Source organism: Ixodes scapularis, unplaced genomic scaffold (assembly GCF_016920785.2).
Source record: "Ixodes scapularis isolate PalLabHiFi unplaced genomic scaffold, ASM1692078v2 PGA_scaffold1__304_contigs__length_218370807, whole genome shotgun sequence".
Lineage (NCBI taxonomy): Eukaryota > Metazoa > Arthropoda > Arachnida > Ixodida > Ixodidae > Ixodes > Ixodes scapularis.
In genome coordinates this window covers 137,835,643-137,979,821 of record NW_024609846.1, presented here as the reverse complement: position 1 = coordinate 137,979,821, position 144,179 = coordinate 137,835,643, and the positions used below count along the sequence as shown (strand labels likewise).

Genomic DNA, 144,179 nt, shown 5'->3' with positions numbered 1-144,179 from the left:
AGGCCCATTATATGGGGCATAGGCACAACAACCGAACGAATTTCAGAATTTGTAGACCACACGATTAAACAAATACCCCCTGCTACAATCTTACGTAAAGGACACCACACACTTTCTTAATCTTATCGACCATATGAACGGATCCGGCTTAGAATCACAAGAAAGCATTTTAGTTACTATCGATGTGAGCTCTTTGTGCACTAACATCCCACGTAGTGAGGGACTGGCAGCCGTGGAGGAATTTCTTTCTCTCTCCTTTGTCTCTCGCAGACAGTAGCTGTATTCTGCGCTTATTGGAATTAATTTTAGACGGCAATATTTTTATGTTTGATGATGATCATTATTTATAAATTCAAGGCGCAGCCATGGGGTCGAGAATGTCCTCAAATTACGATAATACTCTTGTGGGCAAGTTTGAGGAGACGTTTGTGTGGACTTACGCCAGAATTTCCGCCATATATCTTCGTTATATTGACGATATATTTACAATTTGTAATTACACCGAAGATGCACTCCTCTCTTTCCTAAGTTATCTCAACGGCTTCCATTATACAATTAAATTTACCTGCAGTTACTCAGCAGATTCTATTAACTTTTTCAACGTTATCGTTAAAAAGATGAGAAGCCATTTGGTAATGGAGTTGTACAGAAAGCCTACAGACAAACGTCAGGTTCTACGCTGATAGCTACCACCAGAAATGTAAAAAAAGTAATATACCTTACAACCAATTTCTTCGGTTGCGTAGACTTTGTTCTGAAGAATTAAACTTTAAGGAAAACGTAAGCTAGTTGAAGAAGACACTACTAAAAAGAAAATATCCCGCATCTGTTCTTGACGACGCCACAAGAAAGGCATCCGCTCTAGTACGTAGCACACTCCTTGAATCCACACGACAGCCTGAGTTCAACGCAACAAGGGTACCGTTGGTGATAATCTACTGTTCAAATCTATGAAGCCTAAATTCCATATTGAAGCGCCATTTAAACATCCTACATGCCGACGATAAACTTTAAAAAATATTTCCCGAATCACCATTTTCACATTCCGTAAGCATCGGAATCTTGGGAAAATGTTATGTCCCTCGTATATAAAAAAAAAAAAAAAAAATCATGCGGTGGTTGTGTTGTTGTGTTGAATTGTGGCGGTGGTGGAAATACAGAAAAGTACTCGACCAGTCTCACCAGCCACAGAGCTGTGTATGAAGAGAGTTTAATGAATGGGTGCGCGGGGAAAGACAGGACGTGCACCAGACGCAGAAAGAGGGCTTGACATACTCCCTTGGCCAACTAAAAGCCGAAAAGAATCCCCTAGTGGTGGCAGAGAGGAACAGTTTCAATCATAGGTATGTGGTTTTAAAAAGCGCATAAGAGTTCAGTGTAGTAACCCTTCCTCGTTGAAAATAGGGTGCACGTGATGTTTCGATTATGATAATGGCGATACATGCAAGGAACGAATGTGCCGCTCGAGCTCTGTTTTCCTCAGACTGAGTATGACCACTCGGACGGCAAATTCCCGGCCGTCGGCACCTGGCGTACGGATTATGTCGATCCTTCCGCTAGTTGTGCTCTTCCAATATGATCTTGAATGACCGTGATTGAAATATTACATGCACCATATTTTCGGTCACCGAGAGTTCCTCCGACGCACTTATATATTTCTTTCCCGCGTCCACCTCCAGAGTATTATTTCCGGCTCTTTGTGTGCACATTAGAATTTGTGAAGACGCCGTGGAACACGCCCAGCCCGCTTTCGGCCATTGGTGGCACCTCATTTGTCGCCTATACTTCCCAATGTATGACCAAACGCTCCACAAATTTGGCTTTAACCACCCGGTGCGGCTTCCTCTCCGCTGCCGCGATGTATTCAGAAAACTTCAATATTTGTGCACGTGCAACAACCTCGCTTGTGCTCTGCACGTGCAAAGCATAAAGGCCCGTTCACACAGTTGCGTTCGGAGCGACCACTACGCTTACGAACGAATGCAACCGGTTGGAACGACGAGTTACCATAGCAGCGAAGCGCCAAACGGTCGTTTCGTTCGTGTTCGTTCGCAACGCGAGGAGTTGAGCCGGGCTGAACTTTTTTGTTAAGTTCGGGAACGACGGGAGCGACAGACCAATCACAGGTCGAGGAGAGCTCGGGCGCGCGTTGCATGCCGGTCGTGCCAGGCTCCTTCTATTTCCAAACATGGCGTCGGTGGTGATCGTCGACATGGACGGCTTGGTGAACGCTCATCGTGCCCCGTAAAAGCGCTATCCTTGACTGAATTTTCGTCGTGTGCCGTTATGATAACCCAGCAAGTACTAGAAGGGAAGATCCACCTCCTCGTGCGGCGATCTCGTGGCGGCACTCTCAAGACAGCAGGAACGCCCGTGCCGTCGTGTTTGTTTACTTCGACTACAGTGGTGCTTTCTTAGCATTCCTGTCCTCGAACATCGCCCGGATTTCTTTTTGGCGCATTCCATGCGTGTGCTCAAGTTCAAGGTATTACTGGTACGTACCGTGTAAAGGATGCGAGTTTTCACGCGTTTTCATCACCCGAGAAAGGTGATTAGTGTTAACAATCCTGAACGCTCGCAACGTCTATCTGATCACGAAATTATATTTCTGCGTTGCTATATCGCTGCTAAAATTACATCGTGTTTTATGATCGTAGAAAAGGCGTGTGGCGAGATTTGTATTGTTGGCAAAGTCTTGTATTAAGGCCACGGTCTCACTGAATGTGGCAGTTCACATACTTTTTGGCAGGTCATTACCAGGGTTGTAAAAGTTCCTTCAAAAATTTACCTAAGATACAGTTACAGTTACTCATACGAAAATGTACCTAGGTGCGTATCTAGCTACTCGCTTAAAAATGTACCTAGGTACAGGTACAGTTACTTCAAAGGTACTTTTTATTTTCACGTAAAGTATTTTTCTCAGATTTCTGACATTATTATTAGAAGTAAATCCTTTACCTTTGTATACTGGGATGTACACAAAAACAAGTTTGATAAACATGCTTTATTGGTGTCAATGGGCCCGCCCTGTTCGCGCCCTGTTCCAGTGCCTAGCTACCAGCCAAGTCAAAGCTAGCGCGAACCCAATGCTCTGTGCATTCCTCGCGCGTAGGCTCGTGCGGAGTGGGCACCGTTATGGGCGCCATGCGCGCGCTTGTAGCTTCCGCTGCGCTCGCACCGAAGCTGAAACGAAGTATAGTTGAGTTGCACCAAACTCTGGATGTAGTGCTGTTAAGGTTTCACCGTCCTTTTCGGAGCACAAAGCACTGCGCGACTCGAGCGACTGTGGCGTCTGCTCCGCGGGTGTCGCTTCTCTGCAGTGCGTCGGTGCATGCCAAGGAGCGCACTCAACGGGTTAACTCGCCGTGATCCGATTTAGACTTCGCCAGCACATCGAAAATTAATCGGAATTTTTGAAGCGAATATCAGATACCGCAATATTTGAAGCTGCTGCCCAAAAAACAACTCTAATCTGAACTGAAACATTCCACAACAGTGAGGGTCGTTAGATGCTGCCGCAGATACCTTAAAAGAAGTGCAGGCTGATAAAACTAAATATCCTGTACCATCAGAACTCAGTGTGACATATTTAATTGTATTTTTTTTTATCTGAAGAGCAGATAAACTTTATTTAAAAAAATATTTTTTTGTGTTTACTTTGTTGAATTTTATATATCCTGTCTTAAAAAGGCGACAGGCGCTGTGTTCCAATAATAGAGATGGGCTTTATATAGCAATGCAGCCTTATTTTGTTTTCAATATGCCAACATATGCCGGACCCTGCTCCAAAAGGGCCACTGCCTGCTCCAAAACAACATTTTGCCTGCTACAAGGCTTGCTCCAAAAGGGCAATTGGCACTTCCGTCACTGTGTAAGGTTTGTTATGCTCCGTACTAGTGTGCCTTCATGTGCGCTTCGCATAGAGTGATGCCAACTGCCTGTTTCCCTTTCCCACACCCTCTTCCACCGCCATTTTGTTTCTCTTATTGTTTCACCGTGCGCCGGAAAGTGGCCTTTGTGTCCATCGGTAATCCCATCCAAGGGGGAAAATGCTAATCCTCCCTCCGTGGGTTCCACAACGCTGCTCCGAACTTCTGAGATAAGGTGCTTGTTTCCGGGAGGGTTATAAGCCCCACGGATTATCGCCGAGGAACAAAATGGCTGCTGGTTTGTCGGCGAGTGATATTACAAAGGGTGGCATCACCCTAGCAAAGCGCACATGAAGGCTCCCTACTCCGTACTATGTGCGTTTACGTCCGTCAGTCGGACAAGAGATTGACATTGCGTCGCACGTCAGGGTAGCAACTTTTCGTGCGTACAATACGCCTGCTGCTGATTTCTCGTTGTTCTAAACTGCGGATGTTCGGTAACTGGGACTTAGAACTTTGCAGGACCCCCTCGAAACCGTTGTTTAAAGCCTGTCCCTGCGTCAACTCATTCTTCGTTTTCGATGTGTTTCGACCAATTTACCACTCAGACTTCACCTATTATATGTGACGAAGTAGAGATCCCTCGGTAGAACAACAGAAGCTTTATTTTCGACGTTTCAACCGGAGTCTGGTCTTCGTCAGGAATGGGTAACAAGAAAAGGTTTGGTCATACTTATACAAAATTGCGGTGCAAGTTCACTTTTCAGGGCGTCTGGAGCGACGGTAAGAAGTCGTTACAAAGATGTCCAGGTGCGCTAGATAAACTAGGCTTCCGAGAAAATAAACCGACCCACAACAATTATCTGTAAGCTGCCTTGTCATTGGTCATTTAGATATTGTCTTCATTTTAGTTTTACTGGTAGCAACCACTTTTTCCCTTTTTAATGCCCGCAGGTCCGGAATTTTCTGCCGCTGTTGACCATCTTTGGCGTCTGGCAGAAATATCGTTTTCGTCTCAAGTGCTAATGCTGAGACCTAGTTGGACTAGTGTCCTGCGCCGCTGAGCTGTTCTGATACGGTGCAATAATTTGCTTATTCCAGAGGTCTCAGAAGGAAGCACTAAAGAGTGTCGACAAGAGCAAGACGAATGAAGCACAGGGCCTCCATAACATAGAATAGCAGCAGTCCAGCAATCAGTGGCAGACTACGTCAGGAGCTCGAAGTCCCCGTTCGGCCACAGTACGAGTACTTAGATTATCTGCCCTTGATGTTTGTATCCTTCAACTGCTGCATTAAGTTTTGACAACGAAGCCTGCCAGTTTTGTTGTGCTTAATTATGTGAAATGAACATTTACATATCTAAGGTCTCCCAATACTATTTTCCGCACGTAATTATAACTGTGACTCTGGAAGTAGTATTTGTAGGGGGTGTTTTAGAAACCAGGAGGGCGTTTCTTCAGGCATAGCATTTTCAGTTTTGTAAAGTGAAAAATTTGAGCTCGATTTATTGCGTGGAAACACTACGTGATGTCAAATTGCTTTACGACTGTAATTATAATTTATTTTCAGTTGTATGTTACATTGTATTTTCTACGATTTTTACGAAGTGAATAGAAAAGTACCTGTAAAAAGTAACTTCACTAAGTTACAAGTTACTAGAAAATGTACCTAAGATACAGATACAGATACTGAGAAATGAAAGTACCTTGGTTTGTACCTCAGGTACAACAAAAGTACCTAGTTACCGATTTACAGTTACTTGTACCTAGGTACTTTACAACCCTGGTCATTACTCATCTCCTTTTAAACACTGTTTTGTGGGATTCATGTCATTCGAAAGGCAATGCAATCCTCTTTCATTTAATATAATGTGTGTGTTGGTTTTTACTGTTCGTGCGCATTTGTAGCTTTGCGAATATGATGTCGCGGACCCTCACTTGCTCCGCTAGTTCATGTTTTATGAACTATCCATTAAAGATAACACGGTTCCAATATATCGATTTTGTTAAGCTGATGTCGGAGCAGAATGTAACGATACACTTTTTTGGTATTTGCACTACTTTGTTTTTTTCATCCCTCCAATAATTGCCCCAAAATTGACATTTTTCAGCACAAATATGTTTTTAATGACAAGTGCTAGTACAATGAAATGAGCTACAGATGTTGTGCTTATAATTGGTAATATGCAGACAAAAGATTTAATGTTGTGTAAAATTTTTTTGTTTAGATATTTTATATCAAACGTAGCCCTTTTTGGTGCTTCGAGTCATGGTACTTCAAATGCCGTTGAGGAACTAACTAAACTATGATAAAATCCTTTATAACATTTAGAGCTACAATGGTTGCCCAAGAGGTGGACGATGGCTTTTTTTCATTTTCAAAGTCATAACGCTTCAGGAGCCATTCAAACTTACGTGTTTTTGACGCATATCTTTTTTAGACATCAAACAGATTTATTGGCATCAGATAACATTTCTTGTTTGGAATGGATATACGTTGCAATGTATTAAATTGTCACAATGATCTTGCTTTGGTTTTTTAATAGGTGTAGAGCTTAGATAATTTTAAAACAATTAAAAACTGTTTGGGTGTTTTGTTGCGCTACCTGGCGGATGGCAGACAAACTGCTGATTTCTAATGTTCAAGAAATTTCCGAGGGCGGCGTTGGCGTCTGTATCATCATCAATCTCCGTGTCTTTTTACCTTCACATTAAAAAAATATATTGGAAGATTTACTATCGGTAAATGAATGGTTTAAGTACTGAGTCAGGTTAATAAATCTAAGACAAATAATTACACAAGCGCAGCGTGATGTAATGTGTTCATTATTCGATATGATTGAGATCAATAAACGATAAAGACGAAGAGGAAAAGAATACACCCAACTTCATTTCATGCCTAGAGTCACTAAATGAGCTTTAAAGTATCCCCAAAATTCTTTTGGGCGCCGCCATTTTGGGTCTTGTTCAGAGAAAACGCAACGGCCGATCATCATGATCCAAAAGTACGGCTTCCTCAGCAGTAGATGCGGTACTAGGAAGCTGATGCAATATTGCAATGCTCTGTCGCGGGTTGTTTAAACATTTGTGGGGGACGGAAAAGCGTTTCCCGTGATTTTAGGTGAAGTTTCAGATAACTGGCAACCATGAGTTTAAGCCATAATATGGTCAAGTGTCGTTAATCTGAACCGTAGCTAATTTACTGGCACATGCGGGAATAATGAGGAAGAGGCAGGTGTCAAAAGGTAGTGTCTTGTGGAATCCACGGGGCTTACGTCATAGCCCCTCCAGGTATTACAAGCCTGTTGAAAAAGGGCATGAATAATGTCATTAAATAAGCTACGTTTTAGAGTAGTGACACTTGGCCATATTGTGGCTTAAAATCATGGTTGCCAGTTACTTGAAGCTTTATCTGAAATCACAAGAAACGCTTTTCCGTCCTCCACTTTAAACCGTTTGCGACAAAGCAAAGCAACATTACATGAGCTTCCTAACACCGAATCTAATGTTGAGGATGCCGCACGTTTGGATCATGACGATCGGCAGTTGCACCTGCTCTGCACAAGCACCAAAATGGCGGCGTTCACGACACTCTCGGGGAAGAGAGTGCCGATACTCTAAGCGCCGCTCATTTATTGGCTCTAGTTCCCGCGAAACTCATTTTCCCTGACTGAAACTGAAACTAAATACGAATAATACACCATTATTATAGCTTATTTAGTTATAACCAACTACACATAATGAGGGGAGGAAGCGGCCGGGTAGGAGAAACGCGGGTTTTATGTGCGACCGTTCTAACCGTCTCAAAAGAGAGAACGCGCGAGCTTTCGCTGGTTTAAAAAAGGCATCCAAAGAAAAGAGGCGGCAAGCTGTGTTCTTTGTTATTGTGCGTCTAATTGCAAACTGTTGTGTGTATGTTTATACAGCCGGAAGTTAGTCTGCCTTAGTGGGCGCACACTTAACTTTTTTACACCCTTTAAGGGTGCTACAGCACCCTTTAGGGGTGCTGCAGGGGGTTTGCACCCTTCACTTAGCCGTCCAGCACCCTTTTTCTTGCGGGGTTAGCACCCCTCACGACGAGCGCGAGGGTGTATGAGCGCGAGCACCCTTCCGATTCATTGTGAGGGGTGCTAAAAGTTGGAAGGGTGTTGGAAGCGTGCTCAGTTATTCGGTCAAGGGTGTTCTTTATATTTAACAGCATAATTTAGAAAAAGAAGGAAGCGATAGATATCTGTATGTCGTCTTCAGTTTATATAACTGGGCTCAGCGTACATTAGATGAATTAATGAACCACAGTATATTTTTTTATTCATTTTATTTTTATTTATGACTAATCAACCAAAATCTGTAACTCCGAAAATACTATTGTCATCTGTTTCAAATTACGACCAGCAAAAATAAAGCTCGATCAATCAATCAATCAACTAATATTTACTGCAGAGTTAAGGAAGAGCCACTGGACTTCACGCTGGCATAGTTCAATAATAACAATAAAAATAAAATCATTTATTGTTTTTTGCAGTGCCCAGGGACATCCAATAGACCGATCCCACAGCTAGTTTGAGTACGCCACCGCTGCCGACATGCATCGTGGGAGCTGTAGTCTTTCTGCACATGCGACAACCCTGCTAGAGGTCTGCGCGAGCAGAGCACGAGGCGGCATGAGCTATCTCGTGAATTGGCGCCTGCCTCCTACGAACTACAGCTATGGCGGAGTCACGCATGCGTGGAACGCTTGTTGAGATCGGTCTATTGGTCCTCTTGCTAGCGTAGTTCAACAGAACGTATAAACAGATATGCTTGCGCGCTCACACACACACATATACACGCGCGCACGCGCGAACGCAAGCATGTACTCGCACAAACGCACGCAGACGCAGACGCACGCACAAACAACCACGCGGACGTATCCACAGGCGCACACGAACACGGGCGCATGCACGCACACGCGCACGCACGGAAATGAATACGACAAACGAATCGTGCTTGAGCTATAGTTTCGGTTTCGTGTTGAAAAAGAAAACCTAAAGTTTAGATAAAACCAAAGATAAACTAAATTTTTGTTAACTTTCTACAACATTATAGTGACACTATTAATAGTAATATAATACTTATTTGCTTAGTTTCGTTTCCAAAAAAAAAAAGAAGAGCCTTTTGAAGACTGCGCAAGGACCATCACTATTGCACTCAGCTGCCGTTGGCAGTGACCGTTTTGGGCAGGCTTCGAGGGTCGCTTCTTTTTTATGTTTTCGCAGATATTTTAGATATCTTCCTTACGAATAACGTGTTCAAGCGTAGCAAGCGATGACTGAGACCTGGGAGACGCTGCGTTACCAACGCAAGTTGCGGACAGTCCATCAACACTGCTGCAAACGCCGGTGAGCGCTTCTGTTTCTGCGAACTGCGTCGCTGTTTCAAACTGTCGTGTACCATGGGCTTGCTAAGCTATGCTCGATTCTAACGATGCTTCTGGCCGGTGTTATTTCGCTATTTGAAAAGAGCGTACGTTGTTCAAAACCTATGGCTTGCTCCGCAGGGTGAGAGAGATTCGTGTGCGGCGGAGCCGAGAGGCTGTTCTGGGCGCCGTTCTGGGCGCCGTTCTACGACGTTCGTCCGACGACGCTTTTGCGGAGCGTTCAAGTGCAGTCTGACGGCAGTTCAAGCAATCACAGGTCATGCTAGTTCTGCCGTGTGGTCTCAACAGCCGCTCGCCACCGATTCGTTTTGTAAAGCGGGAGCGAGAAAAAACGTTACAAGAGCGAGCAGCATGATTTCTTGCCTATGCTTATGCCTGTGCCGCAGAGACGCGCGGTATCTTCGCGTATGCCGAAGCGGCACGCTTTCGAAGTTTACGATTGTGCGATGTAAATAAAGTGAGTTTGGACGTCGCGTTTTTACGGGGCAGCGAAAGCCGCTACAAAAAGCAAAAAGCAAAAGTATAAAAAAATGCGAAAAGATCCTGAATATTCGATGGTGTTGAAAGACTACCAACGTACCGACTCGCCCAGTTATTATTTCTGTAAAAAAATGATAGCCAATAGTAATAAATGAAATAAATACCAACTTTTAATTGGTTATAAATCATGTGTAATTCATGCAGTACAGCCTTCCCTGCTCTGTTGCTTTCATGATATCAGGTAATGTGTAAATGTATAGGATAGTTGACAGGAACAATTAATGTCCGACCCATTATATTGTATGTTTTCTCTAAATGCTTGAAGTTATATAAAAAATGCTCATCGTAAATTAAGCCGCACCACTGAATGTACAATAGCTTGTGACTTTTATGTATGTTCCCAGCAAAAGAAAAAGATGCATTCAAAAAGGGCCAATTATTGCGTTTCCTCTCTGTTAAAGCTTTTTTCGGGTGCACTCAAAACTTGGGTGTCTACGTCTAAAAGAGTGGAATTGACATTTCCCGCAGGGCTGGCAGGCCTGACCCAGTTTGGCTGGCAGCTTGCAACCTATGGGAACCTGGGGAACTGAACCACAAGAGTAAGAGTGACGCCCACCCTGCACTTCCTCTACGATGGCTCCATAAGGAAGAGGGAGCTGCCCCCAAAGTGAATGCAATGGCAGGTGGGTCGTTACAGTGAACCCCCATACAGATGATACCAAACAGAAAATCATTAAAAATGAATTATTATTAGAAACAAAGAACGGGAGTCGCACAGACAAGGAGGAGGAGATGAACACAGTGCTGTGTGATGTCCATATGCTCTGTTCCCATATTCTTCACAATTCATTTTAATAATTGTCTACCAACTGGTCCAATCATCAGCACTAGCCAACAAGAGTATGCTGCTATTTTTTACTCTGCATTAACACTGTGCTTACAGTTAAATCCTACAGTAATGAACAAACAAAAAAATGGGAGCAAGCCAGGCACGTAACCAAAATCTTGATTCGGCGGCACCCATGACAAAATGCTGTATGAGGGGGATGGGGGAGAAGAGGCCCCAGCAAAATGGAAGACTGGGGAGGGGGGGGGGAAGCGGAGAGGGGATGGGCTTTCGTTATCTTTTGAGTAGGACAGGCACTGGCAGTGCCTCTGTGCTACTGGGGAAGCTGGAGTTCATATCCTTCAAATTAATTGGATCCAAAAAGCTATAATATGTATTAGCGGCTGAGAAACTGCCCTGGAGGAATGCGGGCAGATGATAACAAAATTGAATGCACACACGACAGAACAATAATACAGAAAAACAAGACGGAAAGAATAATCCACTACCGATGGAGTTGCAATGCAGTTGCTTTCATTTTGTGCGTTGTGATGTCGTTGGGCTCCCTGAAGCAATTAGCTAGACATGTCAGTTTGTACTGGGCAAAAGACGATGAAGGAGCATTTTTTTTGTTGCTATTTATGACCTTCCATTTCAGCTTCTTCACATAAAAGGAATCCTTAGAATCCCTGTATTGGTGGTTTGGGCAACCTAGGCAATAAGGAGAGAATTATGTTACTAGTGCATTATGTTTTAATTGAACAAGGCAGAACCAGTTTGTGCTGCAGTGGCGTCACATAATGCCGAATGCACGTGACTTGCGACGCATTGGCGATGCCTCATGAAGCAACTACGATGGGTCAGACCCGCTATGTCTTTTTTAAGGCAAAATGAATATTATAATCAGGGAGCTGCACCAGTTATCTATTAAGGTACTTTTTATTTAATATTGCAGATAAACAAGGAACATCTGAAGTTATAATTATAAAGTATGGAATCATTAAGCAACGAAAACATCAAATCATCAACACACCCGCCATGAAGCGGTGGAACAGGGGGCGCACCACAGTAGCTCTCAGCAGTAAAGGCGCACTTGAGCAGTTGTCACAGCTGTGCAGTGGCTGCGATTACACCTGTGTGATCGCAGGAAACTTTGCGTAGAACCAAGCTCCTTAATTTTGTGCAACAGGTGGTTATGGGACTAATGCAACAAATGCTCGCCAATCTGTGCCTTCGACTCGCCGGGCGCTGTAAGTAGGCATGCTCGGAACATTTGCGTGGTCTTGGTCGTCTTCTGCTGCCCCTGATACCGGCTGGAGTCAAGAGTCTTCGCCAGTGCGCTTTAGACGCTTACAAGAAGTATGTTTGTACAGCACTGCATCCAGCTCCACACTTATTTTAGTACCCGAAGCTCCAACTTCGATGGACCTTGCAAATCATGTCGGCAAGCGCCGTGGAAGGCGAGCCCTCCACGGCGCCAAGGGCATGAAAACTGTAGAGAATTTCTACTAATCTTATACTGGAACGGTGCTACTATTTTTCAGACATCTTGGCAGTAGCGGCTACGATGATCGTGGTTTACAATGTCAAGGAAACCATGGCACTGTCACATCTGTTTGTTGGAGAGGAGGTAAGCTCTCAACTATCCTTTGTAGCATAGGTTGCAACATGTAACCTAGCGCTTTTATGAACTCCCTTGCGCACAGTCTTTCTAAGCAAATGTTTAGGCAACATTGGGGCACATATGCAATTGTGAATGTATCCATCTTATTAAAGTTTTCCATTTTCTTTTTTTTTTAATGGCAGCCAAGCATGCAGTACATTACAAACTAGCACCTTTCTTGCACAACAGATAGAGCCATGTTCCATGCTTGTACCTAGTTTAGCCTTCATCTAGATCATAGTTTAGCAAAGTTATGCAGTTGGAGGTGATGTTTAGAAGTCGCATGGTCTCGGGGGGGCCAATACGATGCTGATGGCACTGCTTCACATGTTTGACTACAATTTCGACAAACAAGCTTTCTAATCACTGCACGGCACACTCTTCTAGAAAGGTACAAAAGATCCAGTGGCTGTCTTTCCTGACACACTGATGGTTGGAAATATCATGGCCAAAAGTAGTTTCCACAAGATTTCTAACCATCTAAAGCAAAATATTTTGGCCAAAATGTACATGGGAGGTGAAGTAATTGCAGATCAGGAGATCTCACAAGGAGAATGTGGGCTCCTGTTGACTGATTCTGGCTTTTTTGCAATGAGCAAGCCAAAGCGACGTTTACGTCTCTATGTGGAACCAGACTTCTGGCTAGCATTGCCGAAATTTTACTAATCGCAGAGATAATGCAGGTGTCCTTGTTGCACTGATGATCTTGCATATTTTTCAGTGCTGGGAAAGCATGATTTACTGCCACTTGTCTAAGTTGCATTCTGTACACGTGTAATCAGGCCTGCAGGGGGTGGGGGTATTACATATTTAACATAGATCAAGTGACTATAGCAAATAACAGTGGACTAGCTCGCTGGTAGATAGTAATATATTAACTGTGATGATTTAGAGGACACTATCACGCATGGTTCCTGCCTTACATTGCATTGATTTTGTTTGCTAACACAGGAGCAAGACATCCCGGCAATGCCGTGCGTCGTGTACTCTGGCAATGACGCCGAGAAGGCTGACTTTTTGTACCTCGCTGTCGATAAGCAGCGGTTTTTGTCCGTGAAGAATGCAGAGGACGACATCACTGCCATCATGGTGGCTTACTGGCTTTTTAATATAAGTACTCAAAAAAGGCGGCAAACACAGTTGCTCTTCTAGAACGGTTGTTTGTCGGCCTCAGCAGCACTACTCCGACGCCAGTTGTGATGAAATTTCTGAACAAGGTTGCAAGAGCGTAAAATCAATGAGGCCGACAAACAACCGTTCTAGTACCAAAGGGATGCTGAACCGAGATTTGGATGGCACGAAACCAGGCAGGAGCACTAGGTGGGATGCTGCAAACCTTAGAACATAACTCATATGACGGTATCTTGTATGGATGGCAGTACTTTTTGGAAAATATGAGCATGATTGAACAAAGCTTGCGACATCTGTATTCTCCCTTTCTCTTTTTCAAAAATATGCCCATCCAGTTGAGATACTGCTGCATGAGTGGTGTTTTGGGGTCTGTAGCATCCCACTGTGTGCTTCTGGTGCCTTGTTTTGTGAAGTCAAATTTCAGTACCAACACCCATTTAACTTTTAACTTTCTAACTCTAAACTAAAATAAATGTACCATACTTTCCAGACTATAGTGCACAATCTATACATGTCTAAAGGTTGATATTTTACACCGTACAGTCTATCTACAGGTACACCTAGCAGAGCGCGTTGGATAGAGTACAGTTCACACTGAAAGAATAAAAACACACAGAAAATACACGAGGGACAGATACACACAGTTCTTTCAACGAGCAACTACATTTAAATGATGCCCATTACACTATGATGAACCACCTAGGATATGAAGAAAATTAAGTGAAGACGAAAATACTAGAAGGTACTAGAAAAAGATAAAGAAAAAGGTAAAGATGGCGGAAATTTAACTTCCTGAAAAGGAAGAAGAAGAAGAGAAACGGGAGATGTTTTCTATGACAATTCCGGCGCTAGGAAATTCATCTCTGCTGTCGATAACGATAGTGAGGGCTCAGAAACATTGTCTGTGGCAGTTTTGATCTTAAAGGCTTCGATGATCTCTCGCCCATACTTGTCGTTGTGTAAGCCTAGCACAGTAGTGTTTGCATAGCTAGGAGAGCAATCTTGGCAGGTGCGGGCGTGGACAACAATCGGATGGTAGGAGTCGGATGACGCCTTGTTGGTTTCAAGAAAATGTTCTCTAAGGCGAACGTTCAGGCATCGTCCCGTCTGGCCAATGTATTGACTGCCACAACTGAGCGGAATAGAATAAATTGGCTTCTCTCGGCATTTGACGTATTTGTTGACATGTTTGATGGTGCATTAGGCTAATGGAAAATCTGCTCCCTGGTCTCATGACTCACTTCTTTGGTTCTGGGTATGGGTCTCATCCTTCGTTCATCTTTCTTCAAACCTCAGCTACCAGAATGCTGGAATCTGCACGGAACACCATCGTTACATCGATGAATGCATCATGCCGCAAACCTAGCAAAGCAGTGTTTGACCCTCCGGTCATCCTTTGTGACCAACAACTTTCCCCTGGTACCTTGGAAGTGCTTTCATATGGTCCCAAGTTTTCTCCAAATCTTCCCACCTCAAGAGTTGACCAATTAACTTCGGTACATAAAGTTGCCTCGCATATTCCAGAACAGGGGAGGTCGGAGTTTCTGAACGCGGCAGTTCGCTCTGTCCGCTACCACCCCCCTCCGAAAGCAGGCAAGTTCCCGATTCGGAAAGCACTTGAAGAGCTGCGACAGGGGAAACTCAAATTGCTCGAATCAGACAAGACCGGTGTTTTCGTGGTCATGGATCAAGGAACCTATGGAGAGAAGGTCACGAATGCACTGGAAAAGAACTTTGATAAACTAAAGAAGAGGCCATCAGGATCTCTACGCGCAGAGGCAAAAAGACTGTGCACTTTGATGAATCTGCCCGCTCTCAAGAAAACGCTCAGTTCACCTGCAAAACAGTATTTTTCCGTATTTTTCACAGCCAAGACACATAAGGAAGGAGTACCGCTCAGAAGCATTGTATCTGAAAGAGGTTGCTGGCAGAAACCCTTGGCCTTATTCCTACAAAAACATCTCTCCACGGTGACGCTCCTCCAGCCCTTTAGGATTTCAAACTCCACAGATCTTATCTCGCACCTTACCTCCCTACACTCCACCAGCCAGCCACCCTCCATGTTTTCTTTAGACATAGAAGAGCTTTACTACAGCCTAGACCCCCAGATTCTCTTGAATTCCGTGTCTGATGCGATCCACGAACATGGTCTCTGTAAGTTTCAAAATACCTCAGGGATCACAGCTAAGGATTTCATAGATCTCATTGCCTTATACCTTCAGTCAACTCTCGTTGAATACAACGGCAACATATTAAGACAAAAGAAGGGTGTTTGTATAGGCTCCTGCCTAGCCCCAATACTCAGTGAAGTGTTTCTCATGTACGTAGACCGATCAATTAAGTCCCGACTGGATGTTTTCGCCCCCGAATGCCGAGTGTTTCGATACGTAGACGACTATCTTGTTATTCATCCGACCTCAATCTCCTCACGGGCCATTTGTGAAGCATTCGATTCCTGCTCGTCGGGTCTTAGGTTTACGAGTGAAGAACCAACAGAAGAGGGACTCCAGTATCTGGATTTAAGGCTTCATCTTCATCGCCAAGGCATATGCTGGAGTTTCCAGCAACGTTCCAAAAAACCGGTCCTCCCTTTCTGCAGCAACTACTCTAAATTGGTAAAGCTTGAAATTATTCGAACCCTGTTTGCCTCTTCCCGTTCAAAATCCTGTCCCCATCTCTCATCAACAAGCGTCCAACGCCAGCATGACCGGCTTCTCCGAGCCGGGTATCCAGCAGACCTCCTCCGTACTACCCTTCAGCGTCTCATTACAGGGCCCAACCACCGATCATCTAACAACAATGGACGCAGCCACACACGCCCGGCCTGTGTTCCATATGTGCATAATACTTCCCACCGCCTGAGGAGTCTCGCTGCCCGCTTCGATACTAAGGTAGTATTCACATGTCGGATGAAGCTAAAACAAATGTGCCAAAGGGTAAATAACGACGGTCGTCCACCAGAATGCACCATCAAACACGTCAACAAATACGTCAAATGCCGAGAGAAGCCAATTTATTCTATTCCGCTCAGTTGTGGCAGTCAATACATTGGCCAGACGGGACGATGCCTGAACGTTCGCCTTAGAGAACACTTTCTTGAAACCAACAAGGCGTCATCCGACTCCTACCATCCGATTGTTGTCCACGCCCGCACCTGCCAAGATTGCTCTCCTAGCTATGCAAACACTACTGTGCTAGGCTCACACAACGACAAGTATGGGCGAGAGATCATCGAAGCCTTTAAGATCAAAACTGCCACAGACAATGTTTCTGAGCCCTCACTATCGTTATCGACAGCAGAGATGGATTTCCTAGCGCCGGAATTGTCATAGAAAACATCTCCCGTTTCTCTTCTTCTTCTTCCTTTTCAGGAAGTTAAATTTCCGCCATCTTTACCTTTTTCTTTATCTTTTTCTAGTACCTTCTAGTATTTTCGTCTTCACTTAATTTTCTTCATATCCTAGGTGGTTCATCATAGTGTAATGGGCATCATTTAAATGTAGTTGCTCGTTGAAAGAACTGTGTGTGTCTGTCCCTCGTGTATTTTCTGTGTTTTTATTCTTTCAGTGTGAACTGTACAGCTATCTACAGGTGTGGACTCTACAATTTTTGTTTCGAGATTGTTCATTATTACAAAACTGGTTAGGCCAGATTGCTGTGTTTTGGATATTTTACGCTGGGATAAAGTAATCAAGACAACCTCTTACCGTCAGTCTGTTTCCCAGGCTTTCGATACCTCGCATCTGACATGTTTGCTTGGGAGCCTGCAAGCAACCAACTCAGGTCAAGCTTAATCTTGAGGAGCTCTGCGATTGGCTGACGAGCGGATCACAGGAAACCCCCTGATATTCATCCGCAGATATCTTTTTTGTGGAGTTCTCCAGCCTGAAGTTTTCCCCGAGGACTATACACCGAGTGCGGACTATCTAAGAAAATACTTTTTTCTTTTTAGCCGAAATTTACCCTTGCGCATTATACAACGGATTGTGTACTATAGTCTGGAAAATATGGTAGCTTGTTTTAATGTTTTAAGCCCTAAACTAAAAGAAGTGTAGCTTGATTTTTATGCAACTTTAGGGTCCTGAATGAAAGTCGCATGTGCAATGGAACAAAAAGTATACACTCGAAACGGAAGGCATCTAGATTGTTCTTCTGTTCTAGTCATTTTTATCAAGAACCATTCTCATGTACTGAGGTAATCTGTATTGATTTTTGTTTTTTGTTTTTCTTATTTTTACTAGCATCGCCTATGCTGTGATATTTAAAGAAAATATATTTGGTTATTTGTATGGAGGACATAGCTGGTTATTTTGTTTTGCTCACATAATAGTTCAATAAATGATTATTCATTTAATTTGGCTTTTATTGACTCAAACCCCCCAATTGTTTCTTGATTTTTACTAGCATCTAGGCCTATATATGCTGTGATATTTGATAGAATGCCTCAAGTATTGTATTTTGATATGTGTGTGGAGGACATACCTCATTATTTTTTTGTGGTCGCATAATAGCTCAATAAATAGTTATTAATATAATTTTCCTTTCAGTTTTTTGTTTCTCATTTTATAACAACTTTTATTTACTTGCAGCTTAATCACATGCTGTTTGTATGCAGCTGATGCCACTCGCCATGCCTTGGGCGAATGTGTAAGGGTACTACGGCATACCAAGTATGACAACTCGTAACCACCTCGTATGCAAGGCAAATGACCGACGAGCCAGAGCGGGATGCAAGGACCAAGTATCCGGATTGAACAAGCTAAGCTCCTTGTTGTTTATGTTTGTACTATCGGGGAAAAATGAAATGCGAACAGAGGAGCGCGTGGCTCGCGGTACAGGCTGCGCCGCCTGGAAGTGAGCCTAGGCGCGAGAGTGCGTGGCCTACTGCGATGTGTTCACGCCCCTCCCTCTGCGCTACCCAAGCTTCGGCAGTGCGCCTCTTAGTGCGCTGAAAGCTATCACCGCTATCTTTGCTGGCTCAGCGCGTGCGGTGCAAAGAAGCTCGCCGCACTCGCCGAGCAGGCGAAGATAGCGGTGACAGCTTTCAGCGCACTGAGAGGCGCACTGGCGAAGCTGGGGGCGTGAACACATCGAAGTAGGCCACGCACCCTCGCCCCTAGGTTCACTTCCAGGCGGCGCAGCCTGTACCGCGAGCCACGCGCTCCTCTGTTCGCATTTCATTTTTCCCCGATAGTACCATACACTTTCTCACATTGCATAGTTTGCATGAGCAAGTGCTGATCATGCATGTGATGCATATCACACTTCTGTGTTGGCAGTTTGACAATTGGACACTTTTAATGACACATTGAGATTGGTGGCAGACTCCTTCTTTAATATGATGTTTGAGAATATCTCCAACTGATCTTTTCTAGTATACGAGTATTAAGACCATCGAGCAATTAATAAATTCAGAAGCTTTAGCCATGGAACAAATTCTGTGATATTTTTTTATTTTCCTTCCAAATTTTGTGGGAACTAAAACTTAAATCACGCAAGATTTTCCTGTAGCTTCCGTTTGCACATAAGTTAAGCTTCACATTGAAATATTACCTTTTCTGCCATGCACATCTTGCCTTCATTATCGGACAGTGCATCTATGCACAGCTGCTTCAGTAGTATGTGTGCCGATGCATTGCACACATATCAAATAATGAATCCGGTTTCTGTAACGAGGTCCTATGCTGGCACTGTACTTTTGCATCTCCTTATTTAATCACTTATCTGGTCTGCATACTTCGTGGTTTTCTGGTTGTCATGCCTGGTATAGTGAACCCTGTTTGACAGATGCTGAGATACAGGGTGATTCATTCTATTCGGAACAGATTCTTGTAAAATAAAACTTCTGTTTTATGCAAATTATCTTTTTACGGTTGAGTTATAGTTGTCCTGGCAGACACTTTATAGAGGCAAGATGACAGCTAAAAGTGGACTTATTGCATAAAATCCATGGATTAGCTTTTTAGTTACTGGTTTGATGACACCAGCACATATTGTGAAAATGGGGCAGTCACCTTAGACCAGCTTATTTTTCGTGAAATGAGCACTAACCTTAGAAAAACGATTGAGAAAGATTCTTGCACACAAAATGGGTTGTGAGATACAGTACTTTCTGGACCGCTACATTACCGCTGCCTTTGGTGAAATTATATTTTCTCTTTTTTTTTTGGCCTGTGTGCTCGTTTCAGGATTTATAAAAAAATGACTGGTTTAAGGAGGTGATTGTCTTCAAGTTCGCAACAGCTGTCGAACCAGTAATTGAAAAAGTTAATAAACTAATTTTAGATAATAGTCCACTTTTAGTGCCAGCCTGCCTGTACAAAGTGTCGGCTTGGCTAAGTGCTCATCTGTAACGAGATCATCGGTGTAAATAAGATAACTTTTGTTTTACAAAAGTCTATTTCGATTAGAATGAATCATCCTCGAGCACCCATTAAAATCAGCATCAGCACCCTTGGATTGGGGTGCATTGCACCTAGCACCCCTTACACTTCACACCCCTATAGGGTGCTTTGGTACAGGGGTGCTCGTTTGCACCCTCAAAGGGTGCTCGTCCTGGGACAAGTGCTTTACACCCCTAAGGGGTGTAAAAAAGTTTAGTGTGCGTCTGGTGTCTCAGCTGTAGATGAGCAATTTAGCCAGTGCGGTACAACCGCAAACCTGTGGTCTTTAACGTGCAGCACGCAGTAGGGATACACGACCGCACGCCGGTACGAAGCTAATCCAGATCGAAACGGGCAGGGGCGGGGTGGCTTCTGCAGCGCGAGCTTTCGCTCCAAGTGCTCCGAGCTGGTGCGCGCTAGACCACGCACTCGGCCGTCGATCGTCTCGAGGTAATGTAACGTAATAACATTATATAAATAATAAATTTGTTGAAGGACTGAACGACTCAATTTTTCAATTCTTTGATTGTAATATTGCGGCAGCCTATTGTACTTACTGTTGATGAAGAGCAATATGAGGTGAAGAGGTAATGATTAAATGATGAGGCTCTATAAGGACGACGACATTAGTGGGTGTCTAACCACAACGTACAGTGCCAGACTTGTTTCAAGTATCGTGTAGCCAAAGACTTTCTTCACCCGCAGCAGAATATGGTAGAATCAATGAGGATGCTGCTTTACAACTGTACGTGGAACAGGAAAACTGCACTGTGCAGAAGTGCGGTTTATTCGTTAATATGAGGGACGGATTTCTAGCAGCGTTCCCTGATTGACTACTTGGAACAAATGGCCTCGTTGACGTAAAGTGTCCCCGTTCCAAAAGATTCTTAAAGCATACTTAAACCGCAAAGGAGTATGAGGCGAAAAATAAGAAAAAGGAGCCTGGTATGAAAGGTACAAATCACCACCATGGCTTCTACTATCAAATATAAGGGCAATTACTCAATACACAATTGGAGTTTTGTGATTTAGTTATATTTACATTCATGGGCATTGATATCCAACGCAGTGATGTGATTGCTGCGCCAATTGCGCCAAACTGCGCCAAGGGGCTAACTCTGCTACATCCTGCTACATTTCGCCAAAATATGGCTAATCTGCGCCAAGCCTGCGCCAAAGGACCAATTTTGGTCGCCTTTCAAAAACGAAACTAAACTGAGAACCGTAATTGAGCATGCGTGAGCTAAGTGGCACAAGACGCCGCCCGACACAAAATACCCTGCATCAATCGACTATTTGGTCTGGCATGATTTTTTCCGCCGTTATGGTGTACTAGAACTGTCTCGTGTTTCGCGCTCTCGTCGTCTCGGGAATCTCGTCTCGCATTTTTTTCGTTTTTCTTTTTTTTTTTTTCTTAACTTTTTAGCAATAGACGCGGGCGTGTGCGAACGTTCCGACGTTAGTGTGCCGGGTGCCAGCCATGCCGTCATGCTGTGAAACAAAACCACGTTTTTGCGCGGCGAGAGCTACTTTGCGAGCTGAAGCGCTCGCGCGACCACAGTCGCCGTGGTCGCGCGACGTCGTGTGTTGCCGTCCCCACGTCGCTGCAGATATGGCGCTTTCTAAACTGAAACGCATCGACATTGCTCTTGTTTAAATCATACCGCTGCTACAAAAATCCCCCTTTAACTCAATGACTGCTTGGCGAAGTTTTGCTTACCGCGAAAGAAAGTGGATCACGAGAAGTGAGCTAAAGCTCACTTCTCGTGATCCTCTTCGTCTTACTCTTTCGTATATATTTTTAAAGGCAATGTCTGCACGCTGAACCCGCACACCGCGCTCGTTTGTCTCGAGTTCAGTCGTTGCACAGAGCGCTACAAGAACTTTTTGACCCTGATTCGCAATGTCTAGCATCGATACGCTCAGGTTCTTTTTTTCTGTGTGTTTAGCCTGTACCTCACCTGCCGGCCTGGCAAGCACGCGCCGCTGGACTGTTTATTGCCGTATGCTGGACAGTTACATTTTGCATACTATTTTGGGAGCCAGTTGGCGACGGAGCGGAGTGGCATGGTTTCGGTTTAGGTCGAACAGCCGTTGTCTCCGCTCGCGCGACGAAGCACGTGTAACTGCAAGCCTGCCGAAGTTGCCCTCGCGTGCATTTATGTGAACATGATTGCACGAGAGGCACCAGCCGGGACTCTTGCAATCCATTGTTTTATGTTTGCTTACTTTTTATAAAAATCTGCACGTCGGGAACCAGTAGAACAATAGCAAGTGTTTTTTTTTTTTTTTTTTGGGGGGGGGGGGGGGAATTGCTTGGCAACGCCTACACCACTGTATGCTTGTGGCATGTCTCAGCAGCAAAAACACAAGCAGCGAATTTCGCCTCAACACGTCACATCACAACACAACAAAAAGTGCCCTTCGTTTGTCCAGCACTTAAAACAAATACTGTAAACGACTAAATTTCCGCGAAGACCTAATTTTCGCGAATTTCGTGAATCACCTACAATTCGCGAAAAATACGTCCCGCGAAGAATCCGGGCAATATGTGTACGTTACGGAAGCTACACTCGATTCGCGAAAATTAGAACCCGCGAATAATTTCAAACTTTCAGCTTTGGCCACATTCCCGAAAATTTGAGCCCGCGAAAATTAAGTCGTTTACAGTATTTATTTTTCTAAGAATATATGCTCCAAAAGTCACTTTTTCTGCTCCGAAACACTCTTTTGGCTGGTCCAAAAGCCACTTTTGCTGCTCCAAAACTCTCTATTGGCTGCTCCAAAGGCAACATTTGCTGCTCCAAAACACTGTTTTGGCTGCTCCAAAAGGTGCTCCAAAATGGCTTAGGCCAATCACATCACTGCCAACGTATTCAGAGGGATGACACCTTCTGCATGGTCAACCAACATAGAGCCTTTTCTACCCAAGTTTTACATGGAAGGTTCGACTTCCGCTGAACTTCCTCACGTAGACGAGTTGTCCGACCGAATAAACTGCCATTACTCCCGATGTGGGAATCTCTCGATCTTCGTTCGTAGGCCATAGTATCATGAGATCGAAGGGTGTGGCTCTTCGTCCGCCGAATATTGCTTCGGCGGGTGTTTTAACCGTCTAATTTGAGACCGTCGCGTGCTGCTGGAACAAGAACCTGGCGATTCTTCACTGAACTGCTCTTTCCGTAAGCTTCAAAAAGGCATTTTTCCGTTTCGCACACCATCTGTTCTGCTTGCCCGCTAGTTGCAGGATGCTATGGTGCACTAATCTGATGCCTCATGCCGTTTTTTTCTTTTTGTTTTTTTTTTCTTCAAAAACATGTTTTGTTTTGTTTTTATTTGAAGCGAAATTTATAGCGTTATCAGAGAAAAGTATTTTCGGTAGGGCAAAACTAGGTAAAAGAGACCATAGAACGTCAATGACGTGTTTGGACGTCGTGGCACGCATCGTGTAAACTTCCAGCCACTTAGAGTACGCATCGACCATGACTCCGCGGATGCGGATACGTTTCGCCATTCACCGACTGAATAGTGGATCGTTTTCAGTTTCTGTTCATGATGGCGTTGGACTCAAGGAAGACTTCGAGTCTTTCCAGAAAGTTTCTAGGAACCCCCTTCCTATAATGTAACAACCTTTACAACATCTTCCGGACCCCGTGAAACACAATATTTCGTGACGTTATTTTAGTCGTCATTAAAATGGTGAGTTAAGTACCGTAAATCGAAAGCAGTTTACTTGACGTCCGCTTCCACTGGTGTCTTGAAAGATTGAGTCTACTGAGCGTGCATTCCTGCAGAGGAAATTTTCATTGATAGAATATTGACAGGTCAATCAACATTTGATTCCTCCTTGGTAACAATTATTGCGAAAGCCCGTTACAACCGCCGAACCGCATCCCCCTATATCAGGAAACAATTTATACCCAGCCTGAAATTCACGCATACATCCGTTTGCTGGACCACGCTACTTGAGCTAGCTGAGCACAGCTGGCAGCGGCACGAGCAAGGCCACGAGGGAAACGTGATGGTGCTCGAGCACCATCACGAGCAACCGGTATTTCGGCCACCCCACGGGTGCGTGTCCCCATCTCTTGGTTGAACTAACGCCTTGTTCAAGATGGCTGCCGTGGGACCGCAGCCTTAAAGTCGCGATCGTGCAAAACGGCGTACTGCATCGTTTCTTTTTCTTTTTTTAATGCCCTAGCCTGCAAGCGTATCCTGAAAAAAAAAATAATAAAGTTTAGGTAATAGAAGACGGTATGTCTATTTTCTGTTACACAAGTGAGTGGCAGAGCGTCCCCTTCTTTTTAGAGGCACCGCTGAAACAGCTGACGGCGGCGGAGAGGCGGTCGCCGTTCTGCCGACCCACTGCGCTTGTGGCAGTGGTTGCTGAAGTGTACGCGCGGCACAGAGCGGTCGTTCCGGTCGCTCTGGTCACATTGGACGCAGTGGTGGATAACGGGTTCGTTGCAGATGTCAGAACTAGCCTTTACACAGCTATTGTAGGCGCACAGCAGATCTTCGTGACTGTTCGCCGTAGCCGAAACCTCCGGCTGCTCCGGTGAGGAGTCAGAGGACCTCGCGACGGGCACGAAACCGTCCGCCATGTTTTAAGCGTAGCTGGGTTGCTTACTATTGGCTGGGAGCAAGAGCTGAAGCTCGTTTCTCATTGGATGTTGCTTCGTATGGTTGCATCCGGTTGCATCTGTGTGTACACGTCGGGCACAGTTGTCGTTGAAGTCGCAGCGGTTGCATTCGTTCGTAAGCAGAGTGGTCGCTCCGAACGCAAGTGTGTGAACGGGCCTTAAGACAGCAGGAGCCGTCTCGAGCATTTCCACCTGCTTCCTGTGAGCTAAACTTAGGGCGGCGTCTTGTATGCACCAAACGCTTGGTGGCCTCGCTTTATTATCTAGACATGAAAAGAAAATAAACGACGGCAATAGTTATGGAGATCGCTGCAGATAAGCAAGTGAGAGATATTGATTGCATGGAAAGAGCCACGAGGCTTGCGTTGAGAGACCCCTTCAGTGCGGTGACATGCCAATGCAGACATAGGGTGGCTAATCCAGAGTGGGTCATGAATTAGTAACACAATATGGCGGGAAAACGTCTGGTTGCCAGAGGTCTGGTCGTGGTTGCTAAACTGTCGGCATCTTCAAAAATAATGCAAAACTCTCCCAAGATAGATGCTTCTGCAACTCTACAGCTCACCGCGTCAGCTACGCTCATGACCACTAAATTGTACCCAAACCGCCGGTCCACTGTTTATGTAACCTTATACTTAAGAGAGGTTCTATGGTGGGAAAGGCGAACGTCCGTATCGGTTTCGTTAATTTATTTTACATTAAATAATAGGCTTAATAGGACTGTATAAAAATAAGCATATGTCAGGTGCCTGGAGAGTAGGAAAGCAGGTCGTTAAAAGATAAGTTGAAACTCGTCGTCATGGTCCCTTTAAGATGGGCTAGAAGCTAAGCCAACATTAATGCATGGAAATCTGGTCGTTCCATCTCACAGTGATTGTACATTTTGGCCTCATTGTTTGTGATTGGGGTTCAGTGTTTTCGTGACCTGTTTTATAAAATTTGAGGCTGTGTTTGTGTTGCTTTATTCCCCCCATCGATTACGTTCTCTTAGGTGTCTGTTGCCAGTGTCCGACAATTGGTTTTGGTGTGCGACAGTGTCCTCTAATTACGTGAATTAAAACGGGACACGAGCTAGGGATTTGCGAACTTACAAGGAATATGGGCTGGACCCTACTGTTTGTTGAACCTAAAGGCATCCATAAGGGAAGAAAACTACTTAAGGGTCGTCGTTCCCGAAGAAATAAAAACAGTCATGTGAGCAATGCAAACAGCACTGAAATTCAAGAGTTTTGGGCGTCTTTGTTATTTGGCCCTTGCTCAGGTGTTACTTTTTGGGGTGTGTCGGTATTAATAAAGAAAGGAACCATATTTATAATCAGTACCTATTAACTATATGCTTTGCAGGATCTAACAACCCAGTAGTCAAAATACGCTGACGTAGTGATATCGGTCGACGCTATTGACGATGAGCGTGCTAATTGCGTCTGTGACTATAATTTTCACACTGTGAGGGTCATGAGAGCAATATGAGTCTTTACATAAAAGAAAGAAATCCCTATAAGAAAAGAGAAAGTACCGTCTTGACTGTCACGTAATGTGCTTGCAACGAGTCTATGCCCTAATTGTGACACGAAACTTCCTTTTCTAAGGACATATTCGAAATTTTCTTTTTTGTCACACTGTGTTTTTTACAACAAAAAAAAATTTCAAACACAAAACTTGTGCATGAAAAATTTGAGAATGAATGTTTATGAGAACAAATTGTTGCAAGATGCCTCACAATCATGTTTTGTAAGAATATCTCGCAGTGCAAAAATGCCTTACAGGTAGCTGCAGTGAGTGACCTCCGTTTTGACAGTAAACTAGTGGGAGAACGTACCAGCAATTTTGTGAAAGTTTTAGCCCTAGAAAGTCCCTGAGTAGCGGAATCTTCTTTTCGTTTCGACAAGTCACTTCAATGTGGTATTCGTCTAAAAAAACAAAACAATACCGTGGTTTACAAAGGTCAGAGTGCATTCATGTTATAGACTCTTTTTTTTGTTTGAAGCGCCGCCATCTTAATGCTCGTGGCGCAGGCGACGGTGTCTATTAGCGCCAAGATGTTTCGGTGGCGCCCACATATGGTTTCTTTTCGTGACGTCATGACCAGGATTTTCCTCGCCGTGATACAACGAGTTGTATCCCTTGCCACTTATTATTAGTTGCGAACTTCAAGTTCAATGGTGTGTGTAAAATGTACGATGAAACTTTCAGTCATCGCATTCTTAAAGCAACGCCGTCAAAGTTGACACTCTCACGTTGTTCTTATATCCGTTAATAAAAGCAAAATTAATCCAAATCACGACGTCAGGGTGAGCGTCGGGCCAGTCGCGAATGCCGATCACAGTGACCGCGTTTGGTCGCGCACGTCGCCCATTGTTTTAAACATTGTGCACACCGCTGTACAAACTGCTGGTGCGAGCATTTGGCTTGATCACGCAAGTAATGTGCACGCGTTCCCGCGCAAACGAAACCATAGATGAAGCCACGCGCTCGCGCCAGTAGCTTTGAGAGCATTTTATGAAACGGAAGATAGCGGCTTCAAATTTGAAATACAGGCTGGTTGTGGCTGAAGTGACTGGATCATGGGAGAGTAGCATCATTGTGTTTCCTGCCTGGTAGCCAAACACGAACAAATACTAATATACGGACGTCAAAGAACTCGCAAGGCGATTGGCTAATCGGTCTCCGCTGCTATGGCAATCGCCATTTCGGCCCTTTCGAATCTTTGAAGTTTCAAGTGGGTAATTCTAGTCCAGTCGCCCGAAGATCACCATGGAGCATCAACGTACTAAAGCCGTTCCTCGCCAATATAAGCGTCTTTGGCACTGTGTATGCAATCAACTTATCGATCATGCCCATTGTCATGGATCTCTTACAATTTAGTTGTTCTCCTTTGCCTATTTCAAAACGGTAACCTAATTTTTTATTGCCTCCAAGCACCGATATTGCATGTTGTGGTGGTACGAGGATGCAGGTTATTTCGCTCTCATGTGGTTAGCGAAATCTCGTTATAAAAGAAACGTCTCAATGAAGCTACCCGTCACCATAAAATTGAGATGGCTTCACCAATAATTGTGAGGTCAAGGAGAAATATCTCATTTCCTGAGCAAAAATGGCGACCACACGGGGAGCTCAGATCTACTTTCCCCCGATGCAGCTATTTTAGTCGTGGCAGCATGGCTAAAGACCACGTGCTCTACATATATGTTTTTATTTTATATTTTATTTTACGCGCATGTACGAACGCTGACAGAAGTTACCATTTGAACGTAAGTTGTACCTGATCGATCCGTGGGACGCCTTTTCAGGGTAGCGTCTTGCAGACGACGAAGCACACGTTACATGGTCGCGTCTTGTGAACGCGCTCACGTTTTTAGCCCAGTGCGACAGTCCTTTGCAGAGCGTAAGTTCGTCTGTCTTTATGTTATTGCAGAGGTTGGGGTGACGTCAAAACGCCGAGCTCTGATTGGCTCTGAGTGAATGATATAGCGAGTAGACCTCGCGGGAGCTTGATGTGAGGTCTACACGCTATCCTTCCAGTTAGAGCCAATTGGAGCTTGCCATGCTGACGTCACCACAACCCCCGCGAGAAGAGTAGACGAACTTGCACTCCGCTTAAGATGGCAAGTAGTATTTTCGTTATCCTGCCTCCAATGCCATCGTACTGCCTTCAATATTGATTTGGCGTCTCGAGGGCTTGACGCCTGCTTGTGCGGCCAAAATACTACATACAGCAACGAAAGCGTAACGGAGGCTGGCCATTCTAAAAAGACGCCCTGCTCGTGCGCCCTCTTGTGATTCATATGCGTGACGTCAGGAGCCGTATGATCATTTACGAACGACTATCTGAATGGTGTGTTCAAGAAGCTTGGCGGAAGCTGGAATCATCTTTTTCTTAATCTAACACCGTAAAAATTGACAGCCTTACACTCGTCTCAGTGTCCTCAATGAAAGCAGAAATCATCCCTCTAGAGACGTCACACTGAGCGCTTGGCCAATCGTTAGGGTTGATCACAGCGACGCTTTTGGTAGCGGACGTCGCCAATACGGCATGATAAAGAAACCCGAGTCAGCGTTTTGTAGATTACGAATGTCAGTCAATGATTCTAAGCAGTACAGGAGAAGCTTGCGCTAGTGATTGGTTTCAAAATTGCTTCAACGCAGAAATATACATATATAAACTAGCAATCCTAATTACAGATGAAAATTATTCTAGGCAAAGTACTTCCATCTTTAAAGGTGGTCTGAGAGGCTGAGAAGTCTTGCCGGTCAGCACTTAAAACGTGACATCAAGTGTAATAAGGGGGGGGGGGGGGAGGGCGGTATAGCTTGTTCTCGACGGTTCACACGTTTGATGGAGAGAGATGAATGCTCAAGAAGCTAGCGCCAGCCGGACAAAGTCAAAGAACGCTCTCCAGTGTAACGTCACCACACTAGAGAGCGAAATAGCTGTATGAATGTTGCTTTTTTATCACGTTTATTTGCCGTTTTCTTTATACATAGTTATCACGTGACGTCGCTTGCCCTACTCTCGCCCACCTGGCCGCCATTGCCAGGTACTGAGAAGCAGACGCGGACCCTTACGCCACCGCATGTGCTCCGCTCGATTGCGACTTCGCTACGGAATTGGTATCGCTTATACAGCGCGATGGCGAAAGCCATTTGCCATGAGTTGTGCCCTTCCTATTTCAAGGAGCAATTGTGGGCCTGCATGGGCGTGGCATCAGTCTGAAGTGAAGAAATGCAATGGCATCAATTCGTACACGCCAGGCGTCGACGCGGACACCACTCCAGATGCCGACGTGCTGCCAGCTACGACGCACGAAGAGATAATTAATTACCTGGTTTTTTCGGCGGACTACGTGTCGCTTCAACAGATGAAGGCCTTGAACGCCCTGGATGCCCATAGCTATTTCTCGAGTGGATGAGTAAAGAGCCTGACGGCGATGCCACTCCCATCGAAGCATACAGTCGGGCTGAGCGAGGCGAGTTCACAGACAGCGTCTTTATAACAGCCGAAGAGCCGAAGGTTTGCCTGCAGGCAGAAATAAGTGCCCGTAGCTGCCGCATCTGAATTATCGGCATGTTAGATGAGTAAACTTGGCGCCGCTGCAACTCCATTGACACAAGTGCTCTACAAACACTACGCAATTCCAGACACGCTGCGAGAAAGGTAAAAGCAACTTTCTGCAGCGTGACGCTTCCAGACACCAAACACTGCCATGGCCGCTATGGCAATGCGCACTATGTGCGAACAGAAGCATTCAGCAATCCACGTACGGTTGAGCAACGAATTTCTTACCGGTAAAGAAGTGACGACTGCAGTGCACACACGAACGTTGTCCAGGTTCTTAAGGTCCTTGCGATGTATGCGAGCAAGCCAGAGGCTTCGGCGTTCCCGGACAGCAACTTTGTACGCTCACACTGCCGCGTAATGACCTTTGGCAAACGGTTCAGCCCTACATTTAGCTCTGTGTTACTCTGCTGTGCAGAGAACAATGGCTTCTGCTTCGACAGCCGTACATCGCGCACATTGGCATAACTGTACCACCGCGACCGCGACCCTACACCAGAAGAAAGAAACGTGCACTCTGTGTGCCGTGAATGCCGTATAGCGACGCAACCAACGCAGCAGCGGCCAACGTTGTCGGCGCCGATCCCAAAACTGAAACAACGTCAGTACCTGGTAATGGCGCTGACATATCGCATAAGCTCCGGCTGTGGCGTCCCTGGGAACTATGTATATATAGTTTGAATTTCTAAATATTAAATTGAACAACGGGAAGAGTAGAGCTGAAATATTTTTAAAGTTGGTTTCGTTTGAGTAGCTCAAAATAGAATCGGAGGTCTCGTTTGTGAAAATTGTTTGAGGGTATCTTTATCCGTGAGGCTGGAATGTGTTTATTTTTCCTAGCAGCATCTTCGTGTTTCTAATTTTTCCTAAAATTATTTTCAGGCGACGAAACCGAAAGGTATCTCGCGAGTAAGCTAACTCCTATGTTCATATTGTTTGCTTGGTCTTTTTTATTTCGAGCAAGTTGACATGGTGGCATTTCTAAAAAAGCGTAACGCAAGATTTCATTCGAGTCGTTGGCTGGATGACAGTTTCAAATAGATTTCTTGCGCTCTCTTTTAGTTTCTTAATCTTTCTATACGGCGGAAGGTTAATAGAGAACACGCGTAACGTTGGTTAAATATAGGGATGGTGCCATTTATTAAATTATCCACTATCACAAAAGTGCGAACATATATGTATGTTTAAAACAGCACCTGAGGTTATTCTCATTCACAGATTCACGGCCAATTGGGAAACTGATTGTCTTCCGCAAACTAAAAGAAAAATTGTTCTTAAACAGCTTTGTTACATTTCGGAATGAATTTGTTCGCAAAGAAACCTGCATCGTTGTGGGGCATTACAGCAGGTGTATGTTTTACACAGAATAATGCAGAAAATGTGATTTGAATGTAAAAAAAGAACTATTAAACAGGACTAGTATAAACCTATACTTGTATTAACGTCAAAATGATATTAAAAGGTCCGACTTCTCGCTCAGCGGTACAAGCTTACTCATCTAAGCGGTGAATTAAAGTATTCGATAGTGAATAACCTATTAAGTATCCTTCTTTTCAATACGTAAAAGTTCCAGACGCCAGAAGCATTGTGCTTCACCGGACTATCAATTTTGCAAGAACTACTCCTAGCAGCTGAAGAATGCGCACAACTTAATTTTTTTCCTTTGATGTTACAACGACCATAGTGCACAAAAATGTATTTACATAACGCAATTGGAGAGATATATTATATACTGGGTGATTTAAAGAGCGGCCAGGCTCTTTAATTCGACCGCTAAATTTGGTTTCTTAACCTATCGCGCTCGCCTTTGCCCCCAGATGGTGCTTTTTTTTTTAAGTTAGCAAAGAGCGAATTTACCTGAGGAAAAAGTAAAGAAAGAAAAAAGCTTAGCTTCTATGGAAATGCGGAGAAGCCAAAGGTCTTCAAAAAATACGATGCCGTTTCGCACGGGAGACAACAGATGGCGCAAGGGGTCTCGACGCCAACGGCCGCCAACGAACGAGCATACGGCGCCGAGAGCAGGCGTCTTTAGACGACAATCTTTTGGACTCAAAAGCGGCGCGCGTTCCGCAGCGGCGACAGTCGCAGAAGCAAAAAACAGGCGCGGTAACAACAAGGAATTGCAAAGCAGATTACATAGGTACCACGAAAAAAACATTCAAAATATCCCTGCAAACCTATTTTTAATTGATTGTGTGTCCATTCAATATGTTTTATTAGTAAGGATGATAATATAATGCATTGGCAACTGATATGAGGAAAGCTCGCGCCGCTTTTCAGTCGAAAAGATTGTCTGTTAAAGACGCCGGCTCTCGGCGCTGTATGCTCGTTCGTTGGCGACAGTGGGCGTCGCGATCGCTCGCGCCAACTCTTGTCTCCCGTGCGAAACGGCACCGTATTGATTGAAGAGCTTTGGCTTCGCCGCATTTCCATAGATGCTAAGCCTTTTTATTTCTTTACTTTTTCCTCGGATAAGTTCGCTCTTTGCAAATGTTAAAAAAACAATACATCATCTGAGGGCAACGCTGCACAAAGTCGTAGCGCAATAGGTTAAAAAACCAAATTTCGCGGTCGATTCAAAGAGCCTGGCCGCTCCTTGAATGACTCAGTATATAAAAAAACTGAAATATATTAACTATAAAAACAACTCCACTATAAAAGCGCCATTCAAGAAACACATGTCGAGTATTTATAACTAATCTTCATTATTGTTCTAGAAGAGGTCACTTTAACCCAAACACATTTTAAAAGTAACTTTGGGTTGCTTAATAGCAAGCTTAAGCTGAACGCCGTATATCTGAGATATAACTTCTTCTTGACATCAGTTCAAGTATATGCTAAAAAAAACGACGACTAAAGTGCCTTCTTTCCTGCTTTTTAAGGGGTGTGCAGAACATTTTAAAGCAATCGTACTTAAATAAGTTGATGCACACTTGAAGCACGTCGTTTGAGACATGTGCCGTCATGATGTCACTCTGAGTTACTGTACGGTAGTACAAACATGTCAACGTAATACTAGTCATTTCTAGCCTTTAGTTTTAACACTGTTAATATGGCTGAAAAAGACAACAACTTTGTTTGGACACGAGCCAGCCTGTCTGTCATTCCATTGTATGCCAAATTTGAAGACGAAAGCGGATATCAAGAATTTTTTAGGTGGAAGTGAACTCTCCTATACAGTAGAAAGAGGAATTTACTCGTTAAATTTGTGCCATTTAACTTCGATGTTGTACCACTTTATTATTGTCATAGTTAGAAACTCTATGTGATTGTTAAACCATCGCTACACAGACAATGCCTCAAGGATGATGATGTCACTTCGGCAGTTTGCGGAACATTTCATCACCAAGGGTAATACGCATGAGCATATATATGCCAAAACATACCACAGGACTTGTCATTATACTAAATTGCTCTAATTTTTTTTTCTTATTCATTTTTATGTTTGTATCTCACACCAGTAAAGGGGGTTTTGTTCACGATGCGTATGTGATATTGTGACGAGATTATTATTTAATGTATTTTATTTCCAGCCGCCGTGACTGAGTACACCACTGTAGGAACTACGATTGCACCAACATCGGAAGCAAGCGACAGTATGTTCAGCTTCATTATTTTTTTGTAAAAACATTGCAAAATAGAATCAAACAAGAACTTAATATTGACTATAAATATTTGCTTTTTTCTAGACCAAATGTAAGTTTAAAAAGCCCGCACTCAAGCCTTGGCTGGCCATGCGTACGCACGACGTTCAAAGGCAAATTTATAACCTTTAAAAATTCGCCTCCGGTGTGTGTTTAAGCACGCCCACACTGCATTGATTATCCTGGCAGATTTCTCGCAAACTTATTTGCCATTCTGCCATGTCTAGTCACATAGAAATGTCCGAACATTGCGACTCCAAATCAAGCCATGTAGAAAATTTATAATTTTTTGTTTGTTTATTTTTTATGTGCTCCCAATGTGCCCGGGAATACATTATAGTGTGGAAGTGGCAAATAAGTAAATTGCGGTATAGCGCGTCAAAGAAATCTAGCGCTGCCTACAGCAAATCAAATTTCGAAGCAAAAGCCAACAGTTTAACACATGGCTGTGCGAAAATTACATGTAGACAAAATATAATCTACAGGATGTTTTATTTTATTTCGAATAGATTTTTCAAATGCGCAAGAGTTAGATGATTGTGAACTTCTCCTTGCATTCATTCGACTAGGCGGACACTATTAGGTGAAGGAATATTCATTATGGTTAGTTCGTTAGCTCAATCTCTGAAACGCTTAACAACTATTATTTTTGGTCTATCTTGTCCCTCAGCGGATTAATTCTTGTCTTAAAATTACATTTCCTGCCTTCACAATCAAGGTTTAAACTACGAACAAAAAGAAAGAAAAAGAAATCTATGCTTCCGTTTGCTGTCAGAGACGCAAGATAAGCCATGCCTCGTTCGTCCAAAACTGTTGAGTGGGTGAACCGGGGAAAGCAAACGAGGTCTACTCGTCCTGAACGGTTTGGGGACGGCTCCACGTTGACGAGCTAGGCTCATCCAAAACGGTTAATGGATAATTAATTTTTAAAATATTTTCTTTAGGAGCATGTTAAACTTGCAATAGTGACGGCAATACTATTAGAGGTCAGACCGTCTGAAATGATTCGCTAATTTTTAGTAGCTAGTTTCCTTCTAGGTATTTTTTATCACTTTTTGTACTTTTTGATCCGATTTTAAAATTACGCGCAACAGGATCACCGCAAGCCCTACCCACACTCACACTCGGGAGAGCGGCGTAGATGCTTCCATCTTGTCGTCACTAGCTCGGCAGCTTCTCATTGGTCGATGGGCCGACTAAACGAGTGACGATGTAACTGACGCTACTGCGTAACTTTTCTTGCAGCCTTCTTAGCGTCGTTGTGGACAGGGCTTGTGAAACCTTTTTTTTGGCGCGAAATTTTTAAATTCGACAAGAACAAAAAAAAAAAAAAAAACGCGAAGAATAGTCGTTAATTTCTAAGAAGCCATTACTTTTTCGCGAATCATTTTAATTTGCCTAGCCTCCAGCAGTGATTTTCGGCAATACTGCTATTCCAACATCACCTCAAAAACCAATAATTAATAAGTTAATTAATCTTTGTTACTTAATTCGCGAATTTTCAAGACCATTATCCCCCATCAAATGTCCGGCGATCCTGATAAGTACATGGTGAAGGCGGCCCTCCTTCGAATTTCGGTCACGCTTTTTCTTTTTTTTTTTTAACACGTATGTTCAAATCAAAAGCAAACACATTGTATATGGAGCGTTGAAGACTGGCCAAACATTGAAAAATATTTCGTGTTCTATCTTGCGAGTATTTGTTCCCGGTATCTTTCTCAATAGAGTGCTAAATGGTGCACCGAAAAAAAAAATTGTTGATGAAATCATATTTATTTTAGAAAAGCCTAGTGTATTGAGTGATCCCGTCTGCGCCAAATAAAGTGAGGTTAAAATTAGCTTGTTGTATTGATCCTGCATTGCTCATGTGCAAATTTATGTAGAAGTGTATCAAAAGGTAATAATAAAAATTTCCTACCAGCCAATAACCGTTGTGTTGTTAAATTAATAGAATTCCTCATAGTTCGTATTATATTTCAATACTTGGAAATAAAGTGACGAAGATTTTTCATATAACAACATGCCAAAAAATCTATATTAATACAGTACTGGAGGAACTATAGAAGTATGTTTAGAAGGCGTGTACAGTCGTCTCCGCGACTGGAGATCAACCTGTTTCTTTGTCAATCATCCCAACCTAAGATATTGAGCGGGAAAATCAGAATATTGGAATATATCACGTGATATCAATTCTCAAGTAAACTATAGTGAGCAAACTAGCTTAATGCATATTACACGTGACTTCGAATTCTCCGCTAAATTTAACTAGAAAACTGAATTGCTGTATAGGTACGTGACAGCAGGTCACATGGCGTCAATTGCCCGGTTAAATATAGCGGGTAAATTAAAGTGGCATGAAGGTCCACATGATGAAAATTTCCACTCAAAATTTAGCGTGGAAACAGTTTTGGCCAGTTGTTTACAAAACATCAATATCCCCCCCCCCCCCCCCCCCCCTTTTCCGCTTTGTCGTGTCCCAGCGCGGGACAACGGCAGGGACGTCGTAAATGAACAGCCGCCATCAGGCCAATGATGTTTATTGAGGGCGCAAGGACCGAGGGGGCTCGAGAAGAAAGAAAGACGAAGTGTCATCTAGTGGCCGAGAATTATAGTTGTGGCAAAGATGTGACAATGAAAGAAGAAGTGAGAATACAACTCTTTCCAAAAAATTAGCCGGAAAATTGAACAGTTGCTTAAGTAGACCGACTGAATTTAGTTAGTTTTTTTAGTTACTAAATGTGTAAACTTTGACGTGCCCTGATTTCAGATGCAAATTCGGAGCTTGATTGTTCGAATAATGTTACAATGATATGCCAAACGTAACCCTATTGTCTCTCTTTGGTACAAAAACTTAGCAAATATAGGAGGAACTTCACGAATAATTTTTTTAAAGCTTTATTAACCTTTACAAAAACTCACTACATAAAAAAACAATCGTCACGTCAATTTCCCCGCCAATATTAGCGGGAAAATTAATGTCACGTGCCATTTTCCCTGATAAATTAAGCGCCGAAAAATAAATGTCACCTGATCACGTTATGTGACCTCAGGTCACGTGATGTTAACCGCCCCGCTAAATTAGGTGGTAAGTGATGTCACATGACGTCGCTTTCCCTTAATATTTAACGAGGAAATCAATGTCACGTGACATGACTGCATCATGGAACCTACAGTCAGTTATCGTTCATTTCTGTGAGGTTTAGTTTCCACTCAGCACATTATGTTCTCACCGGTTTTTCTGAGCATAATGAAGATTCACAATTTGTTGTATTCTTTGTGACAGGACCACCCGAATACTCATTGCTGGGGCAATCTTCCTGTTCCTCATTGCTGCAGTGCTAATTCTTCTATTTGTGTTACTGAGACCCGGTGAGTGGAAACGAGAATTAAAGCAGTAAAGCGAACGAAAAGTGTACATTGTTCGACTTTAGGAGCCCGAATTAGCGGTTGCCAGATGTTAACTCAGAATATGCATTATTAGCCGAATGACTGACTCTCATGACGAACAGACTCCCAGCTCATGAGGGCGTATTTGGCCATTAGCCGCGAGCAGTACCGATTGGAGCGCTGTAGCGATTGGAGGCATAAATGTGACGTAGTGACCAGCACATGACGAGTCCAGGATTTTTTTCTGCTTTGCTTAGGTTTTGCGCTTTAGCGCGTAGCAGCAGACATCGTTTACCAAGTGCATTTCGTTTTTGGTGTCACGCGAAACGTGCGTAGGGTGAAAGCTAAAAACAAGTCCGAATGCGCAAGGCGGAACGGTCGGAAGTTGTACATAAGTTACGATCGAATCCTGCGATAGCTTCATGGTCCCCAACACCGCTCGGAGACTTCGCCTTAAAGAAAATCGAGAATACTTCTACCTGCTGTTCGCGCGCTTTCGGACTTCAAGCAGCAAGCGAAAGGATATACGTACTTGAAACTCCGATTATCGATGAAGTCCGCTCGATTCACAGCTTCCTGAGCAAACGAAAGCAATCCAAACGTCTTCAGTGTCCGCTCAAGTAGGTAAGAAGGCCTAGAAAGGCGCTTGTCATTCGCTGCCTACTACCAGCGGCCTCGCAAAATAAATAAGTTCGCGCAACCTTTTTTTTATGTTGATTTATTTGGTATGAATAGTTTGAATCTTAACCTATAGATCTTCGGTCCGAGGATGAGCCGCTTGTTATTTTCGGTGTGTTGTTCGGTGGTGAAGGACGCTCACGTCGCATTGACGAACTCGTCTATTCTATTTGTTGCTTACTTTAACGTAAAGTTGAAATACACACGCTATGGCTTGCACTCGCATCATGTGGTACGTAAACTTTATTTTTCGTCTCTCTTCGAAACCGCTCCAGCAAACTGCGAAATAAACCGGCGATTGGAATTCCAAGTTCAACGCCTACTCGACCAGCTTCGCAATTCGGTTCTATTTGCTCTGTCTGTTTCCGACAGACTGAAAAAGAAAATTTGCCCCAAAACCTATGGCGTCCAGAATCTATGTATGGTCGCTTGACAAGCCTCCGAAGCAACGACGACCGATCCGGTCGCTGTCAGTATGATAACACGAAACTGGGTCAATCATGGTGTTTAAACCTTGAGAGTGGGAACGAAACTTGAAGGTATATAACTTGCGGATGCCTTGAAGAAAGGTGACAGACAAGCATCTCATTTGGGTCACTGGTTCCTGTACTGACGTCCGCGACGCCACTGTTGTCACGCTGCTTGATTTTAATTTTGATGAGAAGTACAACGATAGAATTGGGTCAAAATCAACTCTAAGCTCTCGTTCAATTTAACTAATGAAACATGAAAGTGAGCGATACACCTTAACCTACATTCTACCTAAGAAGCGAAGAAATGGTCACGTTATCCTTGCTCTTACGTCTCAACAAAAACCGCCAGGTCGCGCCTCTTCATCTTCTCGAAGAAAATTGCAATACAGGCCAGCGCTAAAGTGACTCGACGAATACAGAGAGGTGCCCTCTTCGCCATAAGCAAGTAGGGAGGAAAGCAAAATCAAGTCATCATCCTTGCTTTTGCAACGCAAACTTTTGTCCACATTTGTAAGGAATAAATTCTAAGATAATAAGTGGGCAAGGTAAGCTAGCAGTAAAAGTGTTGCAGCGGCAGACTTGGCACACGCGGATCAACAATCTAGGGCACATGTTCCTAAGTCGGATGCCGTTGTAAAACAAACGTAGAGAATAAGTCCAGGCACAGCCGACGTAACGGGAACAATCAAGCACTGCCAAAAAGGCAAGTCAACAGACCTTTTTGTTTGTGCCCGGTTCAGCGATGATAGAACACATACTACAAGGTGACGAACGCCATGATTGTGCGTTCTTGAAGCACCAGCTCGTATAAAAATAAAAATAAAAAGCACAAAATGGGTCTTGTGTAAATTACGCGTGAATTATAATTTGCTGCGCTTTATTGCGAAGAGCCTTGGGTGGTTTTGAAAATCTGAACTGATGGCGGATTTGTTTCACGCTGCGGGTGGTGACGTCAGGTATATCACAGGATGTTTGATTTCGAGAGCAGAAGGTTTATCGCTCTCGATATGCTATCTAAATGCTTCTGTGCGGAGTGGAGACTTAATAAAAAAAGAAGTCAAATTTGGGGCTTTTACGTGCCAAACCAATGACGGGCATCTGGCGCGCCCCAGCGGATTACTGAGGATTAATTTGGACCACCTGGGGACCTTTTAACGTGCAACCGAAAGCTCGGTTACACGGCGCCTCCTCCGCAATAAGCCTCCATGAGATTGCGGGCAAATTAGCCGGGATTCGAACCCGCCAGATGGGGATCCGTAGGCCAGCGCTGTCGCCTCGGAGCCACCGAGGCGGCTTTGAGACTTAATAGACCTGCTCTGATATCCATTGGTGCGTTATGAATGATGCACCCCGTTACATCGGAAGATTACGTGGATTCGTCATTCGGGAGTAAGCTGCACGCGTGTATGTTCGCGTGCTAGCGCAGGCTTCCGCGAGTCAGATCTTAGTACTATTTCTTCCTCGTGGCGCCGAAAAATCGCGTCGGGCTGAGGATCGCATGGTCCGGGCTTCGATCCTCATGATTTGAACTTTTATGTTCACGAGCGAAGTAGGAGGCAAGGAAAAAATCACCGTGGCGACTTGACAATGCATCTGCCCCCCTATGGTTGGCAATATTGTGCAAGGCGAACATCTACCACGTAAATATCGGACATATGAATTAATTTACAACAATGAACATAGTAGACTTCAAGCATATATTTTAAAAGATACAATACGAACTAATGTTGCAAGTTTAAAAGTAACGATAAAAACACTGTCAGGCGAATAAGAAATGTACCTTTTAGGGATCTAAAAGTAAAAGCACGGAAGAGTCAGAATAAACATCAAAAGGCAAAAAAAGTAATGAAGAGTTTACATAATGTATAAATTATGATTACATTTGATAAAGAAAATGCGATTTAGGTAGCGATAAAGCACATAATATGGCCATACTTACTTATATATTGAAAACAATGAGAGTACGAGTGATTTAGAGGAAATGAATTGTGGCGTTATGCAATGTCCTAGCTGTCAATACATTTAGTAAGAATGAGGGGCAAGGCGTAATGGAGTCGAATACTATTGGACAGGAGACCGAACTATAGGGGGAGCTTTATTAAGCTTGTTGTCCCCACAGCCCGGTGTTTACTAACACAAAATAACAAAGAAATTGAACCTCGCCATGCACGGTCTGGACACGAACGCTTCACTCTTGCCACTGCTTTGGTTGCACGAGGAGCGGCCATTCGAATCGTCACCATCGATATCGCTGATCAAAAACAAACAAGAAAATACGGTTTGTTGTCCCCACAGCTGAAGCGTGCCGCCAGAGGCGTGACTGTTCGATCTCCTTCCCAATAGCATTATCAGCAAAATGAGGCGTTCCACTTTTATGTGTGTCTTGTGTAGTACTATGGAGGAGATCTCCTCACTTTCAGTATCTCAGGTACATTTTTGTTACTAGTTGTAAATGCCGAGGTATATGAACGTTAAAGTAAACGTTTGTGAGGGAAATACTTTTTGGTAGTTTAATTCATCTAAAATAAGGGCAGGTGTGGTCGCCGCTGCGCCGCCTTGTAAACACCGCTAATTGTGGTAAGGTATGCTTAACTGTAACTACGCAGGGCTTATGTATATGCTTGAGCATTGACTGCTATGTGCTCTGCTTTTGTAGTGTTGTCTTGGTTATGATAAATTTCTTTTCACCTTAAACATAACGTTTTACGTATATTATCCACTCTTGAAAAAAATATTTTGTATTAATAGTTGATACTGAAACAGAAATACGTTATGATCGCTCAATTTATACCCACTGATTGGCGTTCTTTTACTCTTCAACCATAACGCATTATGCATCTTGTACAATATGCGAAAAAAATATCCCCATGCTTTGCCTACGTAAGAGAGCCGAATTTTATGGCGCCGGAGGGGAGTTATGCTCCTATTACACCGTGTTGCCACCAACCGCTGTCCTTGGTGGTGTTGGGGCGACTCGAGGGAGGCGCCGGAGTATATCCCAGAGGGAACGATGACGAGACGGGTCATTCTCGAAATAAACAGGGTTTATTCACATGATGCACAAAATCAGAAAGCATGTTTGCGACCCCTTGTTTTCGTTTTTTAGAAGCTCGTTGCTTTGTACCAAGATCACCTAGAAGCCAAGGCCCTAGTGCTGACGTTTTTGCGTCACCAACGAAGGCCAACGCTGTACGCGGATTGGAAACGAGTTCTGCTTCAACGCTCAGCTTTGAGTCAAGTTTGAGCCGAACGTTGACGCAATCGTCGTGTCCAATCTTTGCCCAGCGTTGGCCTTCGCTGATAACAACATCTCTATCAGCATTATACGTCTTTGTTATTTAGGAGGTGCGGTCTGTACCCCAGCGTTGGCAGGTAATGGTGGCCGAGATGCCAAGGAATGTCACATGTCTTGGCTCCGCCTATGTTCATCCTTTCGAGCACGCACAACACACACCCACAAAATTGCGTTGCAGACGTTTTCACGTTGTGGCGACTAGGCACTCTGGCACTTGAAGTCGGGAAGCTGGGTCGAGGAGGCGGCGACAATGGGTTCGCTGTCGGCCCGTCGATTCTGACGGCTCCCTCCAGCAGGCGGCGTCGTGGCTCCCGAAAGAGTTTCGCCGGGTAATCCGCGTGTAGCGGCAGAGGACAATCTGAACTGTAATCTCCTGCCTGAGGAAAGGTCGACCTTCACGGAAGTTCACACCGAAGCCCCTTCCTCTTTCGGCGAAGGCGAACTTGTCCCTTTCCTTGCAACTGAGGTCTGACCCCAGCAGTAGGCGCCGTCTTTCTAAATCTTTACCAGGTAATCCGCTGTCGTGGCCTCAGCTCACCCTTCTTTAATTAGGCGGCACTCGGCGACCATACTGGGCAGGTGGGTTGGTGCGTCGATGGACAGTCACGCCGGGCCATACGCAACCAGGAGGCGTTTCAACGATAATTGAGCCAACAATTGTTGGCATCTCCCAACTGTCATTGAGCTAAACTAAGCTATCCGGTGTTACACGGTATATTAGACTAACCCCAACTGTAAATCCCAGTTGAGGTAGAAACAAAAATATTTGAAGTCAACTTCAACTTCAAATTCAACTTTATTGTATCTCTCCAGGGGAGAGGGGGAGGAAAAAAAATCAAACTGTTGTCGCTTGACATAGTTTCTCCTCCCCACCAGCAACGGGAGAAACTATTTTACATACTAGTGACCCGTAGAACAAGGTTTACTTAGGAGCAAAGTACACAATTAACGTTAAACTGAAAAGAAATATCTGACATAAATCACGAACATTTCTTGCAGGACACACAACGCTAGAGAAACAATGAACGAATATCCTTTCTGCGCAAACTCATCAAATCTGTGCCGAATCTATATGTTTTGTTTATAACATTAGGCAACGAGTACTGCAATATCTGGAGGCCGTAGCCTGTTCTCGAGCGAGGCGTTGACCATGTCTCAACATAACGGCCTGCATATGCATGCACCCTATGCTTCATATTGGCGATAGATAAAAAAAAAACAAGTTGTTTTTGCCTTACAGATGTTTGATATGTTAGAATAAGTTTATAATTATAATGCTCTGTAATTGGAACTATATGAAGCATTTTGAAAATTGTAATCTGTGACCGTTTAACTCCGCATTTCACATAATTCGAATTATTCTCGTCTGGAGAACATGCAAGTGATGCATATTTTTAACCGTTGTGCTACCCTAAGCAAGTAAGCAGTAATTATAGCAAGAGTAAAAGAGGGAGTTGTAAAGAAGGATTAAGACCGAAATGCGCTCTATATTACGGGATTTATAGATAATGCCCACAAATTTTGAAAGTCTGCCAGCTATTCATTTTACTTCGGCGCCCCAGCTCATGTACTCATCAAATATCACACCAAGAACCTTCACATTTTGTACAAAGTCAATATTTCGCCCTAGGAGAGAGAGCCCTTGAGTCGGTAAAAGTACTGTATTTTTGGATAAAAAGTATTGCTTTCGTCTTATTTGTATTAATTACTAAAGAGTTTGAGATTGCCAAGTCACTTATCTTCTGCAAAACGCTTTTTTCCGCACATAAAGCCTGGTGGACAACTTTCCCCCCCAAAAATAAACTTGTGTCGTCTGCGTAAATTATAAAATCTGCACTGTCGACCATATTTACTATATCATTTATGTACAGGTTAAACAGACGGAGTCCAAGAACGCTCTCCTGCGGCACCCCTGACGTCAGGGTTTTTAAGCTAGAGCGCTGAGTATCAATCACGACACACTGATGCCGATATTTAAAAAAAACCTCTTGATCATCTTTGAGGCTACTCCTCGCACCCCGTATGCATTTAATTTTTGAAGCACAGTTTGATGATTTAGACGGTCGAAAGCCTTTGAAAAATCAATGAAGAACCCCATGGTAATCGATTTCCTTTCGATGTTGTTTAATAATAATAATAATACCAATTTTTATTTTTATGTGCCCAAAAGCAACTCGGAGGTGTTCACTCTGGCGCACAAGTCAATGTTAAAATCGATCAGAAACAAAGTAACACAATAAAAGCAAAAAAACGCGCAGACCAAAGGTGTGTTGGAAGAGCTTCCGATTTCTTGCGAAAAACATATATACCACTGAATCTATCAATACTTGTATCATTAAGGCGATTTTAAAACGATTGTATACGTGACAGAGGCGAGGATCTGCACATGGTATTGACGTAAAGAGCAGTATGCTTCCTAGTTAACCGAGAAGGGGCATGAATGTTAATTGTGGATTAAAGCAAATCCCTATCTATCATCGCATTTACTACCTTGTGTATAAAAGTTAAGCCACGCTTGGCCCTTCTTTCGGACAATGGACGCAGAAAAATATTATCAACGAGAAAGTAATAATCATAATAAAAGCGATGTTAAAGACAGCAGTCATAAACAATACGTACGAAACGCTTTTGCAGTTTCAATTTTCGCTGACTGCGTTCCAGATATTGATTTCCATGCTACAGATGCGAATTCAAGCCGTGATCTTACTAGGGAGCGAAAGAAACGAATAATAGAGGCTGGGTTTTTAAACTGATGCGTGATGCGATATATCAGTCCCATCATCTTAGTTGCTCTGCCAACAATAGATGACACGTGTGGAATGAACGTCAATGCATTGTCTATACACACGCCAAGGTCTGTTACAGAAGATACACGTTCGATAGGAATCCCTTCTAATAGATAACTATTGTATACTACATTATAACATTTGTACAAAGTTAATACCTTTGTTTTTAGAGGATTCAGTGACAAGTCCTTCAATTCGCACCACTGAACTATTCGCGACGCGTCATGCTGTAAAGTATCGCAGTCTGCAGGAGTACGAACATTCATAAAAATCTTAATGTCATTTGGAAACAACAACACCTCAGCAATTTTTAAGTTAGACGATAGATCGATTACAAAAAATGAGAAACAAAAGGGGACCAAGAATAGACCCTTGGGGAACATCGGAATTGGAAAAGAAAGTTTTTGAGCGACTGTTATCTATGGGAACGCTGTTGGGACGACATGATAGGTAGCTTTGGAACTATATACACACCTGTGCGCAACAACCTAATAAAGGCAATTTACGTAATAACAACTGATGGTTCACTTTATCAAATGCTTTTGACACATCAAAAAAGATACAATCAATTTGCCCTCTGTTCATAACAACAGGGACAGAATAGTTTTAAAATGAGGACAGGCTAGTTTCAACCGACCGTCCAGTCAGAAAACCAGGCTGGCAAGCATCAAATTTCCGCTGGAAGTAAAACAAAAAAATTCGTTTGTGTATAACCATAGCCTCCTCTATACGGAGAAAGCCTGGCACATCGACGACGGAGCCATAGGGCGCGCGGCCGCAGGAAAAAGGAGAGGAGGAGCGCGCCGAACGGTGACCAATATGGTAGCGCAGAGCAGAAAGGGCAGACCTAGACAGCGAGCGCTTGGGTCGTGAGCGGCCGCTCCCCGAACCACGCTTGTTTTTCTGCTTTCGTCACCGTCGTTTTTGTACTCCGGGAGAAACGGGCGCGGCGATTCGAAAGGGCGCAGGGAGAAACGGGAAAGGGTGGACGTTGAGTTTCTCCTCTCCACGATAGCGACAAGAAAAGAGAGAGAGAGAAAAAAAAGATTGTTTCTGCGTTTGGCCGCTCGCTCTTTTGTGGCGCTAGCGGACAAGGTTCTCTCCGCTCCCGTTTCTCCGCCCCTCTTTTCCCATTTACGGCGGCCGTCTTTTCACGCGACGCGCCAGGCTTTCTCCGTATAGAGGAGGCTATGGTATAACGCGCTCGAACACCTTGGAAAATGCCGACAATAAAGATATCGGCCGATAGTTACTAGAAATAGATCGATCACCACCTTGGAAAATTGGTACAACAACCGCAGATTTCCATAACCAGAACAAAGAGAAAGGTTACAAATGTGCCCTGAGATGGGTATGAACAGTTCACCACACCCCTTGATGACAAAGGATGGGATAGAGTCGGCTCTTGAAGATAACTTTGGTTTTAGAATTTTTATGGCTTCAGCGATTTCTTCCAGGTCTACTCAGAGCCTTTTATAGTGGGAGAGTTCGGCGGATGGGAGGGGCTTACGGCCCGCTAGGTTTAGCGGATTCAACGGGTTCCGCTCCCGCCATGATGTGCCTCCCGGCAAGTGGGTTCCCATTGACGTGCGATGTATACGCGTGTAGGTTTTGCCATTCGCGCTTTTGTTGCCGTTTACGAACGGCACTCATTAGAGAGTTTTAGTATATCGTTCCCATGACTCCGATAACGATACCCGATACTCCTCCACCGCCTCCCTTGTTCATGCATAGCATCGTTATCGGGGCTATCGGAGGTATCGGAACGATCTACTAAAACTCTCTATTTATAATGGGGAATTGCTCAAAGACGACCGCCGTCCGACACGGCTCAGCGGTCTTGTGCGCATTTTTCAGTGGGTAAGTTCGATTGTCTGGATCGCTCCCCGATTGTTTACTACATCACAAGGTTTGTTCCCCATTGTGCGGAATACGGCGGACCGATCATGATTTTCCGCCGTGCTTCTTCACCTGTCTGTCTTTTTTTCTTTTTTTTTTCTGACATTTTTTTGGTTTGCTGTGAAGAAGCAGCGTCGGCGTCGCGTTGTGCTTGAGCTTATTGAAATTGACAACCGCTTTCGAATTCACTGTCTGCGAAGTGCACCTTAAAAAAAGAAAAGGACATGACAAGTAAGTATTTAATACGCGTATTAAAAAAAAATATTAAAGGTATCGCTAGCGAAACGAAAGCGCTTGCGAGACGGCGAAGCGGAGCTAAGAGGCCGCTACTAAAGACTCGAGCGTATACGAGAAAGCTGCGAGAGCGAGCTGCATGCTTCGACAGAGCCGTACTAGACGCAGAGCCGTACTAGACGCTGCCACGTCAAGTCGCTGCACAGTTTTAGCCAAAATAAAACGCGTTTAACTCACAAAATAAATTAGTTATAATATTACCCTGCACCATCGAGAACTCGAAGTCGGCTTCCACTTAACCCTCTTTGTTTTGGCCTCCCGGATCTTTGCCTTGCACGGTTTTCCTTTCCTTGCGGGAACCGGTACATCCTGAACCCTTTTTTCGCGCTGTTCGAGCACCCAAAGGCACTACAGCACCCCACTGCGTTTTCTTCTAACGTCTCGCGGAGCGCAGAACGATCATTTTCACCGTCGTCTCTCGTTCCACCCTGGTCAGACGGCTGCCGGCTCGAGACGACAAGGCACATCATTGCGGACGACGAGACTCGGAATGCGATGCGCACAGTTGCCAGACTGTTCAATCAGTGCTGCCAGACTGGCGGCTGGATCACTAGACCGCCGAACTCTCCCAGTATAAAAGGCTCTGGGTCTACCCTAATACAAGACAAAAAGTCATGGCAGTCAATCTTAATATTCATGGACCGGACAACTTATTGCCCGGTACAACAGCAGTTGCTAAAGTAATCGGCAAAACTATTTGCAACCCCACTAGGGAAGGAAACATAGCTGTCGTTATCTGACTGGTAGCGTAGGCAAATCCCCTGGTTGGTATCACGTGTGTGCTGTTTTGCGAACCACCAAAAATCTTTTGGGCACCGGTTCAAGCTGCGTTCTACTCGGTCAAGGTACATAGGCTTATCTCTAGAGTACAACTTTTTAGTTAGAGCCCGATATATGCTAAACTGGGCGTAGAATAAATCCGATCCAGTTCGTTTAAAAAGCCTATGAAAATGTTATTTTTTTACGCAGATAGGCTTTCAAATCCTCAGAAAACCAATCAGGATAAACTGAAGGCTTGGGAATGCGCTGTGGCACAAACATATCAATAACGTACTTAACAATGGAAGAAAAAGTCTCGGACGCCAACTTAGTATCAGTCATGGCAAGAACCGCGCTCCAGTCAAAGTTTTGGAAGTATTTATACATGCTGAAATAGTGCCTTGACTTAACGAAAGGTTGAGTGACCACGATATACTGGCTTTTTGCGTGGAAGGCGGAATACAACTACGAGCGGTGGGTGAAACATCTATTTGCACTAAGGGGCTTTTAACAGGGGTCACATATTCAACTGAGATGTTGGATAGAACGAGGTCAAGGACATTTACAGCGCTATCGATTGTGTTCAGTTGATCGAGGCCACAGTAGTCCATGAACGAAAATAGACAAAATATCTCATTTGTCGTTATACGGTTCCTGCCATTAACATACCCCAGGAAGAGTAAAATCTTCATAAACCTGTACTCTGTACTTCGCAAAATCTATTTGGTCACTAATCTTACTAAAATTTTTTACAAAAAAGACTTGGTCATAAAGTGGCGGAAAATAATAGTTACCGACTAGGTAGTTAAACTCGTCGCCTGGTTTTATCTCTAGCCAAACACACCCGGAATATAATGCTAGATTGGGGCGACGGTGCGACGAAAGAGATGACTCACAGGCAATTAAAACGCCACCGCCATACTTTTGTCCAGAGGTCTGGTAATCTCTGTCTCGGCGATACACCTTGTAGCTAGGTGTAAAGTAGTGCGAGTCCGGTATCCCATCACTGAGCCAAGTTTCCGCGAGGCAAAAAACATTATACTTAGTTGTAGCTAGGTTCGGCATAAACTTGTCAGCCTTCGTTTGTAGGCCCCTCGCGTTTTGGTAGAAGACACTAAGCATTGCTGCCATTTTCGGGTGTTATTGTCTCCTCGTTTTGAACACGTATACTATCAAGGCGATCGAAAAACTGGTAAAAAATACTGCCCTCCGGCCAAATATCAGGTACGTTTAGCACTGCAAACGCTGCTTCGTCACAAGCCAAGTAGAACAACGAGTACGAAGGAAATCTAGTTATCATCTTCGAACAGACAACTCTCTTTCCTTCCAAGAAAGGTTCAACGAGGTCCGCAATGTCCGACGCAGATGTGTTTGGGTCGAGCCTAGACACAACCAAAGCAAAGCGGCGTACGGTCAGAAAAACAGCATTCACCTTGTTCGGTTTTGCAATGCCAGACGATGGCTTGGCTCGTTGCCGGCGCTTGACTGGAATGAAACCGCCGTCCCCCCTGCTCGCCGAATTCGAGCCGTTGCAACCGCGTAATTCAGAACTCAGCGGCTGGAAATCATTCTCGTCAGCACACACTGTGTCCGGACTTGATGACGAACGGCCGGGCTAGTTCTCATGAGCAACCGTCGAAGAGGGTCGAGGCTGCACAATCAGCGGGAAGCCCAGGTGTGTGGGAAGCCGGGGTCCCTGCGGCGGTACTTGCTTAACGCGGCTGCGACGAGGATAGGAGTGGCATTCTGTCCAGGACGGTCTTGCGAAGATGCAGTACCTCGGATTGGAGACCTCGGTTTTCCACTCTGGGGCACTTGAATTCCGCCGTCAGAATTTCCAGCTTGTTCGACAAGTTTACGATGAGTCTCACAACGCCCGCGTGAATGAGCGGGCTTTCTTGCGCTGCGGCTGACTCACCCTACGGGTCGATGAAATCGTCATTGGCGGTCGAGGCTTTATCGCCAGTGATTTTGGAGATAGGCTATGTCGCCGAGTGCAGCCAGAACACTTGAACGTGCTTGTTCCCTTTTCTATGTACACGTTGTACTCATCGAGACCGACGTTGAGGCACGTACAGTGGAATTTACGTCCGCAGCCGGCTGAACAAACAAGATATTGTTGCTTCGAGTAGAAGCGCGCTGCACACGAACCACACGCATTTTTCAGCGGACCACTGCAAGACACGCCATTCTTCGCCAGTGCCATCGCATCGTTAAAATTAGTTCCTTCTGTTTTAATAGCTCGAGTTCCGTCGAATGCCCCTTCCTAATACGAAACTGGCAAGATATTACGGTAGATTGTTTTTCGCAGAAGGTGTACAATTTGGCATGCATTATTTTCTCTAGACCCCTTGAAAACTCTGGGAGTACAGAAACAGGTCTACAATTCACTAGGTGGTTCTTATCCCCATAGTGGAAAATAACCGTAACATTTGCGACTTGCATTTTTTTTTAGGAAAGTGGCCATTTTGAAGCGCCAAATTAAAAATATGTGTTAAGATGTAAGCAATCGATTTAATTACATGTTTAAGAGGACTGATTTAAACACCATCTATGTCAGTATTTTTGCTATTTCCAAGGTTCATAAGAACTGATACCACATCCTCCGCGTCAATGGGGCAAGCAAAAGTGTGTCAGAAACACATTCCATAAATGGAAATTCATCGGCAGTGTTACCACTCTTTACAATGTTTACGAAATAGTCAATAAGTATTTCAGCTAACATTTCCTCTTTCTAAAAAGTGATGAAAATCAATTATATGCGCACTTTTCTTTCACAATCTACGTTTAACACCAACTATGTTGAACAGCTTATTAATCTTTAGAGTAAAGAAATGGTAATCAGAAGGTTTCACACAAATTCAAGACATAAGGAGAGACTTATCGGCGCCGGCATCACAATGGCCGCGCTCGCCGCGCATGGGCTTCGGCGAAGTGCCGTGGTGTTTTAGCGGCAGCACTGGCCCGGAATCATAGCTCTTGCTACAACAATTGCTCCTACGATGCTTTCTAGATACCTCCGCAATCTTCCGCAATAGTATGTTTTTTGTTGGCGCTGGGGGGCCGTCAGCGGAATTGCTGTGGGGGCCGCCATCTTTATCTTGACAGGGACGAAGCTTCGATCATCAGATAACTGAGGTAGGCCAGCTCAATAAACGCAATGATCGTTAGCGCCTTGATGGCAGTTCGAGCTGCCGTGTAACACCGCTAGATCGCGTTATAGTCAATAGTCGTAGGCTCAGTGATCGTTTGAACGGTCCGCGTAACATGGATATATACAGGGGTATTGTACGGGACGTTTCAACGTTTATTGAACCAACAACTATTCACTCGATCGCAATCGAGCGGTGTTATACGGAAGCGTCGACCGCCATCAAGCCCACAACAATAATTAGGTTCAACTAACGCTGAGTTCAACAAAGCTGGTCTACTCCAGTTAACTGATAGGCATTCGCCCCAGTAATGCTAAAATGCAGGAGTCCGCCCCGCCGATGGCCAGCGTCAGCGTAGCACTTACTATTGCGAAAGATTGGGGGAGGTATATCTAAGAAGTACCGTAGCAGCAAATATTCTCAAAAGAAGTATGATTTGGGGCCAGAGCTGCCACTCAAACGATTACGGCACGTCGCTGAAGCCCATGCTCGGTGGCGAAGGCGGCCATTGTAAAACCTGTGCAGATAAGATACGCGTTCTGTTGCTTGAATTCTTGTGAAACGTTCTGGTTACAGTTTATTTACTCTAAACACAAGGAGAAAAGTTTCCTCTATTTTGCGGTAAACATTTATACTTGTAGTAAATTGTGCAGATAATACATTTTCATCACTTTTTAAACTCGAATGGGGACATGTGTTTTGGTTTCGCTCCTTTTTTTCATCTGAGGTCGAAATTGGGTTTGTTTCGCTTATGTTTTGTTTAACACCAGACCACATACTTTTGCTAAATGATAGTTTAGAAATGCCTTTGACCCTTACCTGAATGATCGTTGAAACGGTCCGTGTAGCAGGGGTATAACAGGGGTTTTAGGCTATCATAAAAAATATTCTACTTCCTGAGCCTGATTATTTTGCACGAACATAAAAGACATTGCTAAGATGTATTTGCTATGTTTACGTGGAATTTTTTTTTTAAAGGCGCTTAAACGCGAGTACTTATTTAAGGTATACTTACACTGGTGTTAAAATTTTAACCGCGAAATGGATCCGCTAGTTTTTATTGTTCAACGCTCGTGAAATATTATCGGATGTCAAGTAACCGCATTCGTGTCCGCTTTGCGGACGGAGTTCAACCCCTAGTATCAATACGGCGTTAAGGGCGGGGTAAAAGCAGTATTTTCGAAAATGTCTGAATTAATTTTTCTCGTCAACTATTGACTTTTTTTTATCATATTACTCACTTCAGTGCGCGTCGAGAGTTCGTTTCTGGTAGTCACTCAGTAGTAATTAATTTTTTTAAGATAAAGAATGTCCATACAATTGCAACTCTCTCGTAGAATTTGTTTAACATGAAGCGAATTATTACAAGAAGTTGAAGTTTCAATGAACGCATTGGCAAATGTGTGTGTAGTTATGTGTTCTTTATAAGTGCCACCGCTTGGCGGCCTCTGAAGTACTCGACAGCACGAGTGAGAATGGCTCCCTTAAATCGGCAGGTCCTCCATCTAGACCAACAGTAACAACTTCAAAGAACACGGCAAAAAATACAACAACGACAAATAATACAACAACAGTATATAATACAACAAGAACGGAAAAGAATACACCAACGACAACGGCAGCGACTACAACAACAACAACAATAGGAACGACTACAACAACGCGACCTCCTTGTAAGTATCAAAGACATCCGCTTCTTTTCAGCAAAAGTGAGTATCGTTGAGCGAGTGACATGCCTTCAATGGTGCGAAGTCTTCCACCATTAACACTAATGCCGCTCAAGTTTGGCGCCCCGCTGGAGGGTGCCATGTCGTCTCGTACACGCCGAGAAAGTGAAGGAAAGGAGAAGGCGAGAGCGCGGGGGGACGGCAGAACGCCGCGCTTTGATTGGAGAGATTAGTTGGTAGACCTGAAGGTAGCTGCCCTTTCCTCCACTGCACTTGTCGCACACGGTAAAACGCGGAACGCCGGCGCCCGGTATTCGACTTTCGCATTCGAACACGTTCGACGAGTGCAGTGAAGACTCAGTTCTACCCACAAATTCCATTCACAGCTCGGCGTTCTGACGTTCCCCCCGCGCGCTCTCTTTTTCTCCTCTCACTCCCTTGCTCGACGCACAGTCCAGCGTACGGGGGAGCGCAGCAGGCGGCTACAAGTCAAGCGATCTAGCGCTGTGACCCAATCACGTGACTACACTCCTCTTAAGCATCGCTGCGTCCCTACCGAAAATCACGTGACCCGCAGGCGACATAGATTTGGCTTCGACGGCACACATCACCCTCTAAGCTCCGTCGTACCGTGCAACACTGGATACTATATGGCGCTAATATACGGACAGATATAAGGGTTTCGAGAGGTGCCACGAAGACCGTATTGGCGGACGTGTCAGTTCCACGTTTCCGGCCGAACTGTCCCGCCCATCAACTGATCTTGAGGTTAATTTATTCAGATGCTAATAGAATATATATTAAAACTCCTCAAAACCAAAAAATACTACATATAAGAGAAACCTGTTGCTTAACACGAGAAACTGAAATTCTCACCTGACCCATGAAACTCTAGAAACATGGCAGGTCGTTTTTGTCTCAAGAACTGCGTGCTATTGCTGGAAACATTTGCAAATAGTGGCATACACGAAAATACGTGTGTGACATACTTACTCGAAAACACGAATGATATTTTTATTATCCGCGTTTCCGCATCGCCAGCTTTATGTCTGCTGCAGACGTGGAAAATTTATCGCGCACCCACGCTTGATATGTTATTTCGTTTTTTAGATTTTCCTAATATTGACTAATTTAGGGCTTTTCAATCAGTGTCCAAGTAAAACCATATGTTTATATGGACGGCTTAAAAAGTTGATTATCAAGTGGATTTAAATAATAAGCTAATTATTATGCGTGTGCACTCCCTCTGGCATCCGTCGTATCTGGCAATTTATTTCATTGAGAGTTTTTTTTTTCTCTACCACTTTATTGGTAGAAAGTGGTTGGAAATGTTTGCTGAAGCACCTGGATAGTATTATGACCCTAATTTCTGCAGCAGAAAGCAGAGGACAGTACAAGAGGCTAGAGAAAGGGGATCTATAAAGGCCGTGCAAGCGCATTGTGCCAGGTGCTAGAAGGTTGTTCGCGCCACTTTCATTTCGTAGTCCTCGCCATATTACGTCCATAGCTGGTATGGGCTCCTCCCACCACTGAGATGACGACCGTTGTCGATGCTGTAGTTGGCGTAGTAGGGCGTAGGGTGTACGTCTTCGATGTTGCCAAATCCTCGAAAAATATCGTCCGCCACCGGCGGGAACCGCACCTGGGTCAGGTGAGCTAAAAACATAGTTCTTACCACAGAGATACGCCACAGCGTTAACAACCCTATTTAAACTCGGGGCTTGTGTAGTACCTAATGCACACTGCACACGCTTTCTAGAAAAATTGAAAAGATATAGCCGATAACAATATGCCGCCGTAGCACATTCAATGCTAGTAGTTCGTGCCGGAAAATGCCCTCTCACAAGCTTCGGACATTACACTCATAGCGATATCTGCGACAGGTCACAACGAAGTCGTTGAGCATTGGCGTCGCGTTCACGCACCTTGCTGTGTGTGAACAACAGCGTTCAAAATAAAATGGACGTCTCACCATACCTTTTCCCAAACGCATTGTTTTTTTTGTTTTTTTTTTGGTCCGAAGACAATGAAAGCGCGTTACCGACGCGAGCCCCTGGCATTGCCAGTGCTACAAGAACATTTTGCAATTTTTTTTTTTTTTTGTTACAAAGGGCGCGTGCAGTTCTATTCGGCTACTACAATATCCTCTTACGCACAGGGCATTTAACGGTGTGGCTTAGCCCACTGGCAAAGCCCCCCGGTTCGCACGCAGCAGACAATAGTTCAATTCCCGAGGGCGGCGGGAGATCTTTTTCGAGGATTTGGCAACATCCCCGACGGACGCCCTACATCACCACCTGAAAGATCAACAACGACAACTACTACAATAACATAACAACGAACGTCATTTCCAGTGATTAGTAGAGCCCACAACATGTACCGCTGTAAAAAGAAGTAAAAGCGTTCGGATCCCAGTTCACCCCTTAAATGTGACGTCGCCGCTCCAACCAAACCACTGCTAGGGGGTCAAGATGTCTGGAGATGCCTCCCGCAGACGAGAAACGCAGGAGGGACGCATATGGAATGACTGAAATATGCCGTCTGCAAAAGTGTGAATAGTTTACACCATGGTGTGATTTCGAATTAGCAATAATCGAGCAATAATTGGGAACATGGGAGGCCTAAGAAAACTAACTAGGTTTATCAAAGTATCAAAGCTTACTGGATTTGCATGCGGGGCAATACAGTTTGACGATAATCATCACATGCCGGTAGATCTGTTAGAAATAAAGCGCAAAAAGCACTGGTTAGAAAATTATATCAAAGTAGCGTCGGGCCCTTTTTTATTTTATTATTGGCACGGGTTCTAACGAATGAGATAACGTAAAAAGAAGTAAAAGCGTTCGGATCCAAGTTCACCCCTTAAGTGTGACGTCGCCGCTCCAAACAAACCACTGCCAGGGGGTCCAGATGTCTGGAGATGCATCCTGCAGACGAGAAACGCAGGATGGACGCATATGGAATGACTGAAGTATGCCGCCTGCAAAAGTGTGAATAGTTTACACCATAATAGGATTTCGAATTAGCAATAATCGAGTAATAATTGGGAACATGGGAGGCCTAAGAAAACTAACTAGGTTTATCAAAGTTTACTGAATTCGCATGCGGGGCAATACAGTCTGACGATAATCATCACATGCAGGGAGATCTGCTAGAAATAAAGCGCAAAAAGCACTGGTTAGAGCATGATATCAAAGTAGCGTCGGGCCCTTTTTTATTTTACTGTTGGCACTCGTTGTAACAAATGAGATAATAGTTTAATCATATGAGCGGTTTGAGACCCCAAACCTCGTTGTTCAGGCTCGAAAATATGGGCGCGTGTTTTGTACCTGCTTGTAATTATCGCACGAAGAAAAAAATCTAAATATTAATTTTTTGAGTTTCAAGTAAGATTCCAAATGGCGAAGGAGCTGGATAATATATCATCACGTAAGCTATATTGCCGTGTGCATGACCGGGAAGGAACGGTTCTCCTTACACCTAGGAGATTTGTGTTTACTCTTAGTCCGAGTGTAATAAATAAGAAGGCCAGAATGGCCTTGCCTTGTCTGTCTCAAACATTCTAGGTCGAATGTTCCAGATGACGAGTGTTCTCCTATCCAGAGGTTCGATCTCCTAAAGTCAAAAGAGGTGGGAGGAGCTTCCACTTTTTTCTTAACCTGTCACCGACTATAGTCGGTGTGCGAGACAAAGACTCTCCGCCAAACTACAGATTGAACGTGAGCTCTTTTTGGAGCAAGCGATATTACTGACGAAGCCAACGGAAACTATTGACCGGCAACAAGAGACTATCAGGAGTTTCTCGGGAGGGGGCCTGCTGAAAAAGTGCATGTGGAGAGGCTACGGGAGCCACAACAAAGTGCTAAGAAGGTTTACCCAAAGAGTCAAAAAAGGCCGTCGGTGGATCAGCAACGAGCATTCCGGTTATGCTTTCGGGGTGGGAATACAGTGAAGCACACAAGGCAGCAATCTCCCGTGCAAGGTCTTTTTGCATCAGTCTGTAAACCCAACTCCGGCAAGTTACCAAGCTGAATGAAGGCACGTCGACGGAGTCTGACTCTTCCTTAGCAAGAGTAGTCAACGCTATGTACAAGAAAAAACTTCGTGAATCCAACGTCGTCGTTGGCGATGAAAACGTCGAGTTTCACTTAGGTATAGGGGCGAAGTCAAGTCAAGTTTGGGGGTTTTACGTGCCAAACCTACGACGGGCATCTGACACGCCCCAGCAGAGGACTGAGGATTAATTTCGACTACCTGGGGACCTTTTGAAGTGCAACCAAAGCTCGGTTACACGGCGCCTTCTCCGCAATAAGCCTCCGTCATATTGTGGGCACCTCGGTCGGGATTCGAACCCACCACATGGGGATCCATAGGCCGGCGCTCTCACCTCGGAGCCTCCGAGGCGGCTAGGTATACGGGCGGATGTTACCATGATTCCAACACGTTTACTGGCAAGGCTGGACAAGGGGACGATTTTCCAGAAACCCAACGTGCTCCTTTTTGAAAGAGCGAAGCAGTGGCTGGCTATCGGGAGGATCATACAAGCAACAGTAGACTATAACGAGAAAAGTGTCTTGCGGAGCCTCTGCATAACAAAGAACTTGAACGAGCTTCTCCTGCATTTGAACCTCTTCGAACGTTTTGGTATTCATCGTCGAATGAGTAGAGCCGGAGAAAAGACATGTTTGGACCCAGTCAACGAGTTTTCAGAAGTATTCATAGACTCGGGAGGAGAACCCTACGCTTGCAAAGTCAAGCCTGAAAGCAGCCCGTGGCAACCACGTCACCGCGACGTGTCTCAGTTCCTTTGTTGAAAGCTGTGGAGCCTCAACTATGAAAGGTTGAAAACTAAGGACTAATTGCCGCTGTCAGTGAGCCTGCGAATTTGTGCTTCCAATCGTGGTGGTAACGAAAAGGATGGTGACATACGCCCTGTGTGAAATACACCATTTTGAATAGGAGCGTGCAGCAGGAATGGAATTCAATTCCAGGTTTGTAGCCAGTTCTGACTACTTTGGGACGAGCTAAGTACTTTTCCCTTTGGATGCTAACTCAGGCTTTTATCAATTAAAACTGCACTCCGAATCAACACGGCTGAACACCTTCATCCCTCCATTTGGCCTGTTCAAGTTTAACCGCCTCCAGTTCGGCATCCCCTGTGCTTCCCGAGCATTTTCGAAGAATGCCCCATCTCCCTTGGGAGAATATGACGGTATTGTTGTGTCACATACACTCTCAACAAAAGGGTAGTCATAGGGTACTACATTTGGGGTAGTCAGGAGCCGTCACAGATATCGCTACCCCCCTTAGTAATACTAACGACTCCATGCGTAGTCACGCGGCATGAAATCAACAGGTAGTCACAGTGAGCACTCCAAAAGCAACATGGCGGCTGGCAAGCGACAGTGGAGCAATACGAGTAAGGCCTAGCGAGCTGGACTGCTTTTTGCTAAAATGCGATTCTCAAGTGCGCATGCCCGTTCGCTGCCTTCCGTGCGCACTAAAACACTCCAAAATGCGCCTCGAAGCACCGGCACCGCACCTATTACGAGTAGTGGCCGCGATGTGATTGGGGGCATTCGAGGGGGTTTGTCCGCGACTGCTTTCGCGTGGCCGGCTTCAGTTACTTCGCGACCAGAAAACATTAAAAGAAGGAATCGTATGGCGACAAATAAAATGACGTCTTTATTGAACGGAGAAACTGCTTGCTGTGCTTGCCGCAAGTGATCCGGCGTTTTCGGTTGACAGCGGCGAGGAGAGGCATCACCGATTCAAGCGGCGTCGGTTTCGATCGTTCAACGCTCCTGCTCACCTGTTAGCATTCGTTATCCACTTTCAGGTCCCTAGTAATCCCCACCGCGTCTGTGCACGCACTGTTCACCGCACGGAACACCCATTCAACTGGCTATGGGACTGATCCACTGATCTCACTGGGACGAGAGGCCGAGAACCGAACCCTTTGTGGCTGCTTCGTGGAGCTATGGAGCGCCTCCATGTTTTTCACTCAAATAATTAGATACATAAACGCGCGACTCCTTGAATTGGGCGGCGACACGCGCCACCTAACGGACAGCGCTCAAACTAAGAAAAAAAAAACCAACAGTCTTTGCTTTGAGCGCCTCGCCTGACCATGCACGTACTACATATTCCACACCACACTTCACACATACGCGACATACAGACACCATACAATATTATACATGAACGCGTTCATAGACAGCCCAAGGTACAACACGAGATATTGACACTCTACATTCCTATATACACGACGAGTCGACACCACCAGCTTATATACTGCTGTATTTTCTGTGACCAATAATGATGGTGACCACTGTCATATTTTGCATAAACACGAAAAGACTGTGCAAGATTTATCCGTATATATTATTTTTCTCTACTGCCCTTAGAAAAGCGCTCGTATCTCTTATGTAATCCATTGAAAAAGTGAACTGCTGCTTATAAATCAAATTGAATAGTCGCTACACGCCACGTTATGATCAGTTTCGTTTTCTCGCTTGCCAACACTTCGAGCATACAGAAGCCTGTTTAATTAATTGTATTAATTATCGAAACCAATTTCTGCAATTACAACTGTCTGAACACGCTGATGCATTTTCTTTTCTCTTTTTACATATCCGAATGACTTCAGCGGCGGTTGAGTAAATGTTGAGCACAGTGAGCGCGCGCTCGATTCTAGCGAAGCCCGTCCGCCGGTCCTCCCCGAAGCGTTTTCGGTTTTGTTTTTTTCGCTAAATTGTTTCTGCTCAAGCGCGTGTCTTTCAAATATGCGTTCTATGCGCTCGCCCTCGCGCCAAGAGGACAGTGCAGAATTGCCGTTTTCGGGCCAGTGTCTTCACCTACAGCGAACGCGAAATACGTATGCAAAATTATCTGAAGCCTGGTTCAGACAGTTGCGTTTGACTGCGTTGTGGCAGCGAGAAACCAGGACATCTCCGCTGCTTAAATCGCGTGCCAAGAAGATTCCTTGAATTGGATTCCACGCTTCATACGAAGCACAGATGTGCCGGTGAGTCGCTTTCGGTTCTCGACGGAACGCTGTCAAACGCATTCAAACTCAAGTGTCTGAACCGGCCTCAAGCATCAAAAAACGCCGAGAATATAGTTCTCTGCGCTGCACCTGCTGGCTTCTCCAGCAATTGAGGAGTTTCAGCGACGGTGTCACCGCCCTGGCGGCCGGTCGCCGAAAGAGAACGAGGGGGATAGGTTCGCTGGGCGTTGGCTTTGTGTATATGCGTTGGCCGCGAACGTAGGCTTATAAACTTGGGCAGCAAGAATATTACGCGGCTGTAGTGTTTCGGTACGAGCAACAGAGGTGACACGATCTGCTACGACTAGCTACGACCATCCGCCGCAGCGATGCAGGTGTCGAAGGAGCGCAACCTGTGTACTACGCAGTCAGTCGCCGTCGCCCGACGCAGGTCGTTTGGCATTCAGGGCTTTCCGCCCCGGGTTCTTCGCTTGTACTTGGAACCGAGTATTATTTCCTGTGCTTGTTTATGTGCTCAGTGGCTGGTTATGGACCTCATAGAGCAGTTCTTCAGACTCAACAGCGACTCAAAGTTGACGGCGGAAGGGTTTGCAGCAACGCTTTCGGTTGGTGCACGGGTGCGACGACTACACGGATAAATTTTAAGATTGCTGCTAGCAAGGTGGCCATAGTCGCTTTATGTTCACACAATTTTGAGTGTAAGTACTCCGTGCAAAGGCGAATCTATCGCGTTTCTAATCCACCTTTGTTTTTGTTTTTAGCACGCACGACCGACCGCTAAGCAAATGCTTCTGTACCGATCACGGAGTGAATGTCTTCGGCCTTACATTGCGGAACGCCCAATAAGAAGTCATATTCCTTCAGCAAGAAAACTTCCCTTTCGAGTGACCTTTTGATTGATAATTTCTCCCGTACTTAAGTGCTTTAATGAACACGATCAATTAAGTTTGCTTCCCTAGTTAGGACATTATTGTGCCACATGCGGCACTAATGCTTGGCACGATGTATGCCACTGGTGGTATTGTGAATTGTTTACTTCCAAAGCTAACAGTGTGACCGGTGGGACCATTCAATTTGCTAAAAATGTGGTGATATGGGAAGTTCGTTGCATAACTAGCGTTTTACGTTTAAGATTGATAAGAAACATGCTCATGTGATGATGCATGTCTACAGCATAAGCTTTGCAGATCCAGAATGAATGTGCTATAGGCTACAGTCTCAAGATTTTTAATGGACCACATTGGTGATTAAACGGCAATATTGTGGTGAAAAACTGCCCATTGACTCAGTGAGTTTTGATCGTGACCATTGGTGTAAGGTTGGCAAATTAGGTAATGGCACACCTTTTCCCTGACCATCTGGCTTCAAGGGACATTGCATCTAGATGTGCTTAAATATCTTTATTTCAAGGTTCAGTGGACCCCTCTGCATCATTACAGGAAGGCAGTCTCAAGCCACAACAAACTGCAGTGAATATAGAATGCATAATAACAGGCACCAGTGTCCAGGCGTATAGACCGCAGAAGCTAATTTGAACCCACAAATGTTTTTGTTTTGTTTAGATAGTTTGCATTTGGTGTATAATCCGCAGGGCCCGATTTCCGCGCCCAGTGCATAGTCGTTGCGTTGCGTCTTCGTGCTTTTTTCCTGGGTGGCATTTTTTTCAGAAGTTCTTCGGAGAACGCTATTGAGCCTGAAGAACTGCTCTTGAGGCCCATATCTAGCCACTGAGCACACACAAGCAGAGAAAATCACACTCGGTGCCAAGTACAAACGAAGCAACTGGGCGGAAAGCCGTGAATGCCGAACGAGCAGCGTCGGGTGACGGCGACTGACTGCGTTGCGCCCCTTCGACGCCTGCATCGCTGCGGTGGGTGGTCGTAGCTAGTCGTAGCGAGATGATCTTCACTTCAAGCAAGAAATCTTGCCATACCAAAGTCAAGATATGTGTGCAAGTATTCGACGACGCGGGCTCTCTCACGTTGGTGCAGTTATCAAGAAAGGCACATATCAACAATGTTGCGTGTTTGAGGCTGGAACTATGATGCATACTTCTCTAAACCTAAATTTATCGGTCTGCGGCTACAAAAAATTTCGTTGACGTTGCTTAGATGATGTAACCGTTCAGGCCTCGCATTAAATGGTGTTGCGAACTCTTCGGTTGTGTATGAAAGCCTATTTTTGCCCTAATAAATTACATTTTCAAAAGGACACGTGTCTTCTGCTGATACATATCTTCCAATTTACAATGCAGAGGCAAACAGAAAATCAACTGCGTACACCTACCACTTAGCATACGCACCTTCGGCATTCATTCTTGAGCACACTCAAATATCAGCTTAGTTTGCTCTTGTTTTAGAAGCTTTGCCCTGTTCTGTAAAAAGAAAACAGTTAAAAAAGCTTTACCTTCTTTTTCCTTCTCGCATTTAATACATACTTGTTTGTCAGCAGATATCACCGTGGAACATACAACTCGAATGACCGATGAGACTATTGCTATTACAATAAAGCTTTGCAAAAGAGCCAAAACGAGGCTTGTTGGGGTGCACAAGCGCATTGAAATGAAATTGGCGCTTCCGGGGCTTGTTTACATTATGCGTAAAAACAGAACGATCGGCGACCAGCTGATCGCAATATAACACCAAGGATACCGATGTTTCGATACATAGAACGCAGGATAAAGACCTCAATCGTCCCTTGTATGCTTTAGTTGTCATACTTTCCATCCAACCGCTTTTTAGCACAATTAACTAGAACAACCGAAGAGTTCGCAACTTAATGCGAGGCCTGAATGGTTACATCATCCAAGCAACGTCAGCGAAAATGTTTGTAGCCGCAGACCGATAAGTTTAGTCTTAGATAAAGTACGCGTCATAGTTTAAACGCGCGAACATTGTTGATATGTACCTTTCTTTGGACCCGCGTACATTCGGTTCAACTTGATGACAGCTGCACTAGCGTGAGAGCTCACGTCGAACACTTGCACACATATCTTGACTATGGCAAGATTTCTTGCCTTCGATTGATTTGAGCACTTCATCTGTAGCATCATGGTAGGTCTTGGTTGATACGATGATCGTCTCGTACACGGCAACAAACAGAGAACGCGCTTTGTTTTATTTATACGCTACCGGTCTACGGGCGTCGCAAATCTATCCCCCTCTTGTCCGCCATGTTGGATCGAACGGAGCGCCTCCTATATTCGCTAAAACTCCTCAATACTTTTTCTAAAAAAAAAAAAAAATCTAAACCGAATGGCACGTGTATGTTTGCCAACGCCTTATTTTTGGAAATTTGCTTGTAATTCTTTCTATAGCTAAAGGGAACGCGTGCCGAAAGGCCTGAAATCCTAGTCCCCCTAAAAGTACTGCACCTTGGATGACACACACTTGTTTGAAGCATTTTTTATCGAGTATGCTTGATGAAATGTGCCAAATGAGCCAGTGAAGGCGAATCATATATCCCAAGACAGAGAAATACTCAAATACACAGGCATGATCCCAGATATCTGTGTACGTTCGTCCTGTCGGGCCTCAGTCGTGGTGTTCAATGCTTAATACTTCACTGCACTTGAAAGCAAAAAAAAAATGGGTATGACAGGCGTGCAAGTTCGGCGGAACCGAGGAGGCCATTTGCAACTGATCTGCACGCAGAACTGACCGATCACACCTTTAATGAGAGCACGCTCTTTACTGAACCGCACAATAAAAGATGACAAGAGTATCTCGTCCGGCGAACATTCCAACCAACTCACGCCTGTGCGTAGCTTCCTGTGCTTTTCTAGAGATTTGGTAAATTCCTCGAGCACGACGCCAGCTGCCAACTGTTTAGTAGCAGTACATGGTAAAACCCGCGACGGAACCAAAACGGACAATCGCGATACTTTTTATCTGCCTCGGGTTTTAGTAGGTGCCTACCAAGGTTGCCTGTACTCTTTGGCATGTTTCTTTTCTGCCAGTTTAGGCGAACTGAGCCACACGCCTGTTGCGACCGGTTCAAATTTGAATAAATGGTAACCAACGCACAAAGAAAACAAGTTTCAAGTACTTTTTGAGATTTTTTAAGTGACTTTTACTATCGAACGGCTGCATGTACTTGAATGTTCAATTCAAGAGTTTATAAGACGTGACTACCCCATGCTTGTCACTTGCCAACAGGGTGGTAACGCTCAATGGCTCGAGCCCCGTGGGTAGTTAAGTAAGCCTGTGGGGTAGTTACAGCCGTCAAAACGCATGATTACTAGGGCGGGTGCTCCCTTTTTCTTAGAGTGTAGATGACATTCTTGTGTGAACAAGTTTAAGAAAAAGCACGACAGAAGCCTGCGTGAAGTCTTGGGGAGAGTGAAGGGGGAAGAGATCGCTGCAGGTCGTGAAACGTGCGTGTTCTCCCACGAAAAATTTAAGTTTCTGGAATGTGACCAACAAAAATGTTGTCATCGCAGACCAGGAAAAGATAGCGACCATCGTAGATAGGCCTACACCAAAAAACTTCGCAGAACTCAAGAGTTTCCTGGGAATGGTGGATTCCATTGCACGGTTCATACCGAACCTGGTGATCAAAACAGGACTCTTGAGAGATCTGCTTCACAAGAGTGTTCTTTTCAGTTGGTACAGCATGCAACACTTGCTTTTGAACATATTAGAAAGCGCCTTACATCACGTCCTGTGGTCGCGCTTCACTGTCCAACAAAGGAGACAGTCCTGTAGACTGATGCATCACGTTTAGGTTTAGGAGCGGTTATGATGCAGCTTCAAAAGAACAAAATGCCAGGGAGTCGTCGCCTATGCGTCGAAAGCTCTGACAGAAGCATAGAAGTGATGTTATCATATAGAAAAAGAGGCCCTCGTTATCACGTGGGCATGTGAGAAGTTCAATGACTATCTAATCGGCCTAAGTTCTCCCATCGGAACTTACTATAAGCCCCTCATGCCTCTCTTCACATGCAAACCAGTCGTTGACCTTAGACCAAGGCTACAACGTCTGCATCTCAGGATTGTGAGCTACGACTACATCATGGAATACGTGCCCGGCAGAGACCCGGTGTTGCTCTCGCCTTTTCTCGTGAAGTACTGCAGGGAAAGACAGCTCATCCCTCGCAGTTAAAAATAACGGCTTTACTCTGGTCTCCAGTTCGCTTCGACACCCTGCGGGTTAAAAGCTACATGCTAGTCCCGCATGATTACAACAGCCGCGTTGTCGCGTCTCGCGGCGACAGGAATGACACGTTTTTCGTTCACAACTCTTCAATTTCGGTTGCTTCACTGTTCATGCAATTTTCATCCTCGGAGGTGCATAAGCCAGTGAGAAAATCAAGGCGTCAATGACCTCTAGTGCAATGATGCTGTTTCAGGGCGCACTTACCGTGCTCCAACGAATTGCGCCATCAGCCCGTAGGCCCTAGATGAAAATCGACACAGTTCGCACCAGAAGCGAGCCTATTCAATTCTTACTTCATTCCCGGTAAAAGAAATCTAATGCCATTCCCATTTCATTCCCACAAGCACTGATACCATTCCATTCCAATTCTATTGCGCGGTCGCGAAAGTGCAGAAGGATTCCGGAATCATTCCAGTTCTGGAGTGGCAACTCTGGAACACTGCCTCGAGCAGATGTTTTCCGGGGCATCGCGGCTGCTGGTATCCCTAGGATTCGTGTTCGGTGTTGAAGCCTCTGACGAACGCAGCAGCGTCATAAGGATACAGCGCGTGCAGACGGCGCTTCCAGGTGATGTCTACGTTGGTGACAGGCTGTCTGGTAGTGCCGAGGTGCCATTACGTGGACGCCACTATAATTTTGCGGCGTTCAACGAGCCGCCGGGTGGCTAGTACTGTTTGCATTTCAGTCCTGAAGGCCGCGGTGAGGATTTGGATGTGCGGTACGGTGAGCCAGAGACCCAGAGATCGTCATCCTGATGTCTAAGTCAAACTTTTTAAATTCCCGAGACAGCCGTGACAGAAAAAGGATCACAGTTTCGTTTTGATTTGTTTGTGTTTTGCTAGAGACTGCGTCTTTAAGTACGTCATCTCAAGCTCCAAGTATATATGCACAGAGCAATTGCTGTGCCGAAGCCGCAGTAAAGATTGCGAAGACTAAACTCAGAAAGTAATCTGATTCCTAAAGAGCACTTTTGGCATAGAGCGACAACGTTGGAGAATGGGTTCAGCACTGCCGAGTTGTTGTTCAGCCGGAGACTACGAACATATGTGCCAATATCGGCGGATCTGTTGAGCCTTTCTGTACCAGATGCTGATTAGCTCGAAAACTGTAACAACAAGGCTGGTAAACGCCAAGCAACCAACTACGGCAAAGGGCAAGCCGTAAGGGATCGACAAGAGTTTCAGCCGTCCCAGTAGGTGTGGATCATTGATTTGAAGTGACCAGTGACACTGCTTATCACAACAGAAACGACTCGCTTCTATTGAATTTGTACTCACCAGGGCATAATTCGCCGTAACGCAAGTTTTTCCTCTTTGATCACCAATGACGTAACATTCATGAGGACCTCATCTCTCTTGGCAGCTTGCCCCGTCTGTCCTAGCGCCCTGTCTGCCACTCTACAGTATCACCGTAGCAGTCAAAATCCGGGCCGAACTCTCGATCTCGAAGGCGCCGCACCAAACTGGTAACGCTACGTGCCGCCGTGCCAGGGATTTGGAGTGAAGTTAGGGTTGTGCTGTGCGGAAAACACACTCCGCCTTTTGCTCTCACAACGTCATGTTTGACGTAAATTTTGCTGTTAACATAAATAAGCAAGTTAAACGTTTGATTTAACTTACGCATGCATAACAGTTAATATTGTAAATTTGTAACTAGTTACAACTTTTTTCTTAGTCAGTTACCGATGTTTAAGGAAGCGATGCAACAATTTTTGTACTTTGCGCAAATATCGCTTAAAACGGATCCCTAACGTTAATGGCCTATGAAATACGCTTTCGTTTTTCACCCCACGCAATAGAAGTCCTAGAAAAAAAAAAAAGAAAAACGAGCAGCGTTCACCCCCTCAACTCGCAGCCAGAACAACCGGCCACGTGATCTGGAGCCGATTATATGCCGCCAGTGTTGATCATAGCCACGCGCTGGGGTTGGTAAAGCGCAGGACACACGCTGAGTTCCAGACATTGTTATGGCTCGGCTGTTGTCGTCGTTGCAGCGATTGGACACGGGTCACTACCCCAATGCTTCTCGAGCTAGCAAATCTCACGAGCCCAAGTCGAGTGCCCACGCAATGCTCGGGTCCAATCTATGAACCGCATTCAAATATCGTCACTAGGGTGTACTGCGATCCCCACGTTACGTCATCAAATTTTGCAAAGAAGAGATTGAACGTAAAAGATCGCCTTTGTCCTTCAAATTACACCGCAATAAAGAAGTTTCTTGGCCAGTGGCGTTGCGTGTGAGTGTCCTTGAGTCCCAGGTGTGCCAGTAAGCTCGTGTCAAGTAAAAAACATTGCTATTGATTATCGTTGCTCCTTTAACTTTCCTTTATGTCAGGCCCAAACATGCGTTCCGTAGAAGATGTCTAAACACGAGCGACGAATCTAAGTAAAACAATGATCGAAGGGAATGTATAGCCCATTCACGTTTAGTCAGCATTCAGTTGACGCATATATATATATTCTTAATATGACAGTCCTGTACATATACGAAAATGACACCGTTGTGGATCTTAATGAGCGTTTAGAAACATCAGAAACGAAATGAATAATGTATTTGGGCTTTCAAACGTGGCTCTTTTTATATTTTCTTGTGGCGGGCAGTTTTTATCGGTCACATGCTTTTTACGGCTCACTTTTTTCAAAATTGTCGAACATGTGGGTGATGTGCCGAAAGCAGAACGAGCATCTTCGCAGATATGCACTAGCAGAAAATGAAGCATTATATATTTATTCCAAGTGAGACTATATTCTGTGGCCTTCAATTTATTTTGATTATCTACATGCCCAGGCAGTTACTGATCCAGTGTTACTGCGTAGTGCTTGCCTTCTCTCGTCGTCGTCCAGATTACCTTTTTTCGTTTGGCACGTACATCCCCCACGCTGAAAAGCGCCAACAGCGTGTTCGTGCTAACAATATCCGACAGTGCAAATACATTCATGTATCAAGCTGAAAATTTTTGAACTTTTTTAATGCCGTGAATTATAAAGAAACAGTCTTGACAGACCAATAATTTTGCTTCAGTGTCAGAAATGTTTGGATCTAGTACGTGTGAATTATTCGTGATAACTGCTCTTATAATCAAGCCCAGGAAAAAAATGTTCTTGTTTCTGTCTGCTTCAAATTGTAAATAAACACTAGCGCCAGTTCTACCTCGAGTGTGCATTATAATAAGTCTGTGGTTCCGAACGATATTGTTCACGTGCCTCGAACACTAAACATTTTCACATTTTTATAGGTGTAAATGGCCTGTCCCATAACTAACACCTTTATACGTGAAGCGATACACATTGGAAAAAAATGTGTAAATCTTACAACCTTAAAATATGCTGTGATTTTTCTAACACATTTAATAAAAGGTGCGATACTGCAATGCATAATTTTATAAAGGTGTAAAACCGCAGTAAACTTTCTCGTAAAGGTGTAATGACCACAACACGTTTATGTTAGGCTGTACGAAGTGGCCCAGGTCCCAATAAAATGACTAAACAAATAAGCTACGCCAACGAGTCCCCGAAGCATCACGGTGATACTTCGCCAATGTCGTGGCAATGTGGGCCGAAGCCCGGCTCCAATATCGGCCGAATGTGCAGTTCTGCACCAGGTCCCGACATGAGGTAAATATTTGTGTACCGCTAGTATTGGCGGGATATCGTGCGAGCATTGCCGTGGTCGGATTGTCGGCCAGGTATCGGTCAGGTGTATTATAGGCATCTGCCCTGTATGGGCCGGATGTCGCGTATGCACCTGCTTTGTATGGGCTATATCGGAAGTATTGGCTTCTAACGCTTACATGGCGCAGCTGACAAGCGTACATGAACAAACGGAATTGTTTTCAAGCTCTCAAAGGCGTTAAGTAACCCACTATCATGAGACAGAGCTTGTTCGCGGCTAATTTACAAACGTGATGCTTCCTTGTGGAACTGAAAGGAAATTATTACGTAGAATTACACTGTTTTCATGCCAAACAAAGGTCATAAATCCTAGACCAAGGACCTTAGAGATGGGAGAGTTCTAGTAGATCGTTCCGATGACTCCGACAGTGATACTAGACACTCCGTCACCGCCTTTGCGCATACATTTGATCGTTATCGGGGGTATCGTAGGTATGGGAACAATATACTAAACACTCTATTGAGACGGAAGTAGGACTACTCTCAGAAGCATGCTTGCCGTGTACTTACCATTAAACAGCGATATAATCGAATCCGTGATAGACGCATAATTCAACTTGGGCAGTAATGAGCAAAGCAAACACAAAGTCGAGAAAGAAGGTCTCCCAAATTCAACAAAGGTCTCGCTGACGCCGATGAGCCGTTCTTTGTCGAAGCGCGCCCATAAACAGCACAATATGTTTATGGACTCCGACGAAGAAATCGGCCATTACCGAAACGTCGGCATGGAAGTATTTCGGCCGTTCACTACGAAAAACCATGGCCGCGACTGCAACGCACGGAAATCATACCACTAGGGTGTTTTCGTATATCGTTTTCACCGTCCCGCAATGCTCTGCGCAACCCTCTACGATACCCGGAACTCTGCACTCAAGGCCATCGGCACGCAGGCGCAGTAGCGGCTTCTTCGTTTCTGAGGGCTTAGCGGGAAGGAAACGCGGTCTACGAAAGCTCCCTTCTGAAGAGCGCATTTCGGAAACCGCGGACATACGTGGGCTCCTATCCATCACCACCACTTGGCATACGGAAAAAAACTATGGCCCCAGTGAGCCCATCAGCGCGTCAAAGCGTGTCACGTGACAAATTTTCGTCCAAGCGTTTTTCTCCTACGAAGAGCGGTCACGTGTTTCGTTACACCCCTCTAATTTCCCGGATGCCGTTCTTGCGCTTGCTCACTGCCGCACGAAGACGCAATATAAGGTGGGGCGATAAGCCTTCTCGAGCTAAAAAAGGAAGATTCCGTTTTTGTTTTTTTTTTCTACCTCGGTATTAAGCTGGTCAAGAAACGCCAATATCTTGGCAACATAGCCGATTCAAAAACGACACTCCCCAGGATCAACAAAAAAACGGAGGTGGGTACGTTATGTCAGGATGGCGTCGGCGCTACTCATCCCAAACTTCGCAGATATCGGCTGGATCAAAATGACATCGGAAAAATCTTACCAATTTGACGCTAATAGTGGCGAAATACTGTGTGTTGCGGTGGGATACATACCTGTTTTCTGGCAGAAAGGATGACCAATATGTGATTATCGCTTCCATGTGAGGGATACGCCAGTGGCAGTTACGACAGAGAGGAGCCGGCTGTGTGAACGACGTCTCGCGTTGAGGAGCGCGGTTCGATACGCATATTTGCCATGAGAACGCTACCGTGAAAGTTATGTGGGGTGCTGAAGCTTTAATTTATGTGAACGTTGAACCTTATGCTCAGCTAAGAAACGCTATTAAATCCGATATAGCTCTAATATATTATATACGTGTCAATCTGATACGGGAATGAGAAACATTGGCTAACAGAAAAAAAAGAGAGATAAAAAATCATGGGTATATTCGACAGTGTTGTCAATACACCTTTTTTACACGGTCTGCGTGAAAGGTGTAATGACACAATTTTGCTATCTGCAAGGTGTGGGAAAAGTGTAGGAAGGGTGTAAATGGCCATTATACCCTTGTTATACCTATAAATACTAAAAAGGCGTGTAAAATTATGTAAGAAGGGTGTAACAAGTGTGTTCGTTTTTCGAAAATACAGCCTTTTTACACGAATATTGGTGTGAAAATATTTCGTGTTCACGTGGCCGTGATGTCGCGCAGCTATTGCTATGACTGTGAATTAACACAAGACTGCTCATTTGTCGGCATATCGGTAGCTCAGCCCCATGTTGGAGTTAATGAAACCGTTCAAATTGTGAGCTGAACACCTACTTTTCCTGAAAGCTTCGTGAAAATATTAGGCGCTGGAGAAAATCAGCCATCTGCGTTAGATCCTTCTTTGGAGCTTTTTTCGTTCAGGTTAGACCCATCGAAACCTGCGGTTAAAGAGGCTACGCACCTTATCTCGGAATAAAAAAAAAAAAAAAAACAGCGCAAACAAACGGTAGAAGAGTATACACACAAACAAGGCGCTGACTTACAACTGAAATTTAATAAGAAAAAACAAGAAAGCTGCGAAAATACCCGAACAATCCAGCACACTCACGTCACCCCACACCAAGCTCCCATTGGCCAAGATATTCTATCTATTTTTGATAGAGGGCCACAGAGGGGTCTCTGACACACGTGCTTTGCCCACATCGTGATACGTAAAATGCCTCCGTTATTTCCCTCGTCTTTTTGTTGTAGAGTCGGATCATTATTTTTCTATCTTCAAACTTAGGGGCGCACCCACACCTGTCGGAATGAATCGCCAAATGACCGGCAGGGGATGATCTCACAGATAATGCATGCTCCCTCAGTCTATCGTTGACGCATCTACTGGACTGTTCGATATACTGCTTATTACACGATAGCGGTATGCTATACACAATTCCCACTTCGCCACTCCGCCGTCTCCTTCCACATCATAGAGTCCGTCTGCTATAATAATATTAATAATAATAATGCTTTATTTGAATCATGCCCCAGAACGACCACTAGGTCATAGTCTGGTGGCACATAAAATGGTAGTACATGACTTAACACAATGTCTTCCACTTGTAAAAAAGAACAGACTAACCTGCAATCAGGAATTAAAAAGATAAAAATTTAGCTCCCTTTTAAACACTGATATATCTGAGAAGATATCAACATGAGAGGACAGTTCATTACCACAAATCTGCATCCTTACCATCGGTGACAATTTCGATTGTATGGAGGGGTAAAATATACTAAATGGTCAGCGCACCGACTTGGCACAACAGAAAAAAACAATTTCCTTAGACATTTCGCACCCATGCGGGAGGCATCTTCAGTAGTTACAAAGCAAATTCAAGATTCAATCTCAAGTCAACGCTATTTATCAAGAATGTCCGTATAAGCTTCGTGGAGAGGGCAGGGGTTTTTTGTTACACACGGATGTGCCCCTGTGTCCCTATTACACACGGGTGTTTCCTCGCACGGACACATCCGTGTGTAACAATATCCGCGGCCCTCTCCACGAAGCTTATACGGACATTCTTGATAAATAGCGTAGATTTGAGGTTGAACCCTGCATTTGCTTTGTAACTACTGAAGATGCCTCCCGCATGGGGGCGAAACGTCTAAGGAAATTGTTTTTTTCTGTTGTGTCAAGTCAGTGCTCTTATTTTAATTATGATGTCTCCCGGCTTTTGGAGTATTTTTGCTATGGTCAGCGTCAATGCGGTAACGAGGCGTCTACTGCATAGAGAAATGCGGGAACCCAGCGTCTGAAGCCGGTAACCGGAGACCCCATCTTCCGAGTGTTGTCTGCTGACGTCAATGTATCAACGGTAGCCAAAGTCGGGCGCACCACTGTGAAGGTTGAAGCTGAGAGTGGAATGCGGTCGCCTGGCGAACCCTTGGCGGTTCCGACGACGCTCGGTGTACGTTCGGGCATGACATTATATTACAGTTACGCCAAAAGAAGCGAGGGGTGATTTCGCGGAGCGCGGTCAAGTTAAGCCTACCCTGGAACCGAAGCTAGCGTTGCCGCCTTGATGGCAGACGGCATTCGGAAAATGGCGCGTTTGTGACTGGCTTTAGACGAAGCATTTGTCTATACACCGAGCAATCTACGCCGAGCAAGTGTTTCAAAATGCCTATTTGGAGCATTAAAACGCAAGCAGAGCACGTCAATGAAAGAGTAACATAGAAAACGAGCTGGGAGCGAGCGATGACGAGGCAGTCATTCGCGCGCCGTCATTAGTTGAGGTCGGGGGACAAACAAAACCGCGTATGCTCGTTCGGGGGGTAAATTTAGTGTGCGGAAGGAGACTGTGGTGTGGCAACATCAAGTGCGTACTTCGGCTTTTCCACCGTGCTTTTCATTGGGTGGAACGTGAACAAGAGAAAGTTTAAAATAAAGACTTAACGTGGGTGGTTGATTTTTTCTAGCCCCTTGTATTTTTACAAACCTTAAACGAAAAGCATGAGTTTCGAGCCCCCCGACAGTTCGTTTCGTTCCCCGGAACACGAGGCTGAAGGATCTAACTGCTAAACTTCTTATATGAGTGTTTATGCGTGTACGTTTCCTAAATCTCTCTATCTCCTTACCGTTCAAAAATTTTCTTCTCATCTTTCCAATATTTTTGTGATTCTCTTCTCCTTCACGAGGCAGGAAACTAGCACTTCGACGCATGTTAATATCCTTCGTCTTTATATTCCATTTTGGAAGAATCGGATATCTAAGCATGTATGCGAGAAGCACAATGATTTGTGCCAATATATTTGGTTTTTGTCTTGCGGTACATGTTTCTGAAATCTCCAATTTATTAAGGTATAAGCAAACATAATATTAGTTTTCAGAATTTGAGTATTCTGACACTAAACTAGGGCACTGCACTGGCCCGGGCCAGCACAAAGGCCCGAGACCGGCCCGGCCCGCCGGCGGGCTCGGGGCGGATAGTACGCATTTTCTCGGACAAGGGCCGAGTTCGGGCTTGAACAAAGCATTTTTTTCGGGCCGTGCCTGAGCGGTCGTGTGCCACAATTTCGAAATTGGTGATAACAAAAAGTGTGCTCCTTGATCTTTTAGCTTCAATGGAAACAAGCAAGCCAAGTGCAAAATTACTACGGCGCCGTACAAAAAAAAAAAAAAAATAGATAAATAAAAAAGCCTTTGCATTTGGGAAACTTCTAGTTGTATAAAAGAAAACGCGTGCACTCCACCAGCATGTGGGAGAGTGCGCGCTTTATGCTTAGATAGTTTTTATGTTAAAGCCTGCAAACGTTTTCGGGCTTATGTTTATAATCTGTCAAACTCGGGCCCGGCTCAGGCTCATATTTAAACAAAAAACTGCCGTGCTCCGGCCGGACCCAGGCCGTGTCTCTACCGGCCAGGGTAGGGCCGGGCCTAGAAATTCAATATTCTGTCGGGCTCGGGCTGGGCCCGGGCAGTGTATCTAGCGGGCTAAGTCGGGCCGGGCCTAAAAATTCCGGATCGTGCAGTGCTCTACACTAAACTGCCAAACAAGTACCAGAGTCAGGTTTCACTACTTCGTTTTTCGGCTGTCGCCTAGCTCCTTTGGGCCAGTATGCCCTAAGAAATAACAGATATAGACCCGACATCTGGCTGTTCTTTTTTCACCCTTCAACTTTGAGCCTACACTGTTAGAAAAATTCCTGTCAAAGTACGGGACACATACATGCAAACCTTGTTGCCACAACATGTACCGTATTACCGGACTACAGAACATGTTCCATACTTCTTTAGTACGGGACATGTTTTTGGTGTATGGGCAGCCACAACAAGTTCCATATACCATGATCACAGAACAAGTACTGTATGCTACAGGTAATGTACCATCATGGCATACGGCAGCACATGTTCGGTTGCTAGCCATGCCAGAACATTTTCCATTTTTACGAAGTATATCACATGTTCCAATGCGCCCAAAATGATACAGGTTACATTTCTTGTACGTACGGAAAAAGTTCAGTCTTGTTTGTGATAGTACTCGCCCCATTTTATGTTACTACCGCTATTCGCGAGTACATCCGGGCTTTGTATGTCACATGCCAAGCTTCTCCTTGAAAAAATTTATGTGACATGCAAAACAGGGATGTCCTGACAGTTTGCAGGCGCAACTCGATGCAAGTCTTTGCAACATAAAATTACCTGCAATGCGGAAATATTCCCGAAACTTGTATGGAAAATTTGAACTGTCGTATCTAATGCAAGCACTATCCTGAAAACAGAACAATGAATTTGTGACATATATACTCAATAGAACAGCCAGGAATGCTATGAGAAAGTGCTCGCATGCTACGTCAAGTTTAGAAAGCATTGTACATGTAGTGACGGGGATAAAGGCATATAAACATTTCTAAACATCCTTATGAAACTAAGTTCACGCTTGGTCCTTTTGGTTCGAAACCATAGCAACGGACCCATTGCGAAGAAGACTGAACAGTTTGCTGCTTCAAAAATATTTACATTTATTTTTCTTTTAAATGACTAGAACACATACACAATAAAAAAAAAAACATTTCGTGCCGCAAATATATTTGGGGCAGCTCAGACATAAAAAAATATCAAAGTGAGCAGTCTCCCAAAGAAAAATACCACAAAAAATTATGCTGACGCTACACCTCGAAAAGAACCATCTTGGCCTATGACAACAAATAGTAATATTAACAATAGAAAAGAAAAATAAATCTAAACAAGCACCGAAGTTTCTTTCCACTTCTTTTGGAACTTTGAGAACTCTTGGAGGGCTCTCTGCTCCTTCAAATGCACCAGAGCAACTTTTCTTCAAGACTGCGGGGACCCCTCTTGTGAGTTCATTGCCACAAGTTTCCTGAAAGAAAGAGCACTTAAATAATGGGTAAGATTATTTAGAGGAAGATGTCTAACAGAAGCTAAGGAGTTCCTGACTCCTTCCTTAACTTCTCTGTCGGTTAGTAGTCCAATCTGAACGAATTCTAAATCTTGTCTATAATATACTTTCAAGCCGAGACAAACGCCCTTAATTTGGACAGTCCGTGCACACACCATGAGCCTCCAAGTCTGATCCTTGCATCAAGACGGATTTTGATTGTACACACGCACAAAAAAAAAAGAAAAAAAAACGTTTCACCCTACTGGCACCAGTTTTTAGTAATAACTGGGCACATTTTGGATCTTGTGTCAGCACACAACGAGGCTACAAAGGAGGACAAACACATCCGTCTCAATTGAGACGTACGTCTTCGTAGCCTCCATCTCGGGTTGTAGAATGTCATTAACCAGCTCGCCTGCCTAGTAACGTTATACACAACAATACTTCGGTTAAAAAAATAATTCAGAGTACCAGTCAATGCAATATTAGAAAAAAGCTTGCCTGAAGTGCTTAAGCAGAATATTTTGGGTAATATTAGAACGCTGAACATTCATGTCTTTTGGTTCATACTACTTATTCTAACTGATGAGCATAGCCCGGTCACAGGTATATTTATGTGCCCCTGCAGAACAAGGGCTCATGCATTTGTAACCGAGTGATACTAAGGCGGGTTAAAATATAAGTTGCACACACCGTACGATGCAGAAGTTATAGTATTGGTTCTATATGACAATATATGTGAATACCAGATTCATATTGATTCCTTCATTATATTACAACGTAATAATATGATTTAAAAAGAAACGGTTCTCCCCAGCAGGTCACGCAGTTACTGCCGCACATCCAATCAATGTAACGAATTGTAAAGCGAATTGCGAATTGCCAAGCGAATTGTAAATAAGGGTGTCTAGAAAGCAGCACATTAACATTAGACCTTTGCCTTTCTTAGTGTAAAGTTTAACAAAAACATGGTTCAACATGTTCCAGGTTGCTGTTGAACGTGCCAAACAAACACAAACCCTAAGGCTAATATTCTGCTCCACAAAACATATTTTTTTCCGAATTGCTGTCGAAAGTTAGACAGTTTGCTTAATGTAATTGGCAATGCCTCAGCGACAGTGTGACGAAACTGAATGAAACCCTTAACATGGGAATACTGCAATACGTTCGAGGAATCGTTATGCGTCTGCTATGCTGTTTTTTGTTTTTTTTTTCTTTACAGATCTGTTTAAAGAAAAGCCATGAAAGCTACACTTCTGCGGTTTGTGCGAGTGAGTTATACATACGCTCAGGCGGACATTATAGGGGTGGCTAATCTTCGCGATAAGTCGGATAATTAATTGAAATTCGTTAATTATATTTTTAATTAGTGAATGTAGTCGTATGGCTCCAATTAAAAATTTGCTGAGCACCGTTCAAATCCCCTAGATCAGTAATTTTTAGAAAGTCTTTGGGCGCATGAAAAGCGCAACAGTGCGCTCAAGTTCCTACTCGTGGAGCAGGTACAAGGCTGGGGCTAGCTAAGAAACGGAAAAATTGCGCGGGCGCCTTACCGCAACCGCTAGCCTTGTACGTGCTCCACAAGTGGTAACCTTTATTGTACCACTACACTTCGCACGCGCTGAAAGTCTTACTGAAAATTAATGATTTAATGGTTTTCGATAACACTCAGCAAGTTTTTAATTGGAACCATATGTCGATTTTCACTAATTAAAAAGTTAACAAATTTCAATTAATTAGCCGACTTATCGCAAAGATTAGCCACTTACATAATGTCTCCCTGGGCGTATAACTCACTCGCACAAACCGCATAAGTGTAGCTTACATGGCTTTTTTTAAACGAATCTTTAATAATAAAAAAAAAAAAAACTGTATATGTACAGTTCTCAGCAAAGGAGCACGCGACTGTATTACCTCTGGAGATTACATCAATCTATGACGTAGCGCACAAAATTGTTGCATTAAGCGCCATGTTATAGTTGCCGTTCGGCCACCGTCAAGTTAGCACTTTTATGAGGTAATGAACAGTTGGTGTGTTCCTATAAGTTTCGGAAACATTGCACATTGCCAAAGGAAAACAGTATTTCAACTTTTTGACTTGTATCGTATACTGTAAACGACTTATTTTTCGCGGGCTCAATATTTCGCGACTGAGGTAAAAGTTGGAGATTTGAAATAATTCGCGGGTTCTAATTTTCGCGATGCGGCGGGATCTCAATATAGATCCTAATGTGTTTACGTTTTACCAAAATTGTTCGCGGAACCTTCTTTTTTTTTGCAAATTGTAGGCGATTCGGGAAAATTAGGATCTTGCGAAAAATAAGTCGTCTGCAGTCTTCGAAATCTCCAATTCTGAGCCAAATTGGCTTTGCCGGAAGTACGTTGAGGAGCACACCACCATTCAAGGGTACGTCAAACTGCTTAGGATGTTGGCAAGGACACGATAACAGATTAGCTTCATAATTTATTGCTAACGGCCTTTTATGTCATTAACGCTGTCAAAAATTACTTATCAGTTATTGCTGCTTCCCAGACAAAAATAAATCGCCTATTTAGTTCTACACGAAATGCAATATCTACTTAACAATTCCACCACTTGTAGGAATTATAACTGTCCATTCGATATATTTTTCCAAACCAAATTCACAGTGCACATTTTCATAACTGAGAGGCACATTCATAGTTACCTCTCAACAAACTTCAACGCTGCTGGCAGCTCAGCAGGGTACTTTAGGTTGAGACAACAGTACATCAGCTCCATGGCAGAGAGGAAGCTGACGCCTTCGAAGCACCTGGTGCCATCCAGTGGCAGTCGAAGATGATTCTGCCTGAAAAAAGTCGATTTTCTTAGTCATAAAGGAACGCTGAACCAAACGTTTATGATTGCAATTGCGTTTGAGAGCATTAATACCTAGGACTTCGTGAGTTAGACTATTTTCAGACATGGCACACCTTTTCAGTCTTTATCCGGGGAGGAGATTTTCAGTTTCTTCCGGATAGCATGTATACCCATGAGTTTTATCGCTTTATTCTGGTGATATGTATAATATCTTCCTTTAATTCACAAGGCAAAACAGCACTCCGTTGCGATGAATGAACTTGATAAGCGATGAAAACAAGTCGAATCTCATCCTCTAAAAAAAAAAATGGAACTTGACACACAAAACCCAATCACAATTCACGAGCATGCTCATGAATGTGCGAGGCTGCATGCACAATGCGCGAGTCTGGTCGCATATTCACGAGCAAGCTCGTGAATTGCGAGGTTGGTTAGGTCATGATGGGCGAAAATATTTGTTTGAGGGCTCTGCAGTAATTTGGATTGGCAGAACGAAGCTCTGCCACTATGGCCAGGATTCGGGTCGTCCAATGAAAGAACATTAGCGCGCGTCGTGCGTACAGCAACTTCCGGTAGAGCTGCACGACGTCGTGCGTGTAGCATTAATCTACATAAAAAGGGTTGTAACAAGTTAGTGGCGCCCCCCTCCAGTCCGCCCGTCTGCGGCCGCCTGGCTTGGCGGGCAACATTGTTCCCCGCGCCCAATAAACGCCGTTGAGCGCACGCCGCTCCGGCCAGTCATCGTCCACCCTCACAACCAGGCTGCGTGTCGTCTCCTCTCGGCGGGTGCTTCGGCCCCCTTCGTCCACGTTCGAGAAAGATCGTGACACTGGCGATGAGGAACCGTGGCACTGGAGGCTACCAACGTGCACGGTTCGGCCCACGCCGCCGAGAGAGTCGCAACACCGCGCCCCGCTCCTGTCGCCATGCCGCTGAACGGGAGGCTCGAGCCGTTCGAGGGAGATGGGTCCGCCTGGCCAGTCTACGAAGAACAAGTCCACGTGTTCTTCCGGGCGAACGACACGCCGGAGGCGAAACAACGGGACATCTTCCTGGCCAGCTGCGGGACCCGAGTCTTCAGCCTCCTGCTCGACCTCCTCAAGCCGGCCACGCCGCACGTTAAAACGCTGGGTGAGCTGCTCGCCACGCTGCGCTCGCACTTGAGCCCGTTGCCGTCCACGCTTATGGAGCGGTTCCGCTTCAACAACCGGAGCCGCCAGGACGGGGAGACCCTCGGGCAGTTCGTCGCTGCGCTACGAGGGTTAGCGAGCACCTGCGCCTTCGGCGACCAGTTGGACTCGCTACTTCGGGACCGGTTCGTCTGCGGCATCAACAACCCTGCCATGCAAACGCGACTCCTGGAGCTCCCCGACCCCTCGCTGGACGACGTGGTGAAGGCAGCGCTGGCGATGGAAGCAGCAGCGAAGGACGCCAGCGAGATAGCGCGTGCGGCCGGCTCACCGTCGACGGAAGCGGCGGTGAACAAGATGGCGGCAAGGAGCGGTGCCTGCAGCCGCTGCGGTGCTGCCCACTCCCCCTCACAGTGCCAGTTCGTCCAAGCGCAATGCTTCACGTGCGGGAGAACTGGGCACCTCGCACGTGTCTGCCGAGGGGGGAGGACGAGCGGCGGCCAGCAGCAGCAGCAGCAGCCTGGTTCAAGCCCGGGTTCCAGCCAAGCCCGCGGCCAGGGTGGCCGTCGCAAGAGAACGCGGCGGGGACGAGCGGCACCAGGCCCGGGCCCGTCTTCAGCCAGGGTCCACGTCGTGGCCGAGGACCCGCAGATTTTCGACGTGTGGCAGACGAGTAAGCCTCCATCGTCCGTGCCACCTTACTTGGTGTCCGTCGAAATCTGCGGCCACCCCATCACCATGGAGCTGGACACAGGGGCCAGCGTGTCGGTCATGCCCGGGAAGCTGTTCAAGCGGACCTTCCCCGGCGTGTCCATCGAGGCGTCTGACGTCATGCTGCGCAGCTACTCCGGGCAGCTTTCCCAGGTCCAGGGTTGGGCCCAAGTCAGCGTTCGCCTTGGCGACAGGGAGGCAATCCTTCCCCTTTACTTAACCAAGGGGTCGTCGCCGACGCTGCTGGGCCGGAACTGGATTCACTCGCTGGGTGTTCGGCTGCCGGAGTACCAAGAAGCTGCGCTGCAAGTGGTGAAGGACGTCCCGCGCCTCCTGACCGACTTCCAGTCCCTGTTCCAGCCAGGGGTGGGCACCTTCGCCGGCACGACGGTTGGCATCCATGTACCCGAGGAAGCCCGGCCTCGGTTCTTCAAGCCGCGTCCGCTGCCGTTCGCCCTGAAGGATGGGGTCACCCAGGAGCTGCAACGGCTGCAGCGAGAGGGAATCCTGGTGCCCGTCAAGTCTTCCGAGTGGGCTGCACCGATCGTTCCAGTCCTCAAGCAAGACGGCCGCGTCAAGATCTGCGGGGACTTCAAGGTCACCATCAACCCCGTCGCTACCGTCGAGAAGTACCCGCTGCCTCGGGTAGAAGATCTCTGGTCGGCTCTGTCCGGGGGACAGAAATTCTCCAAGCTCAACCTTCGAGATGGCTACCAGCAGCTGGTGCTCCAGCATGCCGCCCGGAAGTATGTCACCATTTCGACTACCATGGGACTCTTCCAGTACACGCGCCTACCGTTCGGCGTGGCCTCAGCCCCAGCCATCTTCCAGAGAGAGATGGACAACCTCTTCAGGGGCATGAGGCACGTGGCGGTGTACTTGGACGACATCCTGGTTACCGGTACCGACGACGGGGACCACCTGCAGAACCTGCGCAAAGTCCTGACACGACTACAGGACGCCGGTCTCAAGCTGAGGCTGGACAAGTGCGTGTTCCTAACCCCCAGCGTGGAGTACCTGGGACACATCATCTCCCAGGCTGGCCTGGCCCCGGCACCCCGCAAGATTGAGGCCGTGCTCAAGGCGCCGAAGCCCAAGAGCAAGAAGGAGCTTGAGAGCTACCTCGGCCTCATCAACTTCTACAGGAGGTTCCTGCCCAACCTTTCGACGCATCTGGAGCCGCTGCATCATCTGCTTCGTGACGGTCAGCAGTGGGCCTGGAAGAAGGAGCAGGACTTGGCCTTCCAGCGCAGCAACGAGCTGGTCGTTAAGGCTCCAGTGCTGGTGCACTTCGACCCGGCCAAGCCTGTAGTCCTCACCGTGGATGCGTCGCCGTACGGGGTAGGAGCCGTCCTGTCGCACCGGGGTCAGGATGGTCAGGAACGCCTTGTGGCGTTTGCTTCTCGTCGACTACATGCGGCGGAGCAATGCTACAGCCAGCTCGACAAGGAAGGCTTGGCCCTCATCTTCGGGGTCCAGCGCTTCCATCAGTACCTGTGGGGCCGGCAGTTCGAGGCAGTCACGGACCACAAGCCGCTGCTGGGGCTGCTGGGACCTGACAAGGCAGTCCCAGTGCAAGCATCGCCTCGTGTGGTACGCTGGGCCTTGACGCTGGCGGCCTACAGGTACAAGCTGGTCTACCGCCCTGAGAAGGACCTAGGACCTGCCGGCGCCCTGAGCCGCCTGCCCCTGCCGGAGGTGCCTGCTGCCGTTCCAGAGCCAGCTGACGTTTTCCTGCTGGAGCGGGCCTACCCGGGGGTGCTGACCAGGACTGTGGTGGCGCAGGCGACCAGCCGGGACCCGGTCCTGTCTCAGGTGGTCAAGACGGTTGCCCGAGGGGAGGAGCTGCGTCACCAGGCGTTCAGCCACAAGACCGCCGAGCTGAGCTTGGAGCAGGGCTGCCTCCTGTGGGGTTCCAGGGTGGTGATTCCACAAAGTCTGCGGGCCAAGGTGCTGCAGTTGCTGCACGCGGGGCATCCTGGCATTGAAAAGACCAAAATGGTGGCACGGTCGCACGTTTAGTGGCCTGGCCTGGACCAGGACATCGTGCACCAGGTGCAAGGCTGCCATGTCTGCCAGGAGAACCAGCGAGCCTCGCGCCACTTGGTGATCACCGCCTGGCCGTTCCCACAGAGGCCCTGGTCCCGCCTGCACGTGGACTATGCGGGGCCCTTCAAGGGCCACTACTTCCTGGTGGTAGTGGACGCCTTCTCCAAGTGGGTGGAGGCACTGCCAGTCACCAGTCCCTCGGCAAGCGCGACCATCGCGGCTCTGCGGCAGGTCTTCGCGGCGCAGGGATTGCCGGACATCATTGTGTCCGACAATGGTCCCGCTTTCGCTAGCGCCGAGTACCTGGACTGGCTGCAGAGGAATGGGATCCGCCGGATGCTGGTTCCGCCGTACCACCCCGCTTCCAATGGTGCTGCAGAGCGGGTGGTACAGACCATCAAGGACAAGCTCAAGAAGAGCCAGCCCGGGGATTTCCGTACTCAGGTGGCCCGGGTACTATTTCAGTACCGGACCACACCGCATGAGGTCACTGGCCGTGCCCCCTGCGAGCTTCTGCTGGGCCGGATGGTCAAGACACCCTTGGACGTCTTGCACCCAGACCTCCGGTCCTCGGCGCTCCTGAAGCAGCTGAAGCAGAAGCTGGCTGCTGACCGAGGGCGCCGTCCCGGGCCTTTGCCGGAGCCGGGAGCGTCGGTGTACGCCAGGAACTTCCGTCCTAGCCCACCCTGGTCTGCCGGGCGTGTGGTTTCACCAGCGAGTGCCTCGTCGCTGCTCGTCCGCATGCCCGACGGGACCACCTGGCACCGGCACGCCGACCATGTCAGGCCTCGCCTCGGGACCTGGCTTCCACCCTCGGCCGTCGCTTCAGAGGACCAGCCTGCAGGGGGCCCAACAACAGCACAAGTAGCGGCTGGCGGAGCGCCATCCACCCCGGAGGCGACAAGCGTCGCCACTCCTGTGGCACCAGTGCCACTCACAAATCCGGTCCCTGCAGCTCCACCGGGTGGAGCGCGACCGGTTCAGGCAGCGCCCGGTGTTGCCACACCTGGCCCGTCGACACCAGTGCCCAGGCGGAGTGCACGGCAGCGGAGGCAACCTGACCGCTACTCGCCGGGGTGACCTTCATCGTCGACAGGCCGGGACTTTGCATGACCAGACACCGAGATGGTGTCGGCCGTGTGTGTTTATTCATGTATTTTGTTTTTAGGAAAAACAAACTGGGGGGGGAGGAGTGTAACAAGTTAGTGGCGCCCCCCTCCAGTCCGCCCGTCTGCGGCCGCCTGGCTCGGCGGGCAACATTGTTCACCGCGCCCAATAAACGCCGTTGAGCGCACGCCGCTCCGCGGCCAGTCATCGTCCACCCTCACAACCAGGGTGCGTGTCGTCTCTTCTCGGCGGGTGCTTCGGCCCCCTTCGTCCACGTTCGAGAAAGATCGTGACAGGGTGTCCTTCTCAGGCATAAGTGGGAGTTCACTCTGAGCATGCGCAGCGTTCAGAGAGCTCCAATGTGGCGTCCGGTGAATACCACCTATTACAACAGAGGTTTCGACTCGACCGGGGTAATTTCGAAGTATATTCGATTCGTCTATCAGTAGCCCAAGTTATTTCGGAAATATCCGTCCCGAAAAAATGGCATCAATTTAGCCCACAAAACATTCGGAGTGACGGAGCATCCGCGGCGCACACACGAGTATTAGCAAGACAATGATTGATTACTGTCACAACGCGGATAAGTTTACTGGGCGACACAAAATATCGCACGATAATGCGTTACTATTCCTAAGATGCAAAAGCCTGCATTATTTCTCTGCATCAAGCAGGTGCCACCTTTATTTGGCCGCATATTCGGCAAGCTGCCAAGATCGCTCACACGGTCAAGCAGCTGAGGAACGCAGTGCTCCACTATGCTTTCAGACGCATTAAAAAAAAAAAAGTTAAAAACAAGCTCCGTTTATCGAACGCTGTATTGAGAATACATTACGCTTTCGACCTTAGGAATATACGTCGTTCCTTAAAACATAACTGACCAATGTTCACGTCTTCTAATCCGATCTTCCCTCATTCTCTGATTGCCCCATCCCCCTCCCCGATCAAGCGCTGAACTTTGAACCATGTGAGGCTGAAGTTGGCGGCGGAACTTGTTTAATTCGACGCGCTGAAGTCACGCATGTTGACAGCGGCTTGGCATAATAATGCGGGAATATTGCGGAAACCGTGTTCTCCTTGTGCCCAACTACTAAGTAGGGTCGGGCAGTATGCCGCCCCAAATCAGGAACTATAAAAGGCTTAGCTTTATGCGGCTGGAAAGACGAGACGCTACACGATGTGCATCCCAAACTTGGAATATACGACACCTTTAGAGATAGTAAACTAACACTGCGTTAGGAACAACTTAACGTATACGTACCTTGGAAAACGAAGCCGTCTACGCACCGTAGAACGCCGCTGACGACGCGAAAACAACGTCGAACTCGCCTTCCGAACGGGTAGCAGCATTCCGCAGCCCGCGGGCCCACGCTGGCCGGCAGCGGCTTGCGCATGCGCGGGAGAGAGATGTCTTCCTGCGCGCGGCGTAACACGGCTCACGGGCGCTGTACTTCCGCGATCTGGTAGAGTTCCATAAAAATTGCTGGATATCCGGCGCTTTTGGGCGTGTTCAATTCGCTTATACCAGTTGAACCGACTATAAACTGCAATCTTGTAAGGCTTTTTTATTGATACGGATAAGCTCATATTTATTGCTTAAATAGCACATTTCAATGCATATGGTACAGTTCCCGTTTTTGAAAACAAACAGCACATTATATGCATTTTCAGAAAATCGGACATGTTCTATTCGGTTTTTCCACGTAGATTGATGGAATTTTCTAACAGTGTACATTCTTATACGAATGCCTGAATTAGGCTTTACTGCGGCTTCTTCGGTTGATACGCGGCATCTATGGCTCATCTATGGCACCTTGGTGCTTATGTGGCGAATCGGGGAAGAGCCTTGAGAAAGGCTAAGAAAAGTACTTTGGCAGTAAATGACGCCTAGGAGCAGTTAAGCCCATAGGACTCCACAACTAGGGCCCCGTTAGGTGGAGCCCTTGTTTAAAAAGTGACCCGCTCATTCGCTTTGGTTCCTAATGTAGCATTTTATTTTGCAGGGACACTGCCGAACAAGACTATTTTATGCACCTTTGGGAGTGGCTGGAGGCGGTCTGTAGTGCGGCCCAAGGAAGGCCTCTGCGACATCATTTTCTGGGACTTCTTCTACAAATCTGCGAGGGGCTCCTTTCTCGACCGCAGCTCCGTCGGGTTGCAGTGGTTTCTGGAATTCGCCCGGAACGACAGCGGAACCACCCAGTTCGGAATAGGAATTAACTACGGGTATTATTCTGGTTCGACGTGGATACCAGGGCATTCGTGGGTGCAGGTTTCTAGCCCGCAGAAGTTTAATATGTTGTTTCTAAAAAAAAATGAAAATCAGTGTTAGTCCCCTTTGAGACGATGCGTGGTAAATGTCTCTTCGTCAATGGAATGGCACCAAGAAATCTATTTTTAATGTGAAACGTTCTTTGGATATGTTTTCCGTGTTTCGTGAAGTCGCATTTCAAGAAGCTGTTACCTTAACATCCCATATTGCAACACGCGCAGTGTTTCTTTATGGGTCATCGCAAACCTACACACCAATTCAGTTTCTTGTTCTAGAAATGCTGGTGCTAAAAATGTTTAAAGGTTCAGCTCTCTTTCTTTAAATCAAGGAATAAACTAGTACAAGGACAACGAAGAAATTCCGTGGGCGTTAACTTTCTCCACTGACAGCCTTATAAAGCTTTCCGGTTTCACCGGCTTGTGACATAATCCGGCGCTTAGAGGAGTATTCACACGAGAGATAATACCCGAGGGTTCCTCCTCGGCATACGCATCACGGTACAAAAGCACCAGGCTCTTGCGATGCGGCGTGTTGACGCTAGCTCCGCGGCGGAGGAAAAAAATTAGGCTTTGAGGGTGCAACCAATTTCGGTTTGGAGGCGGATAAGTTTGTTTTTCACGACAGTTGGTCGTTAAATGCTTTGATGTAAATTGTGGAAAACGCTAATCCTTCTGCGGTGGTGTAAAGGCTGGAAACCGCTGAACTTGCCTGACAAGTGCTCACATCCCTCCCACCGCGCGCCAGCTGTCGGCGTGAAAAACGTTGATCAGACGCTTTCGAACCGTTTAAGGTCAAAAGTATCACTACTGGGGTTGTCCACTGCTTTTCAAGCTCATAAACGGAATACTCGCGTCGTGTACAAATAATGCACGAGCACATTTTGTAGTGACAAATAAATTTGTAAATTTCAGTTATAACCTGGTCCTTGAGCCCCAACAGCCTTTCTCAGTGACAAAAAGAGCGCAAAAATATTAACGAAATGCAGATGTATTTTACTTAAAGGTCTTATACCGGATGTTTCAGCGCAGGTTTTTCAAAATCCCTGAAAAAAAAACCCTTTCCCGAAAGAGTCTGCCAGCCAGGACAGACGTCAAAGACTGCCCAGAACAGACTAATTAACTAGACAGGTCATAATTAGATTCTCAATCAGAAAAAAATAAACTTGTGGCTTTTAATAGGAACTTGCCAAGCATCATCGAACACCACTAAATTTATTAATTTTAGAAAGAAAAGGGCCAGATTTGATAGCCTTCCGACAGTGAAAAGAAAAAAAAAATCACTTTGGACGCGCCTCTAGGCTCCCATTTCTTAGCGGAGCGGAACTTTGCGCCTGCCATCCTGCTCTTTGATGGCAACGGCGCGAAGCCACCGCCTCGCCTCACTCGTAAGATGGAGGGAAGTACGGCGCACACGCGTTGCATGTCTCGGCGACTGGGGATCAGGACCTTGGGCACAACGATACCGTCCAACAGGACAACCCAAACCTTAACATGGGTCCAAACTGAGCGTTCTTTTTTCTTTTTTGGAACACTGTAAAATGCTGCATCATCCTTACTACATTTTTATAAAAATGAGGTGATTTAGTGGTTATCTATGATGCTCATCGAGATTCTTTTCGAAACCGTATTTATTTTCAGTAATTAATGTATATTAGTATATTTTAGGTAATTACTTTGGTGATTAGTATTTTTTGCATTCCTTGACGTCCATTCGGAAATAGCTTCATTTGTTTCTTTTCAGCCACCCTTTTATACGGGATTTTTGAAACCCTTCGCTGAAACACCCGGTATGTGTGAGGGGCTTGGTTTCTTTAGATAAATTGTAAACGAGTGCATGAGTTGCTTCGTTTGAGGTTGGTTCTGGGGATATAATGCAAAGAATTACCGCCCTAGTTAAGCGGCGGTATATTTTCAAATAATTTTTACCCGCATATTTTGTTAACTGAAAACGGTGTTCTTTAAGTGGAAACTGAATCGAGTAGTGTTAACTAGAGTTCATACATATATGTCATTTCTCCCAGCAATGCCCTTGGAGCATACGACGACCTCAACAAAGCACTTGGTATGAACACATTTAGAGATTTATGGAACATGAACATCAGGCACTACGGACTGCTTAAGTTCCAAGTGCACGACTATTTCGTTACCCAAAGAAGTACCGTCCAAGACTGCGATAAACTTTTGAAGGTAACGCACAGCCTGCCTCCTTTGGGAAAAACGCCGTACAATAGGTTACCCTTATTCGGATCTGAAATATACGAAATATTAACAAGGCAATATAAATACGTGATTTTTTTTTCTTTTTTTAAGGTTATCAAGACCAATGCTGGCTTCTAGCTGCTGAGAATGATTCAGAAATGAAGCCCTATCATGAAGTCAGATATGCTTTCACTGTGAAAATGTGTCATGCTAGTCGAGAATCACAATAGCGCATTCTGAAAATGCGCAGTGCCGCTCATAATCTTTTCGACACAACAGAGCAATCCTATGTACGACGCTTGAAGGGATACAGTCGTAAATAAACGGAGCGATTTATGCTTGTTTAGTATTTTGCAATTTCAGAACGCCAAATATGCGGTTCGATAACAGAAGCTACTTAACGTCTTTGGGGTCTGCTTGCTTTGTTTTCTTTGTGTCCTGAACTCGCTGTGATCAGAAATAAGGAAATGAGCCAATTCCACTATGTACGGAGCCTGTGAGCTTACCCGAGAGAACATCGGAACGGCCGAACCTTTTCCCCTACCATGCGCTCCAATGTGCGGTTGCCGAGATGCTTTGTGGGATTTTCGGGAAAGGTCTGGTGGCAACAGGCGCCCAGCAAAAGCGTTCCCGTTCTCCCTTTCCGATAGTAGCCCGACGCTCACTATACGTCTACAATAGAAAAAAAAGATTAGCTTTCATTTTGACGCACACCATCAACTTTTCGTTTTGAAGCGGTCGCGACGTCACTGGTAGGAATCTTCAGAGGACGCCACCGAAACATCTCCTATCCAAGGAGGGAGGATGCTCCCCTTCTAATTTGACCGCATTCAATGCGTTTCTTCGCACGCATTGGCTCCACCCCTAAGTTAAGAAAAACCTCATTTAGGCTACCTTCAGAGGTAATATATCGTTCGGTGTCTCAGAAGCATTATTCAACAGGTTTTGTTCGTTGCCGGAGTGGTACAGTGAAAAACGGAAAAAAATGCTGTCAACTCGTTGTTTATATCGCAGCGCGCGTCCCGTGCCCTATGTAGTAGTCGTTTAAAACTACGTAGAATTTCGGGGTTGGAGCGGTCAAGCGTGATTTAAAAACGACTATAGGTTACTGTCAAATGCAAGCACTTTTTCCGTCTGCCACTCTTAGAAAGGGAAAAAAGGAAAATCTCACTGAGCCGTCTGTGCTCGCTTTTATTTCCCTATAAGCACCTCAATGCAAGTTGTGACAGAGGTAACTGCAACCCTACCCCCCCCCCCCCCCCAACTGAACATCAACAACCTCTTAGCTCATTGCTAAAGTTACTAATACTATCACGATCAGTATGAGTGCGAACACCGCTCTGCGTCACCTGCGGTACATTCAATGACCCCTCTCTATTTTGCCGTGAAGTATAAGTTAAAGCACTTTGCGGACGAGATATATTGTCTCCAGCGATCGTTGCATCACTCTGTCTTTCCGGATCATCTGCTAGCGAAGAACGGTGGTCCGAACTGCGAAACTATTTCCCAATGAACAAGAGCATTTTTCGCTAGGAATGTACGCTAGCAAAGAGCGCTTAGCGGAGGTTTCGGAACAATCTACAAAAAACTGCCTAATATTTATTTCATGTGAGTTTTGCTAGAGGGAAGGATCGCAAGATCCGCACTCGCAAGAAGTTAGTCGCGGTGCAAGCGTAGATGATATTTAGCTCCCTAGAATCTTAAAAGCTACATGACGCACCATAAATTAATCCCGAACTTTACCGCAGTGGGTTCGGCGTCGCTCCGAGTTATTATTATGCGATAACCACGAACCACCTTGCAGCTTGAACGAAAATTAGAAATGTTGGCCCCGCCAGGCACGCATGAAATGCCGTGTGTGTGTACGACAAATCGACACCGTTAGTGATGACGTCAAAACATGGCGCTCCGCTCCAAACAAACCGTGGCTATGGTTGCTGGAAGCAGAATTTTGCCGGGAGAAAGCGAAGGGCTGCAGAACTGCGATGAAAAAGACTCGTCTGCTCTTTTCGTCTGCAGACTGCAGCGACCCTCGCGGTGTCGAAGATTTGCATCGCGACACACGCGCTGCCCGCAGCGCGTTTGTTGAAAGGTAACATAGCTTCTTCACATTATCACGGATGCAAAAGAGCTCGACAAATGTAAATTGAAAATGAAGATCTAATCGGCGAACCTGTGTCCAACAAAATAAAAAAAAAGACGCGCCGAGACAGCAGAAAAGCGCGTGCCGATTTGGCGGCGTTATAGCAAGCGGGAGCGAGACTGACTCGGCAAGGTCACGGGCAGCTCCTTATCTACTCGTCGGCTTCACGAAAATTAGGCACAGAAGCTCCGAGCATCGAGTGTTCGGGGTGAAAATGCACAAGCACTTTCGCAAGCAAGAAACTAGAATGAAACAATAAAAGTTACGTCCCGAGAAAGCATAAACGCGAATCTTCTAGAATTCCGCGACCGAGCGTTGTTTTTTCGGCTCTGCGCGCGCTATATCCCCCTCCCCAGCACTTTAAAAGTGCCTCGTCCCGATGCAACTCTAAAGTAACGCAAAAGTGGCAAAAAAAAACTAATAGGAAGAGACAAAATAACACACAGCGTCACAATGCTAAAGCGCATAGAACGGTTTGAGTCGAACTACGTGGTCCACTTCTGATCGTGGCTTGCGGAGTCCTGATGATCGGGTTCCGCAGGGGAGCAACTCGTAGTTCAAGTCCCCAAGGCGGCGAATGACCTTGTAGGGTCCAAAGTAGCGTTTCAACAGTTTCTCGCTGAGACCGCGGTGGCGTATGGGCGTTCACACCCCACCCCGCCTCCGGACTGGAACTCCACGTCGTGGCGACGAAAGTCTATCGGCCAACGTCGACACGTTGTTGGTGCTTTATCTGAAGGCGGGCTTGCGGGCGTACCTCTTCTGCCCGTTGGCTGACCATCTGGCCGGCGTCGGTGCCGTCGTCCGTCAGGTCGTGGGGCAGCATGGCGTCCAGCATCGCCGTCACCTTACTGCCATGCTCCAGATGAAATGGTGAAATCCCAGTGGTTTCTTGAACCGCTCTATTGTACGCAAACATGACATTGTGCAACACCTTATTCCGCGTCTTGTGTTAGGCGTCAAGTACATCGAGATCAGGTTGGCGGTCTTGTTTAATCGCTCCGTCAGCCCATTGGTCTGCGGGTGGTATGCCGTTGTTCGACGGTGGCGGAGTGGCTCAGGCGGAGTATATGTTGTGTCAGTTGTTTTCTGAACGATGAGGCTCGGTCCGTAATCAGGACTTGTGAGCGCCATGTCAGAGGATGATGGACTCGACGAAGAACTTGGCTACTTCTACAGCGGTTCCCGACGGGAGTATTTTTGTCTCAGCGTACCGGGTAAGATAATCATTTGCCACGATTATCCAATGGTTTCGCTGCCTCAACGGCAGGAAAAATTTGAGTAAATTCATTTGAATATCCTAGTCGGACACGTGATCGGCTGAAGGAGGCCTGACGGCTTCGGTGGCGGCTTCTTCCGTCGCTGGCACTCGTGGCACGAGCGTCTGTAAAGGTAAACAGTCATCGAGAGCTTGGACCAGTAGTACTACTTTCGGATCCTTGCGAGGGTCCTGCTGTAGCCAAGGTGACCTGATGTCGGGTTGTCGTGGAAGGCTTGGGAGATCTCTTCTCGATGATAGCAGCAATTAGCAGGAGCCACGTGGAGCTGCTGTCCCCGAAGTTCTATGCGTAGAGAATACCTCTCCGGACGGCAAATCTTGGCAGGGCACGTGAGAAAACGCGAGGAATGATACCCCCTCGTTCCTCCAAGTGGTCGATCAGCACGCGCAGCTCAGGATCGTCCCGCTGGGGCGTTGTCATGCTGTTAACGCTCACTTCGCCAAAAAAAGGGATCGTCGCCGTCGTCGTCTACGGCGCGGCCGGTACCTGACTCGACGGGGGCTCTGGACAGGCAGTCGGCGTCGCTGTGCGTTCGGCTTGACTCGTAGACCACGGTCACGTCGTACTTTTAAAATCGCAGTCTCTATCGGGGCGAGGCGTCCCGATGGGTCCTTCAGGCTCGCTAACCTGTATAGCAAGTGGGGGTTGATAACCACTCGAAAAGGGCTCCCGTATAAGTACGGGCGAAATTTCGTGATCGTCCAGATATTGGCAAACCATTCCTTCTCGCTCGTCGAGTCATTTTTTTTTCCACGTTCGACAACGTCCGACTGGCGTAGGCGATCACGCAGTCTGTACCCTCCTGTCGTTGAACCAGTACTGAGCCAATTCCTCTATTGCTGGGGTACATGTGAACTTCTGTTTCGGCTGACTGGTCGAAGTGGCCAAGAATCGGTGGCGATAGGAGTTGTCGCTTTAGCTCGTCGAATACCTGTTGTTGTTCTTCTCAACTGAAGTTAAAGGCGTCTTTAGTGAGGTGCGTGAGCGACGCAGAAAGCTTGGTGAAATCCCCCACGAACCGCTGGCATTACGCACAAAGCACCAGGAATCTTCAGCCGGCATTTTTGTCGGTGGGCGGAGGAAATGCCGCTACGACGCGAGTGCTCTCAGGGTCAGGACAAACATCTTCGTTGCTCACAACGGGACATAGGAACTTCATTTCGCCGTAGGCTAACCGGTACTTCGTCGGCTTTAGAGTGAGTCCGGCGGTTTTCGAACCGGCACTTCATCGGCTTGAGGGCGAGTCCGGCGGTCCTGACTGCTTGAAGAATGGCCCCAAAGCGCCGCAAGTGCTCGTAGAAGTTGGCCCAGAATACCACGACTTTGTCAGTGTAAACAAAACAGCTCTGCCATTTGAGGGCTGCCAGTATGGTGTCTATAACACGATGAAACGTTGCCGGCGCCGTGCACAGTCCAAAGGACATCACCTAAAACTCGTACAGTACATCCGGCTTGACGAAGACAGTTTTTTCTCGGTCCCGTTCGTCAACCTCGACATGCCCTTGGCCACTCTTGAGGTCCACCGACGAAAAGTATCGGGAGTGGCGCAGCGGGTCCAGTGTGTCGTCAATGCGGGGGAGCGAATACACTTCTTTTCATTGTCACAGCGCTGGGCCTCCAGTAATCTATGCAGAATCGAAGCGTTCCGTCCTTTTGCACCAGTACGACGGAAGAGGCTCACGGGCTGCTTGAAGGCTGGATGATGTCTTCGTTGAGCATTTCTTGGACTTGTTCATGAATGGCCACTCTTTCCATTGGGGAGACCCGGTACGGCGGCCGATTCACAGGGTGCGCACCCTCGTTGGTAGCGGTGCGATGTTTGGCAACTGTTGTCGGGCACACTTCTGACGTCGTCGCAAAGCAGTGGCTGAATTCAAAGAGGAGGTCTTTGAGCTTTCGTCTTTCCGTGGTACTTAGCTTGGGGATAACGTCGAGCTTTGGCGGCGGTGTACTGTACTGCTGAGATAGCGAGGGCTTATCGTAGATCGCGGCGAATTCGGCGGCGTTCCGGAGCTCCTCGACGTGTCCTACAGCGCCACCTTTTGTGAGGTGCTGAGCTTCTTGTCGAAAGTTCGTCACGAGGACAGCCGAGCGTCTATTCTGCAGCTCTGTTAGGCTCCTTGTGACGCCTATTCCTCTTCCGAGAAGCAGTGTAACGTTGCCTTTCACAAGAACTTCCCCGAAGGCGACTGCATCGGTCACGACCGGCACAAAGAGACTTGACCGCGGCGGCAGGTTCACGTAGTCCGCAATGACTCGGACGGCTGCTGGCGTCGTTTTGGATCCCTACAGAAGTAGGACGGGCTTTCGAAGCGTCAACCTGTTCGCTCCAAAAGTGATCATGACCCTGTACTCACACAGAAAGTCCATCTCGGGGATGACGTCTGTCGCACAGTCCTGAAGGACGACGAACTGAACTGGGCAGGTCTCTTCGTGAATTTCGACGCGAGCAGTCCGGGTCTCAACAGTCGTGATAAGGTGTCTTCCGGCGATGCGTATTTGCGGACCGTCTCAGGCATCGTGACTTTCCTAAGGCAGCCAGAGATATTCCCCTCGAAACGTAGTAACCTGCTCCGGTGTCCAAAAGCGCCGACGCGTCGTGGCTGCTGATGGCAACGTTTATGTTGTTAGGCACAGTTGCAGAATCGTCGTTCTGATGCTTGCCGTAGCTAGAGTGGGATGTCTCCGCCGTCCTTGGAGGCTGTTTACGTCGTAGATCTGGAGCAACGCAACATACAGGGGTCGTCGCGCTCATGTTTCCTGGTGGGACATGGCAGACAAGATCCAACGGCGGGATCTGCATAGAGGCAATGCTGGGCGATGGCGAGACGGCGATTTGAAACCGCGGCTGGGAGACGGTCCCGGGGATTGCGACCGTAGTAGGTATTCGTCAACGTCCCGAGGTCACCAAAGTTACCACTCGTGAAGCAGGCGCCAAGCTACCAGTGGTGGAACGCGATGATAATCTTATCACGAGTGGTAACTTTGACGCGCCACCGAGTTTCCCATGAAGTTCCAGTCGTTCTAAAAAAGAGTTGATTTAATGGTTTTCGATGACGCTCAATACGTTTTGAATTAGAACCATATGTCAGTTTTCACTAATGAAAACGCTCATTTACGAATTTGAATTAATTACCCGACTTATCGCAAAAATTAGCCGCCCACATATTGTCCCCTTGGCCGTATACCTACTCTGCACAAACGGCATAAGTGTAACTTTCGCGGATTTTTTTAAAACTAATATGTAAAGCTTAAAAACACACACACACACACACACACACACATATATATATATATATGTATATATATATATAGATATATATATATGACTGAGAAGAAAACAACCTTAGTGAAAACAGCAACAACGGACGATTTATTCTTCGACGTTACGGCCGGAGTCCGGCCTTCGTCAGGAAGACGACCTCATATAACTGAGAAGAAAGAACCCTTAGTGAAAACAGCAACAACGGACGATTTATTCTTCGACGTTTCGGCGGAGTCCGGCCTTCGTCAGGAAGAGTTATATAACTGAGAAGAAAAATCCCGTAGTGAAAACAGTAACAACAGATGATTTATTCTTCGACGTTTCGGCTGGAGTCTGGCCTTCGTCAGGCCTTCGTCTTCCTGACGAAGGCCGGACTCCGGCCGAAACGTCGAAGAATAAATCGTCCGCTGTTGCTGTTTTCACTAAGGGCTTTTTCTTCTCAGTTATATACCCACGCCTTCGGCCTCCCGGCACCATGCCCGTTGTATATATATATATATATATATATATATATATATATACATATATATAATTCGAACAGACATATTTTAAAAAATCCGTAAAAGATGCACTGATACGGTTTGTGCAGGTGAGTTATACGGCCAGGGGGACATAGTATAGGGGGCTAATCGTAACGATCAGTTGGCTAATTAATTAATATTCGTCAATAACTTTTTAATGAAAATAGACATATGGTTCCAATTAGTAACTTGCACAGCGTAACCAAAAACCACTAAATCAGACATTTGCAAAAAGACTTTGAGCGCGTGAGAAGCGTAGCAATGCACTAAAGTTACGACTCGTGGAGTAGGTACAAGGCTGGGGCTAGATAAGAGACGGAAAAATCGCGCGGGCGCCTTACCGCAACCGCTAGCTTTGTACCTGCTCCACGAGTGGTAACTTTAGTGCACTAGTACGCTTCTCACGCGCTCATAGTCTTTCTGAAAATGACTGATTTAGTGCTTTTCGATGACGTTGAACAAGTTTCTAATTGGAACCATATGTCTATTTTCATTAATTAAAAAGTTAATTATCGAATTTTAGTTAATTAGCCAACTGATCGTTACGATTAGCCCCCTATAATATGTCCCCCTGACCGTATAACTGACCTCCACAAGCAGCATAACTAACTTTCACGGCTTTTTTTAAATAAATCTGTTCGAATTAAAAATGAACACCCAGTGTATATATATATATATATATATATATATATATATATATTGTTAAAGGCAGACGAAGATAAACACGAGGAGTAAAATGATGTTTTTGTGAACGTTAAGTGGCATTTCGTCAGCCGGAACGGAAGTTGACTCCAGTGAGCCTGTAACATTTTGGTGTCAGCGGTGGGATCACTTCTAAATTTTGACGGTGAATCCACTGCACGTTCGTCGCACTCCCGCAACACTTCGCAGCGAGCAGCTCAAAATGGCTTCTTCATGAGCGTTCGAACGCCGCTGGAACGCCTTTGAACTGGCTTGAATGTTTTTAGAGCGCAGCTCTTAGGCGCCCGTTTCCGGCATGAGCGGCGTCGGCGTCGCCGTCGGCGTCGGCGTAACCGCGAGGTGCATTATGGGTAAATTTTCCCGCTAATTTTAGCGTAAAATTTTCCTCTAAATCGGAGGCGAGCAGGAGAAGAGGAGGGGCATAGCCTCCTCTCCGTTCCTTCCCCTCCTCCTCCTCAAGAGCTGCGCTCTCTTTCGGTGTTACAGGGACTTGTAAACGGCTTTCATTTTTTTGAGTGACATAAATAGGCCACAAAGTGCCGCTGTTGGGTTTTCTGTAAATGACCTCAACACCTGTCCACCGGCTCTGGATGGAGGTGAGATCGTTTCAACAGTTAGCCCCTTGACGAATGTGAACCGAGGTACCCATGCAAGGACAAATTTGTCACTGCAGTTAAAACCTTTCGACGGCAGCGTACCAGTTAATCTTTATCTGTACCAATTTTTCCACAAGCCAACGGCTGGATGCAAGACGACAAAGTTCACGCGCTCATCTCCCAGTTGCAAGGACCAGCTCTAGACGTGCTATACCAATTCGATGGTATCCGCCTATCATTCTGGCTCTAAGTGAAGCACTGGAGCGATGTTTTCGAGATAGACATCTCCAGCAAGTGCACAGCTCGGAATTAAGTTTACGCCGTCAGCGCTCTCACGAAACCTTTCAGGAGCTGGCTGCCGACATCCAGCGCTTGATTGTCAAGGCACATCCTGGAGCACCAACAGACGCAAACGATAAGATTGGCACCTCCGATTTTGTAGACGCAATAGCTGATCCAGAATTTGAAGTATTTGTACGTCTTTCATGACCTACAAACGTCAAAGATGCCCTGGATTAAGCGCTAAAAGTGGCAACCGCTCAAAGGGTCACAGAGTTCATGCAGAGGGCTAGGCATCTACAAGAGCCATTATCACCACTTTCCGCCTTATCTTCGGCGCCACAAAGGCCTAGTCGTTGTGCCGGTAGAAAGAAATACAATCTTCCACAACAACCAGCCCGGTCTGAGGCCAGTGATCAAGCTTCCAAGGTTAACGGTGGAGCGAGCACGCTGCTTTCTTCAGTTACCCCCAGAAAACTTTCCCTGACATCAGTGGCAAGCATTCAATCGTCGGTTCCAAAATTTACTGTTTGGATTGAATTTATTAGATACCAAGAAGCTCTTCTTCACACTGGAGCAGCAGTGAACGTTCTGGCATCACCCCTGGTTCCAGGAAACGCACGTCTTCGTCCGACGTCACTCTTTTAAGGGGGAGGAAGAGAGTGTTAGATGCAGACGAAAAGGAAGACGAGGAGTAGAATGGTGCCCTTGTGAACGCTATGTGGCATTCCGTCAGCCGGAACTATAGTTGAATCCAATGAGCCTGTAACAATATATATATATATATATATGGAATTTTTTTATTCGCAACATGTTTACTACGAAAAATCCGTAAAAGATGCACTAATGCGGTTTGTGCAGGTGAGTTATACGGTCAGGGGGACATTATGTAGGTGGGTGATCTTTGCGATAAGTCGGGTAATTAAATAAAATTTGTTAATTAACATTTAATAATAAAAACAAACATATAATTCTATTTTGAAACTTAGAGAGGGTTATCGAAAACCACTAAATCAACTCTCTTTAGAACGACATGAAGCTCGTGGGCAACTCAGCGGCGCGCCAAAGTTACTACTCGTGAAGCAGGCACAAAGCTAGCAGTTGTGGAACGCGATAATATAATCATCCGCGTTCCGCGGCTACTGGCTTTGCACTTGCTTCACAAGTGGTAACATTGGCGCGCCCCTGAGTTTCCCACGAGCTTCGAGTCGTTCTTAAAAGAACCACGGGAAAGAGTTGAGCACGTTGGTTACACATATTTAGGTGACACCAGCTGAACAAACCAAGCATACAAATGTAAGGAGGACGAGAGAGACGCATTCAACCGCTGGACTACCAACTGCATTTAATGAAACACTTCATCTTCATCGACCAGCCAGGATCAATCATACCTAGCTTGCTTCACTTTCTTTTTTTCCTCATTTTTAAACTAAGGCATCCTCCTCGTCTGCCTACTTGTGGGCGGTACTTCCACATCGCAAGAACGTCCTCTCTTCTCTGGTTAAGGTCACAGATGGTGAACTAACACACATGCCCCCTTTCTCTTGTATGTTTAGAGCTTCTAAAAACTCACGTGCAAACCGGTTTGGATGGTGCCCCATGATGGTAACTTTGTCTAGGTTCCCCTTGAACTTGCAGTCACGGCAATGTAGGGCTAAGTGACCTTCTGCCGTCAAGTTCTTCAAACTATTGGCATGCTCCCGAGTCCTATCATTTATACACCGCCTGGTCTGGTCGATGTAACAGCGGCCGCATGTCGGGGGTATCCAGAATATAACCTCTTTGTCGCACTGGGCGTAAATGGTCCTGTGATTGGCGCCACTCCCCTTGCTGTTGCTGGTTTGCCCCTGATTGACCTTGCGGCGCAATGAATAGGCCTTATTGGGCGCCGAACACAGCACTTGTACCTCGTGCCGATTTGCCATCTTTTTTAACCAATGTGAAATCCCATGAATATATGGGACAACCACAAACGGTCGTCTTTTCTTCTTTTGCCGTGTGGAAGAGTCGTTGCGTCCGCAAGTCGTCTTGATGGTGCTGCTAATTTTTTCGCACACGGAGGCAATTACATGTCGTGGGTAGCCCGCGTCTTCGAGTCTGAATATTTGCAACTGAAAGCTTCGGGAGATCTGATGCTCACAAGATTTCTTCAAGCTAGAAAACAGGGCTTTGACAGCTACTGCCTGCTTAACAGTATTTGAATGCTGCAACGAGAAGGGGAGAAACCCTTTGCCTGAACGGGCTTGGTATCTCTAGCAAACATGATCTGCTCTGCACTCCAAAACCAAATCAAGAAACTTGATGGTCTTCGTGACTGCAAGCTCATGCGTGAAAGTGAGCCCCATGCATGACTGCTGAAAACTCCTCAGGATGTTGTTGAGGCACCCGTCGATATGATCGTCAACTTCTGTAGTGCATAAAATGAGGAAATCATCTACATACCTAAATATCGCCGCGATTCTTGAATCTTTAATGCTTTCTTGGATGGCACCCCCGCACGCTCCGAGAAAAACTTCACACAGATGTGGGGCCACTTGGGATCCTATGCACACGCCGCTTCTCTGCACGTAGTGGCGATCTTGGTAGGCCACCACCGTGGCTGGTAGGTAATAGCTCAAAAGTTCTAAGAAGGTATCCACTTGCATCTTTTCTGCTTTCTTTTCTTAAAGAAAAGGGGAACATAATCGTTTCTGGGTTTTCCATGGACGTTCAAGACATGTACTAATTCATCCCGCAAGCACGTCTACTACAAGTTTTTCGGTCAAACATAGAAGACCAAGGCCTTACGTCATTCCAGAATGCGGCAGGGATGCAAGTGGATACCTTCTTAGAACTTTTGGGCTATTACCTATCAGCCATGGTGGTGGCCTTTCAAGATCGCCACTACGTGCAGAGAAGCGGCGTGTGCACAGGATCCCAAGTTGCCCCAGGTCTGTGTGAAGTTTTTCTCGGAGCGTGCGGGCGTGTCATCCAAGAAAGCATTAAAGATCCAAGAATTGCAGTGATATTAGGTATGTAGATGATTTATTCATTTTATGGACTACAGAAATCAACAATCATATCGACGGGTGCCTCAACAACATCCTGAGGAGATTTCAGCAGTCATGCATGAGGCTCACTTTCACGCATGAGCTTCCAGTCAGAAAGACCATCAAGTTTCTTGATTTGGTTTTGGAGTTCAGAGCAGATCATGTTTGCTGGAGATACCAAGCCCGTACAGGCAAAGGATTTTTCCTCTTCTCGTTGCAGCACTCAAAAACTGTTAAGCAGGCAGTAGCTGTCACAGCCCTGTTTTCTAGCCTGAAGAAATCTTGTGAGTATCAGATATCATGAAGCTTTGAGTTGCAAATATACAGACTCGAAGACGCGGGCTACCCACGACATGTAATTGCCTCCGTGTGCGAAAGAATTTGCAGCACCATCAAGACGACTTGCGGACGCAACGACCCTTCCACACAGCAAAAAAAGAAAAGAAGACCGTTCGTGGTTGTTCCATATATTCATGGGACTACACATAGGTTAAAAAAGATGACAAACCGGCACGAGGTACAAGTGCTGTGTTCGGCGCCCAATAAGGCCTATTCGTTGTGCCGCGAGGTCAATCAGGGGCAAACCAGCAACAGCAAGGGGTGTGGCATCAATCACAGGACCGTTTATGCCCAGTGCGACAAGGAGGTTATATACCACATACCCCTGACATGCGGCCGCTGTTACATCGGGCAGACCGGGCGGTGTATAAGTGATCGGACTCGGGAACATGCCAATAGTTTGAAGAACTTGACGGCAGAAAGTCACTTAGCCCTACATTGCCGTGATTGCAAGTGCAAGGCGAACCTAGACAAAGTTACCATCACCTACAAAGGCACCATCGAAACCGGTTTGCATTTGAGGTTTTACAAGCTCTAAACATATAAGAGAAAGGGGACATGTGTGTTAGTTCACCATCTGTGACCTCAACCAGAGAAGAGAGGACGATCTTGCGAGGTGGAAGTACCGCCCACAAGTAGAAAGACGAGGAGGATGCCTTAGATTAAAAATTAGGAAAAAAAAAAAGAAAGAAGTGAAGCAAGCTAGGTATGATGGATCCTAGCCTGTCAATGAAGATGAAGTGTTTCATTAAATGCATTTGTTAGTCCAGCGGTTGAATGTGTCTCTCTCGTCCTCCTTACATTTGTCTGCTTGGTTTGTTCAGCTGGTGTCTCCTAAATACGTTCTTCAAAGAGTCGATTTAGCTGTTTTTGACGACGCCCAGTTGGTTTCTAATTGCAACCATATGTCTATTTGCAATAATTAAAAAGTTAATTCGTGAATTTTTATTAATTAACCGACTTTTCGCAAAGATTCGCCACTCACATACTGTTCCCCTGGCCGTATAACTCACCTGCACGAACCGCATTAGTGCATCTTTACGGATTTTTTGTAATAAATTTGTTTCGTATAAAAAATATTACCCGGTATATATTTCCGCGTGCATGACCAAGAAGGAACGCTTTCCCATTTGCCCCGCACCTCCACCAGAAATGTCGCCGATGAAAAAGTCTCGACGGGCGTAAACCGAAAACAAAGGTTTAATCGGCGAGCTTCCGTCAGAAAGAGCGGAATGATTACGTCGAAACAGCAGCAGCGTACGTGGCTGCGTTGACGTGACAGCTGGCAGGGGCGAGAGTGAATCTGCCTCTTCGTCGTGGGAATTTGAGTGATCTGGCAAAGGCCACGCTCGACTCCTTATCCGCTACACTCAGCATCTCGAAAATTCAACCTAGAATGTTCGAGACAGGCTAGGCAAGGACATTCTGGCCTCTTTATTTTTTACAATCGGTGTAAGAGTGAACGCAATTCTTCTAGCAGTAAGGAGAAGCAATTCCTTCCCGGTCATGCACACGACAATATAAATTACCCGATAATATAATTGAGCTCCTTGGCTATTTCGGCTCTTACCTTAAACTGAAGAACGAACAGGATGTTTTCTCAGTTTGATGATTACAAGCAGTACGGTACAGAGCACGCACCCATGTTTTGAGCCTTAAAAAAGTTGGTGGTTTCAAACAACTTATGTTGGAATAAAAATTATCATTCCATCATTATAACGCACGTTAACTGCAAAATAAAAAAAAAATTGGGCCGGCGCTGTTTTGATTTCATGTTCTAAACAGATGTTTTTTCTCGTCTTCTTGCGAGCAGATCTCCTTGCGTGAGATGATTTATGTTGTACAGTATCATATTGCAACCAAATACACTTCGTTTTTATAAACCTGGTGAGTTTCCTTAGGCCTAGCTGCCATGTTCCAAATAATTATAAAATCGAAATCGCACCATTGTGCAAACCATTCAAACTGTTGCAGTCGGCATACTTCAGTCATTCAGTGAGCATTCGTCAGGTTTGTCGTCTGCAGCAGGCATGTCGAGACCTCTCGATAACAACAAGGTGTCACAAATAGTTCAGAAAAAGTCCATTCTCAGCAATTGTATGTTGTAAGTTTGAAATGTAGACTCCCTTATATCTATTATTTTAAGACGCTCAAATCCCACGTTCATTTTTTTAACGATCGTTCTTTCGGATCGAAATCAACTTCAACGCATTCTACCATAACAAGGGCCCTGGCAGCGGTTTGTTTGAATCGGCGACGTCACATTTACGGGGTCCATCGCTGAGGCCATCGTCAGTGCTGCGGACGACCCGGAAGTGAAGGGCGTCGCAAAGATTGCAGAGGTCTATCTGTCTCGAAATTCCTTGCATCTAAGCTTTCCGCAGTATTCGACAGGGGGCATTGATAGTACCGCAGTCCGCGCGGTGCCGTCTTCACAGTCATGTTAATCGTAATAGTACACCCGCTTAGAAATTAATGCCCACACGAGTCAGTTGCACGCTCCATGTCTTGTAGCGAGCAGGTTAGGTTAACAAACTGCATGCACACTACTGGTCGCAAAATATAGACATCAGCACTACAATGCCCTGCCTGAAGCGAATAGAGATTTATAGATTCATCAAGGAGCTGGCCAAATCTAATTTTGTCTATTAAAGTCTTTGTTAGCCTACAGCACTATAGAATGATCGTGTGTCCCGTCGGACCTGTGAGAAAAGAAAAGAGAACGAATTATGTCTGTGGTAGATTTCAGAGGAAAGAAACCTTAGGAGCGGAAGGCAAGATGAGACTATCGGGGAGGGGGAGATGTCCCATAAGTATTTTGAAAAGGAGAAGACCAAACGGAATAGAGAATGACGGGCAATGACTTTCAGATTTGACTTCTGCCATTGAAATTTATCAGGTGCGATAAAAAAGGTAAAGAAATGAGATTATATATTCTTTCATAATTAGTAGATTTATTTTAACCTACCATTAATTGGGGATTCACTCCACAGAATAAAAGTTATATCAAGTGGCTTCCGACGGCGGCAGTATTACCCAGATTATTTCACATCTCCTAATAGAAAGCCAATTCTTACTATAGGTGTGGTGTATAGGCAGAATGCTCAGGGTATTATTATGTCTCCGTTTTTAGAGCTCAGCTCATAGGCGCCCGTTTCCAGATTGAGCGGTGTCCGCGTCGCCGTCTCCGTAGGCGTAAGCGTACGGTGCACTATAGGAAACGTCCCCGAATGGAACGCGCGGGACTCGTGACGTCACGAGGGTCACGCGACCTCACGAAGGTCACATGACGAAGGGGAGGAAGGAGGGGCACACCCTTCCCTCTGTACCTACTCCTCCTTCTCCTGAAGAGCTGCGCTCTAATTCGGCGTTACACGAGGTTTTAAACGTCTTTCATTTTTTGCTGTTTGGTCTAGAGATTGAGAGAACTCCAGGAAGTGAATAGAGCCGGGGACGTCATGAAATTTGGATACATCATCCTTGGCGTTGGCCTCTTTGCCCCCAGGAATGGCCAAGTCTACGATTACCTGGAAGAACTTCTTCGGTACGTTGTTAGACTGCAGGTAAAGACGACACATAGACTGAAACGCCTCAAAGGGTGCTGATATATTTATTTTCCAAAACGAATTTAAATAGGCACCATGACAAAGAGAAAATAAACCAGAGGGGAATCCAGATGCAGCTGTTGGTTTGGCGCGTAACCCCCCCCCCCCCCCCCTCCTCAACCAGAGAGGGAAACACCGAACACCCTCTTTCCACAGCTTAAAAAACAATTTTGGTCACACATCAATAACACAAAAAACGTCGCGACACCCACCTCCTCTCTTACCCCCAAACCTTCGCCTAACTGCTCTTTCCTTCCAAACTCTACACTGGTACACCTAAGTTCGACGTCACAATGCAGACCATAGAACACGTAACCTAACTTCTCAGACCACAACTAACAAACGTATTCTTATGGTCACAGCCTTTCAAAGCCCAAGAAACCGTGGTAGTTCAAGGTCCAAGCTAAACGAACGCTTGCTAACAATGTTCACGTGGTTTAGTATTGTTACGGACTTTGTATTATCAAGGCCTGTGATCATCTTTTTCGCGTAACTCTACATATGCAGACCCCCAAAATGTCACAACATTGTTAATTTCAGTTACACGTTTGGATACACCCGAGTGAAGGTCTTTCTTTTTATACATATTTTGTGTGATGTTAAGTGCTCATTTATGCAACGTTTAGTTTGTTCAATATAACATACGCCCCAATCGAAGGATATCTTCTATACGATCTGTGATATACAATCAACATTTTTTTCGTTGTGTATCTTCACACAACCTGTACTTGTTGATTTGAGGTAATTCATGCGTCTCTGCCTATAAGCCGTGAAAAGGCAGTGCCAATATTAAACCTGTAGGATAGCTCTTCGTAACTGAGTGTTTGAATGTACGCCAAAATATCCCCAGGTGGTCGAAATGAAACCGCGGTCCTCCACTGGGGCGTCCCAGATGCCTGTCGTTTGTTCGGCATGTAAAACCTCCAAATTTGACCGTTGTGAAAAAGTTTATGTAATTAGGTAACAATTATCCGATTAGAAGGTTTATTAATTTTCTGAGTTGCCTTTTTCGGAGGTAACAGACAAAACAACTGTCTTCAAATATACTCCTAAACAAATCCTGGATGGTTTAAGACGATGGTGAGGTGAACCTATTAAATGAACACAGGACGTTTGTTCTGATGAAATAATTAGGTTTCTAATAAACCCTATTTTCACAAGCTTTGAGTGGCTGCTACCGAAGAGAAGAACTGGTTTTTGGCTGGTTTGCCGTACTCCCAACAAAGTGCTGGTTCTGTTTTGAGCTCAAAACCCAGGTAATATATGTAACCGTCCTTCGGCAATTCCAGCAGATCTTTAATTTAAAAATAAACTGACTTCTCTAGAGATTTCGTTAGAGATACGTCTGTAGAACACACTAATACATCGCCCTACGTACCTTTTCAACAATACTTCAGAAACCCAAGATACATTTAAAAGAGAACAGGGGTTACCGCTGATCCAATACAGATGCCTTGTTCTCGGATAAAATTATGATTGTCATGCTCTACCACGGTTGAGTTTAGAAATGCCACTGAGGTTCTAAGAAACATTGGATCCGATATGCTCGACTGAGAGTGTAACCTGATCAAACGTTCTTCCAAAAACCTGCTAGCACTTGTTAGTGTGACATTGATTCCAAACGAGTGGTATAAACATTTAATGTCAAACAAAAACACCGTGCAGCACTTTTTATGAAATGGTTGCAAGTCATTTACTAGATCATTAGAGCACCGCGACGGCAACGGCGTTGATGTATCGACACTAGTTAGAGCGTTCTGCAGAAAGGAATCCTCCGTTTTCTGCAAGTTCCCTTTTAATGGGGGGGGGGGGGGGGGGGGTAGATCTACTTTGTGGTATTTCACAAAACGCTCAATGCAAAACAACTTAAGACCCCGTTGATCCTTTTGGCGGCCCCTACAAAATCGGCGTCCTTCAAAGATTTAAAAATTTTCACATTTGGATTGCTTCACTCGGCCGTAAAAATCCCTAAAGTAAACCCAAAAAACCCGTATATGATTTCTCCCTATTCTCCAGTTTCAGCAACACAGCAAACATGTCTGCCTTATCGGTTTATAAAAAACCAGCTATTTCTCTTCTAGCTCCCATTTGAGCGTTGTGATCTTAGCGAAATTTCAATGGTCGCTTTTGTACGAGGCATCTACAAAATCCGACATCTTTTTCAACGATGACGACAGTAGTGCGCTTTTTTCTGCCGGGTCAGACAGGTGATTTGACATAATGATTTGAAAAAACAATATCCATTCTGGAGTGTTTCATGTTTACACAAAACTTAGATTCGTTTGTTAAAATGCGCTCTGTTGGTTTAGGCAACTGGACGGTACTGGGGTTAACAATACTTCTTAGTGGAAATAGTGCAGACGACAGAACCGGAACATAACTTGTTTTTGCGTTAATATACCCAAAGTTTTAAATCTATAAAACTGCATCGTAATCCCTTATTTTTAATGAAAACCAGTGTGTCAACATTCGTGAAGAGTGGAACCTCACACCTATAAAAGCAGTCTAAATTTAGTTCCAGAAAAAGTTCACCGTTTGACACTCACTCTAAATCAAGAAAAGTGTCAAGGTAACTTTTTTTGCAGTGTAACTGGCATGTCCAAAAATCCACCCCTTCTGATTAGAGTGAGCGCTACACTTCAAAAAAGAGTAACGAAAGTCACCCGTTCGGAGTCAGGGTTACTTTTTTTATAGAGCAGGAATTACTCTTCGAGACACTATTAAATTAACACTATTAAAGGAATAGCCTATAGTTGTACAGGTTGTGTTGTACGCACGCTGAATGTGAGTAAAGGAAATACTGGGTTAGTGTAATTTGGCGACCCTTGCGAAGTGTTAAAGTGACTCTCATATAACGTGTTAATTTCACTCCCGAGGAGAGTTACCATCAACTCTTACGTGAGGGTTGCGTAGTTAATAAGTAATCCATATAAGTCGGCTTATATGTATTATCTATTGAGTGTCGTAGCAACTCTGCTGAAGGTTAACCGACAACTCTTACGTGGTGTTAAAATCACTTTCTTATAAAGAGTTAAATTCACTCTTTTGCAGAATAACTGCCATTCTGTTACTTTCTGACGTATTTTAACACACTGTGAGTTTATCAGTCCTTGCACACAGTGCCCATAAAAGTAGCCTTCATCCCCTATAGTTTAATGATTCAGAATAAATATAAGACATGAACGCTAAGACACGAACACTTCCCGGCTAACGGTATAATTAGGACATAAATGAGTAAGTAAGTCAAAACAGCAGAAGTAGCTTTTTATGGTATACAGAGTGCTTGACCATCTATGACTGCATGACTTAAAGGAGCTGTGCAACGATATTCAATTGGAATGTTTTTCTCTCTACACGAGCTTACTGGCACACCTGGGACTCAAGGATACTCACACGCAACGCCACTGGCCAAGAAACGCCTTTGTTGCGGTGTAATTTCAAGGACAAAAGCGATCATTTTCATTCAATCTCTCCTTTGCAAAATTTGATGACGTAACTCGGGGATCGCAGTACACCCAAGTGACGATATTTGAATGCGGCTCATAGATTGGACCCGAGCATTGCGTGGGCACTCGACTTGGGCTCGTGACAATTGCTATCTCGAGAAGCATTCGGGTTGTAACCCGTGTCCAATCGCTGCAACGATGACAATAGCCGAGCCATAACAATGTCTGGAACTCAGCGCGTGTCCTGCGCTTTGCCAACCCCAGCGCGTGGCTATGATCAACATTGGCGGCATATAATCGGCTCCAGATCACGTGGCCGCTTGTTCTGGCTGCGAGTTGAGGGGGTGAATGCTGCTCGTTTTTCTTAAATTTTTTTCTGGGACTTATATTGCGTGAGGTGAAAAACGAACGCGTGTTTCATAGGTCATTAACGTTAGGGATCCGTTTTACGCGGTATTTGTACAAAGTACAAAAATTGTTGCATTGCTCCTTTAAAAGTTGATAAGGAAAAGACACTAAATAAAACAAAGGGACAGCTATACCTGACATGTAAACATTATCTAATTCTTTTTAAACATAAACAAATACCTCGTCAAGCAGATTTTACAGCGTTTTACTAAAATAAAATAAAATCCTTTTTCCCTATTTTAACAAAATCAAATAATATTGCTGTCCCTGCACTCAAAAGTACAGTGTTCTAGAGGGTGTAGTGGCAAGAGCGGCGCCCGCTTACAATGAAGCGCGTGAAGACGGTCGATGTAGATACCGCGAGTGGCGCTGGAGTTCTGTGCCCTAGGAGAATTAATGGCACGTGTGTGATGAACGAAGAAGACGACGAGGGTGACGCGGCACGCTTCTCCAAAATTTAGCACCGCAGAACTTCTTTCGCAGCTATTAAGCCTGCAGCCCAAGTGATAGCGTTGCTGAACGATGCGTCAGTACTGGGGGGGGGGGGGGGGGGGGGGGAGTCGATATTAATTAAATAATCTCCCTCAAAACACGCGAATATTTCAAGTAGAGGATAGCACACACTCTAGAGGCATTAGTCCAAAGGCAGAACTACAATTTACTATACTTCGTTTCACCTTATGTTGTACCGCAGCGAAGGCTAGAAGCGCGAGCTCATAGCGTTAGCAGCTGCTCTTAATTCACGAGCGCTTGTGCCGCCGAGATGTGCCCCAGAGCATGGAGCTCGCGCTTGTAGCCTTTCCTGCGGTACATCATAAGGTGAAACAGAGTATACAGAACAACATTAGCAGTTGTTTCGCACCGCGAAAAGCTCCAGTCAAACCACAGTAGTAAGCGCCGAACAGCGCTGATGATGGGGCTGACGGGGGCGCGCTCCTAGGGCACAGAACAGCAGCGCCATGGTGTCGTCTACGCGCAAAATCTTCACAAAGCGGCCGCCGCTTTTGCCACTACAACCCCCTCTAGAACACTCCACTCAAAATTGTGAAATAAAATCGTACGACAATTCTTTGTTTACAAATGAAGAAATCGTTCATTCCTTCTGGTACGATCCGTTCAAAAAATGGCAAGTCAGAGAGGGCAGAGATGTGCAAAAGCAGCACACGAGTTCGGAGCCGAGCCAGAAACAAGATGGCAACGGCAGGGAAGAGATTCACTTGTCCTGCCTCCAGCGCGAGATTCCTATACGGGGCACAGGTTCGTCTGCTTCTTTTGCAGGGGTTGTGGTGACGTCAGAACGTCGAGCTCCGATTGGTTCTCAATGAAGGATAGTGGGTAGACTTCAAGGCAGCTTGCTTTGAGGTATACGCACTATCCTTCAATCGGAGCCAAATTGAGCTCGAGGTCTTTGTGGCGTCACCGCAACTCCTGCGCATGAAGCAGACGACTTGCTCTGCGCATACGTTCGACAACTCTCGGCGCCTCGTGAGACTGGAGCTTGCACGCATCCAAAGCACGGCCAAAGGCAACGAGCACGTGCTCAAGGCCAAGCGTTAAAAAAGACACCCTGCTGTTCTCAGGTGGCACTCAGATGGTCGAACGAAGTTTTAGCAAACGCCCAAGTTTTATCAAAAGACACTTTAGCTAACGATCAGGCGCTGAAAAGCGGCGTTTACGGGTGGGCCAGGTGGGTTAACACATTTGTAATCATCCGCCGAAAACTGTCGATGCGAAGCGGCGTGAACGGAGAGGACGGGTGGGTTGACAGGCGCCCTAGTCATTCGCTAAAACGTCGATTGTCTCAAATGACCGCCGTTCGTTAAAACTTCATTCGCTCGTGTGGTATGGACCCGCACTATAATTTCATTCAATTGTAAGCCCATGTCCTACGTTCTTTTGGACTAGACTGCTTTCGAACGAGCTACGTTACGGCCAAAATAGCAAGCCGTCGCAGAACCCGGCGATTCCCTCAACGTGGCAGACGGGCGAAAATGTGGTTGTCTCGTAATGTCGTAAAAAGTTAGCAAACTGTTTTCTTAGTGTGAGAGCGCAAATATTTGCAGACATGCCACTTCCGACACTTGCAGTCTGATGAGACGCACCTTCTCTATCTACTGGTCTGCTCCGCTCGCTAATTCCGAGTGCTTCAAACGCGTCCTTTTCGGAGCGCTCGTCTTGCGCTGCTGATCCAGTTCAAGTTGGCCTTCTCCTCCCTCTAAATTTGTTCCAGCGCCCGCGCAGTGGTGCACTCCAACGCCGTCGAAGCTGATCCACGGGATTCGACGGAGCAGCAAGAAGTACACAGATGATCGCTACGTCAGTTCCTTTAACTCGGCGATCCGTATGAGGGTTCAGGTCGCCGTACCGTGCGGACCATCGAGTCACATCTGTTCGAACGCATCGGTTCTTTACGCGGGATTATTACTGCTCTAAGACCCTTAGAGCAGTAATAATCCCGGTACTAGGTAGGACCCCTACCTAGTACCGAGGTGGGTCTGGAGCGAGAAAAATTGTAAGCGCTAACATTCGTGATTCTCAGAGGAAGAATATAAACAAATTGAGAGTCCTTCCACCTCGTGAAGAGGGAAGTCCAGCGAAGCTGGCGCTCTGGTGGGATTTGCTACGTCGGGCTGGGAGCAGTGGCAACGGCGCTTTCACGTTCCAGGCGTGCCCATTATCGTTTCTGGGCGCGCCGACGCTCCTCGTACTCCGACTGACCCTCTTCGGAACGTACGACACGAGTGCGACCCATGTGAAGCCTGAAGTCCAACTGATAAGGACAGTGGCACGATCTTCAGCAGGTGACCGCCGAAGTGCGCGCGACATTGCACAATGTCAGGGGGAGAGAGACGTCACGCGTGGGGTAGGCGCGCGCGTGCGGCGCCGGCGTCAGCAGCATTAACTGTTCCAAAGCGAAAACCTAAACAAAATCTATTTTGCAGGCGCGTCCAACGCTTTATTTTTGTTATTTACTTCGAGTCTTTTATTCAAGGAAGGCCAAATTAACTTCACAAAATTGTTAGTCTGCGCTCGTTCTAACGCCGGACACGACCTGCCAGAACCTAACTATAGACAGCTTCGCTGTAATAATGAACGACAAAAAAACCTGATGGAAGCAGGTGGCGTGTCTATTTTTCGCAACTGGTTGTTTACCTTTTACCACTGCAAACTGCCATCATTTCTTCGTACAACAAAGCAAAAAAAGGCAAGGCAATGGCCATGCAAGCGACAGTTTGCTTCCTTTTTGTGTTTTTAAAAGTCTTACCTATGCCCAGCCTCTGTCGCCTGCTCCTTCCGCAGCTGGACAGTGAAAGTAGTGAGTCGTCCCCGGAAAGATCACTCGGCTAGTCAACTTGTAGCAGCTGCCATAATGAACGGTGGACCGCCTCCACCGAGTCGTTCCAAAAATGCCATCTTCGCTGGTCGATTTGCACTAGTAGAAAAAAGGGGACCAAAAGGAGGTAACAGACCGCCTTTACCGCCCTCCTCCGGGCCAGGGGGGGAGCGCTCCACTTGTTACCTCCTCAGGCGCAGCAGACACTAAGAATGCGTTGCTACAAGGTGAAGTTCCCGTCGAAGGAGCAGCAACGAGGTAAATATTACCTCACAAAAGGTGCATCTGTTTGGGCGCTGCCAGAGCCTGGGCGCTGCGATTGGCTCTGGAAAGGCGCAAACGAGTTCGCTAATTGGTCTTCTCATATGACACGTCATTCTTCGTGCATGCATGGGAGAGCGCCTGCCCGGTGCCAAGCGCGTTCCCCGCCGACGCTCCGCTCCGGTCATAACGGTCTTTCTTCTCGAACGTTCGACGGAGGCGTCCCAGCGTAGGGACGTTCTTTATTGTTCTGTTCGGCTCAGTCTCTTCTTACGAAGTCACCGAGAGCGCGGCATTGACCTCAGTCGAAGATCTAAGTCGTGTGCATCGTATGCAAGTAAGGAAATGTTCTGCGCGGGCGGCAGTTGGCGTCGGTTATGACCGCCCCGGATTGGCGACCCCCGTTTTCCTTAGACAAAGGGTTGGCGGACATGTTTGCACGTTTGAAGGCGTCGAGCGTTCGATAAAATTAGCGTATGGCGCGAACGCAGACACGGTTTAAAGCATCGAAGTTCATAAAGAGCAAGAACAGGAATGACTGTCGCTTGCACTAGCGCATATTTAGAACGTTGACATACGCTAACCAGTGGCGTAGCCAGGAGCTTTTCCCGGTGTATGTGTGTGCGGGTGAAGCAACGGGGAGAGCGGCGGCCCGGTGAGCCTGGAGCCGGGCGCCAAGACGCCTTGTGAATCGGGGGTCGCCTACATTTAAGGCGTGAGGGGTAGGTGGCTTTCTCTTTTTGGGGCTGTTGCTGTGTCGCATCGGACGTTAATTTGAGGGTCTGATCAAATATTTGAAAATCTCATGAGGTGGTTGTTGCGTTCTTTTTTGTTTGTTTTTTCGCAGAGCAGTACACGATGAGGCATTCATTGGCGGCACTGGCCAACCGGCGTGATTAATTCTCAACGCCGTTGATATTTGTAAAAGTCAGTGTTAAACGCTGATCTTTAATAGCAACATTTTTTTATTTTAAAGAAGTTTAACGAATATTTTGGTAAAATGTCACGTTATCTTGAAATACCGAATATAAATGTCGAAGCTAACTATTCGTGCGCTTCAAAAACGTTAATAGTAGTATATTACGGAATAAGGTCAAGAAGTTGTTACCGGCAGCAAGACTATTTATTGCCTTGGCATTTTCTTTGCGTGTGATCAGGCACTTCTAAATGTCTGATCATTCAGTAGGTGAGTTAGATATGGCTCAAGTTTGCATTATTTGAAGTTGATTGAATATATTTCTTTCGTCTTGCGGCAACGTTGTAGGGTAATTTCGTCAAAAATACTGGATGCCTGCTACATTGGACGCATCTCATGACAGTTCTTAACACTGTTTACTGCCGGTAAAGGGGTATCCACACGAAGGAGAACTCCGCGGACGGAGCTCGTGACGTCAACAACCCGGGAAACTCCGTCCCCGGCTCCGCCGCGTGCACCGGCGGAGCTTTCGTGCTGACAGCACGAAGCCTCCGCGCCTCCGTTAAAGGGGTATTCACACGAAGGAGAAATCCCGGGGATTTCTCCCCGGCACGCGCATCCCACGACAAAAAAGACAGGCTTTGCGATGTGCAAAAGCCTCGCGTTTTCATCTCGTGATTCGCGCGTGCCGGGGAGAAATCCCGGGGATTTCTCCCTCGTGTGAATACCCCTTAAGGGGTATCCACACGAAGGAGAAATCCGCCACTTTCCTCCGCGGATCGCGCATCACGTGAGACATACGCCATCCCTTTTCGACGCCTCGCGGCGCGTTCTCCTCCGTGGCGGAGGCGCGGAGGCTTTGTGCCGACAGCACGAAAGCTCCGCAAGTGCACGCGGCGGAGCCGGGGACGGCGTTTCCCGGGATGTTGACGTCACGACATCCGTCCGCGGAGTTCTCCTTCGTGTGGATACCCCTTTACGGAGGAGGACGGCGCCGCGAGGCGTCAAAAAGGGATGACGTATGTCTCACGTGAAGCGCGCTCCGCGGAGGAAAGGGGCGGATTTCTCCTTCGTTTGGATACCTCATAACCGTAGTCCGACATTTTATTTTGATTTTCTTCCCACCTGTGCACTTGAGATGGGGCTCTTGATCTTTATGTTTATTTTGTGTTGTGCTATTTGTTTATTTCCGAGAGAAAATTGAGGGTATACTTCGAGTAAATCAATTATAGTAAGACACACAAGGCGCTTGAGTGTGTCGTTTCCGGTGTTCTTTTTTGTGTTTTCGTCCTTTTGTGCTGTTCTTCTCATGCCTAAATAAAACATACATTCGATTTTAATCTGGCAAATAACTTCGGCAAAAAGAATTTACATATTTGCTGAAGTTCGACATTTGGCGGTTAGAAATTATTCGTGCGCTTCGCAAACATCAATACTAGTATATTACGGAATAAGATCAATAATCTATTGCCGGCAAAGAGACTAGCAAGTATATTGTTGTCCTGGCTTTTTTTTTTTTTGCGTGTGATCAGGCATTTTTAAAAGTCTCATCATTCAGTAGGCGAGTCTGATAGCTCGAGTTTGCATTATTTGAAGTTGGTTGAATATATTTCTTTTCTCCTGCGTCAACGTTGTAGGGTTATTTCGTCGAGGGTACTGCATGCCTGCTACCTTGGACGCATCTCGTGACAGTTCTTAACACTCTTTACTGCAGGTAAGCGTAGTCAGATATATTATTTTGATGTTCTGGTTCGCATTTGGGCACTTGAAATGAAGTTCTTGATTTTTATCTTTTTTTGTGTGTTTGTGTGCGTGGTGTTCGTTCATTTTCCAGAGAAAATCGAGAGTATACTTTGAGTAAATAAAGTAGAGTGAGACACAGAAGCCGCTTTTCCGGTGTGCTCTTTTTTGTGTTTTTCTCCTTGTGTGCTGTTCTTCTCATGTCTAAATAAAACATGCATTCAATTTTAATCTGGCAGAGCACTTCGGCAAAAATATTTGCATATTTGCCGAACTTCGGCAGTTAAGGTTGGCGCTCATGGGAGTCTGCTGTGGTGCTGAGTAGCTAATCTAGTGTAGCACTCTGTGGCGTATGTTCTTCCTCTGTCCTTGTCCTAAAGCGTAATCATGTTTTTTTTTTACGTGCGATACCAGCTCGCCCAACAATCAGCACTTGTATATAATAATCTGCTACAGTAGTTGTACCCCTTTGACTAAGATTTTTAGTCACCTAAGTAAATCGGGGTGATAAATTTAAACATCACCAGTGAATACAAAGTTCTCACTAATCTACGATTATCACCTGCCATGTGATAATTTTAGTCAATGGTGGTTAGTCAACAGTTAAATTGGTCACGTGTCGTATGTATGGTTGATGCTTCATAATGCTGGAATCAGTGGCCCATCAAATGCTCTAAATGCGTCTTAGAAAAATCTAATATTTCTCCACAGTTTCTTTAAATTGGGGATGATAGTTTTCAACTTCACATCACATGATTTTCAATTTTTTTTTTTTTTGGTTCCAGGCAGGCAGTGGAATTTACCCGGTGGCTGTCAGCTCAAGCCTAATTAATCCTGAGGCGCCCAGTTATGTGGCAGTAAAGGGAGACCTCGAAGCCGCGTAACCTGCTGAGGCAGTCCTGGTTGCATTATGCCTCTACTTCATATTTAACTATGACTACCATCACCAATTTAGCCGCAGATTCATTGCATTAGAGTACTTATTTGATCTAAAACTCAAATGTGGAGTTACGTGCAACACATTGCTTTCAAACCTAAAAGAAATTCCAAAAAGTGTTTTCTTTTTTAAAGCCTTTTTATGCAGGTTTAGGAAATTTTTTTTATGTCGTTTGTTTAAAGCTTTTTTTCACATAAGGCAGGATGGTTGATTCTGAGCGTTGCAGAAGGCCAATGATATTGCTTTATAGTCACATTTTTTGTAATTTCCAAGATCACAACTTTTTGCTTTGTGCACCATTGGCATACTTAATTTATTTCAGTCTACTTCATACTCGGTGCCTGAAAGCATTCGAGGGTTGTGGCTCTATGTTCACATTGATTTGTGATTGCAAGGTTAAAATACGAGATGGTTTTTGATGGCTTGCACGGTTTAAATAAAAGATAGTCAAAACCGATTTTTGCGATTCATTTGATGGGGGTTAGATCTCTTTGGCCCTCGCTGTAGTTTGTTGCAGCTCATTAGCAGTAGGAAAGACGAGCCCTTTCTTCTTTTCCCCTTAGAAAAGCAAATCCCGGAGTCTGTTTTCCTCTACACCAGCCTTCATTCGACTACTGTGGATAGGACGGGCATGGGGTACTGCTGTCCTTGAGTTGCAACACACAAGTCATTGCTAGTCGTGTCTCGGTTTGTGTTGCTGTTTGCAATATGTGTGACACAGAATCTATGTTATGTCACAGTGCTTTCATTTTGATTCTGGTTTGTACAAATTTCAGTTCACCCCGATGAAGTTTCGCTATTTCAAGCAGTGTTCCAAGCATCCACTGTTACTTTCCGGGTAGACATTGATTATGTACTTTTTTGTGATCATTTTATTGACTGTCGCGAACTATAGAGCCCCGAAAGTGTTGGTCCAAATGCCTTTAATGCGCTTAGTGGTTTCATCTTGTACCTTTTATAAGATGTGTAGTCATGCCATTGATTTTTATGCCATTTTATTTGTGACAGCCACAATAAAACGTTGCCATTTATTTTCAGGACTAGGCCGTCTTCATCTATTATAAGGCCCTCAATTGAAGCTTGTACTATCACGCCCACAAAGGGCCATAGTACTTTCCTTTAGGTGGTAAAAGTGATTCCATCAAGTCTACATTTAACCTGTAATAAAGTGGTTAACTGGGCCAGTTGGTTGCTGTTATACATGATGGAGAAACCACCTTTGAAAGCGCGGACTAGGAAGAACAAACACGACAGAATAGCCCTGTCCTCTCGTGTATGTTTTTCGTAGTCCGCGTTTTCTGAGCTGTTTTTTCATAGTGTACATTTAACCCCAAAGTGGATCATAGTTCCCTCCATAAGGGGGTAAAGTAAGTTGAAACTAGAGGCGTGTACTATTGCCCCCCAAATGGGGTAACTGTTCCCTCTATATGGAGCGAAAACCAGCCCCCTATAGCATGTGCCGTTGCCTCCAAAAGTAGGTAAAAGCATCGCCCTCAATTATGTTGTCTTACCTCTCAATATGGTTGAAGTTCCCCCCTAAACGAGGTAAAGGCTGACCTTGAAAGGATGCACTTTTAACCCCAAAAGGAACTAAGGTTACCTTCAAAAGGAGGCAATGTTGCACCCTAACCCAGGGGGTAAGTTTGCACCCTCGTTGCAGGGGTTAACGTTACCTCCAAAAAGGGTTAGCTCTGTGTGCAAATCGCTTACCCCCTTAAAAAGGGTACTACAGCACCTTTTTTTTTTAAGAGTGTGGTTAGGGGCAAACGGAGCTGATTGCTATCTCCCTCGCAGATTTGGAAAGCGTTTGAAAGCTACCATCGGCATTCACCATACGGCATGGTAAAATTGACACGGCTTCGACATATTCGCTCTTTGTACCCCTTTTTTTTTCGCCTTGTTTCTGAAGTTTTTGCACATGGCGAAGCCTTCTATATTCTGTTCGCTCTTAAGCTGAGACTGTCACCATACCTACAAGCGCGAACTAGCCCACGCTCCTGGCTTTGAGACGTGCATCTCTAGCGCGAGTGTTTATTCTGCGGAAGAACGCTTTAAAGCAGCAACCTCGAGCTCTCGTGCTCGTGGCATCGGCTGCATTCTAAACCTAAGAGTGAACAGAATATAGACGCGTCATGATGTTCTCCCTTCTGCTTCTCTTGTTTCCTTCTTTTCGTTTCATTGTTGTAGCCGGCGGAGCTCGCGCGCGCATGTCTTGGACAGCCGGTTGCGCTTTAGTCACCTTTTTGGATGATAAATTGGAGTAGCATTAAGGGTGCGATTCTGTATATAATGTGACCCATCCATCGTCCCGTGCAGCCATCACCCTGATTATCGTCATCATCACCACCGACCCCGATAGCTCGCGCTGCCCCCTCGGGGCAGCGCCCGGGTCAGTTTAAATATAAAGATAATTGAAACCGGTCGTCAAGCCTCTGTCTCCTTCACAATAAATATAAGGTATCCTAGTGAGGGTTAGTCAGCCTTTCAAGAACAATCGAAAACCATTCCACACAGCGCTAGGTGACGGAGCATTAAACACTTAACCCATCTGTGATTCCCGTCTCCAATACTAACGCCCGTTTGTCCATGTCTTCAGCACTGCTCCCATCGACGCCATCATAATCAGGACACACATAGAAGATAGCATTTCTGGTACAACGTGCAAAATCACGGGCCCAAACGTCTTCCTGCAGTCATGGAACTTGTACGAAACATCAATGGTGAGAAAATTTGTTATCTTGAAGCGAATCACTGAAATGTTACAGGAGCAACCCATGTGTTGGTAACCAAATATACAAGGTATTCCACGTAACTTGAGCTAAGGTTTACATATCTTTGGTGCTTTTAGAAATACGAAACCAAGCGAATAAGTATTTTCATTGTTTGGAGCGTCAGGCTATTTTTTTATTTTTGCCAATTAAATAATTAGTTTTGCTTAATGAATTAACCTTTTTAATATTTACTTTAGAGCAAACGTTCCAGTGACAAATATGCAGAGCGTCCCCAGAAGCATCCAATCAAGTGTTTTTTTTATCAAGAAACCTTCGAATTTTTTTTTCTTTATGAGCTTCGAAATAAATTTTTTATTTATGAAAAAAAAGTGTTACCTTGAGCATGTGCACGTTGTAGTGTAGTGCTTTCAGCCGTGGCTTCAATATACCATGCATGAATGCTAAATTGAGCCCTGTTGACTGAAAGCTGTTTGAGAAATTCGCATTTTTTTATAATTCGGACATTTTTTTTGAAGCCCGGAAGAACGAACCTTGTTAGAGGTTTCTTAAATAAAACCACTGAATTCGATGTTTCTGGGGACGCTCTACAACTTTGTCATTTGAGCTTTAGCTTACAATTGAATATTTCAAAAGTTCATTGCTTGGTCTTAATTAATTAGTTCATTGGAAAAAACAAAACAAATATATTGACTCGTTAGAAACAATGAACAAAATTATATGTTTGCTTTGGTCTTCTTAAAATGCACCAAAATATTTCTAAATCTTGGCTCAACTTACATGGAATACCCTGTATATGCGAGACTATACTCTACAGGGCCGACACCATCTAGAATAATCACAGCCTGTGCACTAAACCTCTGACGTCATCACGGTGAGATTGAGAGAAAACACAAATTGGAAACGGGTGCTGCGTCAGCGCTCGGCGAAGCCTCGTGTCCAATCAACGCATTGAAGGACCTCTGGCACCGGGCTCAGGTTCACTTGTGCCATCAAACAGTGGTGACGTTCTATGGCGGAGGGGGAGGTCGCTCGCAGGCCTTGATTGATCGAGGTGGTGTTAACAGCGTATTCTAGATTACCGATCTTTTGTGCGGTCGGGAAATGAAGTTGTCTTGCTTCAAGGAAATATAATTTTCGTTTTTTGTCATATAACAGTTGGAAGTACACCACATGTCACGAGGCAGAATATAATACTGTATCGCTTTGCTTCCTGACTCTAACTCAGCTAAAACTCTTTCTGTCTCTTCTTGACGTTTAACATGTGGTGATCTAACTTCAGGGTTTGTCCAGTGGGTTTCCCACGAAAAACCACCAAACCTCCTTCACGTGTTCTACGATTTCAAAATTTATATTCAACCCTATTATTTTGGAATGCACGGAGCGCTTCTTCGAGTACACCAAAGTGACTTTCACACTTGGTTGTCCTCAAGAGGCTCAACCCTATGTATACTGTTTTAAGCTACGTTGCCAAGGCTAGCGCCGCCTCCAGAGTGATTCACCCCGGCTGCTGCCAGAGCAATGAACGTTGCTTCGTCTCTCGTCTCATTGTCACCGCTCGCGTCCGAAGTGGACGTTTTCGAGCACTGCGAAAGCCACGCTAGCCTTGCAATTGACCCAGAAAAAGTTTACAAGGAGTGTAGTTGTGTTAAAGAGATCCATCTGTAGGCACTTCTTACTGTTCCATTATAAGTTCCCGGTCAATTGCTTTTATTATTTTCTCTTCGTTTATTCTCATTTACATCCTGCCTACTGCGCATTTAGGCATTATGCAACGGAAGTGTGTGTGTATGTGGGGGGGGGGGGGGGGGGGTCACATAAACAAATGCGTAGAAGAAACAAATTAAAAAAACAAAGAGAAACACAACATACAAACCTTTATACTTGAACACAAGTTTGTATCGTTCCGTAAAAACAGCACCCTCTGGAATTAAAACTAACTCTCCTTGAAGTAAATTGCAGTCGTGACTAATCTGTACAAGGCATAAAAAAAGTACAAAACTAAGTCTGATAGCAGAATTTTTCTCCTTTTTTAACGTGAAACGTTCTTTCACTGGGTGTTCGGCATTTCGTTAAGCCCAAAAGTGAAGCCTGGATAAAAGCGTGGCCGCGAAGCTCGGCTCTGATTGATTCTGACTGCAAGAGAAAAGGCCATCGCAGTGAAAAAGCGCTTCCGCCGCATGGGAATCGAGCCCAAACCATTTCGATCGTTAAGCGAGTGTCGTTCCAGCATGTCACGACACTCTTTTTTTATTTACTACCGGTTTCTTAACATGTAAAATCAAACACAAGGACACAAGCATAAAGCGAAGCAAGCTAAAAGTAAATGGAAGTTAAAAAGTCGAGCCAACGTTTGGCTAGCGCTCAGGTTCTAAAATTGCCTCATCGACAGCAAAACTTGGATGGTCAGGAGTCACTCAGAAACGCAGTGCTGTGTGTTCCTGTCTTCGAAGTTTGTTATTACACCTTCGTGGAAGTACTCCCCTGCCTCACACGCATCGCTGTCGGCATAGCGCACGGCCATTGGAATACTCTAGATACTATGTGTTGTATCAGCGATTTCGTATTGTGCGCTGGCCTAGCCATGTATCAGCATTGGGGAGCGCACTTTAGCGCCTGCTGTGATAACCAGCGCCGCCGGGTAATCTTTTATTCGTTTTTACCTATATAAAAAGATACGCGAACTGTATGTACAGCAGATGCTGTCTGGAAATAAACTTGTTGAAACAGACTGCGTTGGCCCATGTAACAAATGGCGACGAGGATGGTATTGTGAAGCCAGACCAGCCAGACGCAATGACGTCCTCCCTAGGAAAGCTGGCAGAGTTCTGCCAGGACACAGGCAACATCGACATCTATCTCGAAAAGTTCGAGCAGTTTTCAAGTGCCAACAGAATTGACACCAGTAAGAAGCTGCCAGTCTTCTTGACAGTACTAGGAGAAAAGACTTACGTGACGCTGCGCAGTCTGCTGTTGCCGAAGACGCCCACCGAGGTGAAGTACGAAGATTCGGCGAAGGTACTGCAGCAGCACTACGCTCCGAAACCGTCCGTGGTTACGTGAGGGACCACTTCTATCGGCGACACCAGGAGCAGAGTGAAAGCATCCCACAATTTACCGTGGCACTGAAAAGACTGACTTCGACGTGTTCCTTTGGAAACTTCCATGAGGACGCTCTTCGAGACCGGCCGATTGCCGGAAGACGGACGCCATCAGGTGCCGTCTTCTTGCACAGCCGGACAACGAGGTGAATAAGAGCGAGCCTGCAACATCGTCACTGCCATGGAAGCAGCACAAAAGGACACCAAGGACATGCTGGGTGACACCGCCACAACAAGCTCCGAGGTCGTGTAGAGGCAGTGCGGCTTCGGCAAGTCACGCAAGCCGGCCGCGACAAAGCAACTAGGAATAAGCAGCGAGACGTCAGCCGCCAGAAAGGTACCTGCCAAGAAAAACCAACCAAAATGTTCACGCTTGTCATAGATGCGGCGGACAACATGCGCCTGTAAGTTGCCCTTTCTTGAATAGCCGCTGCTTTGTGTGTTCCAAACCAGGGCACGTAACCAGAATGTGCAGGACAGAGGTCGTGTCCAAGATTGAAGAGAGAATCGAAGAGAAAGACTTGCTTGCGAATTGTAAAGCGAACAATGCTAGAAGTCCGCCTCCCATCGTTGTTTGGCTTACGTTCAACGGTAAAGAAACTGCGATGGAATTAGATACCGTCTGTTATTATTATAATGTTATAATGTCAGAAAAAGACTTTGCCGAGCATTTTCCAAATAGAGCATGCCGGAACGAAGATGTTAATCTCGGAGTGTACAATGGTACTTCCATTGGCGTAAAGGGAGTTGCGCAGGTCGAAGTTAGCTATGGAAATGAAACGTATCACTTGCCACTCGTAGTTGCTAGACAGGAAAACGGTGCTAGTATGCCGGCTCTTCTGGGTCGTGGCTGGCTCGCGAAAATTAAGATAGACCTTCATGACGCTGTGCAGAATCTACGCGAAGTTGCGCTTAAAGTACTATCGCGGACAATATGAGCTGAAACAGCGCTCCGCCCAGCGCGCTGTGCTACCTGCGCCGCCTGTCGCCTTGCTCCGCGCACACGGCACAGACTGGGGCCGAAATAAATTCTCCCTTGCGCTCGCTGCGCCACTGCGCTCATCCGACAGTCTGCAAGTGAGACGGCGGGTGCGACAGCGCGCATGTGTGTAGTAGGGCGGGGAAAAGGGGGGGGGGGGGGGGGGGGGACTAAAGATTACACTTGTTGTCCCTCTTTTGGAATTGATCTATTTTACTCTATCGCGCAGAATCACGTAGAAAAAACGCTGACTGGGGAAGAAAAATTGTTGAAGTTTCCTAAATTGCAGCTGCGATTACCGTTTTTGAAAGTCACATCAAAAGACCTTGCAGGTTGTTTTTGTTTGATTAAGTACAAGCCCAAAGTAAGACATAGTTATATATAGGCTAAAATCTGTATGCCGGATTTAGTCCGGCTCCAAGGAATTTACTTTCTTTTTTTCTTTTTTATTGTCCACAGCTCTTTAAAAAACGGTAACCATACAAGTTACTGAGAAGGTGTTGCCATTTGGATTATTATGAAATCGTTCAAAAGTATTATTTCTTTATTAATGGGCCCACGTGTTTGTTTCAAACAAAACAAGTTGCTGACAAGACACCAGTTTTTTGTTTACAAATTCCTAGTCTTAATATAGTGGGACAACCAGTCATATATTTGCCAGGAGAAGGAGCCTGAAACTTCATCGAAAGAATATTTGCAGAGGGCAAGGTCAGACACCAAAGGTTATTAGTCGGCGTGGCAGTTCAAGTGCAATATACAAGAAGATCGGGATCAAGGAGGCACCACACAAAAGCATGCCTGGTTAACGGCGTGAAACAGTGTGTCGCAACCGTAGCATCTAGCTTTGTTCCAATCGGCAGAAGTTCGATTCAGGGGGTCCTGAGGCGCAGTGAAACTTACAAAATAATTTAATACTGCGTCATTTTCCCTGACGTGTGATTGCGGCTCTGATCATGTTTGATGAGAAATCATAAAGCGTGGCAACGAACTCTGGCTCAGCCCGAAGCCACTCCCATTCATCTCTCATTGCTTTCCACAATTTGCGGTCAGTGGCGCGGTGACATGGCTACCTTGATGCGCCTCCAAATGTGTTTGATGATATTCAGATCGGCTCCTTTCGGAGGCCAAGGCAGCTTCGTCAGGCAGCGTTCCGCGAATAGATACGAGCGTGACAACGCATTTTCTACTTCGGCGCTTTCTTGAAATGCACTGAAATGCATGTTAGCTGAAAACGTGAACATTGAGCTACACGGCACGCGCATCGTGATGTTAGTTCCGTCGGCCAATATTTTCGCTATCAGACGGCCGGAAGAGCTCAGCGGCGCAGTGAGCACAAGTGAGAATTTATCTTGGCCTTAAGGTGCGCCGTGTTTACGAAGCGATGAGGCAGGCGGCCCAGGTAGTACCGTGTACAGGCCGGATCGCTGTTTCAACTCATATTGTGCGCGATAGTACAAGCGGCAAGAAACACAGAAACAGTGAAGGCACAAAAATGCCTAAAAGAGCAGTATGCTGACATGTGTGAACCCGGGTATGGAGCTATCAAGGGCTTCAAAGGTAGCCTTAGGTTAAAAGCCGACGCAAATACCGTTTTTTTTTTTGTTTTTTTTAAAGGCGAGACGAGTTTTATATGCTTTGCGCGAGCAGGTGGAAAATAATTGGCAGACTTAGAAAAGGCGGATGTCATTTACCGGGTCAGGCACAGGACGTGGGCTCTAGTAATCGTGCCGAAAAGTGGTGGCAAAGAAATAAGGATGTGTGGGGACTACAGAGTAACGGTGAGCCAGGCCATTGAAGTGAACCACTATCCTTTACCACTTCCTGAGGACATCTTTACGACCCTGGCTGGTGGAACCGTGTTTACAGTTTTGGACCTCTCTAGGGCCTACCTACAGCTCGTGTTGGACGAGCGAGCGCAACAGCTGCCCCCGGTAAACACGCATACCGGCCTTTTTAGGTTTTTTTAGGTTCCAGCGGTTACCATATAGCGTAGCAAGGTGCACCCGCCATGTTACAGGCCGTGATGGACAAGGTTTTACAATGCATTCCTGGTGCTGCCTGTTACTTAAACGACGTGCTGATTGCTGGCGTAGACCAAGCAGAGTGCTACAGTCGCACAGAGCAAGTGTTATAGGCGCTGAGTGAACACGGCATCAGGGTGAACGCAACGAAATGCAATTGTTTTCAAGAACGAGTTCAGTACCTGGGACACGAGCCAGATAATCGGGGTCTCCATCCTACAGCAGACAAGGTGAAGGCCATTCGAGGTGCGCCAAAACCCAGTAATCTGACACAGCTGAATCCCTCTTTAGGACGCGTAAACTTCTACGCAAAATTTTTGCCAAATCTCGCAAATTTGCTAGAGCCTCTCCACCAGCTGCTACGGAAGGGCAACGTATGGAACTGGTCGATCCAGTGTGACGAGTGTTTTATACGTTGTAAAGAGCTGCTCAGCCGCGACTTGGTTCTAGAGCTGTATGACGTGAAAAAAGAAATACACCTGACGTGTGATCCCTCTGTGTATGGTTTAGGTGCGGTTTTGTCACACGTGGTCGATGGCGTAGAAACACCGATAGCATTTACGTCATGATCTATGACTCTAGCAGAGCGTAACTATGAACACATTGAAAAGAAAGCGCTGGTCATCCTCTTTTGAATAAAATTGCATAAGTATCTGTCTGAACGAACCTTCACCGTAGTAACAGATCATCAGCCACTTGCGGTGATCTTCGGTGCAAAACACTATACCAGTGCAATAGCGGCTGCTAGAGTGCACCGTTGGGTCATATACCTGTCCAACTATCGGTTCCGCATTCGGCACAAAGCTGGAAAAAAAAATTACCAACGCCGATGGCTTGTCCCGTTTTCCGATGTCTGAAACCGCCGATGACAATGAGGACATTTTTTTTCTTTTCAACTGTTAGGGAACTGCCGATAACCGCCAAAGTTATTAAACGAGAAACCCCGAAAGACGCGATCTTGAGTGCAGTGCGCGAAACGACCTGGAACGGTTGGCCCCGATCTGTTAACGAACAGCTTCAGCCTTTCTTTGTTAGGCGCTTTGAACTTTCTGTGGATGACGGTTGCTTAATTTGGGCCAACAGAGTGGTGGTATCACAGCCTTTGCAAAAGGAAGTTGTGTCTTTGCTGCACGGACAGCGTATTGGTATTACCAAAATGAAGGCACTAGCCAGCTCCATGGTCTGGTGGCCAGGAATTGACAGCTGTCTTGAACAGAGTGTGAGACAGTGGGACATCTGTTAAAGTGTTAGATCAGTGGGGCAGCCAGCACCCTTGATCCCTTGGAGGTGGTGCACGAACAGTTGGGAGAGAGTACATCTCGACTTTGCTCAAAAAGAGCACAACATGTTTCTTGTGGCTGTAGATTCCTACTCGAAATGGGTAGAAATAATGATCATGAGCTCTACCACGGCTCAAAAGACGGTGGAAACAGTGCGGTCATTGTTTGCAAGTCATGGTTAACCATGTGAGGTAGTAACAGCTAATGGGCCGCAATTCCGAGCAAAATAATTTGAAGATTTTTTGTCAGCTAACGGTGTTAAGCACACCCTCACGCCGCCGTATCATCCGCGGTCTAATGGTTCAGGAGAACGCGCAGTATAAACTGTAAAACAGTCGCTGCTGAAGCAGTCGTTAGAAGACAAAAGAAACAGGTTCCAGGACCCTTCAACACGAAGTTGATAACTTTATTTTTGGGTACCGAACGACTCGACATAACTTTACTGGAAAAACACCAGTAGAATTATTTTTGAAGCGCAAGTTGCGCACAAGGTTATCCATCTTGAAACCAAGTCTTGAAGCCTAAATTATGGCCAAATTGGGGAGGGTGTTGTGTCCAGCAAATAAGTGTCGTGACCTGCCACATGTGGTTTGCGCTGGTTATTATGTGATTGTACGTGCTGCCCGCGGTGAGATTATGAAGTGGCGCCCAGGAAAAATTGTTAAAGTCCGCAATGACGTACTTGGTAATGGTTGACAAACCAAAGCGTTTTGTACACGCGGACCACCGTCGGCATTCCTCACTAAAGCATGAGCATGATGATGAAGCACGTGGTGACACTGAGTTGCCACATGCCAGTGATATGTGTGAGACTGAATTTCATGTTGCATTTCCTGAAAGAGCTCCATCGTCAGGTCTATGTGATGACGCGCCGGTGCCTAGGCGAAGCACGCGCGTGGGACGGAAGCCAGAACGGTTGGTGTACGATAAACTGTAGAATTGTGTGTGTATGGGGGGGGGGGGGGGGGTTGTATCAGCGATTTCGTATTCTACGCTGGCCTTGCCATGTATTAGCATTGGGGAGCGCACGTTATCGCCTGCCGTGATAACCAGCGCCGCCGGCTAATCTTTTATTCGTTTTTACCTACATAAAGAGATAAGCGAACTGTATGTAGAGCAGATGTTTTCTGGCAATAAACGTGTTGAAACAAACTGAGTTGGACTACGTAACACCATGTAAACATAATAGCATAATCAGATCAAAAGGCACGACATCTTTGTTATCAATCGTCAAAATCCTAATCGTTTGAAGATTAGCGGCAAGTCACTTTTTAGGGTACATTGGAAGACGCCGCAAAGACGAACGCCGTCCCAGTACTCTAGAAAGACATGCTCAAGAGTCCCCGTTTTTTTCCAGAGGATACAAAGGACGCCACGCGGAACGAGCAGTTACTTCTCTTCCAGGGATTTTTTTACCGGTGTCGTAGGTGTGCGTAGTTAAAAAAAAAAGTGTTCACACCGGGAAGAACGAGTATTTTTCTTACGCGTTTAAGGACCCCATGTTCATGGCCCGTGCTGAACAGCGCCTTATACATGGGCGCAGGAAAATCAACGTCGCACAAATCATTCTACAATTGTATCTACGTATCACTCCATTTAAATATTTTGAAGGGAAACGAGCTGCAAGAAAGTGACCCCATGCTACCACCTCTCGAAGGTAACCGTGTGAATGCCCCCTTCCACACACGAGGAAGAAATAACAAACTCGGGCAAAGCCCGCCCCATTTTCACGTTGCACACTGTGCGCAGAAAAAGCTAATTAGCACAGCGAAAAAAAAAAGCAAACGATCACCTATTTGACGCGAAAAGAGGTCTGACAAGCTTCATCCTCCCTCGCGAACTCTTAGAAAAAAATTCGTTGTTGTCATGCGTTTCCAAGATGAGTCACCAACAGACGCGGCAAGCACTCGGTACGATTTTGTGGGTAATTACGTGGGACATTGAAGAAGAAAAAAAAAGTTGGAAACCGTGCCACGCAAAACAATTGATAGACCGTTTCCTTTCCATTTGTCAGCTTTTTCCGAAATACTTTACTGGAGCGGTTACCCGCGTCACATTCGCGAACGCGCTGTTTAGTTGAAAACCACTCCCCATGCCAGAAAACGAGGCATTTGTCCCAGTTTACTACACTTCGAATGAAATCGTAAAAAAACGCTTAACACTATTGAGAACCTCGCCAAAACTTTCTTGGTTTGAAGAAAACAGTGCAATGTCTTCTGCATACGCCGAAACACGTACTTTTGAAGAATGCAGCTTAAACCCACTCATTATTAACCTCACATTTACATTATACAGAAGAGATAAAAGAACATCATCCGGTAGACGATCAAATGCTTTTTCAAGGTCCACTTTAAGCAAGGCTATAGGCCATGCATAGCATCCTAAATCTACAGGACATTCTGCGCTATATGAATATTGATAAAAATTGTTCTGCCATTTATGGCACATTTTTGGCTTGGTCCAACTAACTGTGTAATAACGCCTTGCATCCTTCTGGCAAAAATCTTCATCAACATTTTATAATCGACAATGGTTCAACTAATTGGTCGATATGATTTAACTTAACTGAGTTTAACTATATCATCTGTTTTAGGCATGAGGACGGTATAGGACGATAAAAAGTATAGGGAAAGGACATTTAGATTAAAAGCTTCATTAAACACTTTTGAAGAAAAATGACATTTTATCTTTAAGCTTCATTTAAAACGCCGCACTGAGCCCGTCAGACCGAGGGGACGCTTCCGGATCAAGAGCTTTAATTGCTATCACTGATTCTCCTGTGGTGAAAGGTTCTGCTATAAATTATTTAACTTCGTCGTCTATCCGGGGCAGCAAAGGCGAAAAATTGTATTCAAACCGCTCGATGTTCGCATGGTTTTACGCAAACAGGGCCCTGTATGTATCGAAAAACGGCCGTTCGATTTCTGCTTTCTTGCTGGGGACTGTTCCCTGCCGCTGAGTTTCAGCAATCTCATTCTGTCTTGCGTATTTTTTCTTCGGTGTCCTGAGCTCGCTTTTTGAGCATCTCTCCTTTTATCAGCTCATCTGCTCTGGCTCGCACAAGTTTACTTTCAAAACGGTTTTTGTCTAACAGCTCTTGCTTTTCTTTCAAGGTTGATATGCCATCTCTTAAAGCACCAGGCACTCGACATTCTTTTTTTAGAAACATCTTCAAGTTAGACCGCATTGACGCGGCATTTTTTTCCTAGCTCGTTTTTCATTAGAACAGCTCTCCCGAGCGCCATCATCTTAACGTCCTGCTTAAAAGTTACCTATCGCAAGCCATACCCCTTAGCAGTGTCCCCCATTTCGATACGTGCCACCTCGGCCTGGACTTGTGACATACAACATTATTCTTTCAGAAGATTAGCGTTAAGTTTGCATAATTTCTATCTAAAAACATTTCTAATTTTATAATTTTGATTTTAACTCGAATATGAAGCTGAAACGGCGGGCGCCGACGCAGACTACCAAGTCGAGTGGCGGGGCGCGTTTGGCTCACGTATTGATAAATGGCGTCGGGAGCAGCGTCAGAAAGTGCGGTGCAGCCGGCCAGCAAATGAAAGCAGACGACAGATTTTAAGAAAAAAAGGTAGTAACATGTGACTACCTTTGGGGTGGTAAGAAGTTGTCCCATAGTGAAATATAACGACCCCTAGGGTAAAAATGGCGACCCCACGCGTAGTCAGAAAGGAGGTAGTCAAATTTGACTATCCCCTAAATCGACATGGCTGCCGGTTAACGACGCTCGAATTCCCCGGTAAGGCCTATATAATATATAGGCCTTATTGGCCTATCTCTCTCTCTCTCTCTCTCTCTCTCTCTCTATATATATATATATATATATATATATAAACATAGCCGAGGTTGTTTTTTTCTGTGCTGCCTTTGGAGAACATAAAAACCCTCATCATATTATTTTAATATACAAAATTGAAAATATTTCCTGTTAAAAATAATTAAAACTTTTAAAACAAACGAGTAGGTACTTATTAGCGTCTTCTTTGCAAGCTCTTTGAAGCTCTACAAAAGTTTCCGGCGGAGTTTTTCCTAAAAGAAAACGAAAGTTCACTGCTAATAACGTTCCTTCATATCAGACAATGCACAAAAAAAAAAAAAGCGAGGAATGATCTTGAAGCGCTTGGAGAAAAATTTCGCAGACAATGCCAGTCGGCAAACTCACTTCGGAAGGGGTGCTGCTAAGTGCCGCTAGCTGGCGAAGCTGGTACTACAAACGGCCCGCCCTTCATGCACATACTTTCAAGTTCTGTATCTATTCACAAACACGCTCGTTTTCAATTATAACTTCAGAAATTCATTTCGGTTAGTTTTGCGTCCACCCTCGTATGATTCACTGTGCCAAAAACGTTCGATATATGCCATGTTTAAAAAACAAAAAGATGGCAACAAGTCAATTAGTCTCAGAAGACCTATTGCGAAATGGCTTGGTGATCTGACAGCACTGAGAGCGTCGCCATTTTAATGTTTTCAAGCGTCATGGTACCGAAGCACGGTGGAGGCACTGGAGAGAGCCGGACGGCCAGCGTGCGATGGTGCAGCAGCTGTGTTTTCCACCTTCTGCAGCTACCATGGAATGTGGACGAACAGTTTGAACAACCTACCGCAACTGTCTGACAAAGCTCTAGGAGGCCTGTGCATGCTGGCGACAACCTTGTTGAAGCAGCGGAGCAAGTCGTACTTTTTTGTTGTGAAAGCTTACACACTGCGGGTTGTCGCTAGGATGTGCACAGGCCTACGAAAGTTACGTCAGAGAGTTGCTCTAGGATGTTTAAACTGTCCGTCTAAGGCAGAAAATGCAGCTGCTGGGCCATCGCACACTGCACGTACGGTTGTCTCTGATGCCTCCACCGTGCTTCAGTACCGACAACGCTTGGTAACATTAATATAGCAACGCTCTCAGTGTTGTCAGACTACCAAGCAATTTGGCATAAGGTTTATTGAAATGAGGCAATTTTCTCTGTAATAGACTATCATGAGCTTGTCAAGCAACATCGGTGAGAGTGTGTGCCCAAACAATGTCGGACTTTGATAATTGCTGCTGCTGCTACCATACTCCGTTCACCTCTAAGCTGAGACTGCGGTGGAAGCTACGTCCTTATTAGAATAGTCATACGCCTCTCTTTCGCTACGTCATCACGCTCCCGGCCATACCCACGCACAAAGATCCACGTCAGCAGTGGCATACCCCTTGTTTTTGAGTGGCGGGGCAAACCAGAACCCCTCCCGTCCCACCTTAGGACCGGGCGGCGCGTTTCCAGCACGCAGGCGATAGACCCAGCAACGACGCCCAAGCCGGATTGGCTGCTCGGCAACGCGCCGTAACATAAATTTCGGATTCGGACAGCGCGTGCATCACTCAGGAGCGCGTTAACCCCCTCCCCCCCGACCTGCGTTCACGCCGCTTCGAGGCGACAGTATGCGGCTGCTAATTACAAAACTCTTAACCCATTTATCCACCCCCGTACATGCCGTTTCGCGGTGCCCAGCCGGCAACCCAAGCCCCGCTGTCCCCCAATGCACCTATGGAAATGGAGTCCCATACCAGTTAGTTCCGTGAAGTTTCGTCGATAACATTCGTGTTTTTTTTTAAGTATTAATCAAAAAAATAAATGTCGTAAATATCGCCAAATTTCCTCAACAAAACAAAATGTTCAAGAAAAAAAAAGAAAAAGAAAAGTAAGCCCACACAGTGGATTGAACCCGCGTCCGCTTCCGTGCGAAGCAGTCGTCTTACTACCAAGCTCCACTGCCACATTATTTTTGTCTGAATTGGACTTTTATTTACATGTATATGAAGACAGTTAATGTCTATTTACATGTGAATCTAAACGGAAATAGGTAGCGCAGAAAAAAAATCTCCATACACACGTTATGTATGATTAGCACTTGGGGTGAAATATTCATGACTTCGATGATAAATACACAGCACACTTCGGTATACTAACAAAGCCAGGTGGAGGGTAACATTGGAAAGAGACAACCATCTCCTACTGCTGCTGCTGCTGTTGCTGACACCGTGGTAAAATATTTGACCTATCTAATGTCAGGTGAACAGTTGAGATTACGCACAATTTCTTTCAATCCTCATTCTTGCTGATACTGAGTATTTTTACAGTGGAGGTGTTAAGGGCTAGTTTCCCCAGGATCGTGTCCCCCGCAAAAATAAAGACACCGAAATCTGGACACCTACCGCTATCTATGAGCGACGGCAACTAGCTCTGTATCTGGTTACCGCCGTCGCATATAGATGGCGGCAGCCCTTCCACTCTGGCTTGCCGACTTGCAGCAGGCCATTACTTTCCATTGTACATCTCCGCTGGTCTTCCTTCTTCACCAGAGTGGAAACGCTAAAAGTTTTTTTTTTTTGACTACTGTGATTGAAATACTTTTAAAAATTGCCCATGAAGGCTTGGCCACGCCCCTTTCAGTGTTGACCCTTGTCTTCCACAAACTATAAGGCCCCAAGAACACAGGTGTATCAAGCACACTATCAAGATGATCCGAAATATGCAGATAGCGTACATCAAATTCTTTCTTTAGCGTTCTTTTAAACACATCCCAGAAAAATACGGCATCTGCACGAACTACAAAAGCATGTGTAAATGTTTCAGTCGTCTTGCACATCCTACAGTCCGTTGTCCAGGCTACTTATATGCCTCGGGAGGCAAGCCATTCCTTGACCGGTACAGTTCAAGAATGAAAGCGAAAGAAGAATGTTTTACATTTTGACAGTATTGGCCTACGCTTAACTCTTTGAACAAGTCCATTTTACTATTCAGGGGGGGGGGGGGGGGGGATCATAAGGAAATAATCAATATAACGGCTCTTGGAGCAGCGCTATCAACAGCCTTTGTACCATAGAGTTATCATAATAAACACTAGAGGCTCAGCTAGCGCTAGTGTCTACGGGACTTCCGGTTGCAAAGTGAAGCAGACAGCATGCAGTCTACTTTTCCAGTCTTCCTGTGTATTCCTATAGGAAAACGCGCGTGAATTTTGCCTCGTCGCCGGAAAATAACATTAGTAAATTTTGTTATTTCGGTTGTACAGGATAGTATGCACCTTTATTGGTATTGTGAAAGTGTAATTGCTTCTGAAAGTGTAATTAAAAGTGTAACCATATTAAACTTCGCTATATTTCAGACCCAAACCTCTGTTCCATGGCAGGTATGTAGAAACGAGCGAGATTCTAACCAAAATCACAATCGAAAGGAATGTAGAGTGTTCAAAGTTCGCCAGCATTCCGTTGGTGTTTATATATTGCTAATATGCCTGTCCTATCACTATATGAAAATGACCCCGACGTGCATCCTTACGAGTGATTAAAAAAAAAGTTCGAAACGTAAAGAATAAAGTACGTGGGCTACGAAAGGTGTGTTTTCTTATTATTTCCTATGTTGGGCAGTTTTTATCGCGCACCTGTTCTCTGGCTTCCCTCTATTTGCAAAGATTTGGAGCGCGCGGGTGATAATTTGAACACAAAACAAGCATCTTCGCATATATTTATGAGCAGAAAGAATAAAGCAGTACTTATTAATTGGAAATCGAACTATATTATGTGACTTTCAAATTATTTTGATCGTCTGCAAGCACAATGAGTTACTTTGTTACTTATCCCGTGTTACTGCGTAGTTCTTGCCGTCTTTCTTGGTTTTCCACATGTCCTTCGTTCGTTTGGCACGTATATCCCCCATGCTAGAAAGCGCCGACGCCGTGTTCGCGCTAACAGTGTCCGACAGTACACATAATTACATGTACGAAGCGGTTTTAGCACCGTTTTTCATGCCACGATTTTAAAATAAAAACGCCGTAACTGGCCAATTATTTCATTTGCGTGTCTGGCAAATGTTCTAATGTGCCTAGTAGGTACGAATTATTCGTGATATTTGCTCTTATAATCGAGCGCAGCTTTTTTCCGGAGAAATGCATTACCGGAAGTCAATTTCTGACTGCTGGCTGTCTGCTTCAATTTGCAACAACACACTAGCGCCAGTTGAACCTCTAGCGTACATTATAATAACTTGATGCTTTGTACTAGGCATCCTTTCGAGCACGACTCCAGGAAGCTTATTTCAAATCTCGCCTTCAAGAATTCTAGGCTATCAGCCACTTCTTTATAAAAGCCTCGTAATGTTCTTATAATATCTGTCTCGTGTAATTCGTCGTTTGAATCGAACTATTTCGTCAAAAAATATTTTCTTGCAAGTTTCGAGGAACGGACGTTGTGGTTCCCGAAACTTCCACCTGGCAATTAGATGCCTCATAAAAATGTGACATAATCCAAGACCCCCATCTTCAATCGAACGAAACAAGTTAGATCGTCTCATGGGTTCATATGTCGACTTCCGTATAAACGTCGCGAACATCCTAATTAACATATTAACCGTCACCCGCGAACCGTATATGATCTGAAGGAGGTAAATAAGTTTTGACGGGAAGAAGATGTTACGCACAGCAACTCGACCGAAGATTGATAGATATATTATATTCCACATGCGAGCAGCCGATTTAACTTTAGTTCCGACACTGTCCCACGTTAACTTGGGTTTGCCCATAAAACGCAGGAGAACACCCAAAAGCTCTGATTTCGGAGTTGACCATGTGATGTCCACATACCTAGACGGCGTCTTTTCCCACGTCCCGCACCAGGAACCGGAACTTTTTCCCCTGTTCACTGCGGCCCCAGACGTCGCACAGAAGTCTGAAACACACTTCAGTGCTTCTTGTGTGCTAGGCTTATCAGAACACAGAAGCACCAAGTCGTTCGCGTAACCTAAAATTTTCACTTCACAGCTGCGGAGTCGGAATTCTTGCACCTTTCTGTTCTTCATGATATCTCTACAAAGTGGTTCCAAATCTAACTCAAACAGTAGTGGTGAGAGGGGACACCCTTGACGTAAAGAGCGTTGCACTTGAATTGGTCTTGAAAGAGATCCGTTAATAGTTATCTGTGTCCTTGTGCCTTTATCCCAAAGCTGTGAACCTTTCTCAATTTTATTGCCTACCTAGATATCCTTCAAGATAGAAAAAACAAAACAAATGCACGTTCTACTCTATCTCTAAGATAGCGGCTGCTTCGTTTGTTTGTTGCCATAGTTATAAAATCGGCCGTACAATTTGCAGATTTGTTTAAATATTTCTTCCTTTTATGGAGCAAGTTTGGTGGTCGCCAACAATTTCAGATATCACACTTTGTAGTCGACCCGCGATTAGTCTGGCGGAGATTTTATAGTCGCAGTTCAGAAGGCTAACTGGTCTGTATCCTCCAACCTGTTGTAGCTTGTTAGATCTTTTGACTTCGAAATTAGTATCATGTGTGCTTTTCTGAACGATGGTGGTAAGGAACCACTTTCGTAACACTCGTTGAAGACATGAAGAAGAATTGGGGCAAGTTCCTTTTTCCACTTATTGTAGAAACTGGCTGGTAGTCCGTGCGGGCCTGGAGCCTTTCGGCTTTTCATGCTAACAAAATTTCTTTCAATTTCCAAAGCGTTGAAATCGTCGTTTAAACTTCTTGTCGTCTCAATATGGAGGGTCGGCAGCACAGCTATTATTTCGTCCATTCTGGGGTCTGTAAGTTTGGTATTTCGCGAAAACGTATCCTCGTAATAGAGCAGCGGTGGGCAAACCGCGGCTCGCGAGCCGCATGCGGCTCTTTGCTGGTCCAAGTGCGGCTCGCGGATCCCTCGTAAGGGACCCCCCCCCTCCCCCCCCCTTCGCTATTTTTCGCGTTTCCCCAGGAAAAAAAGAAAGGATTTCAGAATAAAGCACACTGCAGCTTGCACCTTGACAGCCTTGTACTCCCATACGTACAGTCGTACAGCTTTGTGCCCCCATACGTAGCGTCAGACCCTGAACAAAAATTAAATTTGTCCTCCCCCCCCCCCCCCCCCCCCCCGCGGCTCTTAGAAGTTCCGTGGTTTTGTTTGCGGCTCTTAGGCCAGGCCAGCCTGGCCACCCCTGTAATAGAGTATAAAAGCATCTTGAATATCGTTGTCTTTTGACAATTCTTCCCCATACAAGTAAAATCAACTTTTTTAAAGTACTTTCGTTCCGCGTGTAGATAGCAATTTGTTGGTTCTTCTGCTTCGATGACTTGCAGAGTTTGCGTCCTCACAGCAGCCCTCTTGTATTGTCTCTCGTCGTGCTCTTCAAGTTTTTTTTTTTTAGGTTTTTAATGTCGTTTTTGTATTCTTCGGGATGTAGGCACTCTAGATGGTACAGGTTCGAAATACCTATCTCTGTTCAAGCGCCTTTCTTGTGTTTTTTTCTCATAAAATCTTACAACTGAGGCCGTTTTGATTGCTATTTCTCTTACCCAGAGTTTGAAAAAAGTTTCATTTCTGGCACCACCCATTCTTTGTCCGTTCCAGTTCTTTAGTAGCTTTCCTATGTCTTGTTTAAAATCATCATTATCAAGTAGTCTTTCATTCAACTTACTGACTGACCATGATTGACACTTTGGTTTTACCGGACATTTTTTCAGACCTATTTTTACCATCACCATGCAATGGTCAGAAAAGAACGCAGGAATTACTTTATGACCGCTTAGGCTATTTCTGACTGATCCAGAAATATAAATTCTGTCTAACCGTGCATGGGACGACCCTTGGAAGTGCTATATCTTATAGTATTATCTGTTGTCACTGAATCTAACAAATCACAATCGCAAACAGTCGCTCTTAAAATATCAGCGCTGTAATCTACAATCTTTTTGGCAGGTGTTCTCTCCTTGACATGCAGTACGCAGTTATATTTCCTGAGGAAAATTTCGTTAATTCTTGTGTTAGCATGAATTCGCACTTGATCGAACAAGTTTTCTCTTAGTACTGCCTCGTTGTCGGCATACAAAACAATTATGCGCCAAGGTAGGTTATTGACAAGCATGTTAGCAACCAGAACTCTTCCAGCGTATGTGTCTTCGTGGACGCTGTACATTTGATATATAATATTTTTTAACCATATAGCGCATCCAGCGGAGTAATCAATTACTGAACAGTGAAATGTGTTATATGTGTCATTCACTGCACGGTTAATCGAAAACAAGGCGTTGTTATCCGATACTTCTGTTTCTTGCAATACAACTATATCGCAGTTGTAGTTCTCTAAAAAACGAAATGGTTGGTACTACTTTTTAGGTGAATTGATTCCACTGCGTTAAGTGTGGAAATACAGAATGGACCTATCTTTGTGGTGCCACTGGTTTCGCTAGTCATGCTTGGGGTTGGTGTCAGACCGGGTTGAAATGGACTTCGTCTTATCCTTAAACTTAGACTTCCCTCTCTGCTCTTGAAGCTCCAGGCGTATATGTGGCTCTTGTAGCGCAGGGAACGTTTCTTCAAAACCTTCAGGCTCCGAGATTGCTTGCTCCTCAGTTGAGCTCAACTTCACTTTTTCGCAATGCCTGGCACCCTTCGCCACATCTCCCAAGGTCTTGGGTGCCTGCTAGTGCTGTTTCCCTGTGTCCTTGCTCTTGTTTGTTGGAGTGACACTTCCTGGGCTCTGAGGCAAATCCTGCGTTGAGCTTGCACCGTTCTCCACTATCTGAATTAGTAGCTCTCGGTTCTGGATCATCAAGGTTTAGCTCTACCTCTTCTGCATCCATGATGAGGTCGCTGTCATCGGTTGTCTGCGATAAAATTCCTAGCAGATTCGAGGCGTAAGTAACAACGCGCTCCTCATTTGTATGTCCATATCTCCAGCATTGGTTGCATCATGGTGTGCGGCACTGCCTGCGAATGTGGTCGATTGCTTTGCAACGTTAGCAGAGAGGAGGTTTTCCAGGGATTACCACTAGTGTGTTTACCCCATAGATCTTCAGCATGCATGCTACCCTGTCCACATCGAGCTGTTCATTGAAAATTAATGTCGACACTCGCGTTAGCGTCTTCGTTTCCTCAAAGTGTGAGAATCGCCATCTTCTCTTTTAGTATCCTTGACATCACCGAAAGGCTCAAGAACTTTCTTGATCTCCGTGTCTGGCAAAGGTACCGGAAGCCACAGAAGCTTCAATTTAGTTTATTCTTTGATAGGTCGATGACCACACATTTTTTTCCTTTCACCTGAAGCTCTTCGCATGCCCTGACTTTACACTCGGCTGCTCCATTGGCAAAGGTGGCTATCCAGACGCGGCTCATTCGGTAGGGGCCCAAGTCAAGGAGGTCTTTGCGCTTAATGATCGAAAAGAGGGCTACCTTGAAATCAGTGACTTTGTACGAACGTCCAGGGATGCCAGCAGGCAGAAAGAGAGAATTTTTATCGAGCATAAATGATGGTAGACGAGGCAGAATCATCCTGTACTCCTGGGAGCTTTCCGCTACCCGCTTTGAAAACCGGCCTTCCAGTGCCGTCGAGCTGCTCTCAATGTCGTCGTGCTTGTACGTCTTGATGTGAGCATTACAGCACTCGGAACGAACCCGGGCCCCGGAAATTCGCTGTAGTTTAGGACAAGCAGAAAAGGCAGTCTTCCTTTACAGACACTTCGTCGTCTTTTCTAAGCTACGCCACCACTCCGGGAACTCGTTGTAACTGCTGCTTATGCTGACGGTGACGGCTGCGTGTCTCTCCGCGAGCTAGCCAATCCGGCGTGAGCGCCGTTGGTAGGGCGTGTATCGCCAGTGTTTGCCCTGCCCAGTTCGGCTGTCAAGGGGGGGCAAAACACATGCCTTGCCCCCCCACTCTGAAAACTGGGGGGGGGGGGGGGGCAAGCGCCTTGTCCCCCCGGTTGGTACGCCCATGCGCGTCAGGTGATAAGAACGAGGCGGCTGATTGGTCCGGAAAGCACGCAGCTCCCACTGCAGTCTCAGCTTAAGGGTAAACAGAGTATAGATGGTGCACACTTTTGAAAGGGGCCTATTCAAGGGTATCTGACATGCTGCCGGTGGCGTCAATATACAAATAGCATATGCGCCTACTGCAATGTTCACTCGTCTTCTATCATTTTTATATATCCTGTGTTCTCGTCATTAGCAACACCAGATTCCACCGCTGCCACCATGTTGTGGTCAAGACAGGTTAATGACGACAACTGGTTCGCTGCATACAACACGTGGTCTTGTGGGATGTCGGGCTGGTGGCATCGATTACATGATGGGCCTTCTTTGCTAACCCTTTTTCGCCTCTTTTTACTGGTGCTTGCCGTATGAGGTGCTGCACTCGGCAGTTGACTCCGGTGTTGCCCACAGCAATTCTGAGACACTTTACAAGAAAAAAAGGAACAGGGTGGCAGGCCTGTAGCAATGTACCAAAGAGATGTTTTAGGCTGGCTTGACACAGACATTTTTTTCAACAATTTGACATTGCAATTCAAACACAATTTTGGAAGTTTCACGGTCTAAACCAACAAGCATGCCCCACCAAAGGATTGAGGATCCATTCCATCACCTGAGCATGGTCTGACGGGCAGCTGAAATCTCGTTATATTTTGAAGTCGCAATAGCTGCAATTTCAGTCCCTCGAGTTTACGAGCAGCAACCGCTGAAATAGGGACATGCGATTTTTAATATGACCCCCTTCAAAAATGCAAATAGTTCATGCTGTATAGACCCAAACTTCTGGAGTGATTGCATGCAACTATGCCTATGTCTTGTGGTAGAGTTGCCTTGCTGCATGCCCGTCCGGGAGGAACAGCACGAAGCCGGGGTTTTTATAACAAACTACATTTATTACAGTAACAGGAATGGGTTGTTAGTATTAAAGTATAACATCATCGTAGCGTTCGACCTACACGCCTCCGTGACCTCGGTCGGTCTCCTCCCTTCTGTGGGCGTTTCCCCTCTTTTATAGGCTCTCGCGCCTATTCTTCGTGCGCTGTTGTGCGCCTCGGACGTGGTCCACTTTAGACGGTCGGCAGTGGCGTCTAGGCGTGGTGGCAGACTCTCGCTCCCAGTCTCTTTCTGATGCACCTAAAAGCATAAAGTACAAAACCAGAAAAACAATATTGTTGTCAATTAATCTTCTTACCCTGCAGTGATAATGAAATTTAGCCACAAGCATATACAGATTAAACAAATATGTTTAATATATAGCTGGAATGACTTGATATAATGTTATTCTAAATGTTCCATTCTCGCAAGCACATCAAACACAGTTATTGAAATGTGACGGAGCCATATTGGGACATTTGAGATGTGAGTCACCTCACCGCGGCCATTGCTAGCTCGGCTGTAAGCATGTCAGTTGACAGTCTCACCAAATACTTTACCAGGAAAAATACATTCGTCTCCAGTCACGCCAGTGCACCCACAGTGCCAAACGTTGCTCTCCTAGCGGTGTAGACACCACGCACCTGTGAGAATCCATGAGGATCACACCGTCCATGCTGTTCAGCAGTCATGCCACTCCAAGAGAGAAGGCTGCCATGGGCACACCAAGGTACTCAGTTTGCCGAGACAGTAGAGACAGCTGTTTCGACTGGAGCACCACGTGTCCGCAACCATATATGTTAACAGTAATCTACTGTTGCCGTCAATCGCCCCTATAGGCAGATCTGACTAAGCGTTCCGCGCATGCGTGACACCGCCATAACTTTAGTTCACAGGCGGCACGCGGCAGTGCACGAGACGGCTCATGCCGTCTCGTCACACGCAAAGCTTCAGCGGGGCTCTCCCACATGCAGAAAGACTAATGATCCTTTGATGCATTGTGGCAGCAGCGGCTTAGCGAAACTAGATAGCGAGATCGATCTATTCAAAAGGGAAAACCCCGAGGCGGCTGCGCATCCAGCCGTTCCAACCCACGCAAAGCCTATTCGTGCCAAGGTCATTGAATTTTCATCAAAAAAATTAAATTGGGGGGTTTTACGTGCGAAACCAACGACGGGCATCTGGCACGCCCCAGCGGAGGACTGAGGATTAATTTGGACCACCTGGGGATCTTCTGACGTGCAACCGAAAGCTCGGTTACACGGCGCCTCCTCCGCAATCAGCCTCCGTCAGATTGCGGGCACCTCGGCCGGGATTTGAATTTTCATCGAGTGAGATATTTCCATAGTTAAATATCTGGTGTCACCATGTCAAAATCTGATAGTTTTCAACACCCATGGGCTGTATAATTCCTCTTCACTTTCGAAGAATTATTGTACGTCTGAGAGATGAGAACTTGAAAAGAGGAATGGGGAAGAAACTCAGAAGAAAGGAAAGGTGAAGGAAAGCGACTGACCGAATCGTCCAAGGCGAGCCAACATAGAGCACCTGTCAGTGCGGAGCCTGGGCTGGGGTGGTGTTTTGCCTAAACTGGGGGGCCCTTGAAGGAAACTTAGCCCGGGCTTGGCTCAGCTGCCAAGACCCCAGTTTCTTCAGGCACGGGGACACCTGCCACAGCCAGGCATGCAGGGGGTCTGAACTCACGCTGGGCTTGGGGCTCATGATGATTGGTGCCGCCACTAACTAAACAGCCATAAGGACAGAAGTCTGCTGTGGTGATGCAACCCTGTAAAAAGGCATTGAGTACGTGAAGTAGATACTGATCCAGCCAAGCGAGAGATACACTTTAACTGAAAAAAATGAAGGCACAACTCAGACATATGATGGACGCTCAAGTATGTTTGTCTGTCACTTCCCATGTATTTTGTATGCTCCAAGAGAATTAATAATCATCATTCATAAACTCACAGCTACAAAGTAAAATGTGCCGAAAATACTGAAAGCTGAGCGAAAGCATGCACAGCTTTCTTAAGCAAAATACCTAACAATGTAGTTTTTTTTTTCGCTTGTCTTTCTAATTAATTGACACCTCTTTTTCAGCTAGAATTAGAATGTGCTCATGTGAACCCTACAACTTCATGCTAAATTTGGGTCATTCCTCTTCTGCACCATGCAGGCTTGCTCAAACTCAAATCAGGTGGTCTTATCTCGGTCTCAAGAAAAGGAATTGTCAAGGCTGGTGCAGCCTTAGCAAAGCTTTTTCTTGAGGCTTCCTTAGATAGACCGAGTGATTTACTTTCGAGCAAACCAGCCAATAAATCAATTGTGGACAAACAGAATCAAATTAGACATTCCACTGAAATGAGTAGCTAATTAATTAAAATCACCAATTAGCTGAATGCTCAGGCAGTCGTAACCTGGCAACTCGATAGCCTCCATTCAAACTCTTTTCATTGCTTCAGTTGCCAAAGTAAATGGGAAAACCATGCACAATAAACACAAGTATTGTACGATGGTTTTCACTTCATGAATCGTAGCTTGAGTCCTATGACAGTGTGACATGGCACGTTCCGATGTCACATTCTGGTGAGCTGGCTGCGCAAGCAGAAATGGCAACCGCATATTTTGGTCATTCCACTGTGGTGTCATCTGTATGCAATTTGAACCTTCACGTGTTCTGCGAAGTTACTGGGAGCACCATGCGTGACAAGGAAGATGTTGTGATATCACCGTCTCAACTACAAACAAACAGAGCATTGCAACAAGGACAACGATGCGGTAAAGCGGCGCTAAAATGCTGTAAGGTAGTGCATGCTTTGCTTTTGGTACATAATTGGTTTGGCTTCAAAGTTCATAAGGTGAGGAGGAATTGCAACGGCCAGGGTCCTCTGGGCTAACAACCACTACAAAGTCACGTAAGCAGTATGGGAGGTATTAGCTGTGCCGGGGCTCACGTTTTGTAATGAAGCACTGTGCCTATTGTCAAGGCACCCGTCACTGTACATACCTCGAGCTGTGCCAGAAGGACGTGGGTAGGTAAGCATAAGCTGATCCAGCTTTGACACCAGAGAGGCCTGCGCCAAGCTGGCTTTGAGTCAAGCCTCAGCAGAATGCACGAAAGGGGACCAGACCGGCCTTCCTTAATGTCCGTGGCAAAAAGATGCCTACCGCACACTGTAAAGTATATAGGAGGTAGAATTTTGGACGCAGTCTTTCTTCCAAATGAGCTTCAGTCACTTTCTATGATCCCGGCTGTTGCTTGGGGTCTCAAAAACAGACAGCCCCGGCACATTCTTGCCCACAAGTACAACGACAAACGCCCAAAACAGCACCAAAGATACAATAACGAATGAGAGGTTTATTGTCGTCGTTCACGTGTTGCACCTTTTATAAGGGAGTGACGCACCCTTGTCGTGATAGCTGGCAAGCGGTAATTGAGCAGGCAGTATCAGTATACAGGAGGCTATGCTCCATGACAACTATCCAGGCGGGTCAGTCATGAGGAGCTTGGCGAACACCATCTTCTTGTACCCCAGTGTTGACAAAGACACTTAAGACCATGTAAGAAGGAGCAAGACATGTGCCCAATCCTGTTAAATGCTCCTCGTGCAGGTTCAGGTCAGCTGGTTGGATACCAAGCAACGCTGAACACTGCTTATATTATGCCGTACTGCTGGAGAGTTATTTAATACTGATTGTGGTCCACTGAGACACAAAGCAGATAGAAGCTTTAACCGAGACCACCGTGGAAGCTCAGTGCGACATGTTTTGGTCCATTTGGAGAGCCAACGCCGTTTCTGTTTGACAACGGACGCAGATTAATAGTACTGTTTTCAAACAGTTTTTACAATGGTCATGTACACCACCCACCGACCACTTTGTATCACCCGCAGTTAATTGGGTAAGACAAGCATGTGATATGTAGAGTCAAAGGGGGGCATTAATGAGGTTCAGCTTCGCAGTCTTGGAACCGGGCTTGCAAGCACTTACCCAGTGTTGTTTAATTTTCACCGATGCAGAACCTCAGCAAAAGGTATGAATTACTTTGAGCTGTTATTTGGCTACCGCAACTGATCCCAGACTGATTTTTGTCTATATGGATTTGGACTCGTCCCCGCACGAGTGAGACAACGATCCATTTGGTTCGGAACAGAGTGTGAGGGTGCGCAGTTTCGGCCTATGGTGGATTCCTGAAGTTGTCTGCTCACTGGATTGAACACGAGTGACAACAGTAAGCACCCCAAGAGGATAGCTACATCAGCATGCAAATCACCTCCGAACACGGCTTCTTCACAAGTGAACAAGCCTGCCTGTAGCAATTTGTTTGATGGAGATGCATCAATGTTGGTGGTTTCGTGGTTCAATGATCAGGCTGCTCATGGGCAGCAGGAGACACCCCAAAAGAGCAGGCAGAGCGGCCAGGTGATGGGGTACCCTGACGGGAGACAAGTAGCGGCCGGAGTTCACAGTGAGCGCGGACCCTGCCGGCGACAAAGCAGGTGTGCCTGACTTTTAGGTTTAGTGTGGATGTTAATGACATGCTTTACTCCCTACCTCACAACCAGTTGGCTGACCTCGGTGAGGTCTTGTATCGAGGTCAATGGTGAACTTGCGTTCAGGAATGCAGGCGATGTGTCCGTGGAAAGTTTTTTTTTTTTTTTGAACTTCTGCTTTTGAATTTGAACTCGATGGTGGTGGGCTGGCGTAATAGGTTTTATTTGCAAAAACAGGCGCGCGTAGCTCCGATTCCAAGTGATATTTTTTCTTGGAAAGGTGGATACTGCCGTTGCTGGTGCTCTTGAAGCTACTTAATGTGAGGAAGGTATTTCGCTACATGAATGATTTTCTGGTCGTGTACGAGTGCACGGATGAAGCTAACACGAGGATTGGTGTTTTGGCAGTTTTTAAAAATTGTAGGGGGAGGGGGGACTCAAATTTAGGTTTGAAAAACCTAACGAAGGGGTCATCCAGTTACTTGATCTTTCGCTGTCCTTGAAAAAAAAAACATGTTTGCTGGTTTTCCCGTCCAAGGTCTAGGAAGGAAATGCTTGACTACAGGTCTGCTCATCCGAAAATAGTAAAGAGGGGTATAGTGGTTTCATGCATCGGGACGGCCCTCAGGAAGCCATGTGTGCACTCGATGGGAGACAGTTTCACGGGGCAAGTGAATAGACTCAAGATGTGAAGGTTTCTGTTGAGTCTTTTGGCTGAGGTTGCGGACTGACTCCTGAAACAAGCGAAAGGCATGAAGAAGAAAAAGATAGCCGTAGAGAAAGATCGGAGGGTGGTAGTTCTCTACCTTCATTGCATTTTCCACAATCTAAAACAAGTCGGAAAACGATACGGGATCCCCGTTGAGTTTTCAGCGCAATAACAAATGAGCCTGGTATGCGCGAGAGTTAGTGCAGGCAAGGAAAAACGTCCGCAAGCTAAGTGCAAAAAGAAGCACAACACACCGTTTGTGACATGTACAATGGGTATCGTCTACCGAATACCCCTATCTTGTGGAAGATGCTATGTCGGTCAGACAAGAAGGTGTTTGAACGACAGGCTGAGAGCGCACGCGTACTGTATGAAAGCAACGGTAGGGGGACTTCTACAGCTACATTGCAGAGATTGCTCTTGTCTCCCCTCTTTTGGTGACGTAACTGTCGGGAGCAGACACCGGGAAAAAATTACTCGAGAGATAATTGAAGCGTTCAGTATCTTTTCGATGACAGACAGATGTGTCAGTGAGCTATCGATGGCGTTATCTGAGAGAGAGGTACTGTATCTGCAGTCGAACATGAGTGTGAAGTTTTGAGGCGATGTATCTGCACATACGGTTGCCTGGTGGGCGTGTGTTTTGAATGCGTATGTGTGTAATCTGTTTAACACGTTTCTTCGGTTCACTTTTCTTTCAACATACTTCAGTTGCGAGTCAGCGGTTGTCCTGTCGTATTCTTTATCCGTTCTTCGTCCCTGTTTATCTGAGGCTGTTTTTCATCACGTTTAACTGTTACCAACTGGCCCAAAATCACCACCCTACTTAATATTAATATAGCCAAATGCCCCGACAAAAGAAAATGCTCGAGAGAAAAAAGAAAAAAAATTAAGCTCACACCAGGGACCGAACCCGGGTCCGCTGCGCAAGAGGCAGACGCGTTGCCACTGTGCTACGCTACAGCCTTGAAAATCTCGTTTTGACATTTGCTTTAATAGGAGATCCAAAAAGTTTCGCGTCGTGCGCCTAACCCTTTCCGGTCAAGGTGCACGACGTCGTGCCTATAGCCATAGTCTTTAGGCTTAGGCTTAATGAATCATAAACCAGGACATCAAAACTAATGAACACGAACGGCGAAAGAGGCGCGAGTTCGAGCTGGAGCTGGAGCTTGTAACATCACAAATAGCGCCTGTGACGACGCAACAATCTAGTGAAAGCCAATTACTACACTGCCACTGAACTGGAACCCATTACTAAATTGGAAAGTTCACGCGTTACGTATACGTAGAGCCGGCAGATCACAACCACGACGGGTGCAGATCAGAAATTCAACCAGTCCGGAGATTGAGGAAAACAGTACCGCCGACACAGTCACATACCTATGAGTATGTTTACCCTGTCGATCCACGGTCTCAATGTTCAATGGTTGAATACGATCAGATAAGCAACTAGTCATTTTGTTTTATATAATATTTACAATAAAATAGGGCAAAGAGAATATCCTGTCCTCATTTCGGCAAACACTCACGACAAACGCACGGTCGTTCGGTGTTGTTATGACCCCCAGCCAGGCCCGGCTTCAGGCCCAGCCAGCCACGCTGTTGAGAACCAGTTTTGCTGCTTGCGCTGACAAATGTTTTATTCCGCTAATTTACGCAACAGATGTGACTTTGACGGGTCTTAAAGGTTCACAAAAGCTAACGAGGAACATTAAGTTATAGTGGTTCTGTAGTTATCTGAGTTATTAATATTATTGACGACTGCCTGAACGCGAACATCGGATGTGAAAGTGACCATCCCCCTGTCGTCGCCTTCGGAAAGTGGTCATTCCACAGCGATTTCGGGTCGTCAGTTTGCCCAAAGGCTAGTCACCCGCCTTTTGGGGTAGTTAAAGCCTCCAAAACGCCATTTTGACGACCCAGGGTGGTAATTTTTTCGTAGAGTGCACACAGACAAAATCCGTCGGCAGCAAAAGCACCTTCGTTATGCAACCGCGAATT

The 144,179-nt window shown here is 45.7% G+C and overlaps 2 protein-coding genes across 2 annotated transcripts; both read left to right on the top strand.

Moving 5' to 3' along the window:
* Nucleotides 1-14,581: 14,581 nt before the first annotated feature.
* Nucleotides 14,582-16,803, top strand: LOC120843935. The gene has a single exon (XM_040215626.1). It carries the CDS (start codon nucleotides 14,593-14,595, stop codon nucleotides 16,714-16,716), a length of 2,124 nt encoding a protein of 707 aa, XP_040071560.1. The 5' UTR covers nucleotides 14,582-14,592; the 3' UTR covers nucleotides 16,717-16,803.
* A 29,049-nt stretch (nucleotides 16,804-45,852) lies between these two features.
* Nucleotides 45,853-118,994, top strand: LOC115316168. The gene is made up of 5 exons (XM_040222878.1): nucleotides 45,853-45,859; nucleotides 83,935-84,157; nucleotides 86,224-86,389; nucleotides 101,972-102,099; nucleotides 118,607-118,994. Exons 1-5 carry the CDS (start codon nucleotides 45,853-45,855, stop codon nucleotides 118,992-118,994), a joined length of 912 nt encoding a protein of 303 aa, XP_040078812.1.
* Nucleotides 118,995-144,179: the final 25,185 nt, after the last annotated feature.

Coding starts and splice junctions, on each gene's coding strand:
- LOC120843935 (XM_040215626.1), top strand. CDS start 14,593: ATGGAAAATCTGCTCCCTGGTCTCATGACTCACTTCTTTGGTTCTGGG.
- LOC115316168 (XM_040222878.1), top strand. Junction 86,390..101,971: donor ACTGCGATAAACTTTTGAAG/GTAACGCACAGC, acceptor TGTTTGGTCTAG/AGATTGAGAGAACTCCAGGA. Junction 102,100..118,606: donor TACCTGGAAGAACTTCTTCG/GTACGTTGTTAG, acceptor CTATATAAAAAG/ATACGCGAACTGTATGTACA.